At 48.1% G+C, this 144,179-nt stretch overlaps 4 protein-coding genes and 1 non-coding gene across 6 annotated transcripts; 1 reads left to right on the forward strand and 4 right to left on the reverse strand.

The window, feature by feature from the left end:
• Positions 1-1,032: 1,032 nt before the first annotated feature.
• LOC135913046 (longicornsin-like) lies at positions 1,033-66,772 on the reverse strand. Of its 2 annotated transcripts, XM_065445689.1 has the most exons (5): positions 66,514-66,772; positions 66,346-66,448; positions 51,994-52,035; positions 18,096-18,295; positions 1,033-1,304 (listed from the first exon to the last, which is right to left on the reverse strand). In XM_065445689.1, exons 2-5 carry the CDS (start codon positions 66,386-66,388, stop codon positions 1,284-1,286), a joined length of 306 nt encoding a protein of 101 aa, XP_065301761.1. In that variant the 5' UTR covers positions 66,389-66,448; positions 66,514-66,772; the 3' UTR covers positions 1,033-1,283. The 2 variants fall into 2 exon arrangements, with proteins under 2 accessions (XP_065301761.1, XP_065301771.1); XM_065445699.2 differs by lacking the exon at positions 18,096-18,295 and having other exon boundaries at positions 66,514-66,682.
• Positions 14,709-18,088, reverse strand: LOC135913035 (uncharacterized). Its single transcript, XM_065445677.1, has one exon. It carries the CDS (start codon positions 17,967-17,969, stop codon positions 14,949-14,951), a length of 3,021 nt encoding a protein of 1,006 aa, XP_065301749.1. The 5' UTR covers positions 17,970-18,088; the 3' UTR covers positions 14,709-14,948.
• TRNAL-CAA (transfer RNA leucine (anticodon CAA)) lies at positions 20,744-20,816 on the forward strand. The gene has a single exon. It is a non-coding gene; the product is annotated as a tRNA-Leu (tRNA).
• Positions 66,773-70,183: 3,411 nt separating the features above from the next.
• Positions 70,184-70,840, reverse strand: LOC135911966 (uncharacterized). Its single transcript, XM_065444348.1, has one exon. The coding sequence runs from the start codon at positions 70,838-70,840 to the stop codon at positions 70,184-70,186; it is 657 nt and encodes a 218-aa protein (XP_065300420.1).
• An 18,477-nt stretch (positions 70,841-89,317) lies between these two features.
• Positions 89,318-89,926, reverse strand: LOC135911972 (uncharacterized). Its single transcript, XM_065444356.1, has one exon. The coding sequence runs from the start codon at positions 89,924-89,926 to the stop codon at positions 89,318-89,320; it is 609 nt and encodes a 202-aa protein (XP_065300428.1).
• Positions 89,927-144,179: the final 54,253 nt, after the last annotated feature.

Here is a 144,179-nt window from a genome sequence, read left to right on the forward strand (position 1 = left end):
TTAAGGCCTGTTAACGACGGACCAAATAAAATCTCGCCTCGAAAACAGCTCCGCAGGGCTGGAACGGATTTTTCCGCGGATTTCCTCCGGTAGCGCGTTAGCCGTCGTCTGCTACGCTAGGGCCAGCATAGGCGGCGCCACTGTCGAGGCCGCGCCAAGCGCGGGAGTGGAGCGTATGAGGAGAGAAGTGGTTGGCGCCATAGAGTTTCCTACAAAATTTGTTGGCGCTACATTTGGAGATTGAGAGGTTATACGCACAACTAATTTAGCTACGCCTGCTTGCGTAACGCGGGTGACTGAGCGCGCGCCGCAGCCGTTCCCGATAAGAAGTGGTAGACGCTCCGTCCCTGCGTCTGTCAAGTGTCAGGTTATTACGCGTCTGTCTTCCTCCGACTTCCGCTGTGAGGCGCCACCCAGATGGTACTCTCCCCCGTGACCGTAAAGCAGGCGCGAACTGTAGCCGACGGGGGAGACCAGGAAAGGACGACAGGAGAGGGTGGTGAACGGTCGCATCGGCCGCATCTGGCTGGCACTGAAAAAAATATAGGAGGCGCTGCCTAAGCACTTTTTATGAGTTGTGAATGCGAAGACAGTAATGTCCAACTGAACGCCGCTGCGCGATAGTTCCAGTTATGAACTCGCGGCCAAGCGAGCATGTTGAGACGCGTGGCGGGTGTTGATTTGTCCTTGCCGAGGCGCAGTTAAAACGCAGGTGAGAGCTTGCGCTGACGAGGAACACGCGAATAACTCAGGCTTCCGAGAGCGAGAGCAAGGGTGACGTGGCGTTACGGCGATGCCCTCACCCCATCATCACTGCAGCGGCAGCAGGTGTTCTCTTTCGCCCTTTCTACTCCGTCGACGCCCGAGCCAGCGTCACGAGGTGTGCTCGTGGCGTGGCGTCGCAGCCAATGGGAAGTTAGGTACCGTTTCGCTACTACAGCGCCGCCGGCTTTTTTTCGCTCAATGGGCCATTTGACGCTTTCGTGCGAGTAATAAAAACGCAACTCCAGCGATTGTGCCAAGACAAGAACATAACAGAAACGACGCCGAGCGGGCCCATTTTATTGGACAGGGTGCACCACGGCACCGCACCCGTGCTCATGCTGCAGCATAGAACGGCGGCCTCGTTCATCACCCAAAGAGGAATGGCATGCCCATCATTCCCATCATTCCCAGGGGTCCAAAGGGGCCGCCAATGCATCGACACCGGAAGCCCATGCAGAAGCCCGTGCTGCCGGGGTACAGCATGAAGCAGCGTTGCCGGCACAAGAACGGGTTGCCCATCATGCACGCGAAGCCACGACCTGCGAACGCGCCGCGTAGGAACGGGCTGCGTGAGTAAATGACGAGCAGGTGTATTCCATCACATATTTCATCGTCCTTTCGCTACACGGCGAACTGTTTTTATCTCCTCATTGCGTGTAATCTCGAGCATATAATTGTCATAAAATTGGTATTGCATCATTCGGAATGTGTGCTTTCTTTCGGGCACGCCTGTCACCAATACCCGAAAAGTGCAATGACCTTCCTTTCTGCGCTTATGCTAGCGCAGCTGACCATGCTATATATATTAAGACTCCTTTAGATGACGTTTCACCGTGACGGTAATTTTACTCTACTTCTTTGTAATTTGCTTTTGTGATGACGGCAACCGTTCCACTGAGCAATCCCTGTTAGCGTGAAAGGCGTATACTAAAATTAATGGATCGTGTTTGATTGGTGTACTGCAAAGCGACGATATTTGAAAGCCCAGGAGGCGTTGAAATTCGTTGGGGATGTTCATTAGGTTTGTATAACCCACATGCTACAACAACGTTTTAACCATTCGATACGTAAGACGCTTACTGTTTGGAAAAGTGAGAGGCATTCATCCCAGCATAAATTCAATTTTTGGATGGTGGCGAGTCCACAGGCCGATCAGTTCTCTTTACTTAAAATGTATAACGGGAACATTTCACATAGACTGTGCTATTGAATAAGCTAAATATTTACCAACAAGTTCAGATGGCGGGCAGCATACTTTGACCTATTGTGCGATCCCTGATATTTACAAATGGGCCTCCGCTGGAAGCGCTTGCTTGACTCCACCGAGTGTGATAAATGCAAGAATTTGCAGTGACCTCACCACCACCGACTAGTGAGTGACTATACCGGCGAATGGAGCATAGTGCCACACATCGACAAAAAGCACTGCTTTTCACTAACACTCATCGCTGACTGAAGAAGAGTTGCTTCAAAAACGTGTAAGATGTTTAATAGGCGCTTCTTAATTAGCATAGTCCTGGTAGCTCCTGTTCGTTTCTTGGAAAATGCCAAAGGAAGGACCCGCTTACGAACTTGGGTGTTTCGATAGTAATTCAGTATGATTTCGTTTTATAATTGACCATTTTAGGAAATTACTCAATTACATCCACTCCTGAAGCATTTGAACTTACAATCAGCAAGAATCGAAGTAGCCGTTCGGAGAAACTTGTTTATGTAAGCGGATTAATTCACTGCCGCCTGCAATAGATATTTCTTTAACCTGATGAAGCGCATTACCGTTATCACACCGAATAATTTTATAGTCTGAACGGGCTTAAGTGCAGCAAGTATGGAGTGGTTTCTCCCGTGGAATTGTGCCCTGTACACTGGCCGCATATGCTGCACGGGGATACAAGTTGCTTGCCGTTACATCGTGGGGTTACATCCTGTGGGTTGAAACTCATCTCTAACAACAACGAAGTGCATATCAAGCCTCGCGTTTTCTCGTTGGCAACGGTCAAGCGTTGACTGAAATTGCAGTCCCCAATTGCTTACGTTTTACTGCGTCCTTTTTGAGAGCAACCATGCAGAGGAGGTCTCGTAGACGAAAACATAACGGCTAGGTGCTTTCTCCTGCTTGCAGCCACGCTTTCACACGTAAGCGATAAAACGGAGCTTCAGAAATGGGGGAACCGGGTGGAAAATGTAGAGTTCCGGAATAAAATACTGTTACCTTCAGTGAAGTTAAGGCAGTACCATAAACTACTGGTAAATGGTACTAAAATTGTAAATATATTTACTCTGCAGTGATTACACTACCGCCAGTTAAATACTGGTCGCGTTTACATGCATGCTACAGTAGCGTTGGGTACCGTTCGCAGTTGAGTGAAGGAGAGCACACGCCGGCAGCCGTCTCACTTTCCCCTCTCATTCGATGCAATACAACAGCGCTAACATGCACCGCGTGAGTCGACTCAGCCGTCTCGATATACCCTCCTCTGCATGGTGCATTAACACGATTTGCCTTCGTAGCGCATTAGAGCCGTATACATGGATGCTATGCAGGACTTGTCGCGTTCATGTACCCGCGGCTAAGATCAATCGAACTACTTGGTAAAAAAATGAAACAAAACGTTTATTCTATGAAATGTCACAATGAAAACCTGTATAGGACATTGAACAGGCGCACTTACTGAGGTCGCTTCAGTGCAGTCGCTTCAATGTTTTTACTTTTTCTTGAACTTACGGTGTAAAAAGAGGATGGACGCAGAAACGCAATGAAAACAGCACTTGCAACTTCGTTGCTAGGGTATTGTAAAATATGAATTAAAAGTTCGTTGAATTATTTGTAGCGCATTTTCAGCATGTCAGGCTACGTGACAGTTCCACCACAAATCGCTCACAAATTGTGATTGCTGTGTCTAGAACACTGCGCTAGCTCTCCAATCTCGGTTACCATCACATGCCCAAATGAGCGAGGCTGTATGGCAGTCGGTCATCTTTTTGTAAGACCCAGAAAATTGTTTTGGCTTTTTTATTCATTACGACATTACCACAGCTCAAATCAAAACACTTGATTGGTGATATCCATAAATCCGACAACCCTGTGCTGCAATTGGACAACGCTCAGTTGAGGTGTAGCCAACTCTGGATTTAGACTTGGGCAGGCTCTATGCTCCCTCTCGGCAACATTGTGCGAGGCTGCGAAGCTTAGGGCTTCTGTTGCCAATCAAAAAAGATATGCGTGTTCTAAGAAAGAAAAGGCTTCACCCACGCGCGCTACTGATCCTTCCATGAAACTTTCATGGTGTTTTTCACTGGTCCATCTGGAGCGGCTGCCGAAATACTGGAGTAAGTGCTCGGATTTCACCAATCCGAAACTGCCAGCGGACAACAAAAATGCTCCGCGGTGGATCATGCTGAAAGTCTGCGCGCACACGTCACACAAACCGACTTCCGCTCTGTACATTTCCATGGCAACCAAAGTCGCTGTCCCACTGCAAGCGGAAGTGACGTATGCTTCTATTCCTATTTCCCCCCGAACCCGTGCCCCGCCCGCGGAGCGAGAGACCCGGTAGTATTTATACAATTGCTAGTAAGTACAGCGGAACGTGGCACTTTCGGAGGCACCCGACGTTGCTCCTTGAATATCTCACTTTGCCTAGGCATTACGGAGGAGAAGATTTAACGCAATAGGGTTAAGGAGCCCGTGTCGCAGAAAATCCGGCGTTGGACGTCATTTCGGCAAGAGTTTCGAACCACCTATACCCAGGCCATCCATGTGATGTAAGAAATTTACCGAACTAATTGAATTTCTCAAGCTAAAATACGTCGAAAATCGTAAACTACGACTTACAGACAACCTACAGAAATGACAGCTTTCGGATTGTAATTTGACTATACCAGAAAATAGAACTATGTTACAGGAAAACTCAAAGAAATCCATTTTCCAGCGTTTCTACAATTCACAGAGCGGCCGCGACGTCCGCCATTGGCGCGCGCCGGCGCGCGGGTGTCTCAGGGGCCACGGAGTGGCACGCCCGGTTCCTTGCAATACCTCCAGCTGGCGCTCGCCTCCGCCGCATCGCGGCCCACGCAAGAGGCCGCGTGTCTACCAGAAAGCCCGCCTTCGTGCATAGCGTTCGCGGTCAGGGTTTCCCGGTAAACAGTGCGGTTACATACGCTCCAGTTGCCGGGAAGCGTGAGGAGCAGTCAGGGATATTTGAATGCTATCGCGTTCCACTCTTGAAGGTGAAGCTTAAGCGTCCTCCCAATTTTCTTTGCTCGTGTTGTATGCGTTTGTCCCGTACGCTACAGTGTACCTATAGGCGGGCCGACATTGCGGAGTGGGGTCGAGTTTGTTTACGCTCTGACGCTGGCTACCTGCGTGGTCAGGCAGTGGGTACGAACGCCCTATTAGGCAATCGCTGTGTCTGAAGGTACGTCGGACAGGCTTTCTCGCGCCTGCGGCGCTGGTGCTGAGTCAGTCCTGTCGAATTAAACCTTTCTTGCCCCTTATGGCACTCTACATTAAAAAAAAAAAGAACATCACTGATTTTTCCGAAGGAACAAAGGGGCCGTAGTAGAGGCCGGGTCGGCTCTCCTGGTGCAGCATCTTCGCTCTTGGGAGGCTTTTCGTATGCTGCTGTTCGTCACTTTTCAGAAACATTTATGAGTAGTCCCCTTTGAGCGAGATAAACGCACAGCGCCTTAGCAACCGCGGTTGAACACCACTGCCTGATGTTACACCTTGAGGATTATGGGCTTTGCGTCTCGCCCATGTTGGGTTAGGTTACCTTACGTTTACGTTAGGCTTAGGTTAGGTTAGCGCAAAAGGCGTTAGCGTGGCGCGGCCGCATATTCTCAAAGTGGTTACGCCGTCAGGATTATTGTCTTTGCGTCTCGGCCACCTTTGGTTCCGTTAACGTTCGGTTAGGCTATGTTAGGTTACGTTATCGTAAAATGCGTTAGGGTAGTGCGACGTATTCTCACAGCGGTTGCAGGGGCGTCTAGCATCACCGGAGGCCTTTGAGCCACTTGCGTTCAACCGCGGTTGCTAAGGTGCTCTGCCTTCTAGATTTTCAATATATGCGGCCCGGCCTCTACTACGGTCCCTACTCCTCTCACGGTAACGCCTGCATGTTATTTTCAAGGTACATCACCGTAAGGAGTGAGAAAGCTATGATCCACCACGACTGACTTAGCACGAGCGCCGCATGTGCGAGGCAGTCTGTCCGACACAACGGTCGCCAAGTGGGGCGTCAGTGCCCGCTGCTTCAACTGTTTCACCGCGCCGGCAGCCAGCGTAAACGAACTTGACGCCACTCCGCAATACCGGCACCAGTAGGGATAAACGCATACAACACACACTAAAAAACTTCTCCGTAGTGCCTAGGCAGAGTCATACATTGAATGAGCAAATTTTCTCCCTCGCGTCCGCTCTCACTCGCGCATGCGCACAAGCATCCGGCGCCTCCGGAAGTGCCAAGCCCCGCTGTACTGGCAACTGTTAAGTCGGGACCCCGCGCGGAGCGCGTTGACCCGAAATTCCCAATGGAAAGCGCGAACCCGCTCCATATCTACCAGTGAAATCGAGATTCGCCAGAGCTAAAAAGTCCTGCCTCAGATCGACCAGTGAAAACCACCATCAACGCGTCAGCGTGGCAGGGAGGGCCACCACAGATGGACAGTGAAGGAGCACTTCCTGTTCTCGTTCGGGTTGTCTTACGTGATGCCTAGCTTTCACTGTACTTCACGTAGTTGTTTAGATGCAGTATGGTAAACGGCTGCCAGAGCTCCACGCGCTTGCGCATTTTGTCCTCTCTGGCGCGTTCCGTCGCTGAAATTCGAGATGCCCATTTACTGCTGCGTGCCGCTATACGGGGTGTTTTTTTCGCAGATGCACTAAATGTTTAAATATTGCCTGTGGCAGATACTGCAGTTCTAATTCTTCATCTAAATTACTCGATGAGGTGGCCATTACTTCGAAGAGAAATCAAAATGCGTAATTGAATTTACAGCGGAATTATGGTAATTATGTTTTTATTTAGTTTACGGCCTTGCATACTCACTAGCTAGAATTTACACGTTGAAATATGTGCCGTAAAGCATGTAATTAAAATGATTATCGTAATTCATTTAATCAATAATTTTGAATTCTCGTAGAAGTAACAGCCGCATCACCGAGTAATCTTGACAAGGGTTAAAATTTAGCGACCTGCCACACCCAAATTTTAAAGATTTGGTGTAGCTAAAAAACACCCTATATCAGTAGTGTTGCTACGCGGATAGTTCCAAAAATGAGGTACAGCAGTAGTCAGCGACGTGATCTTGACGCAGCCGTGGAAAAAACGCCTAGATCTTTCACATATTTTGTTGCGGTTAATCAAGTTTTCCTATCGAGGGCCATGGTATGTGCGGTCACGTTATGTGAGAACACAGCTGCAAACCTCTAAGTGCGCGCCGCCAACGATCAGCTGCCACGCATTTGCTGCTCTCTTCACAATGGTGGCGGAACCACAGCGTTGCCTTGCGTACGCACAGGGTTGTTGGGATTTTGGAAAATGTCTATGTTCCCATGACAATGGTGTTATGATAGAGTAACCGTAGGTTAGTGCAATAGATCCAGCAAAACCACACAGCTGACTGATGCCTTCTTTAATCAGTGTTCGTAATATGTTGATGTCACAAAAGTATAATTAGGAATTTTTTTTCTTATGGCAAAAAATGTCAGTTGCATTAACTTAAACAGTTTTTTTTATCTCGCTAACACTTTTTCGACGGCGAAAAAGTGTCACTGCAACAGAGTTCCAGTTCGATACAATATGAATAAGGTCTCGCTTATGAGTTTGTATGATGAGTATATGAAAGGCTTTGGTTCGGCTAGTTTTTACTGTATTGTATTTAGAATATCTTTGAGAGCTATTTTTGTGGTTGATTGGAGTAGAACTTCTTGTTTACCTGGGAATGGACGGGGTGCCATGTACTGGTGGGAACTTCTGAACAAGTGGTGCAGAAGCGCTTGTGTGTCCGTCCGTGGTCTGGTGTGAGTGCGGGTCTTTCTTTCGTGACCGTCACATCTTCGCGTGCAGGTGAACTGGAATCACACGTCTGTGCGGTGCTATGGTGTGAAGTTTCATGAAAGAAAGAAGCTCATCCGGCAACGATGTGTGCGATACACGCGCACGATGCGAAAGTTTCCTGCATGGTGAACAAAATCCTGCGACATGGGGACCTGATGAATCTGGAGGGTGCGTGAGCGGCCGCCAAGTGTAGCTCGCGGATGTCCTGCTCAAAGAGTGTATGCTGAATGCCAGATACATTTGCGTAAAGTATAAGGCATCACAGCCTTTGTTACGCACCAGTAGCTGACTAAAGCCAATATTTGAGCACGCATTAAAAAGCAGGATGAAAAGAAGAAGGGGGGGGGGGGTGTTGATAGCCGACTTCTGGAATAGAATTTAGGGCTATGAAGAAAAAATATCGGTAAAGGCCAAGTTATAGTCGCTTTACGTTTTACATGTTTCGTCAACAAAGGGCCCTATAACGTAAAACTATTCCAATATGTTTTTATTCCAATCTCGTGACGTCAAATTTGCGTAACCGCCGACGCAAGCATCGGGCGGTCACCCACAGTGTTGTCTGAACAGACCAATCAAACGCCCTCCTCGTTCATAGGAGGTCATTTTTGTTTGCTTGAAAAACGAATTACATTGCCTTCAGTGAGCGGCTTGTCTTATCTAATTGGCTCACAAGAGGCGAGGAGCACGCTCAACTGGAGAGGGATTCGATAGGGCCGAGCCACTGCACTGAAAAACGATAACTGAATAAGAGGGTGGTGCCGGCGACTGCGATTGGTCCGCTTTCGCTTACTTAGCTTGCGTTGGCTCGTCGACAATCGCGGCGGCATGCAACGGAATGTTGAGGATGACGCTAAAACGGATCCTCAGCAGAGAAGAGCTGGCAGTACGAGGTCGTAAACGTGCCGAAAGTTCTTTAAAACGTTACACGGCCACGCAAAAAGTTTTATTACGCGCAAATAAACTCATGCTCTCCGGCAGAGTCGAGTAGCCAGTGGCTGAGCGATCGGCGGCAGCCATCTTTTATTCCTTTCGGACCGGGGCAGCTTGCGGCTATTCAGAAGAAAATTCACTTTTGTCCGGTATATTAATGCATCTTTATCGCGTACACGTCACTTTGACGCGGTGAGTCTTTACGGTTTTGTGACGTCGCGTGAGAGGCAGGTGAAGTGGGCGCAGTCCGAAAACTTTTGACCAATAGCCGAGGGCTAATGGCGAAGAGGCGTCGAATCAGAAATAACAATTTTTCTTTTGTTAGGTCAAATCATGCATAATCCGTGTGTACACGTTATATCAGATGGGGAGCAATCGCAGTTTTAGCGACGTCGCGTGACAGACAGGTGAAATGGGGATGGTCCAAAAAAGCTCGACCAGTCGCGGAGGGTTGATTGCAGAATTGGAACAGAAATGTTTGGAATAATTTTACGTTATAGCGCCCAAAATTGCTTTTGGGGAAAACAGTCGATGCTTTCCGAGGAGCCTATATATCAAATGTGAGCGCAATTGCAAGGTTTCGAAGCCTTCAAAATTTATCTTCGGTGTGCATATCAATGGACATTCCTCTAGGCAGTGGATATATTAAAAATAATTGTTTAAAAAGGTGTGTCCGGCATCGGCCAAATAATTGTTCATTATTTGTTAGGAATATGAGAGATCGTGAAGAAAATATTCATTTGCGTAACTGTGCATGTTTATATATGTTTGGGCATGTTTGTGTGCATTGTACTACATTGTGTGGATTCCTGGACTAGGGTGCAGAACTTTGTATGCATGCAGGCTCTTTGACTGTGCTTACTGTTTTCCTGTGTTTTCTTGTGATTTCATTTTGTTCGTCATGCCACAAGAAATATACCTGACGCCAACTTAAAAGCGCCAACGTCTCCTATTAAACCATGTCACAAAAACAAAGGAGAGATTGGCTGGAGCGTAGCGTTCTCGGACAGCTGCTTCAAAGGACGTGGCTCTGTTGACTTAGTGACCTAAGCTGATCATTTTTAATACGTATTTTTGCCATCGCAGTTATCTATCTTGCGGAAGGTAAGTGCGCATAGTGAATGTTTCCGGGTCGACAGTGGATCGTTCACTGCGTGATGGCGGTGTGAACTGAGAAAGTGACAGACTTGCGCTTACGCGTTCAACACACTGATTGCGACAGAAGTCTGTGGACCATTTAAGTGGCCGTGACATTAATCTATATGCTGATAAGTAAGCTATATATGACGGTTACATGTGCGGATGTAGCTGCAGCCGGGGCGCGCGTAACATTTGACGTTAAGGATGAAGTACTGTGCAAGATGTGCCGTGTTACGCAACTGAAACACAGATACTAAATGCGTCGAGTGCTGGAAAGACGTAGAGAAGGAGTTCAGGTGCTGTCGCCTCGCTGCTTCATTTGAAGGTGTGCTAGAAGGGAGAGGGCCGTGTGCTTGAGATAGGGGAGGAGAAGCGATAGCTGCCACGCCAGGAGATAGAAGTTTTCGATGTTTAATTAACCAAACCAGCATCCTTTTTGAAAAATGCTGCAATAAAATGGGGAGTAAGAAACTTGTTTGCTTTCAGCGCCTTCTTCGCTTGCGCTAGCTGCCTTGTGCAACCGCGATTTCGTCTCAAGAAACCATGCAGTAACGCATGGTAGAGAAACATAGTATCATTGAGGCCCGCCACTACAGAAGGTGGCTTTTATTAAATAAATACAAGCTCTCATTGGCGAACATGTTGCAAAAAGAATGCTTACACAGAGAACGCATGGTAAATTGAGCAAGGGAAATAATGACTGTAACACTGAAGAAACTTATTAGTGATCAGTACCAGCGAAAAATATGACGCCATGTTTTCTTTTACGGCCTCTGCTTATGTTGTTTTTACTTTAAATTGTGGCGCTGGCTAAAGCTGTCGTCGGTTTCTGGCGACTTAGACGTCTGTGGATACTAGAAATGTCTCAGTTTGTTCAACTTCTACATTGCTTAGCTACGCCAAAGCATTTGGAAGGGACTGTTGAGCTGCCTTTGACAACATCGCTCCTGTATTTTCGTTAGGAATGGCTTTGTGCAGTATACACTGTTCCCATAATACTTGGTCACTCGTACATAACTGTAATGAATCATCAATACGTCCTTTTTACGGATTTTTTGTGTTGTTTTATTGAGGGCAATTCGCGCAAACCTACCGATGTTTGCTGTTATAGAAAAAGCACGCTTGGGCGCACATTAGGAGGCAGGAAAAGGCGAGTAGTGGTCGTGCAAAGCCCCATACGAAGGGAAAAAACATGCTTCTGAAGCTGCCAGGGGTGTTAATAAGTCATAAGCTCACATATAGGCAACAGTCTGAAGGCATTATACTGTCGAATATCGATGGCGCAATCGTAGGACAGGTATTGTGCGGATATTTTGGATCTCCTTGCTTAGTATACGTCTCCTGGTGGCTAGCGAGCAGCGGCTGAACTAACCGACAAAGTCAAGGATAATGCCCTAATAGAATGTTTTATAAATGAGGTAGGAGGACTAGCAAGTAGTGCATTGGCTTATTTCACAAATTGTGAACTGCTTGTTATGTGACCGCAGAAACCGTCCGCGAGACGGGGGCCGGCATTGCTATCCATTTACTCGAGTTGAAATGGAAGCTGAGTGGCAGAACTTGCTGAAATAGGGAGGTAGCCTTGCGGCTAGAGCGCGATTAGGGCCCAACGGAACTACCACAACAGTCTTAACTTTTATTTAATCAAGCGTAATAGGTGTCTTTTGTTCGTTCTTGTTCACATTTCATTTTCGTCTAATAGGAGGGTGAATCAGAAAATGTTTGCCTCCTTTCTTTATAGACGAATTACGGCTGTAAATGCGAAGTCACCATATCCATTCCCAGTGGTGGACCTTTCTTGGACCGGCGCGGCCTTATCTGCCGGTAGCTCCACGACACGGCGCTGCTGTCAGTTGTTGAAGACGGCGGTTGTGCTTCACACATCCACGGCGTACGAGTAACGAAGCGTGATTCGTTTTCTTTGGAGCAAGGGACGAACGCCCATAGAAATATACAGGGAAATGCAGCCCACATATGGGGAAAGGTGTCTCGCATTGAGAACTGTGAGGTGGCGGTGTTGTGAGCTCGCAAAAGGCCTTGAGTACTTGCATGACAACCGGACATGCATTCCAGTCAGCCGGGCGAATGCTACCACATGGGCATCTCAAATTTAGTGCTGCGATGGGACAATTGTCTGAACCTGTGTGGGAACTAGTGGGAAAATAGTGTAAGGTACGTAGAATAGTGCGTATGTTGCAGTTACCCGTATGTACCCTATTTTTGCTAATAAAAAAGGGGCAAAAACTTCCTGATTTGCCCTCGTAGTACATGGTGGAATGGTGACACGTTATGAGTACCAGGCTAATGGAGCCAGGGGCGGCCACTGCGGAAGGAGGGCATTTGAAGTCAAAACACGTGAAACTTCTCGCGATTGCGGCATGTTGCATTTCGTAGAAGCCGTTCGTATCGAAGACATGTGGCCGAAGAAACTCGGTTTGCTAGTATGAGAGGATAGCTAGGTCTCTTTAGGCAGTGCTGGGAATTAATGAAAAACGGCACACTAGCCAGTTGCCGATTTAAAGTAACATAAAGAGCTACGCCATAGTGCAGCGCTTTTTAGTATTGAAGACGACGTGAGCTCCCAGATAGGCAGCAGTATTACTAGTACAAGGAATTTGAATCCTTGAAGTTTTCTTTCTATTTTGCTTACGGTGTGCTTTTGAAATAATGAAGTACTATAGGATTAGCCTTTTCGCGAATCGGCGTTAAGCGTTTGACTGCCGACATTTTATTGTTATCCTTTGGTGCGGCAGCCTGGGTCATGGCCGTAAGTAAGTCTGTGAGTTTCTGCACGACTATATAGTGGTCACGTGGAGGCTAATGCAACAAATGATCATTTCTTCAATATAATGAAGTACTTTTAGGTTTATTTATTGCGTCACAGTAGCTTCATGCTCCAATCCTTAGGCCACGATCGAGTGGTGTAGGAAAAGTTGATCGGCCTATGGGAGGGCAACTTAACTTAACATGCGCCTTAAAGAAGTATGAGGATCCACTTAAGCGAGAACAAAGGGCGATGAAGACGCACCTCACTCATTCAACCCTTAACGCAGACGCGTTCCGACATGATCCCCACAGTTGTCCAGAGCCGTCTCTTTGTCTGAGTAAAAATTTTATTCGTATTTTTTTTTCATTTGCACCTGCTTAAGAAATCGGCCTTGCCATTTTCAGTTGCTTTCTATTATACATGTTTGCATAATTACTTCCAAAATAGGTGGAAGATGGGGTTCTTCAATTTTTACGTTGAAGTTTGGCCAGTTCCTCCACGTGGGCACGTGCCATTTCTATAAGAACAATAAAATTGCCTTGCTTCACGACAAACGCACAAGCTTGGACACCGCGTTTGTGCGTAGTGGCTGGCTCTAGCCGTCATCCTTTTGCATATAATAATATCTTTCATATTTAGATATACCGGTGTCTCTTTCACTATCCTGTAACTCCACTCTCGGACGCTATTTTCGAGCATGCCCAGCACCGACAAGCATAAATTCGCGTCGCAACCCATCCACTGCGCTGGCGCTCTTTGCTTGAAGCATACTGTAATCTTCACGCACATGAACAGCAACGACGTCGAAGATTATTTATGTTCTAGGAGCAGGCGAGCGCACACAATAATATGAATACTTGATCAGGTATACTATGTCGTGAATGTGGCCAATCTTTGATGCATAATTATGAGGGGAACTCGTGAACATGATCAAATTTTAAAGGCTCACTCATGAAAGCCTTTAATCACAACTGCTTGTAATTTCAGAACGGAGCAGCGTTTGTGCACACGCGCCATGAATGAGGCTGAAACGGTCACTTTTTAAGTTTAAGACCTTGTCCGTCTATGCGAATACGTTAACGCTGCCATGCCATATTGGGAAAGAGATCCTGCACATCATAGCAAATTCATTATATTATCTTGCAAGTAACACTGCCGAAGAAACCGCGCAGCGTTGCGAATGTTGTTGCCTTGTGTTAAGACTATTACGTGTAAAAAAGCAGTGGGCCTTAAACCGGTGACTTTTCATACACAATGCTTCACTTCCACCTGCTACACTAGTTGAGCGGTTATGGCGCTGCGCTGCTGAATTCAAGGTTACGAGTGAGCACGCTGATTAGAGCAGCTTTTACGAGTAGCTAATGAGTGAGAATGAAACCAGGATGTATACTACCGCGGCTTTCACAGGAAGTGTGGACGTTGTCTGGACGCAAAAATTACCCTCTACCTCTGAAATTGAAAGCATATGTGAAGAAAACGTCGTGACATGTTTTGAAGGGGTATAACTGATTACAGCCGTTAACGTCGATTGCAGTTGTTTAGGTCATATTGCTGTTTTAATTATTGGAAATTCTTAAGCAAAACGACTGATATAAATTTACAAAATGTTAGCTCCCGCGTGATTGTGCCTCACCTACAGGTCTTACGTTCCATAAAAACCTGTACAGGAACACTGCTCGAAGTCACGAGCGACACAGCTCATTATACAGTTGCCGAAGCGATTTCTATTATTACATATGAAGAAGAACCTTCTGACATGGAAATATTGCAGCGATATTGCAGTATGAGCTCCAAGTAGCCACCTATATGGAAAGTAATGGCTGCACTGCACTATCATTCTTAGGCATTCAGTTAGAAAATGAAGAATTGTTGCCGATCATAAAGTTTGTATTTCAGTATGACAGCTGCAACTTATTGAACACCCCTACTGAAGTACGCAACTTGCAATACACTGCTCAGTCTGTATAAATAGGGTGGGCGGTGCAGGAGGGTCTTCGTTTGCGGCTTTGTACGACCCATTAATAAAGACACTGGGACAGTCTGTATAAATTAAGAGTACTATGCCTTTATCCAGACCAAGGGACAACGAGCGAGTCGAGGATGCGTCCTCCGGGTATCACCAGTCCACCTACAATTGGTCCTATCGGTGCGCTTAGTACAGGTGCAACCGATGGGCCGCCTATAGAACTTAATCGTAGTCCTATGTCTACCGGTCGGCTATGAGTATGACCTACCCGGGGGCAGTCTACAGCGCCCACTGGTGGGTTTAGAGCAGGCCCTAGACGTCAACCGCCAAGATGGCCAATCCGTGGGCCAACCATATAGTTAACACGTGGGCCAACAATCGGACCTAAACGTGGCACATTGAAAGCCCCTGCCGGTGGACCGACAATAGGACGTAGCCGTGGGCCAGTTACAGCCCTTACTGGTGGGCCAACTATAGGACCTATCCGTGTACCAAGTGCAGCCCCTACCGGTGGGCCGACTACGGCCCTTATAGGTGGGCCAACAATAGGACCTATCCGTGGGCCTACAACAGGACGTACACTTGGGCCAACTAAAGCTCCAACCGGTGGTCCGACAATACGACTTACTCCTGGGCCAACAACAGGGTGTAAGCGTGGGCCGACAGCAACTCCCACTGGTGAGCGTACAAGTCCGATTGCCGGACCTGCCATAGCCCCCACAGGTGAGCTTGAGCCGATTGAAGGCACTATTGGTGCGCGAATAGGCCCCGCTGGTTTTACAAATGGACGCAACCGCGGGCCAATAATAGCGCCTACAGATGGGCGTACAACAGGCCCTACATGGGGTCCTATAATAGGGCGTAATCTAGGGCCGGCAACAGCCGCCACCTGTGGGTAGACAACCGGCTCTGCAGGTGGTCCTATAAGAGAGCGTGACCGTGGTCTGATAATAGGCCCCATCGGTGGGTGGAAAACAGGTCCCAGAGGAGGCCCAATGCGAAGGCGTAATGGCGGGCTGACAAGAGGCCCCACTGGTGATCGCAGAAGAGGCCGTATTTGTGGGCCATGAATAGTACCTACCGGTGGGTGAACAACAGCCCCAACAAGGGGTCCTACATGAGGGCGTAACCGTGGACCTACCACAGGCCTTAGGGGCCCCACAACAGGCTCAATCCGTGGGCTGGTAATGGCTCCCATTGGTGGGCTCACAAGTGGTCGTACAAAAGGGCGTAATGGGGGACCTACCATAGACCTTACTGGGGGCCCTATGGTTGGCCCAAAACGTGGGCTGATAATCGCTCGCATTGGTAGGCCCCTGACGGGCCCCACAAGTGGTCCTACAAGAGGGTGTAACCGTGGACGTACCATAGGCCTTAGAGGAGGCCGTACAGAAGGCACAAACTGGGACCTGATTATAGCTCCCATTGGTGGGCCCCCAATGGGCCTTAAAACAGTGCGTAACTGTGGAACTACTATAGGTCTTAAAGAAGGCCCGACGGCAGGCCCGAACCGTGGGCTCATAATGGCTCCTATTGGTGGGCGCCCAGGTAGTCTAACAATAGGACGTAACGGTCGACCTATCATAGGCCTTAGAGGAAGCCTTATGCCAAGCCCGAACCGTGGGCTGATCATAGGTCCCATTGGTGGGCCCCTGGTGGTTCCTACAAGAGGGCGTAACCATGGACCTACTATAGACCTGGTAGGAGGCCCAAAACGTGGGTTCATAATGGCTCCCATTGGTGGGCCCCTGACGGCTCCCACAAGTGGTCCTACAAGAGGGCGTAACCTCGGCCCTATAATTGGCCTTAGAGGAGGCCCTATGGTAGGCCCGTGACGGGGGCGGATAATGGCTCCCATTTGTGGGCCACTGATGGGTCCCACAAGTGGTCCTACAAGAGGGCGTAACCTCGCCCCTATAATAGGCCTTAGAGGAGGCCCTAGGGTAGGCCCGTGACGGGGGCGGATAATGGCTCCCATTTGTGGGCCCCTGATGGGTCCCACAAGTGGTCTTACAAGAGGGCGTAACCTCGGCCCTATAATAGGCGTTAGAGGAGGCCCTATGGCAGGCCCGTGACGGGGGCGGATAATGGCTCCCATTTGTGGGCCCCTCATGGGCCCCGCAAGTGATCCTATAGGAGGCCTTAACTGCGGACCTACCACAGGCCTTGGAGGACGCCCTATGACAGTCCCGAACTGTGGGCTGATTATGGCTCCCATTGATGGGCCTCCAATGGGTCCTACAAGAGGCTGTAACCGTGGACCTACAATAGGCCTTAGAGGAAGCCCTATTCTAGGCCCGAACTGTGGGCTGATCATAGCTCCCTGTGGTAGTCCCCCAATGGGACCTACAAGAGGGCGTAACTGTGGGCCTATCATGGGCCTTAGAGGAGGTCCTAGGGTAGGTCTAAACCGTGGGCTGATCATGGCTGTCATTGCTGGGCCCACAACAGGTCTTATTCGAGGACCGATGATGGCGCCCACTGGTGTACTAAGAGGTCCCATAGCCGGTACAAGAGGTCGTAACTGGGGCCGAATGATAGGCCTTATGACAGGCTTTAGTGGAGGCCCAATAGCTGGTCCAAAACGAGGGTTAATGATGGCTCCATTTGGTAGGCCCACAACGGGACCCACCGGTGGTCCAGCAAAAGTGTGTAAACGTGGCCCAACCATAGGACCCACAGGTGACCTTACAACAGGCCCTAACCGTGGGCTGATCAGGGCTCCCATTGGTAGGCCCACAACAGGTCCTATTCGAGGACCAGTGATTGCTCTCAGTGGTGGGATAAGAGGCCCCACCGGTGCTCGCACATAAGGTCGTAACCGTGGTCTAACTATAGTTCTCAGCGATGGTCGAATGCTAGGTGCAAACCGTGGCCTGATAATGGCTCCCATTGGTTGGCCCACAACTGGCCCTATAGGTGGTCCTACAAGAGGACGTAACCGTGGTCCAACCATAGGACTGGCAAGTGGTCCTACAAGAGGGCCTAACCGTGGGTAGATCACAGGTGCCAATAATGGGCCCGCAGCAGGTCCTATTCGCGGACCGGTAATAGCCCCCATCGGTGGTCCGCCAACACGCCCCACAGGTGGTCGTAGAATAGGCTGTAAGCGTGGTCGCACCACAGCCCGCAGAGGTTGTCCTACAGCCGGTCCAAACCGCGGGCTGATAATGGCTCCCATCGCTGGGCCCACAACAGGTTGTAGTCGGGGGACAGATATAGCCCCAAAAGGTGGGAGCACAACAGGCCTCAAAGGTAGTCCTACTAGAGGCCGTAAACGTGGGCTGAATGCAGCTCCCACCAGTGGGCGCACAACTGGTCCTACCTGCGAGCCGACCATAGCCCCCACAGGTGGTCCTACAACAGGCCCTAACCGCGGACCGATGAGAGCCCTTGTCAGGGGCGTGAAAACAGGTCCAATGCGTCGACTGATTAGGGCCCTTAGAGGTGGACCAACGGCGCCTACCGGAAGACCGAACGCTGGTCCAATAGGCCCGGCTTGTGGCACTAATCTGGGCCGCATAATACCCGCTGGGCCTGGCACAGGAATGCCCGTCTCGCACATGCAGCGGCCGCCCTGGCAGTAGCCCAGGGTCCCCGGGTTTATCCGAGAGCAACGCAACCGGCATCGCATCAGGTTCCCCATGAGGCAGCCGAAGTCGCGTCCTGCGCACGTGGTCGCCGAAGCATCCACCATTGTCAGAGCGGTTGCGTCGGTATGTTGTTTCTTGAAGCGCCAACACCAAGCACATCTGGCGCAGCCAAGCACTCAGCAAACCTCTACCGCTTGCAGACTAAGCAGAGTGCTTGCACAGTTAACTCGGCGAGTCAGCGGGCTCACATTTAGGTAAATATTTTTCAAAAAAGGGCTTCTACATTTACTGGGATGTAGTGTTCAATAATGAAACTGTGCTCGATACTTCTGTATAGCTGGCCATTAGAATTGCAACTGAAGCTATGCAGCGTTTAGGCAAGGTTTCAGCCAAGCTTTTTAAAAGTCATTGTTAGATGGTGATCGTTTTTCGTGGCTAGGTGCGCACCACTGGAAGAGCATGCTGTCAGTGGGCCTAGCGAGGAGTCCAGCTTTGAAATTGTGGGTCTTGAGAGTAGGTCACTGCAATTAGTCATTAGGAGAGATGGAGCTTAGAGATTATATCACGTAGATAACTAATGCAGAGATTAGAACCCTTTACAAAATTATAACGTATTACAGAAGTGTTCTAACGAATTATTTCTATAATACCTGGTGTTGGCTGTGTTGTGCTGTAGTGTAACAAGCACACATTACATTTACAGCGTATGAATACAAGTTTATGCTTAGGCGCCATCCTGCCAGTATGCGTCGTCGTAACATTAGCTTTGTACGCCTTGTTGTGGCGCCCCATTTCTTGTAAATGGGGCGCCACATTTCCGGGACGAGTTCCTTGTCCCGGAAATATACAAGTTTACACGCGTGTGCAATAATTTCTCGTGCCACATGATAATGACGTTTCACGGCATTCTTCCGCGACAGCTGCTACAGCACGTGAACACCAGCTTGTCGATAACTAACAAGCACCGAGCTTCGGACAACGCGCACCATGTGTAGAATAAAAAAAGATTGATAAGTCATGTTATGCTCGACTGCGCAGGCATTTCGAACACGCGCCATCCCGTTGTCGCTGCCGGGATAAGATTACTTTGAGCAGGCCAGGTCGTTTTTAGTTATGAATGTTTGCCGTCTTAAAAAGAAACAAGAAACGTGCCCGTGGGACATACATAAGGGGTGCCTGCAATACTTTATTTATCAATATCGTTCACATGAAAGGACACAGTTCTAGAAATATTTCGGAGCAAAAAAGTACTTCAATTCGTTTAGAGAAGCGGAGTTAGCGTCATTCAAAGATCGCGTTCAAAGATCCTTCTTCAACGGCTTGCACCGCTAAGCCTGTGGCGGCCGCAACGCTCGGCCCCCTTAACGGCGCGCAGTTTCAAATTCGTTTTAGATGTGCACGTACACGCTGCTACTTTGTGTTTGATACCTACGACACGTTAAACTAAGCTCAGCGGCTGATACCTAAGAACCATCGCCGAATTTGGTCGTCTTGCGGTAACCGGTTCAGTGCATTTTTACCGCGCTCGCCGCCTTTGCAGCCAGTTGTACACCGACGTTGATGTTTTTCGTTCATTTTCACCAAAGGCCTAGTGAAGAGCGTCTCCTACTATTTCTACGGCTGCGAAAACACCAACTCCAGGTTCGCGCTGCCCTTCTAGTCGCGTGCAGTGAATCTGCGCGCGCACAAATTTTACACACGAAGCGAAAGACACTCGAATGATAGACGCGCACTGTGATAGCGGTCAGCGAAAGTTCAGCGACGTCCCGATCTTATGCTGCGGAGGACGCGGTCCAACTCGAGAAGACAAGGGCCGCCGAATACCGAAAAAAAAAAACTGAATTAGCGTGCAGGCGCTCTGAACGCAGTGGTATTTCGTATTTTTTTCCCGACAGCAGTTATATGTACACTCCAAGGGAATTTTTGCCGTGGTCGTCCGAGTCTACACGAGGTTCCATGTACATATATATATATATATATATATATATATATATAAACGAGAAGAAAGGGGGTTAACCGAGGGACCCGATATTTATTAGTCCTATAATGAGAAGCCAACAAACACTGACACCAAGGACAACATGGGATAATTAAGTAAGTAATGATACATTAATGGAAATTAAAGTGGATGAAAAAACAACTTGCCGATAATTTCCATTAATTTATCATTACTTTATTTCATTTATTAAGCACATGCAATTTCCCTATGTTGCCCTTGGTGTCAGTGTTTGTTGGCTTCTCATTATATGACTAATATATAGCGGGTCCCTCGGTTAACCCCCTTTCTTCTCGTTTATTACTTAACGAGGGTCTCGAATCCGGCAACATTGATGCCTTCAGGTAGCATATGTGGGTTTATTGACCAGCTGCCTTCACCCGAAAAGATCACGTTCTCGTGACGCCTGCGGCAAAAAAGACGTTCCACGTCCGCCGCCAAGGTCTGTGAGTGGGGGCGCTGGCTAACACTCCCAGGGTTCTACTCGTACACATAAATGCCCAAGAAAGTGGATGGGGAAACGCCGCCGCGGTAGCTCAATTGGTAGAGCATCGCACGCAACATACGAAGGTTGTGGGTTCGGTTCCCACCTGCGGCAAGTTGTTTTTTCATCCGCTTTAATTTCCATTAATTTATCATTACTTTATTTCATTTATTAAGCACATGCAATTTCCCTATGTTGTCCTTGGTGTCAGTGTTTGTTGGCTTCTCATTATATGACTAATAAATATCGGGTCCCTCGGTTAACCCCCTTTCTTCTCGTTTATTACTTAACGAGGGTCTCGAATCCGGCAACATTGATGCCTTCAGGTAGCATATGTGGGTTTATTGACCAGCTGCCTTCACCCGAAAAGATCACGTTCTCGTGACGCCTGCGGCAAAAAAGACGTTCCACGTCCGCCGCCAAGGTCTGTGAGTGGGGGCGCTGGCTAACACTCCCAGGGTTCTACTAGTACACATAAATGCCCAAGAAAGTGGATGGGGAAACGCCGCCGCGGTAGCTCAATTGGTAGAGCATCGCACGCGACATGCGAAGGTTGTGGGTTCGGTTCCCACCTGCGGCAAGTTGTTTTTTTCATCCACTTTAATTTCCATTAATTTATCATTACTTTATTTCATTTATTAAGCACACGCAATGTCCCTATGTTGTCCTTGGTGTCAGTGTTTCTTGGCTTCTCATTATATGACTATATATATATATATATATATAAATATATATATATATATATATATATATATATATATATATATATATATATATATATATATATATATATATATATATATATATATATATATATATATATATATATATATATATGTATGTAGACTGGCGAAAACGCGAGCGGGCAGGCTTATACTCAAAGCGATAGGGACATACCCAAATAGGTCGATGAACCCGAAGGAATCCGAGGTAGAATTGAGCGCGAACCTTACGGACGGGATCAGAACCACCCCCCTTTCGAGATATCTGTACCCGGGACACAATGTTAGCAGAAGAAAAGCGAGAGCGAAAGCTTTGTTGAAAGAAATGGAACAGCTAGGACAACAGGCGGCCCTTGTAGACGCTGCCTGGGTCAAAGGCAAAGAGGCCTACACCGCCGTGGTGGTCGACAGCCGGGGGGAGGTACGGGACGCCGTCACCATCTTCAATAAGGATTCCACGGTGGCGGAGCAAGCCGCGATTGCTCTAGCCATCAGGAACCGTAAATGGTCTTTCATCTATAGCGATTCCAAAGCAGCAATAAAGAGCTTTGACACAGGCTATGTAGCTGGGACTGCGGCTAAAATTATCCACAAGGTCGAAACTATCAAAACTGAAATCCGATGGTTTCCTGCACATATGGGACAAGTGGACGAGACTCGGCCCAACCTCAACGAGGTGACGAACGACCTGGCACGAGGACTTGCTTGCCGTGCCGGTCAGAACCGAACCGACGCCCACTACCTATCCGGGGAGCATTAAGATCACTTACTAACTTACAACGACATCACTAGATATTACTACTTGGGGCGTAGGCAATTCCCTCTGCCACACGTAAAATTGAACAGGGCTCAGGCAGTCACGCTACGTTTACTACAAACCGGGACGTACCCAACTCCGTATTTCATAAATAAAATTCATCCCGAAAGAGAAATTAGGAAAGAATGTAACGTGTCCGATGGCATCATTGACATCAGACACATCCTGGCGGGCTGCCCCGCGATTCTCGCCGATCCCGAAGAAAAATGGTTTTACTGGCACAAGTTGATAACAAGCTCTTCATATAAAGATCAGCTACGGGCTGTCCAGAGGGTCCACGATGACGCCATAAGGCTCGGCCTGGCGGTGCCGACGTGGACGCAGCCCGCCTCGGTCTGAAAAGACCGGGCTTCAGGACACTAATAAAGTTTTGCGGATGAATGAATGAATGCGATACATTTCTTTTCTTGGCATTATTGCAACCTTGGTTCTTGCGTGACTATTATGACCTCAATACTGACCCTGTAACTGGTTTCTGCAACTGCAATTATTGTTGTCATATCCTCTTCGTTCTAGTTATTCTCTTGTATAATCACGTAATCAAATTGTTATATGCCCAATTTTTTATTGTATAAGATTTAGTATGTAACACCTTATACCATGTTCCTATGTATCACATGCAGCCCTTCCCGTTACAATCCCTGATGGGATTCACAGTATCAATAAATTATATATATATATATATATATATATATATATATATATATATATATATATATATATATATATATATATATATATATATATATATATATATATATATATATATTGTCTCGCATCAATGCGATGAGGTTTATTGTCGTTCACAACGGTGTGGAACGCTAGATAAAGCACTGCAAGGGCTGTCCGTAGCACGGGGCTCGCTCGCGATCACGGCACGGCCCTTCGTCTTCCTCTTCGCACGGCGCATAAGCAGGGGCGCGTCTGCTTCATTACAATATATATACGTATATATATATATATATATATATATATATATATATATATATATATATATATATATATATATATATGGTTGAGGAAGTCACGCTGGACGACCAGGGGTAGTAAAATGAAGAAAAAGAGTAGGACGTACGTTGAATACGCACAGTATATTTGACTTATGTTTCGGCTGGTCGACCAGCCGAAAAAACATCAGTCAAACATACTGTACTTATTCAACGTACATCGTACCCTTGTTCTTCATTATATATATATATATATATATATATATATATGGTTGAGGAAGTCACGCTGGACGACCAGGGGTAGTAAAATGAAGAAAAAGAGTAGGACGTACGTTGAATACGCACAGTATATTTGACTTATGTTTCGGCTGGTCGACCAGCCGAAAAAACATCAGTCAAACATACTGTACTTATTCAACGTACATCGTACCCTTGTTCTTCATTATATATATATATATATATATATATATATATATATATATATATATATATATATATATATATATATATATATATATATATTGTTACGGTGTTACAAACAGTCAGACGTATATTTACAGGATATTTACAATAATAGTAGCGGCTGACAAGATGGCAGACAGCGCGCGAAGTCCAGAGCGTCGTCTTCCTCCGACCAAGTTGACATCTTCTTCGTCAGCGTGTAATATGACCCCCGGCGGCGGAAGCACCGGATCGGTGCTGGTTAGGAGGCGGGCGAGTGATACAACTTAAGACGCGCGACATGGACCACGTCGGAGCGATGCTGAACCACGGGTGGCTCAAGAGGGGTGATTTCATACGTGACGTCAGTTACTTTACGCAAGACACGGTAAATGCCAGAGTAGCGTGAAAGTAACTTCTCCGAGAAGCCAACGCGCCGCGACGGCAACCAAAGGAGAACCAGGGTGCCCGGTGTGTAATGGACGTCACGATGGCGGGAGTCATATAAGCGCCGCTGATTATCCTGCGACTCCACAAGGTGACGTCGGGCAATATGGCGTGCTTCTCGAGGCTTGAGTACGGCTTCATGGGCGTACTCGGACGTAAAATTCAGGCTAGCAGGCAGAATGGTGTCAAAAGGTAGCTTAGGGTCGCGGCCAAACAAGAGGAAGAGTGCAGAGAAGCCGGTGGTATCATGGCGAGACGAATAATAGGCGAAAGTAACGAACGGCAGTGCAACGTCCCAGTCGCGATGATCAGCGGAGACATATATGGACAGCATGTCAGTAAGGGTGCAGTTAAGGCGCCCGGTTAGACCGTTCGTTTGTAGATGGTAAGCAGTAGCAAGTTTGCATTTAGTCGCGCACGAGTGCAGAACGTCGTTGACAACTTTAGAAAGAAAGTAGCGGCCGCGGTCGGTGAGGAGCTGTCGAGGGGCGCCGTGGTGAAGGGTGACGTTCTAGGAGGAAGTCGGCGACATCGGTTGCACAGCTTCTCGGAAGAGCCCGTGTGATTGCATATCGGGTGGCGTAGTCTGTTGCTACAGTAATCGACTTGTTTCCCGAATCAGACGTATAGGAAAAGGGCCTACAAGATCAACACCTACACGGAAGAGTGGTTCTGATGGTACGTCAAGTGGTTGAAGGTGACCAGCAGAGAGTGTGGTCGGCTTTTTGCGTCGTTGACAAAGGCCACACGCAGCGACATAACGGCAGACGTCGCGGCATAGACCAGACCAATAGAAGCGCCGACGAACCTGGTCATAGGTCCGTGGCACGCCAAGGTGACCGACAGTCGGGACATCATGAAGGTGATCGAGAACAGTCTGACGCAGATGCTCAGGCACAACGAAGAGTCGGGCAGGGCCGTCCGGGCGCATCTTAGGGCGATACAATATACCATCTTAGAGTTCAAACATGTGAAGGGAAGGATCAGGTGTCGTTGAAGTGAGCCGTTGAATGAGGTCTTGTAAGGAGGCGTCCCGACGTTGTTCGGCTCCAATATCGCGAAAAGCAGCCAGAGAGAGAACGGTGACAGGTACGCCGGCCGCAGAAACGTCAGGAGGGTCGACAGGATGGCGCGACAAGCAGTCCGCATCTTGACGTAACCTGCCGGTCTTGTATACAAATGAATAGTTGTATTCTTGAAGGCGCAGAGCACAGCGGCCAAGGCTCCCTGAAGGATCTTTGAGGGACGAAAGCCAACACAGAGCGTGGTGATCAGTGATGACTGTGAATTGGCGGCCGTACAAATAAGGGCGAAATTTATCCACTGCGCAAACGAGAGCCACACACTCGCGTTCAGTGATGGAATAATTGCGGTCAGCAGAGTAAAGAAGGCGGCTGGCGTAGGCAATAACACGCCCTTGTTGTTTCTGTGCCATCATATCGCCAATACCATGGCCACTTCTGTTGGAGCTGACGCATCAAAGTGAGCGAGGATGGGCGGGGACGTAAGCAGCCCAATAAGCTCGGTGAAAGCACCCGCTTGCTCATTGCCCCAAATGAATGCGGCGTCTTTCTTGAGGAGCTGAGTGAGAGGGCGCGCAAGGTTCGCAAAATTTCGGACAAACCGACGAAAGTAGGAGCAAAGGCCCAGGAAGCTGCGAACATCCTTGGCACATGTTGGCACGGGAAAGTCTTTCACTGCCCGTATTTTATCGGGATCAGGGCGTACACCAGTAGAATCGACGAAATGCCCGAGCACAGAGATTTCCCGACGACCAAAGTGGCACTTGGATGAATTTAATTGTAGCCCCGCCTGACGGAAAACACATAGGATCGTCGATAGGCGTTCGAGGTGTGTCGTAAAAGTCGGAGAAAAAACGATCACGTCGTCCAGGTAACAGAGGCAGATGGACCACTTGAAACCATGTAGAAGGGCGTCCATCATTCGTTCAAATGTGGCCAGGGCATTAGATAAACCGAAAGGCATCACTCTGAACTGATACAGGCCATCGGGAGTAATAAATGCTGTCTTCTCGCGGTCCATGTCGTCGACGGCAATTTGCCAGTAGCCGGAGCGAAGGTCGATGGACGAAAATATTGTGCTCCATGCAGGCAATCCAGGGCATCGTGAATGCGTGATAGTGGATCGACGTCCCTTTTGGCTACCTTGTTGAGGTGTCGATAATTCACGCAAAATCGCCAAGTGTTGTCCTTCTTTTTAACTAGTACAACAGGGGATGCCCATGGGCTGCAAGAAGGTTCGATGATGTCTCGAGAAAGCATCTTGTCAACTTCATGTTGGATGATTTGTAGCCCAGTAGGTGAGACGCGGTAGGGTCGCCGATGGATCGCGCTCGCATCACCGGTGTTTATTCGATGTTTTATGGCAGATGTTTGTCCTAGAGGGCGCTCTCCAAGGTTGAATACGTCCCAGTATGAGGCAAGGAGGCAACGTAGTTCATTAGCACGCAGGGGCGGTAGGTCGGGAGCAATCATTTTTTGTTAGGGCATTCAAGTCTGAAGGGACAAGGGGCGAAGCAAGAGTTGAACACGAGGAGCTGTTACAAGTTAAAGCCGAAATGTTGTAGTATCTGGCCGGCGTTATTTGCGCCAGGGATATTCCGCGTGGGAGTACTTGTGTACAAAGCCCAAAGTTCACCAGTGGAAGGCAGGACGCGTTGTCCGAAATGGTAATGATGGTGTGAGGGAAAGCGACGTTATGCAAGAGCAGGACATCCGGGTTAGGGGATACGATGTAGTTACCGTCTGGTACAGGTGGAACGGGGGAGACACCTATGTAGGTAACGGCACAGTGTGGGAAGCGAATAGGCTCTGTGGAACATAGCCGCATCGGATCACTATCGGGAGGGTCAATAGCAGCAGGTAGAGCGAGTTGCCCAACACCAGCAGAACAGTCTATCAAAGCGGAATGTGTTGACAGAAAGTCAAGGCCCATAATGAGTTCCTGAGGGCAGTGCTCTAGAACATAAAATAAAACAGAAGTATGATGTCCGGCGACACTCACGCGAGCCGGACACAAGCCAATAACGGTTGGTGTTCCACCGTCGGCGACTTGGACCACAGGCGACGGGGCAGGAGTAAGGACTTTCTTGAGACGATTCCGAAGCTGAGCATTCATCACAGATATGTGCGCGCCAGTGTCAATCACAGTCGTAACAGGTACACCGTCCACATTCACTTTAATGAGGTTCCGATTTGTGGGCAAGGCCAGAAAAGGATTTTTGCGTCGGGTCGGTTTGACAGCATCACCTCCAGGTGCTGCACCCGTTCGTTTTCCGGAAGGGTGCGCCGGAAGGAGCTAGAGGGCGGTGATCGGCGAGATCGGGCGATCGGGAGAAGCGGCGACGTGGCATAGGAGAGCGGCTAGAGCGGGTAGGCGGAGAAGTGTCGGCAGAATCGACTGGCTGCGTTTGCGGGGGGAACCGAGGAGCAGCGTGAGGGCCGTGGTATGGGAGGTAGGGCCAGAGGATCGAAATCCACGAAGACCGGCTGTGACGTGAACTATGGCCGATAGGGCCACAAGTGAAGCATATAGGCTTGTCATCTGGAGTACGCCATCCGGCCGGATTGCGATACCGCGTTGGCACATTCAGGCTGCGGGTGCGTATGACAGTGCTCGACGGAGTGTAGTCAGGTTGATTAAGTGAGCAGACGTTGGTCAAGCCAATGTTGGCCGATTCCTGGCGCACGACGGTCTGTGTCATTGAGATGGTCGCCTGGCTATTGTCGGGGCCATGGGTTGGGGTTGTCACAGGAGATGCGGCTTCTGTTTCACGTCGGATGACATGTAGGACGTCATCAGAGCGATCGGGCGTGGGCGAACTGTGGAGGTCTTCGCAGGTTGACGTAGCAGCCGTGTTGGGAAGGCGAGGAAATGGCTGGGCAGTGCAGCGACTCTTGGCTTCTTCAAACCGCCGGCATTCAGTAATGATGACTTGCACAGTGGAAGAATTCTTGAAAACAAGGAGGTGGAAGGCATCATCTGCTATGCCCTTAATGACATGTGCAACATTATCAGGTACGGACATCTTCGGATCCACTTTGCGGCACAGAGCGAGCACGTCTTGGATGTACCTGAGATAGGATTCAGTGCACGTCTGGACGCACGAAGCGAGGTCTTTTTGGGCGGCGCGCTGACGTCCAACATGCTTGCCAAACAAATCTTTCAGCTTCTGTTAACAAATGTCCCAGCTAGTAAGTTCCTCCTCCTGGGTCTGAAACCAGACGCGTGCCGTGCCTGCGACGTAAAATATCAAATCAGCGAGCATGATGGTCTGATCACAGTGGGTACTGGAGCTCACCCGCACATATAGTTGAAGCCAGTATTCAACATCAGTGTCGTCGGTGCCAGCAAAGGTTCCTGGGTCGCGGGGTTGTGCTAGAATGACGGTGGGCGTGGATGCCGGCGGGCCCGAAGCATCCTCGCCTTGTGTCAATTGGCATTGTAGATGCAGCCAAGGAGCTCCCGCTGCGTAAATCCGTCTTGATAATGATCCCGCACCTCCACCACGGCTGACAAGGTGGTAGACAGCGCGCGATGTTATATATATATATATATATATATATATATATATATATATATATATATATGAGAGAGAGAGAGAGTTTATTAGAAAGGCAGGGAGGTCAGCCTGAGTTAGCATGCTCTGGCCTGCTACTCGGCACGGGGGAAAAAGGAAAGGGGACAAAAAAGAGTGGTCAAATATGATGATGACAGGAAGAAGGGAGGTATATACACACTAACACAGTGGGTTCTCTAGAGTTTTGCGTGTAGTCTGGTGACATTCGAGTAATCCAGAACAGCCCTGGTAGGTATTTATGCTACTGTACGATCACACATTGCGGACGAAATAGTCCTTTCGGACAATGCTTGCCTCAGTGCCTGCTAGCGACAAAGCCAGCGTCTTCCACTGTGCTGCGCAGAGATGGCAATCGCAAAACAAATGTTGAAAAGTCAAATTATTTAGCTATATGTATGTTATATACCATGTCGTGCTATATGACATGCGTTATATGAGGGGCATTCGGGACACCTTTAAATCTCAAAAATTGCTCCTATCAGGTCTCACAATTTTGAGAAAATTATTCCTCAGAATTTTGAGAATGGCAGCCCACAAACAAATGTCACGAAAGAAAACACCGACAGCGTATGCCTTTTAACTTGAATCTTCTAATACTTCTTATCCTGAGAGGCTAAATGCCTCTCAGGATAACTTGCGTGCTTAAACCAAAATTTAAAACAGGAACGAATATGCGGTTATCGGCAAAGGTCACAATGGTGTGAGGCACGGCAAGTGTACGTAGCAGGAGAACATTAACATAAGGAGTCAGTACATAATCACCGTCAGGAACGGATGGGAAGCACGTCAAAGGTATATACATGGTGTCTTGAGGCGGCAACCGTACGAAGTTCATAGGACATAAAGGAAGCTTAGCTGATTTTGGAACACAGCAGCACGAGTTGGAGGAGGCCAGCAGCGCAGTATGTGCTGAATGGTCCGATAAAAGGTCGAGGCCGATGATTAAGTCACGGGAACACAGTTCCAGAACAACAAATTAAACGGAAGTGTTAAAACCAGCAACAGTTATTCGGACACTGCACATGCCTAGGATAATGTGCGTTGCTCCATCAGCGACCCAGATAGCACGAGATGCGGCATGTGTAAGGACGTTCTTCAAGCGGCAACGAAGACGACTGCTCATCACCGAGACATGGGTTCCGGTATCAACAAGCGCTGGGACAAATACACCGTCAACTTCTACATCGACTATGTTGCGTCTGGTCGGCAGGGTGAGAGGCTTTGGTGTAGATGTCGACAATGCAGCGTCACCTCCAGGAGCTGCATCTTTTAGTTTTCCGAAGGTATGCGTCCAGGTCGGAATGACGACGACAGGTGACTGGATTGGGGTGACCTGCACGACGGGTGAGGACATTGCGGCGAACGGGACTGGTGACTGCTCGGCGACAGTGATCGACGGTGCCATGGGGTCGTACCGTCAGTGGCGTGCAGTTCGGCTCGGCTTGCGGTTGGATGTGGCGAAAACCACCGTCTGGACGAGAGCTGTTTGAGAACGGCATCGAGAACCAGCGGTTGCGACATAATCGGGTGACGTGACCAACGCTGCGACAACAGAAGCAAATAAGTCGGTCATCCGGTGTTCGCCACTCCCCCATGTTGCGAGAACCTCGAGGGTATTTGATCTGGGCATGCACGAGCGAAGGACGTTCGGTTGGCCGAGAACTGGACACGGTGCAAACTGACCGCAAGCCGACATTGGCGAGTTCTTGGCGCACAATAGCCTGAACAAGGGGAACCATAGGAGCGTATGTACAGTTGACAGGTAGGTATAAGGCCGTGGGACACATGGCTTCCAGCTCATGGCGCACGATCTTCGCCGGCTGCTCTGAAGGCTGCTGCTGTAGCGAAAGAGAGTCCTGTCGGTCTTGACAAGACGATTTTGCAGCCGTATTGGGAAGTCGTGCAAATGACTGATAAGTACGACGGTGTTTCACCTGCTCGAAACGATTGCACTCCGTGATAATGTCAATTAGCGAAATGCAGTTCTTACAAATGAGTAAATTGAAGGTGTCATAGGCGATACCTTTTAAGACATGACCGACTTTTTGAGGCTCCGGCCTTTCAGCGTCAGCCTTGCGGTAGAGGGCTAGCATGTCTTGTATATGGCGACGTAGCCTTCGGCGGATGTCTGCACTCGGGATGCCAACTCTTTCTTGGCGGCGACCTTCCGACTCAGTGGTTCTCCGAAGAGATTTCGCAGCTTCAGCTTGCAGGTATCCCAGTCACGAAGTTAGTGATTTTGAAACCACACTAATGCAGTTCCCGCCAAGTAAAACATTATGTTCGTCAGCACCACTGTGGCATTCCATTTGTTATGGCTTCTAACCCGCTCATACATCTCCATCCAGTCGTAGACGTCGGCGCCATCGGTGCCGCAGAAGGTTCTTGAATCACACGGATGCGTGAGTACGACAGTCGACGCAGTCGACGCAGGCGTTGCCGAAGTAGGCACCATCTCCTGCGACATCAGTGAAGAACCAAAGCGGCGGCCACTGCGAAGCTCCGATCTGAGTCGTTATCCCGCACTTCCACCAAATGTTACTAAGTAGAAGCCTGATGTACAAATGTATTTACAAGAATTTACACGGGCAAAACTTAATGGTAATCGCGCAGGCTGGTACAAATGATGATGATGATAATGAAGCCTCAACTAATGGCACAAAGGCTGGTACAAAGGTCACAGCTTCAGGAGAGTGTACCACTTCCTCTTTGTCTCTCTTTTGCGCACACGGTCCTATCCAAATGCACCGTAACAATATTATATGCACATGCAGAAAGTGAAGGTAATTGTTTCTTGGCATTGCTATAAGTTTTAGCCTTTCAGATCTCGTTAATGTAAAGCCAGCATTCCCCTCTACAACCAATGGGAAAAAAGTGTGGAAAAGTGTTGACAATTGTCACAAACATACAAAAAACAGCCCTTTCGTCTGGAATATTAACTGAATATCACCAATGCTGCTAAACGTGGATAGGTAAGACATGCACTCTTGTTCATTACAACAGCATGTGCCGCGCCGCATACATGGTTATTTAAACGAAAACATGTAGGCCCACCTCATGTAACAATTAAAGCAGCGGCATGAAGTTAAACAGTTGCTCGTACGATTTTAAACCTTTCCATTGAATAGACTTAAGAGGACACGTGTCACTAGGGACACCGTTGGAGTTTTCTTGATGGCATGATGGCAGAGCTCCCTCTGTCCTATCGCAGGCCTTGGGGCTATACCCTCAATAAAGGTGTTTCTACTACGGATGTGCTACTATGGCCGATGAGAAGATGGAGGATTCCTCGTCCCATATCTCTGTATGCTACATGATTGAAAATATCTACCTTAGCTGCTTCGAGTTCACACTTCTGACCACCGTCGAAATTTTTAAGGGAGAGCATTGTTGAGTTACTTTGGAGAGCTCTTCGAACGGCTCACTTTAGAGTTACGAGCATCCATGGTTTTCCCCACGTTACTCATGAATCGGTGGTTGGATGAATGAAACGAAGGCGGCTTAAACTACCTATCCTCTTATCCTTACCCAATAGGCCCACAGGTAAGTAGCCTTTCGCCTCTCACGTGCCAACAGACAAAAATGCATATGTTTATTGGCAGCAAAGGAGCAAGCATGATGGCCAATCAGCATACCTGCAACAGCATTCTTAGGGCATGTCATGATGGTGCTCTTTATCTTCTTTATACATCCAAAAATCCTTTCGCATTTTCTACAATAAAACAAGATCGTAGACGATGACTTTGATTGACTTCGTAATTTATTCGCCATTATGTCTTCCCTTAACGTCCTTTTATTTTTCAAATTTATTTTGTGGCTTCTCTTCACCGCGCAACAATGTATCGACAGTATTGAGTCTGCGCAGGCGCTCTATTATTCACTATTTATGTAAAATTGACGGTCGCGTACCTGTGTCATGAAAAAGGATGATAACTCACAAAGCAAGCAAAGCACAAAGCATGCCCAAACATATTTCTTGCAGGGAAGGTCATAAACGCACTTTGCGCTTATCACCTATAGTCAGCATACTCTCAGCATCCTTCAAACATATTCCTCAGCATTGCAAGAGGATAGGAAAACTCCACGACTACACGCCTCTGTAGAGCACTTGATGGCCTTCGCACTAGAAATTTGTCTTGGAAAAATGCACTTTACACATAAGTATGTGACTGCCATGTTAAAAATTTTAGTGAGTCGCCCATAGGAAAGGATATTCGCATTTCGCATTTTACCTGCACCCGAGAATATTGGTACGTTCGATAAGTCACATGTAACGATTAATTTACAATATTTACAAGAGAGTCAACGATGCACAAACAAGGTGGCTGTCGAGACAGATTTCACCTACACACGTCAAAGCGCCTTCTTCTGACAAATGCCAGTATAGGGGTGCTATAACGCAAAACTATTCCATGCTTTTCTATTCCAATTCTGCAATCAAGCCTCCGCGTTTGGTGAAAAACGTTTTTGGCCACCCCCATTTCACCTTTCTGTCACGCGACGTCACGAAAACCGGGATATCTACCCATCTGATATGACGTGTACACACTGATTACGCATGATTTGGCCGAAAAAAAGAAAAAAATAGTTATTTCTGATTCGACCTCTTTTTGACATTAGCCCTCGGCTATTGGTCAAAAGTTTTCGGGCTGCACCCACTTCACCTGCCTGTCACGCGACGCCACAAAACCGCAAGAAATCACCGCGTCAAAGTGACGTGCACGCGTTAAAGATGCATTAATATGCCGAAAAAAAAACTGAATTTTCTTTTGAATAGCCGCTGGCTGCCCCCTTCTGAAAGCAATAAAAGATGGCTGCTGCCGATCACTCAGGCACTAGCGACTGGCATCTGCCGGAGAGCATGGGTTTATTTGTGTGCAATAAAGCTTTTTGCGTGGCCGTGTAACCTTTTCAAGCACTTTTGGCACGTTTACGACCTCGTTCTGCCAATTCTCATTTGCTGAGGATCCGTTTTAGCGTCATTATTAAGCTTCCGTTGCACGCTGCCGCGATTTTCGACCAGCCACCGCAAGCTAAGTAAGGCAAACCGGAACAATCGCAGGCGCCGGCACCACCCTCTTCATCCGGTTATCGATTTTCAGTGCAGTGGCTCGGCCCCATTCAATCCCTCTGCACTTGAGCATGCTCCTCGCCTCCTGCGAGCGAATTAGATAAGACAAGCTGCTCAGTGTAGGCAATGCTATTCGATTTTAAAGCAAACAAAAGTTACCTCCTATGAAAGAGGAGAGCGTTTGATTGGTCTCATCATAGAACTCTGCGGGTCACCGTCCGATGCTTGCATGGGCGGTTACGGAAATTTGGCTTCAGGAGATCGGAATAAAAACATATTTGAATAGTCTTACGTTATAGGGCCCCTGGTTGCGCCGTAACATAACCCCCGCCTTTAATGGTGTGCTCTCGGCGCTAACTACAAGGGAGGTGAACTCACGGCAAAGTAAGGCTTCAGCCGGGACACATGCACAACGTCCGTGAGGACACACGAGTGCAACGGAGTGGTCTCGTAGTTCACATCGCCAAGCTGATGCATTATCGTGTAGGGCCCTGTGTAGCGTGGCACCAGCTTTTCAGACAAGCCGACGCGGTGACATGGTATCCTAGGATGACAACGGAGCCAGGAGAAAATCGAACGTCCCGATGTCGGTAATCATACCGGATCTTCTGTGTGGCCTGAGACTCAGTGTGCCGGGATCCGGCAATCTGACGGGCCGTGTGAGACTGGGCGAATACGTCTTGAGCATATTCAACGGGAGAATTCGTCGAGGAAAGAAGCAGTGTGTGTCAAAGGGCAAAGAAGGCTGTCGGCCGAACATAAGGTAAAAGGGTGAAAAGCCAGCGATCTCGTGACGGGATGAATAGTAGGCGAAGGCGACAAAACGTAACGCGCTCTCCCAATCACTATGATCGTCAGAACGGTACATAGGCAGCATTTCTGTCAACGTGCGATTAAGCCGCTCCGTCAGTGTGTTTGCCTGCGTGGTAGGCGGTGGAAAGCTTCTGCTCGGCAGAACAGAAGTGAAGTAGCTCTTCAACTGCTCTGGACAACAAGGTGCGACTGCGATCAGTGAGGAGCTGCCGGGGTGTGCCTGGATGGAGGATCACGTCATGCAAAAGGAAATCTGCCGCCTCAATTGCACAGCTTGAGCGCAAAGCTCGCGTGATTGCGTACCGTTTTTGCCGCGTGATCACTTACGCCAGCGACCCACTTATTGCCAGATTTGTGGGAAAGGGGCCGAGAAGATCGAGACTAACGCGACACAATGGATCTTAGGGCACATCAATGGGCTGAAGGTGTTGTAGGGGTTGGAGGACGGGACTTCGCGGATGAAAACCCTCAAACTTGGGAGGGATTTATTCTACATTCTATACAGGGAGAGGAGCGTCAGGTAACATTAGTACAGTCATTACGGGCCGGCAGCAACTCGGACGCTGCGGCCCGCGGCAAGAAGTTCGAGAGAGGTGAATCAGGGAATCAGGGCATGACCCAGAATGCTCAGGTCTCTCTGGAAGGCTTCTTATAAACCCTTCGAGCACTGTAAGTCACGTCATGTTTCACCAATGGGAGAGTCCACTCCGATGACGCCACTTTCAGCCAATGGAAGGCGCCCGTGTCGTGGTGTCACACCTGGCGGCTTGCTGCGGTCTTGCATCGCAGACTGGCAATGCACTTCGAACAAGGAGAAGGGGAGGGCTGCACCTGCTTCATTGTCGGATGCCCACCTGCTAATCCCGGCGGGGCACGAACTTGTTGGCATGTAAACTTGTTGCCTTAAACTTGTCTGCTCGGCCGCTTCTCTGGAATGCGCTTTCCTGCTTCTGCATTCCTCAATTAGCTGTGCTGCAATCCGATGTGGTCTGGGGAACTCGAAGTAATCGCAGGAACCAGCTCCATATCTAACAGTGTCCAGTGGGCAGCACAGCAGGTTTTTTGCGGCGCTGACAGAGCGCACAGGCTGCAACTTAGCGGGGCACAGAACGGTACAGGTTTGGCCAGTAGAAGCGGTGCCGCACATGGTCGTAAGTACGCGAAATGCCGAAGTGGCCTGCAGTAAGAGGCGTCATGCAACTGCTCAAGAACTTATGCCCGGAGATTCCATCGCACAATTAGTAAATATTCTGTTCCTTCAGGGCGTAAGCTGCGACGGTAGAGAACATCGTCGCGAAGCACGAACATGCGCAGCTTAGGCTCCGGATGTTCAGAATTGAGGCGATGGATGAGAACACGTAAGCAGTCATCACGTCGTTGTTCATTGCCGATGTCGTGCAGATAAGAAATCCCAGGACGCAAGAGGCGGTGTCATACGCATCATATTCAGGGTGGTCGGCAGGATGATGGGAGAGGCAGTCGGCTTGCTTGTGCAAACGGCCTGACATGTATAAAGCAGCAAATGAATATTCTTGGAGCCGTAGCGCCCATCTAACCAGTCGTCCAGTGGGGTCTTTAAGTGAGGAGAGCCAGCACAAGGCGTGGTGTTCAGTAATCACGGAAAATGGGCAGCCGTACAAGTAGGGGCGGAATTTGGCGACTGCCCAAACTAAGGCCAGGCACTCCCGTTCGATAATTGAAAAATTCCTCTCGGCGGGTGACAGGAGGCGGCTGGCGTATTCAATTACGCGCTCTGCTTTACGCTGCTATTGAGGAGGAGCAGCCGTAATTCCATGGCCACTGGTATCTCTGTGAAGGTCACTGGCGGCAGATTGATCATAATGAGCCAGCAATGGGAGGAGCCGTGAGCAAGCGTACAAAAGCGGACAAGACTTCAATTTGAGCAAGGACCTATGCGAAAGCAACGTCTTTCTTAAGTATGTCGGTGAGCGGGCGAACGGTTTAGGCGAAATTCTTGATAAAATGACTGAAATACGAGCATAGAGACAAAACTTCCTGCGTCTGCGGCGGAAGACGGAACAGGAAAGTTCTGGACAGCGCGAATCTTGTCAGGGTTGAGTTGAACACAGCCGGCACTGATGAGATGGCGAAGAACGGTAACTTGACGTCGTCCAAAGTGGAACTGCAGGCCGGTGCGTCGGAAAACAGCAAGAATAGCCGATATACGCGTTAGATGATTTAGTAAAGCAATGAACGGGGCTAGTTGGTGGACGTTCATGATTATATTGCGCTTAGTGTTATACTGACGAACATAAGAGACAAGACGTGGACGTACGTAGCGCAAACTACCAACTGTTTAATATTTTTAAAGAACACGCTTATATACAAGGCCCAAAGTATCATCACATGTCACATTGTCATGTCTTTTTATGTTTCCCCCCACATCTTCTTGTATATAAGAGTGTTCTTTAAAAACTTTAAACAGTTGGTAGTTAGCGCTACGTACGTCCGCGTCTTGTCCCTTATGTTCGTCAGTGTAACAATAAGCGCAATATAATCATGAGCGTTAGATCACTCGTGAAAGTTGCTTAGAAGACTATGACATCGCATAGATAGCAAAGACATATGGGCTATTTATAGGTGCGAAGTAAGGAGTCTACCATTTTGCGAAGGTTGCCGGTGCATTACAAAGGCCGAACGGCATAACCTTGAATTGGTAGATGCGGTCAGGTGTTATAAAGGTAGTTTTGTCACGGTCCATGTCATCTATCTAGATTTGCCAATAGCCTGATCAGAGGTCTATCGATGAAAATTACTTGGCTCCGTACAAACAGCCCAAGGCGTCGTCAATACGCGGCAAGGGGTAGGCATCCTTGCGTGTGATTTTCTTGAGGTGTCGGTAATCCACACGAAAGCGCCAAATGCTTTATTTTTTTTACGAGGGCAGCAGGGGACAACCACGGACTCCAAGATGGCTCGATAACGCCTTTAGTCAACATATAATTGACTTCTCGTTGTATCAATTGTTATTCAGCATATGAAACACAGTACGGCCGGCGGCGTATCGGATTGGCGTCTACGGTGTAAATGTGATGGGTGACCGCCGACGTCTGGTCTAAAGGGCGGCCGTCAAGACCAAAAACGTCGCGGTAAGTTTCCAAGAGACGGAGCAGGTCCGCAGCTTGTGCCGGAAGAATATCAGGTGCAATCATCTTGCTAAGTTCGTCGGTGAGAGTCGGTTTATTGGAGGTTCTTTAGACGGCGATGGAACTGCGGCATCAAGAGCCGATATCTCGCAATCGTTCACAGGGGAGATGTCGCGCAAAGACATACCTCCGGGAAGAACTTAAGCCGAGCAGTTTACATTAAGGACAGAGAGCGAAGTCTGATTGCCTGTAACAGTGAGCACGGTATGGGGAACGGCCAAATTTCTTTCAAGCAGTGTGTCAGCGGTGGGACATAGTACATAGACGTCGTTTGGGACAGATGCGAACGACAGTAGAGTGACGTACGTATTGGCTTGAGGTGACAGGCGGATGTCATGGAAGAGCATAGCCGTGGTTGTGTGAATGGTGGAGTATCGCAACCGTTCAAGCTGAATGACACTGGACGCGCGTTCAAAGAGGGCTGAATGGGACCATAAAAAGTCTAAACCGAGAATAATGTCTTAAGGGCATTGTTCTAAAACGGCAAACAAAACGGTCGTTAGGTGCCCCGCGATGCCAATGCGAGCGGTGCACATACCAAGCATGGTAGGCGTTCCTCCATCGGCGAAGCAGAGGGTGCGTGATTTAGCGGGTGTGTGAACTTTGTTCAGGCGTTGGCACAATTTTGCACTCATCACGGATACGTGCGCGTGTCAATGAGTGCTGCGACACTGACGCTATCGACTAAAACGTCCATCAAGTTTTGCTTGGTCGGCAAAGTGATGAGAGGGTTTTGCGGTCGAGTTGTCAATGCAGCATCACCTCCAGGAGCTGCATCGCTTAGTTTTCTCGGGATGGGCGTCGGGGCTGCATCGGGGATGGTGGCCTACGAGCCTGCGGCGATAGGGACGATGGTCGAACTAGTGGCGAACTGGACTGGTGACGTCGGAAGGACGATGAGGGACTGTTCCAGGGAGCATGGGCGTCAATGTTTGGCAGTTGTTGTGCCAATGGAGGCTAGTAACGACGTTTGCTCTGTTCGGGGCTGTAATAACGGGTGAATGGCGGTCGCAGAGGGGAGAAGATATATCTACGGTTGCTACATTGGCAAGCAACGCGACCGATACGCCGGCAGGCAAAACAGATTGGCCGATCGTCTGCGGTTCGCCACTCGGCTGTATTACCGGGTCCCAGTCCATGGACTTGGAGCATGATATAGCTGTGAAGTTGCAACTGCACATAGGGAATGAACTCCAAGATTATCGAGTTGTCCACGCACTATTGCCTGCACAAATGGTGCTTTAGGCAAGTTGTTGAGCTCACTGGGGCAGGGAAAAAAGGCTGCAGGAGCAATGACTTCAAGTTCTCGCCTCACTATCCCCGTCATGTCAGCTGATGGTGATGATGATGATGATGATGATGATGATGATGATCGCTGCACTCATAGCCTGCTGTCACAAGAGGATGTCGCAGCTCTGTTCGGCAGACGTCCGAACGGCTTTGCAATGCAGCGGCTCTTGACATGCCAAAGCGTTGACACTCTTTTATAATGCCCTGTACTGTTTCACAATTTTTCTTCATGAGCAGGTTGAAAGCATCGTGAGCAATCCTCTTCAGCCCATGGCCAACCTTGCTGACTCAGCCATATCGCTGTCGGCCTTACGGCACAGAGCCATCATGCCTTGGATGTAAGAGACGTATAATTCTGTGGACGTCTGGGTGCAGGCCGCTAGTCCACTCTTAGAGGTGCTGTTCCGGCTGGCCAGCCGGCCAAACAAGTCCCTCAGCTTCTGTTTACACGTGTCCCAGTCGTTAAGCTCTTCCTCGTGATTGTCATACCACACCTTCGCCGTGCCTTGCAGGTAGAAGACCAAGTTATTCAACATCCCCTTTGTTCTGGGCACTTACAGGCTTATACGTGGCGATCCGGTCTTCCGCATCGAGGCGGTCGGTGCCCAGAACGTTCCTGGATCCCGCGGCGGAGTCAGCACAAATGCCTGGGTTGTAGGCGCTGATGTGGGCCGCGCGATGTCGGGTCCTGCTTCGTCCGTCGATCATGTTGTTCAGTCCGAGGTGACGACCACCGCGGAGTTCCGTTGTTTCTTATGGGTACCCTTGACCTTTGACTGATTTGTTACATTGAAGGTGTCACGTATAACGATGTATTTACAATATTTACAAGAAAATCAATGATGCACAAACAAGATGGCTGTGGAGACCGATTCCGTCTATACACGTCAAATTGTCTTCTTCTGACTGGCGCCACTGTTGGTCGCGCTGTAGCAGTATTACGCCATCTCATGGCACCATCGCATCACGGTAGCAATGATCAAATATTATCGTTGCCGCCAGTTTTCTTGAATAGTTGGGTTACAGGATGTCTCTCTCGAGTTTGGTCATCGCCGCGCGAAAGTGCGCTGTCGGAAGTGGTGCTTTGCTCCTGCCGAAAAGCTGGGTCAAGTTTTATTTTGAAGATTTTACTGGCTGATGATGGATATAATGTTTATGTTTTTTGCGACTTACCCGGATGGAAATGCTTCTTAAATTATACAAATTTAAGGCTTACTACATAACGAGAATGACGGTGTTATTACAGTACATTCCGCAACAGAACGTCTTTTAGTATTCGTTCAATCCGTCCATCGTATGTATTTTTCCTGCTTCCTATGCCAGTGAAAAAAAAAACTATCATGTGGATTGTTCGCGGTGGTTTGGAGATAACCGATACTGACTTCAGTCAAGCAAGAGAGAGAGAGAAAGAGAGAGATGAAGACGAAAGGCAGGGAGGGTAACCAGATAATAAACTTCCGCAGCGCCTACATTATTGAGAATTTGGCCTTGCTGAGGAGACTCAGTACTTACGAAGGAAGCATTAAATGGTGTTTTAGCACTTCAATATCTCATTCGTCGCATTTTCTGACGTAAAGTTTTAGGAAGGCATGTAGGCTTTTGTCGTGTCCTGAAAGACAGCGTCAAAATGCATCCATCACGGGGCGTGCCTTTCAATTAAGTTTCTGAATTTCCCCATTTGTGGTTTCTCAAACTTTATCCCTGGAAAATTGGACGTGAATCATCCCTAAAATTGAACCTATAGAATTCGTATCTCTTGGAAACTAATATAAAATAAAAAAATTTAGGGAGCCACGACACTTACACCAGCAATGCAGTCAGAAATTCCAATTAGGACTATATAGGCTCCACGAAAATACACATAGAAACCTATCGCTTTGCTAGAAGGGCCAGAAAAAAAAATTGCAGTTGCCTCCTTCTAGCCATAGGCGCTTCATATCTGATAAGCATTTGCGTTATGAACTGGCGAAGGAACACTAAATAATGCTCTACTGATGCAAATGCATTCCTGGCAGAAATCAATTTTCTTTACATGGAGGGTTGGTTTCATTATTGAGCAGGGTAAGACATCGACGTAAAGAATGTTTAAATAACAAGGGTAACACCTTTTCAATGTGCCAGCCTCCTCAACCCATTAGAGGAGTCTTCTGTTGAATGTATGATCAGCCGCCGTTTTCCAAAATCACGCATAATATAGGTGTATAGAAATTTGAACGTTTCACTTCTTTTTGAAGTGGCTTGGCACAAGCAAATCATTACAAATAATTCCGTGAAATAGAAGGAACGATTCATCATTGTCTTATGAAGCCAAAGCGAAACACATAGCAGCTGCAGAAATAGTTGCAAGACCTATGGTTATAATTTCCTAGCAGAACCTTTCGACAGCTCTACTAAATTATTACTCCGCTTATGTATGGGACTGCAACGGCAACGTGAAAAGAATTGATCTTTTAGCACATAGTGCAGCTCAGCGCAAGAACTCGCGCAAAGCGAGAACAATGAGCTATTTCGTGTCAATGCCCTGTCGTCGCTCAGAAAAAAATAAATGTGGTAACCAGCTGAGGACATCGCCTATGGTCACTTTGGAGGGCTTGTATGAGAGAGAGAGAGAGGAAGCACTTTATTTGTGGGAAAGTTGGGTGCACAGGGTACTAGGGGTCTCAGCGCAGGACCTCGCAACTTTCTACAGCACGTTGCTGATGAAGATCGCAGATACCCGGTCATATAGTTACGTGGTAGTGATGATCAAGAACGCGGTAGCAAAAGTGTGAAAGGCCAACCTAACTCTTTATTGGGCGAACCTGTGGCCTGAGAAAAAAGTTACACTCAAAGAGCAACGATAGCGGCTAACACAGTCGGTGATCGTAAAAATGTGATCTGCAGGGCAAGCGCGTCGGCTTTCATACATGAGTCATCGAAGGTTCCAGAATTATCGCTGGTGCCCGCGTCTCATCCAGAAAGCTCTACACAACTCGCCTCACGCATACATGCAATCAGATTGCATAACATTCGGTGAGCAGATGCCGGATAGAACCATCGACAATATTCGAGAAACTTCCGATACATACTGAGTGACATTTGTTATACGGTGAAACGAGGTCATCCCAGACAGTTAAAGGTGTACACGTGCCAATGCCCCCTCTTAAAAGCATCGCGCAGATGCGAGACAGGAGGGCGAAAGAAAAACACTCTTAGCAAAGCAAAAGTAACAAAGAAACAGAGACTGTAAAGTTTGTCAGTGCTGGTAGAAGGGCTTAAGCCGCACAACATGGACTATTTCAGGTCGCGAGCGGCGCCGCTGTGATAGCCAAATGCCGTCTGGCACGACCTCATAGTCGAAAGCGCCAATTCGTCAGATGATCTTGTATGGTCCGAAGTAGCGTCCCTGAAGTTCTTCACTGAGACCTCGTCGGCGTATTGGGGTCCAAACCCAAGCAAGGTCACCGGGCTGGCACTCCACGTACCGTCGTCGGTGCCAGCTGTCGATCCTCTGCTGATTCTTGATGCGCAGGCGGGCGAGCTGTCGTGCATCTTCAGCGCGCTTAAGATAGGTGGTGACGTCGAGATTCTCTTCATCGGTGGCTTGCGGCAGCATGGCGTCGAAGGTTGTCGTCGGGTTCCTTCCGTAAACCAGCTTGAATGGCGTGATGTGCGTTGTTTCTTGCATGGCCGTGTTATACGCGAATGTTACATACGGAAGGACGGCATCCTACGTCGCTTGTTCGAAGTCGACGTACATTGCCAACATGTTGGTGAGCGTCTTGTTTAGCCTCTCCTAAGACCATTCCTCTGCGGGTGGTAGGCAGTTGTTCTCCTGGGGCTTGTCTGGCTGTATTGCAGAACGGCTTTGGTGAGCTCTGCTGTAAACGCCGTTCCTCTGTCGGTGACGAGGACTTCTGGGGCACCATGTCGCAGCAGTATATTCTCGATGAAGAATTTCGCCATTTCGGCCGCACTACCTTTAGGCAGGGCTTTCGTTTCGGCGTAACGGGTAAGGTAATCGTTAGCCACTGTGATTCAATTATTTTCGCATATTAATATCGCAAACGGCCGCAATAAATCCATCCCGATTTGTTGGAATGGTCGGCAAGGAGGCTCAATCGGCTGTAGTGATCCCGCTGGCCGTATCCGCGGCGTCTTGCGTCGCTGACAGTCTCGGCATATCTTGATGTAACGGGTGACGTCGGTGGTCAGGCGCGGCCAGTAATACCTTTTCTGTATTCTCAATAGTGTCCGGGAGCATCCGAGGTGCCCAAAGGCTGAATCGTTGTGTATAGGCGTGCAGTACTTGTGGAAGCAGTGCCGAGGGGAAGCACAAGAAGGTAGTGGGCGCGGTCTGGTGAGGAGTTCTTTATGAGGATGTCATTTTGCAGGGAAAACGAAGACAATCGTTGCATAAATGCCATAGGGACAAGGTCGGTGTTGCCTTCGAAATTCTCGACGAGGCTTTTTTTAGCTCCGGGTCTGCTCGTTGCTGTTCAGCGAAGCCTTCCGTGATTATTGTTCCTAGGAAGGCGTCGTCATCCTCGTCGTCTTGCGGCGGCGGCTCAATGGGGGCGCGTGACAGGCAGTCGGCATCAGAGTGCTTCCGTCCGAATTTATAGACGACGGTTAAGTAAAATTCCTGGAGTCTCAGTCCTTTAAATTTGCCAGCCAACACAGGGCGTGCTGGTCGCTTACGACTTTATAGGACCTACCATAAAGGTAAGGGCGGAATTTCGTGGTAGCCCAAATGATGGCAAAGCATTCCTTTACTGTCGTAGAAAGATTGGCTTCTGATTTAGACAGTGTCCGAGTATCGTGAACAATGACCCATTCAAATCAGTCTTTCTTTTGGACTATGACGGCTCCGATGCCTAGGCTACTTGGTGTGGATTTCGCTGTTCGCGCCTTCGTTGAAGTGGGCGAGCACTGGTGGTCACTGCAGAAGCTGTTTAAGCTTTTGGAAGGCTTCAGCTTGCGGAGCTTCCCTACTTCAAATGGATGCCTGATTTCGGGACAGAAGTTAATGGCTCGGCGATGTGGGAAAAGTTATTGACGAAGCATCTGTGATAGGCATAGAAGACAAAGAATCTGCCCACTCCTTTACTTTCGGTGGGCTGTAGGAAGTTAGCGATGGCAGATGTCTTCTGCAGATCAGGGCGGACTCCAGATTTGCTTATGGCGTGTCCCATATACAGAAGCTCGTCGTAAACGAAGCGGCACTTTTCCGGCTTCAGAGGAATGTCTGATGACTTGATGGCCTCTAGTACTGTCCCAAGCCGCCTGAGGCGATCGTCGAAATTCTCGGCGAAGACGACGTTGTCTAAGTAGACGAGATAGGTTTGCCACTTGAACTCTGCTAACACCATGTCCATCACACGCTGGAACGTTGCAGGCACCGAGTGCATTACGAATGGTATGACCTTGAATTCACAGAAGCCGTGCGGCGTAATAAAGGCAGTTTTCTTGCTATTCCTCTCGTCGACTTTAATTTGCCAGTAGCCGTTCTTTTGATTCATCGACGAGAAGTACTCTACTTTGCAGAGTCGATCCAACGCATCTCCTATGCGTGGGAGGGGTTGTACATCCTCGTGATAACCGACGATAATCGACGCAGAAACGCAGGGTTCTCTACCATTCTCTTCCCTACGACTACAGGAGATGCCCATGGTCTTTTCGACGGATGGATTGTGTCGCGCAAAATTTGATCCACTTGTTGTCCTATGGCTTCACGTTATCGCGTCGAAACACACATGCACTTGACACGTGGGACAGTTTCGCAGCTCCGCCCGTTTTCGCGTGGTAGTTACAGTGAAATACACAGTAGCAAAACTGTGAATGGCGAAACTATTGGGTGACCCTGTGCCCAGAAAAACAAGCTACGCTCAAAGCGCAAGGATAGCGGCTAACACAGTCGGCGATCTTCGAAATGTGATCTGCGGGGCAAGTGCGTTGGCTTTTATACTGAGTCATCGAAGTTTCTAGAATAATCGCTGGTGCCCTCGTGTCGTCTAGGAAGTTCTACACAATTCGCGTCGCGCAAACATGCAATCAGATTACTTAAGGTTCGGTGACAACAGACAGCGGACAGAACCATCGATAATGTTCGAGAAATTTCCGATACATGCAGGCGCAATCTGCGTTGAGTGATAACATTCGTTATACTATGAAACGAGGTCGTACAACAAAGATAAACGAGTGCACGTGTCAGAATTATGACGTGGCTGTAGTCATTACAGGTTACGAAAATTATAGGGGTGTTGGTTACAGTGAGAGGCATCTACCGTATGGAAGGCTGCGCTTTAAAATATCCCCCGCAAGCTGCTCGAAAAAAAGAACTTCACAAATCCAGGTATTAGAAAGCCAGAAAAATATATTGTGTAGAACAATCTGAGAGGTTTAAAACCAGATCCCTCGGTGCTGAGATGTACAAGGGTCAATGCATTTGGACTTGCGACGAGAACTACAATAGTGCAAACTGTTTATTAGACTAATTTATGCTCGCATATGAAGAAAAAGAGAGTTTATTGAAGGAAACGCAGAGTTTGGCCTGAGATCAGCCTCCTAAACCAGCTATTCTGCTCAGAGGGAAAGGGAAGGCACGAAAAAGGGTGTTATGAAGTTTTACGATGTTTTATATTCATGTGCAGGTGCCGACAAAAGTGGTATACTCCACGCAGCGGGAGCCGGAGCAATGGATGGATGGATGGCTGTTATGAGCGTCCCCTTTGGAACGGGGCGGTGGGTTGCGCCACCAAGGTCTTGCTACTATACTGCCTAATATCCTACCTGGGTTAAACAATGAAAAAAAAAACACTATGAACTACCACGCCCAAATTTTCTGATCCGCTATTGCGAACTGTGCTGTTGTACGTCTCCGTCTTTTGTCGTTTCTCTACTTTTCTTCCACCAATCCTCCAATCGCCTCTTACTAATGCTTATTGCGGACATGTTTGCTTTACCACTGTTCCCGCTGAACCCAAGGGCTTCAAGGAGGCCAGCGGTGCCTAAATCGACCGCTGGGTAGACGTCTTCACATTCTAATAAAACATGCTCCATAGTCTCCCTAGCTTTACCCCAGCAAGGACATGCTTCTTCTTCCTTCTTATATCTCGCTTTATAGGTGCGTGTTCTAAGGCATCCCGATCTCGCTTCGAAAAGTAATGAGCTTCCCATTGAGTTATCATAAATGGATTCTTTCCTGATTTCGTTTTTTCCTTTTAAGTAGTTACTAATGGCAGGTTTCTTTTCCGGCAACGGCAAACTGCATCGCAACGCCATCTACGGCAACATCTGGGATCGAGACAGCCAATGGGTGCCCTTTATTATCTGCAGGCATGTCGCTTGACTCGTGTCAATGTAGATGGCGTCGTGATGCAGTGTGCCGCTGCTCCGGCGCCCGCTGCGTGGAGTATACCACTTTTGTCGGCGCCTATACATATACGTATTCGTGTGCAGCCTATATTCTAGAGACCTTAAATGACACACTTCGTTGACAGAACGTTCTGCCCAGGTCCCAGTAACGCTTTTTGACTAGATAGTTTACTATTAATTTGCAAAGTGCAACTAAGAACTAGTTACTGCGATAAGGATACTGGGGCCTGTAGTCCCATAGAAAGGCACTGCTGGCAGCTAAACTGTCATCAACAGGTTATTGTTTTAGGTTTCCCAGAGATCACGGATGATTGTAACTATTATGAAGAATGCTAAGTGCATTAGATGTATTTCTACACTTGCAACAACGACCTTTGCGCTGCAATGCCAGTGTAATATGTATGATACCTCATAGGCGTCTTGCAGAACACTATACCAAGATACCAGAGACAACATGGTAATATGCATAGTGTAAAGCAAAGGACAAAAAACATTGCAGCAGCGGCCGTATCGCGATGACTGTCGACGGTAACGCGATTATCATTCAAGCAATGCAGCGGCATTCCACATTGCTCAAGTCATGTGTATTTACAGTGCGTAGTGGTCATTCTGAAACTTCCGTGTCTTCCGTTACATACATTGTCTCCGGTATCAGCGCACTTTGCTATGGCACTCATTTGCCAAGATGCCTTATGAGCTTGACGGCGTGGCGACGACTGTATGAGGACGGCTCAGCGACGACAACGGAATGACGAGAAAAGAATGACGTCAGTGATGCGACAAAGGCGGTATGACGATGACGGCTTGACGATAATGAGATGTGAATTATGAATTGATGACCATGGTATAACGACAACACCGTGACAATGATGGCAGGCAGACAATTGGATGAAGACGAGTCTATGACGACGATGGCATCATAGACTCGAAAAACTGGAACGACGATGGTGCAAAGCATCATCACCACGAGGACAGACATAGTGGTCCAAGCTGTTGACTTCGCCCACTGAGTCGGTGGCAAGGCGTTCCGACAACGTCGTGACGACGGCGCCATGACGAGAGCGAGATGACGAAGCTGTAATGACGATGATGGAACAGCCATCATGGCATTACGAGGATGTTGTGACAACGAATTTATGATGACGCTGGTCGGTGACGACGTCGACGGTGTGACGTTGACGTCAGTACGCGAGTCGGATGACGAAGCTGCAATGGCGACGATGGAACGACTTTGACGACGCCACGAGGACGTTATGACAGCAAACGCATGACGACTTTATGGCAACCATGGTGAGACGACGACAGCACGACGAGAGTTAGAAGACAAAGCTGGAATGACGACTATGCAATGACTACGAAGGCATCACTTCCACGAGCACTTACGTTTTCTATTTTATCTCAAGGACCCCTTGAGGGACATAACATGAGGGGTGGGTACAGTGAATACAAAACATCAGTACAGTGAATAAAACTTGGTGCGTGCAGGTAAAAATGAATAAGGCAGTGGATATAAAACACAATGTATAAAATAACATAATGATTCGCAGCAATAGATACGATGATCGTATGGGTTAACGTCGATGCACGTGATTTTCTTCGTTGGCGGATTTGAATTCTGCAGGGCCGGTGATTGTAGCGATATGACTGCAAAGGACAATTCCAGTCGCACGCGGTACGAATAACATATGACTGATGAAATGTGGTACAGCCACGTGGAGGGACGGTACCGTTTGGATGGGGTTTGGTAACGGCAACGTCGAGCTCGTCTCAAGCGGTAAAGAGTGAAAAAAGCTTGTAATAAAGATTTAGTCGAGATATTTTTCCGCGATGAGCCAGAGGGGGTAGACCAATTGGTGATTTCAATGTTGTGACGCACAAGAGCGAAAGCTATCAAAAGAGCAAAAATTGCCCAAGCTATCAGAGAACTGGGCAATTCGGTCAGTGTTAAAGGTGTGTCGATGACGGCGTGAGGTGAGTAAGATGATGAAACTGTAATGACAACGATGTAACAACCACGAATGCATCACAATCATGAGAACTTGCCCAGTGGCCCAAGCTGGTAGGCGGCTTGGTGCCACTGCACCGGCGTAAGAACCTGGACAGATAGATGGGTATATAGATAAGCTCAAACGCCCAAAGAAGGCAAATAATGTTAATCGCATGAAAATTAAGCTAAGTGTAGGTATCAGATTGGCGATGCATGTGCGCGCGTTCAAAAAAATTACGGCAGAACTCATATCATCACGACTCAACGGTAATGCAAACAGCAGTAGAGAAAGCGACAGGCCACATTCCTGAAGTCACGTTTATTTGACAGGTGTTGTGGTAATTCTGAGACTTTCGTTGGTTCGGCTATTTGCTACATACTGCGATATAGTTGCAATTTGCTATGGCATTCGCTTGCCAAAGTCGTTCATGAGCATATAGGCATGACGACGTGTGTATGACGCTGACGCAGTGACGATTGAATTACGGAGAAGGACTGATATCAATGGAACAACAGTGGTGTATAACGACGACGGCATGAATACTATGAGATGTAGATTCTTGAAATATAAATATGGTATAACGACGACAACGTGATGAAAATCAGGACATGAGGACCATTAGATGGCGACAACTGCGTGACTAAGATAGTGTGACGGCGAGGTTACGGCCGCAGCCGGATGAAGAAACGGGAATGACGAGGGTGGCACGACCTAGACGGCATGACGACAAGGGTATGACGACGGATGCCTGATAGCGTCTGTGTGACGACGATGCAATGGTGATGACTGAAAGACAATAGTGGCATAATCACGATGTACTCGGGACAGCGTCATTACAATAGTATGAAGAGTAACGCCCATAGGTCGACGTAGGTGGCATGACAACGACAGCATGGCGGCAACTGGATGACGATATTGAAGTGTCGAAGATGGTGAAAGGACAACGTGACGATGAAGGCATGAGGACAACGGTATGATGAAGGCGATATGACGAGAGTCGGATGATCCGAGTGAGATGGTCCAAGAACGTCCGATTCCTTGATAATTCAGACATAATCAGGCATAATAATCGGACTGATAATCAGACATAACCGATAAACATAAAGGAACGCGTTGCATCTCAGCAGTGCCGGACATTTGCAGTAACGTCATGTTAGTGCTCTCGGGTTAGTGCACGACACAGACCTTGGCGTCAGCTGTGGTCACCACTGGCCCTTAAGACATTACTGCATTTTTGAGACCACAAAAATGCGGCGCGAGGAAGTTGGCCAACGTCGATGGAGACGACGTAGATTGGCGCACGCAGCTTAGTAGTTAATCCAGGGAAGGAATCGGCCAGCGTGTGTACATCCCAGCACATGCGCAGAGCAGCAATATACACGTGTAGATGGCAACATACAATGAAGAACAATCTTTTCGAAAAGAACATTTATTTTCGTGAATAAGATTATCAGACTTTATATTCGTTGAGTTTTTCGCATAAGCGTTGTCTCGGCTAGCTGATGCCTCGGTAATTTTTTCTTATTTTCCTGTAATCGAGGACTTCGCTTAGCACAGGTTGGCCAGTGCGATTTTTAAAGCCGTGCGCACGTGCTGCCGCAATCTAACCTTACCACTGCTCAGCGCAAGTTCAATAATGACACCGCCAAAGCACCATTAATTACATTCTGCTTCTTTTTTTGTACTGCAGGGTCTGTATTTCTAGCTTCATAAAATGGGTGCGAGCTATCAATAACTTGCACAGAGCTGAAAAAAAACAACAACAAGAAAATGATCGGATGCTTCAGAGAATGGGAGGAGGAGATGATTTCAACGAAGATAAAGGAGGTGAGGTTGGCCTGGAGAGCGTGTTTCTAGCCTGCTACTCCTCAGTGGGGTAAGGGAAAGTCGGAGAGTACGGGAGAGAGACAGTGGTGGTTCACAGGTGACTGTGCTTACATTATACTCAATGAATTGGTTACACTTTCTGAATATACGGCATGGCTACCGGAAGTACTTTTCGGTAGGTACATAGACCCTTGTTGTTCAACATCTTGCGTTCACACTTCTACGCATTTCGGGTACAGAAAAAAATGTAAACATGCGTACCTCTAGGCAAAAAAACTTCCATCCCTGCATTGCTGGGCCGCAATTTGTTAAGCACGTCTGGGGGCATTACGAAAAAGAGAGAAAATTGTATAGCTATTTTTTTGTATATACAACAAGCGAAGGCAATGTAGAGTTAATCACCTATGAATGTGAAGGTTCAAGTGGAGGTCGTCACTGCCATTTCTTGCTGGGCAGACCACCTCAGGCAACGTAACAAGACCACGGATTAGGTTTTCAGCTAAACCCCCTGAAGAGGCCCTTTCATCCCGAATTGGCGCACCGTGTTTCGGCGGATATATTGATCAGCTCACACGTATACTTATAAATTATCTTAGCAGGACTTGACGTAAACGCCTTTGCTTTCTTCAAATGCTTTCAAATGTTTTCATTCGTTTCTCAAAATGCTTGGAGGACGCGTGCTGTGCGGCGCTTTCCCGATGTAACTGTTCTCCAAGCTAGCCCGAATGCTTATTTCTTTTTTCGCCGGAATTAATACTTATTTGCTTGCTTGTTAAGTCAACGATCGCCTGCAGTTGTACTGTGACAGTCTCAAGCAAAGGGTTGCTAACGGAGGAAAAGAAGTTGCTTCTACCTGCAGGCAGATTTCAAATGCAAAGTGATGAGCCTCACGGTGTGTTAAAAGCTGTGGGGTTTGGGGTGCTCGCGATAGCTGTGCGACGCCGTTCCGTTGCGTTGTGGTTCCGGGACCTCCATATCCTTCGCATTCCTGCCTAGACGGGATGGCAGCGAGTGATAGAGCACTGTCACTCGGCTGTCATCCCTCCCACGGGAAAGTAAACGGGCTTTCCCCATTGCCCGACTTTCTGTCGGGATTCTGGCCTTGCTTGCGTGCGCTCTTGGTGTGCGCGTGTTAGGACGAGGCCTGGGGAGGCCGCATCCAGACGTCGGAAAGTGCGTACGTGTTCTTCTCTGCCGGCGGCGGCCCTTTTCTCCGCCGCCGGCCGATGGTTAGTTACATCGGCTCGTTGGGGTCCCGGCCTCGCCGGACGTGCCCACTTCTCCGACATGCAGCGATAAAGGGCTCCGTGCCTCGCGTTGATTTTATGCCTGACTTGTGTGCCTGTTTAGTCCCGTGCATTACAGCTGGAAACAGATAAGCGTTTTCTTATTGCCTTTCTTTGACAAAGCAGGTTTCAGAACTTGGATGCTCCTGAAGATATTGCTGCATGCGTTATGGTGGCACCCTACGCAAGACGTGCCAGCATTCTTATGTTTTCGGGGCATGTGACTCCCTTAACTTTTTTTGTGTGGCAGTAACACTCGTGGGCCGTTTGAGAGAAGTGTGCTTGTAGCGCCGTGCACTGCCGCTGCTGATGCGGGGAAGCAATGCTCAGTCTCTGCTGTGGAGAGGGAGGTTAATGGTTTCGGAACAACCGCCTGAGAAAATTATTCCAAGCAGGCGCGGCGGCACTCCATGTTTCTACTGTACATTTAGTAAGGAACGCATAAGCTACATAGAGCCATTGCTCGCTCCACGAAAAAGAAATAAAAAAACAAACAATAATTGCGCATCTCAGGCTTACGTGATCTGGAATGCGCCTTCTCCGCTTCAGCAGCTAGGGAACCTGCAATGCAAAAAAAAAAAACCATATTCAGTTTAGCAAGGCGGCCAGCTTTGAGAATAAACCACCCTAGTGGCCCAGTGGCTATGGCGTCGCTCTGGTGAGCACGAGGTCTTGGGCTCGACTTCCGGCAGTGGCTGCCGCATTCCGATGGTGGAGCAATGCAACGAAACTCGTGTACCGTGTTTTGATGAACGTTAAGGAATCATCTGGACGGACAAAATTAATCCGGGGTCCGACACTACGGCATCTCTCATTACCAACTGTGCAGTTTCGGGAGGTTAAATTCCATAATTTAGTTTATATCTCGGGAATACACAGGCATACAGTCAAAACAGTGTTCTCCACCGCATTCATTCTACTGCGCTCCCGTTTATCTATACTGAAGCAAAGCATCTGAGGTTCACCCCTCTAGCCTATCCTTGTAGACAATTATGCTGCTTCAGCGAGAACCGTGGCAACATTAAAATTCTCACACTAGGTCATGTTCAATATTGCTGACATTCAAGAATGTTTTTGTTGGATCATTCGGCACTGCCATGCACTGTCTTCATGCTGCTGTGCTGTTGGAAATTTGATTTAAAGAGAGAGAGAGAATAAACTTTTATTCTGAGCAAGTACAGTGTGTGCCCTAGGTGGGCGGCCTCCTTATTCCAGGTAACCGTGGACAATGGCCATCTTCAGCGCCCGTTTGATCAGGCTGTGCTGTTTCTTCAGGTCCGGGTTGGTTAGCTTGGCCTGCCACTGCTCCTCAGAATATGGATGTCTATTCTGCCATGTCTTCGTACACATCACCGTACCATATGTTGTAGTGTGTCAGGGACATCACAATACTTGCACATGTATGAGTGCTCAGATGGTGAAATTCCGTGCAATAAGATACCGTGGCCTATCTATAGGTATTGCTTTGCGATTTCCTAAGTGTTACTGCTTCTTCCCAAGTTAGGCTGGAGTGAGATGGCAGGTAAGTTTTCCTGTCTAGCCTGTACTGTTGCAATATATCGGTGTATTTTTCCGAACTTCATCCTTCCTCCTTATCTCGTCCTGTGAGAAAGGTCGGTGAACGTGATGTCGGGCAGAGGTGTCGACTGTATCATTCCCCAGCAAGACGATCTTCTTGAATTTCCATCTCCAGCCTTCCCCGTGCTTTCCTTGCATTTCCCAGCAGATACTCGTGGCCCGGAGTCCAAACGATGTATAGATCTGGTAGGTGCTTCTTTGCCGTGGTTGTGAGGATTTGTAGGGTTTGCCTGGAGATTCTCCTTTTCTGAAAATTTCGGCAAGCCGCTTGTGAATCAGTGAGTTTTATTCTTCCATCCCGGAAGGTTGAGATGACCAGGGCTATTGCTGTTTCTTCTGTCGTATCTATTTCTCTTGTTAAGATGCTAGCTGCCTTCTCTCTTTGTCCTTGCTGTCAACAAAGGGATAGCATGCGCTGGAGTTTCCAAATATTTCGCTGCATTGGTATAACGTGTGTCCAGATTTTGGCCGCAGGTTTTTCGGAGAGTCTCTATTCTGGCTTTTCTTCTCCCTTCATGGTGGGTTGGAATCTTTCTTGCAATGAGGGCTACAGAGATGTACTCTCGAATTGTCTCTGAGATAATCCTTTTGTCGTCGCGCGATTGCATACCTTCAGTATATCCTAACACTCTGTGAGTTCCTGCCTGTTTCAGCGAGCACGAGACGTTCAAGTTGGTTGACTTTGTGTGCCTCGACTAACTCCTCCCAGCTGCTGTGGATACCTAAGCAGAGTATTCGTTCTGTGGAAGCGCGTTCGGAGGCTCCTATGGCAATCTTGATAGCCTTCCTAACGAGGGTGTTAACTTTGGGATTTCCGCATTCTTGAGGTCTAAGTAAGGGGTGTCGTAGGTGATTCTGCCGATGATGAGGGCGGGCGGCGGGAGAGGCTGGGGTTACGCACAGTGCATCAAGTAGTCAAGAGGCGATGGACGCCGAAATGAGCCTCGCGAGCGGAGAGGAAGCGGCGACCGCAGAGACCGCGACCACGGAAACGACACAGATCCCGCGAGAAGGAGAGCTGACGGCCATTTTGGCCGCAATTTCCCAAATTAATGAAAGGCTAGGCAAAACGGACGCCCGACTCGAGGCTGTCGACAGTCAGTCTCACGCGCGATCGGTGAAGCACAAGCGCCTAGTGCCAAAAGTAGCCTCAACTTCGGTGAGGAACCGCTTCGCGTCGCTGAAAAAGGAGCGGTCCGAAAAAATCAAAGGCGCGATAGCGAAAAGGCGGAATCGACTCGAGACGTCCGGAAAGGATGATGCAGAAGCCAAGTAAGAAGCACAAGAAGAAAACCGGGGGGTATACCACACTGATTTACCAATGGTACTGCCGAGGGATTCGCAACAAAGAAGCGGAACTATTATTACACATGGACGGGCAAGAAAGCAAGCCCGATGTAATTGCTCTACAAGAAACAAACGGGAAACCAAGACTCCCGGGGTACGTCACTTACACGGACCCCACGGAGTACGGAACGGCGGTGCTCGTCCGCAGCAACGTGGCGGCAACTAAACATGTCACGGCGCAGGGTGGGTGCGAGCACACGCTGGTCGAAATTCATGCTAGAGAAATTGGCAGCTCGGGCAATTTATTTGTAATGAGCGCGTGCTGCCGGCCGTCACAACGGCAGTACGAATTAGACCGCATCGTGAGCCAGGCGAAAGGGTTAGCGGGGACCAGGCCGCTCCTGATCCTCGGCGACTTTAACGCCCCTCACACAACGTGGGGCTATAAGTTTCAGTCCAAGAGAGGAAAAGCATTGGCGAAAGCAATGGAGGATCACGAGATGGCCCTCCTGAACGAGCCGGACGTATCCACCAGAAGAGGCAACATTGCCGCTAGGGACACCACACCAGACCTGTCGTGGCTATCGGGCACGCTAGACGTCTCCTGGAGAAGCGAAGAAGTGGACCTGGGGTCGGACCACAGCGTGATCGGTATCATGATTCGAGGCTCCCGATATCGCGCTGTACTGGGGATGGCGCGGATTACGGATTGGGACAAGATGAGAAAGTTTACCCAAGAAGAAGAAGAGGCATCCGAGGAAGAAACGGGACAGGCTGAAAGACAATGAACCTACACCGATTGGGCGAGGGACCAGAAGAAGGCTCTAGATAAATTTACCCAAGAAATCGCAACGACGTCGCAGACACCGTACGTGGACGCCAGACTGACCCACATGTGGGCGGCCCGACACTCGTTGACGCGGCGGTGGAAACGTCAGAGACACAACAGAAAGCTGGCCAAGCGCATAGCAGTCTTGAACAAACAGATCGCCGAGTACGCGGCAAAACTATGTAAGGAAAATTGGCTGAAGACCTGCGACGGCCTACAGGGCAAGCTCTCGACGTGGAAGACGTGGTGTCTCTTGAGGCATCTGATCGACCCGCTGAGTAACAAAATTGCGACCAATCGCAACCTCACCGAAGTATTGAACACGTACAAGGCAGACGGCCGCAGGCTCCTGGAAGACCTGAAGGCCAAGTACTTAAAGACAGAGAAGGGCCAGTACCCGGTGCCCGAGAGGTACGAAGGACCCGACAACGAAGAACTGGACCAGCCGTTTACCATGACGGAGCTGTGGACAGCGATAGATGATAGTAACAAGAGAAGTGCACCCGGCAGGGACGCCATAACTTACAAATTACTCGGTAACATGAGTGGTACAGCGGCCCGCGGCCTCCTAGAGCACATTAACGAAGCCTGGGAGAGCTCGCAGTTGCCGAAGGAATGGAAGGACGCCGAGGTCCGCTTCATTCCAAAGCCCGGCAAAGCCCTCACGATACACAACATGCGGCCCATCTCCCTCACATCCTGCGTGGGGAAGGTGATGGAGCGCATGGTCCTTCGCCGGCTGCAGAAGCACCTCGAAGAAACGGATCAGATGCCAGAAACGATGTATGGCTTCAGGCGACATCTCAGCACCCAAGACGTGATGATCCAACTCCACGAACTGGTCGTCAAGCCGGCAACGAGGCACGCGCCGCGCGGGATACTCGCCCTCGACCTGAAGGGAGCGTTTGACAACGTGTCCCACGCGAGTGTGTTGCAGAATCTAAACAAAACCAGGTGTGGCAGAAAGACATTCGGCTACATAAAATATTTTCTGTCAAACCGAACGGCGACCATCAGGATAGGGGAGGAGAAGTCGGACCCTGTCGAGCTCAGCGATAGGGGCACCCCTCAGGGATCGCTCTTGTCGCCCCTGCTCTTCAATCTGGCCCTGCTGCCCCTGCCCGATCTACTCAAGCAAATCGAAGGCGTGGACCACGCGTTCTACGCCGACGATATTACGGTGTGGACGGCCCGAGCCGGATCCGATGCCTGGATGGAGGAAGTCTTGCAGCGGGCGGCAACGACCGTGCACGAGTACGCAAAATCGTGCGGACTGAGCTGCGCTCCCCAGAAATCAGAGCCGCTCACGATCCAACCGGGAAGAACCAAGAAGGAGCTGCCGCCGAACGTGATTATCACGATCGCCGGAACGACCATCAAGCCAACACAGCAGATTGGGATTCTCGGCCTACTACTTCAGAGCGACGGAAAGGCACAGGCCGCCATCACAAAGATCAAGACTACAACCGAACAGATACTTTGTATGATTCGGAGGGTATCAAACAGAAACCGAGGCCTTAAAGAGGACGATGCCATGCGCCTGGTACGCGCGTTCGTCGTGTCGCGGGTTACCTACTCCGCCCCGTATCTCCAGCTGACGAAGGCGAATAGGGACACCCTAAACACGATGCTTCGTAAGGCAACGAAACAAGCACTGTGCATGCCCATGCACAGTGCATGTCCATGCAAAAACTGCTAGGTATGGGCGCCCACAACACAGTGGAGGAGCTCATCGAAGCCCACCTCTCTAATCAGAGAATCCGGCTCAGTCACACGGAACACGGACGAGCCGTCCTACACAAGATAGGATGGCAGATAGAGCCAGTACCCATCAAGACGGCCCTTCCGGAAGACTGGAAAACGATAATTCAGACAAAACCCCTTCCCCGGAACATGACGCCGGGCAAGGATGACGACAGGCGCACCGCGCGAGCCAAAGCCCTAGCCCGTAAGCTGGAAGAGAACCCCAGGGTCCTCTACGCAGACGCCTCGCTCCGAAAACACAGTGAACGTGCAGCCATGGTGGTTACTTCAAAAGAGAGGCTGATCGTCAGCGCGTCGCTGAAGACAACAGACCCCACAGTTGCCGAAGAAGCGGCCGTGGCCCTCGCACTCGCACAGCCGAGCGTGGACACCGTAGTCACCGACTCAAAGACAGCCTACAGAAGCTTCCGCAGGGGGGTAATCTCCTCCGCGACCCGAGCCATTCTAGCCAAGCACAAGCCTCCGGGAAGAGCCATAGAGCTCATGTGGGTCCCGCCTCACTCGCAGGTAGCAGGCAACACCATCGCCGAGTACCATGCCCGAGAAATGTCAATCCGGGCCGAGCACGAGCCGGAAGAGCTACCGCACCCGGTTACCAGCTTTCGGGACATTACCCGGATGTACCGAGAGGAAAGGTGCAAACTGCCAGAACCGCACCCCAAACTCACCAGGCAACAACAGACGATCCTGCGTCGAGCGCAGGCGGGATCGCTTGCGCATCCCGTACTGATGAACCGCATGTACCCTGCGGAATACGATATGCTCTGTCCTTTTTGCAGAAGAGAAAAGGGCACCCTGCCGCACGTCTTGGCAGAGTGCACAGCACTCAAGACCCCCCTCCTCCCCTTCCCACCAACACCCCCAATCCCCAACCCCTTGAGCGATGGGAGACCTTGTTATCCAGCCCTGCCCTACCGATTCAGCTCGCACTGACGGACAGGGGCCAGGAGCTGCTGGAAACATATGGGTCCCGTAACTAGGGAACCACCCCGTCTGGTGCCTGCGTGCACCACCGATTTATTTCGGGCCCAGTGAATGTTGCTTCATCATCATCAAACCATGTCTTATGTTTGCTACCCGTCGTACCAGGTGCGCTACTTGCGTGAAGGTTTCTTGCAGTTTGGGTAGGGTGGCGGCGCCCGATCTGTCCTTGTGTATATGAAGACTGAGGATTCTGAGCGACCCTGCTTTAGGGATTTGCATTCCATTCACGCACAGTTCTGGTTCTGGGATTTCACTTTTTGGTGATCTTTCTCTGGTTCTCGCTTTTTGTATGAAGAGCTCCGATTTTTCTGACGTGCAGGCCAGCCCGCAAACCTTGAAGTAGGTTTCTGTACGATCCACCACTTTTTGAAGTGTATCCTGTTGACTTCCTGGGGATCCGCCTGTCGTCCAGATGCTAATATCGTCTGCATAGAGGGCATGTCTTATACCCTGTATTCCTTTCAATATATTCGGTAGTTTGAGCATGGCTATATTAAAAAGGAAAGGAGAGATGACAGAGCCTTGCGGTGTTCTTTTTTTCGCCATTTCAAAGTTGGCCGATTTCAGGCAGCCCAGGGCAACTGTCACTGTTCTGCTGGTGATGAAGTTTTGTGTGTAGCGGTATATTCTTTCGCCGCAGTGAATGTCCTGGAGATTCTTGAGCACTGCTCTTGAGAGTCATTGTCAAAGGCTCCTTTCGCGTCCATGGGCACAATTGCGCTCTTGCTGACCTTAGCTAGATGATCAGTGACGTCCTTCTTTAGTTGCACTAAGATGAGTTGATAAGTGGGGGAGAAACTTATACATGGTGTCGGGCATGTACCGGTTTCCTTGGATATATGGAGTTAGGCTATTAAGGACCATATGCTTGTACAGCTTGCTTGCGCATGATGTTAGGGGTATGGGTCGCATGTTTCCTGTGCCTAGTGGCTTGTTTGGCTTCGGGACCATGAAAACTTCCGCGTGCTTCCAGATTGCTGGAATTGTTCCATTTGCCCAGCTTTCGTTGATTGCCTTTAGGAGGCGTTCTGCAGCGTTCTTGCTTAGGTTGCGAAGTATTTTGTTGTTTATATAGTGTCTACTTGGTTATGTGTTTCAGATGAGCTTTCCCAGTGCCGCTTTCATTTCTGCCTGTGTCAACGGGCGATCGAGTTCTTCATTTACGTCGCCTGTACAATTTAGGTGCATTCCAGAAGCTGATGTGCCTTGTGTGCCTCCTGTCAGCTTCTTCCTTACTTCTTCCAAGATTTCGTCTTATGAGCCTCCGTAATTATGGAGGAGCTTCGTCAGGCTCTTTCCTCACTTGATTTTTGATTCCGTAGTGCTTAAGAGCGACTTGAGGATGTTCCATGTCTTGCGGTTGCTTAGACTTCATTGAAGTCTGTCACATATCTGGTTACAGTTCTAACGCGATAGCGTTAAGGAGCTCGTGTCGCAGAAAAGCCGGTGTCGTCGGCGTCGGTGTCCGCTGCGTTGACCGTGAGCGACAAATCACGGCAGGCACTTCATAAATAAAAAGCAACTTCCAAGGTGGGCTGGGCGGGAATCGAACCAGGGTCTCCGGAGTGTGAGACAGAGACGCTACCACTCAGCCACGAGTTCGATGCTTCCAAGCGGTACAAACGCGCCTCTAGTGAATGCGGTGTTGCCTTCGAAACGAGCCGTGGAAAGTTATACTGCGGTGTATATCGGTAATTATGAACATGTAACGTACAGAAGTCGCAATTACACGAGTTGCGAAGTGCGTTTCCGCTGCATTGCTTCTGCGCTTTCCGCACACGCAGAGCCATCTTGCGGCAAACACAGAAGACCCCCTCCTCTCAATGTACGGCGCTGCCCCTACAGGAGGCGCGCCGCGCGCGCATTGGGACCACTGCCAGGCGCGCTGCGGTCCCGACTCCCTCGCCCCTGACGACGATTCGCCGTGCTCCCGGTTGCAGAATCAAGCGCCGTTCCTTTCTTTGGATTACTATCTATCTATCTCTCTGCCCGTGCCGATCACGACGTTTGGCTGGCGTAGATCGTTTCCCCTTCGAGACACCGAGTTCCTTGGTTCGTTCCGTTCGCTCAGGCGCACGTTTCGTTGCCGCGCCGAACGCTGCGTTGCTCGACGCTCACAGCGCGATAGGTGGGCGCTAAGTCCGATGCGGGGCGCCTCGTAAGTGATCGCTGTGCCGTAGCGCATTGTCTTATACCCCTTGGCGGGTCGACGGGAACGCTGTCGCGTTCCACTCTTGAAGGCGAAGCTTAAGCGTCCTCCAATTTTTGCCTTTCTATTTGGTAGGTGTATTATTCGGCATGCTTGGTCGGCTGCGCAACGCGTTTTTTTTTTTCAAGACGCTGTTCCGTTTCTCTTTTTTTCATCTATGGGTAAGGCTTCTACTAGCTTCCCATAGGTGGAGTAGGTCGGGGTCCACTGCAGGAATTTTCGTGGTTAATTGAATTTCCTTAGTGCACTTCTCTACCTTTTCTATGATGAATTCGGTTCATTCTTAGAGGCCTTCGGCAGTTGTTGCTGCGCCTTCTTTTCGGAAAGCGGTCCAGTCCCTGATTTTTGCCTTGCCAATTTTTAGGCGTGCCATTCTGTAAACGACTTCCGTCAGTACCATGGGGTGGTCGCTTCCCAGTGTTTCTTCGAGTCTCGTTCGCTGCACCTTGGGTATCCCCGCTTTGAAGGTTAGATCCGGGTAGGTGCCTCTTGATACACTGTTTTCAATTCTTGTACGGGTTTGCGGGCCATTCCATAATGTTAGCTGATGATGCTGTGCAGTGTCGTGGACATTCGTTCCCTTCTTGTCCGTCTTGTGATAGCCCCAAGCCGTGTCATCATCATCTTCATCAGCCTGGTTACGCCCACTGCAGGGCAAAAGCCTCTCCCATATTTCTCCAACAACCCCGGTCATGTACTAATTGTGGCCATGCCGTCCCTGCGAATTTCTTAATCTCATCCGCCCACCTAACTTTCTGCCGTCCCCTGCTACGCTTCCCTTCCCTTGGAATCCAGTCCGTAACCCTTAATGACCATCGGTTATCTTCCCTCCTCATTACATGTCCTGCCGATTTCTTTTTCTTGATTTCAACTAAGATGTCATTAACTCGCGTTTGTTCCCTCGCCCAATCTGCTCTTTTCTTATCCCTTAACGTTACACCTATCATTCTTCTTTCCATAGCTCGTTGCGTCGTCCTCAATTTGAGTAGAACCCTTTTCGTAAGCCCCCAGGTTTCTGCCCCGTAGGTGAGTACTAGTAAGACACAGCTATTATACACTTTTCTCTTGAGGGATAATGGCAACCTGCTGTTCATGATCTGAGAATGCCTGCCAAACGCACCTCAGCCCATTCTTATTCTTCTGATTATTTCTGTCTCATGATCCGGATCCGCAGTCACTACCTGCCCTAAGTAGATGTATTCCCTTACGACTTCCAGTGCCTCGCTGCCTATTGTAAACTGCTGTTCTCTTCCGAGACTGTTAAACAATACTTTAGTTTTCTGCAGATTAATTTTTAGACCCACTCTTCTGCTTTGCCTCTCCAGGTCAGTGGGCATGCATTGCAGTTGGTCCCCTGAGGTCCCCAAGCCATGTGGTACGCTTTAAAGTTGCCCAAAACCATGAGCTTGTGCCCTCTCGCATACTTCACTTTTCTCGGGAAGGCAGCAAAGCTGGCGAGAAATTCCCTTTGGGGGCTGCATACGTTGAATATGAAAAGACTATGAAACCATGGAAGACGAAGATGGATAGCACACCCAAGGATAACATAGAACAAAAGCAAACAAGTATCAAGATATAGCGACGAAATTGTAGATCCATCCGAACCAAACGACAGAACCTGTTACGACTGGCTACACAAGAGAATCCGGACGTCATAGTCTCGCAAGAAACCCACACACACAAAATTAAAATCAGGGGACACGAAACTAACATAGCGGAAGGCAGGATCCGCACGGCAATCCTAACACAAAGACTACTAGTCGCACAACAGCATCAAATTAACAATCATATAGAACACACCTTTGTTGAGATACTTCCCGCCAAGAAAACGAAGCAGAGCCTGTTCGATTTAAAGAAAGAAAAAGACCGCCCTTCCTCTACTGTGAAGAAGGGTGCAATTAAATATCGGGATCCGCGGCTCTTCGTTTTTCGTAACGTCTCGGCTCCACGCTCTCTCACGGCGAGGTTGGCACGTCGACGACGAGCCCTTTTTCGAGCAAGTTCCCGGTGGCGTTCATAAAACGCCGCCTGTTCTTCGGCCGAACGCGCGAAGCGCGTGCCGCTCCCGCTACCATTGCTTTAACGCAGCCTGCTCTTCGGCAGAACGAACCACATGCAGCCTCCCCATCTGACTGGCGGGCTTGAACTGATGAGAAACGGTGGGCGCGAGGTGAGTGAATACGTGATCACAACCTTTCCCTCCTCCTGTGGAGGGAGAGGACGCCTGTGACTGGCTAGCCTTGCGCGGCGTCTACTTCTTCATGCATATAAAACCCCGCTTTAAACGGCGCGAATGATCGACGAACAGTGGCTGAGTCGGTTAGCGTCGTGGTCTTGCAACCAGGCGGTCGGTGGTTCGAATCCGCAGCCCGAGAACGCCGACACCAGTGAGGCTATAGAAGCTTCGCTTGAATATGAGCGCGTAGTCGTCTCCTCGAAACAGCTGAACTAAATATAAGCACCTGTCGTACTCTACTGCCAGAAGAATGGCGCACGTGAACGCTACGAACCAACATAGAACGTAGGTGATGCGCCTCACCTCGCGTTTATTGACAAAGAATCTTATTCTAACAACATCATAAGAATATTTCCTCCATGAACTCGTTCGGCTATGCTTGCGCTATCCCATAGCACGTTTGTTCCATTCCGCATTTGCAAACTACTTGCGCCGGTAATTCGATGTCTCTAATGCAATAGCATCATATGGCTCCTCTAATACTTTTCATGCACCTGCGTGCTCGCCTGACTATATGGAAACTGATATATAAATGCTCGGAACTTTATTTTAGCGTTAAACTTAAGTTTCCTTAAAAGTTTGCGTTATAACCCTTTGTTATGGGTGTATTCAGCTATGCGTGCAACATGGTTTAGGTATTTTCTATTTTTGATAATATTCATTCTTAAGACTTTACCTACTGAAATGCGCAACCACTGCCTGGTGGAGGGCAAGGAATAGTGAGGCATCTTTGAGCGCACCACTGAAGAATACGTGGTACTTTTGAACAATTTCGCATTGGGCAAGTTTATTTACAGCAAATATAAGATCATAACGGACAGCCATATAATTTCCCGCATATTGTCTGGGTAAATTATCAGAAAGGTCAAAATGAGCTAGTGACCTCTCGTGTTCTGGATACGTCTTTCTCTCTTGGCTTTACAACAATTGTGACTGCACCCACATGAACCCACGCATTGGGAGGATCACTACTAAATTTGGTCTTTTTGAGCAGGTTCGTCGCACCATCTGAATATTGGTGTGATGTCTTAGAAGCGATTTCAGACCAGAAAATGGTGATCTTGCGTGTGCCGACCACATATAATCGAGCAAAAAAGATTAAAATTCTGTTAGTCCTTGGCTTAGTTAAAGCAGAGAATATTGCAGCGTTGAATCATTTACATCAAAGTTATGATGATTTCACAAATTATATTTCTTGAAGTATTACACCAGATTTGTTTAAAAGTATGGTACAGAAATTCATTGAACTATTTGTTTCAAAGCACCCCAAGAAGGTAACAGTAAAAACGCATAGATTACACCAAAAATAATTCACAAAAGAGCATCTTGTGAAACCGAAAAGGGCTAAAAAGACAAACAGCAAGCCATTGTGTTAAGTTTTACTGGAGCTCAAAATCCAAATTATTCACGCGAAACACTGCTATGTAAATCAAACACTAACCAATTTCATTGAAACGTCTTTGGAAAATTTTATAGGTACATTTGAGGGTTCAAACCTGGAATTCTTTTCCGGAATTTCGAGATCATTGCATTTTAATGCAATGATCGCGAATAGCTCAGAAACAGCTTGCCTTTTCAATAATTATTTGATCAGTTTTCACTTGGGACAATGGCTCTACACCATCAACACGGCTTTCTGGCTAGCAATGCCTATCTGAGATAACTATAAGACAAGACGGCATTCTTAGTCTGTAAACTAGATGAGACAAAATATCCAGGCCCCAGCTGATAAAATTTCTAATGCTTTTTTTAAAGTGATACGCTGAGCGGTGCAAATTTTTCCTTGTGGATATCTTTACCAAATCTCTTAAATCCGATGACGTTCCGAAAGACTGGAGGCGGGCTAAGATAATACCAATTCACCAACAAGGTTCAGAAAATTACGTCGCTGGCCAATATCGTTGACAAGTGCACGCTGCGAAACGCTGGAGCACATTTTAACTACCCACCTAATGAAATTTGAAAGAAAACGGCATTTTGGGTAAAAATCAGCACGGATTTCGACGAGTTTACTCGACACTAGCGATTCTTACTGGGGATGCACAGGAAATCAGTGAATGTATTGATGGAAAGGGTCAGATATATATTTTTATTGATTTCCGGAAAGCATTCTTTAGAATATCCCACAGAAAGTTTCTTATAAAGTTATCTCGTTTTCTACGTAATATTCAGCTATGAAACTGGATAGAGGCACATTTATCAGGAAGGGAACAATTCTATTCCATAAATTCTCTTTGCAGTGAAAAGAAATCACTTCGATCGGTTGTACCGTGAGATCCTTTTTAAGCTTTTCATTTTTTTCATTTATATTAGCTATATGGGAGCAGGTTCTTCACCACAAGTATCAATGCAACATTGCGCAGTTGGCACCACTATGTATGCTCAAATATGCTTCCCTAATAGACAGTTTTAGTTTAGCGTACGCAACTATAGCGTACGCTATACGCTATAATATAGCGTACGCTAAGCAGCGCACGTTTTCTACAAGTTTAGTTGGCCGACGATATCTTCGGATCTCTGAGGCCATATTCCGTCGTTGCGGCTATTTCGCGCCTGTAGCGATAGGTGGCGCTGACATCTCGAACGTTTCTTTCGTTAGGCTTTATCTCGTTCGAAACGATAAGCGATCTCGAAAATACCACGAAGTTATCCATAATACTCTGTCATCGAAGCGGCCTGAGACTAAGCGAAAGCCGTTTACACAGTCATTTGCTACGAACGAAGTGCATTTTACAAAAGCAACGCCAAATTCAATTCGAAGCGGGCAGCCGGGATCGCCGCCATGTTTCCCGCAAACTCCGCAAACCCCGCAAAAACGCTAACGCTAACTCGTTTGCGTTGCGTACGCCCGCTATACCCGCTATTTCGTTTAGCGTTCAGCGCATGCGCAGTGACGACCCGCTATTTTTTAGCGTAGGCAATGGAATAGCGTACGCTATACTAAAACTGTCTAATGACTAACAGGAGCTTCGCCACGATTTAAATAAAGTTGGTCTCGGCTGTGACGAGTGGTCAATGGAAATGAACGCATCAAAAACAATTTTATGCGTATGACGCGTAAAAAGCGATAATTATTGTTTCCCTGCAGCATCAGCGGCGCAGAATCCACTGAAGTTAAAGAACTTATATAACTAGGAACTAGGACTTCATCTTACAGATAACTTAAACAGGTCAGTACACGTCGACATTTGCAATAAGACCAAGCGTAAACTTTGGTCATTGTTAGAAAAACTTCTTCGATGTGACGACTTGCAACCACAACCACCTTAGCAGGGTTTCAAGACGCTTTCGGAGCAATATCGAGGCCGTAATTTATTACAGTGGTGGTTCTATGAAATGAATCTGAGTAACCAGAATTTGACGAACACTGTGCAAAATTGCTTCTAAATATCTCTTTTCTTTTTTTTACCGAAGGATGTAGCAGTTTTACTTTCACAAAAAATGTCTGTCTCACCTAATTGCGGTGCCGGTACAGTACCTCATTAGAAACTTATTGTACGGTAGGGCAAAACATGGTACAAAGGCCAATAATAGACAAATAAAAGCAGTTGGTATGACTGAAGTAGTCATCAGGCGTTTCAAATGGCATCCATCGATCCAGGGATAATTTCCCAAGTTAAGTAATTGGTGGTCATCTCAGCGTTGCTGACACCAGTTGCAATTGCTACGTTCGTTTCGTCTGTGGTAGGGACCAATTTGTTTTTGTGCGCTTAGCACTGTAGAGTTATTTACAATTGCTTGTATGTTTGCTTTTTGTAGTTAGCATTTTGTGTAAATTAAGACTCACCAAGTTCGCACGAGCAGCTTTTCTCCATAATGCTCTATACATGACCTATGTATGTAGCCGTTTAATGCGAATAAACTCACACTTACGCCATCTGATTCTCCTTAGACCCACAAGATATCATAGTACAAGTGGTGGGCACAAAATTTGCTGCGTCAGCCATTTATTGTTAACTTTACGTTTACTGCGATTCAACCCACCTGCTATAAACAGGACCAAGCAGAGAAGCACTCGGGGATCCATGTTGAGTAACGTGGCACGTTCAGAGGCGGCAGGCAGCTTGGTCAGGAAGCCTATATAACCCTGGACACAGTGAGGCCCATCAGTCGTTCTCCTCTCCCTCGCTCCTCCTCTCCGCCCTCCCTTACCTCTGGCAAGTGGCGATCGGTCGGCGCGCGCGCCCAGGGTCGAGTGGCACGCGCCTCAAGTCCGCCCCGCGGCTCAAGGGAGGATCTTCTTCGCGGAATTTCGGGGCTCAAATTTTAAGCGGCGCGCTGAGGTGCCGCCGCCCGGTGTTACGAGGCGCCCACGCTTCGTGTTTGCTCATTAAGCTAGAACGTGGCAGGCGCACGCTCGAGCACCGACGGCCCTGAGCCACCGTTTACGCCCCCTCTAAGTTGCGCGGCTTCCCCGTTTCTCTATTTTCTCGTTACCACTTGCAGCTAAGTGGAGTGTCAACAGTTCCAGGAGAACGGCGTTTTCTGGTTTCTCCTCGGCGCCGCTACTTTCCTGCGCTATTGCGCACCCTCGGAAAATAAAAAGGCCGCTGATGGGCGCTCTCACTTGATGGGAACCGCGGGCGAATTGGCCGTAGGTGTCACGGAGAAGTGGCGCGCTTAGAGCGGAGATGACGACAGAATGAGAGACCCCGGACTGAGACTTTTGAATTTGAACCATATTTTGAACCCATATTCAAAGGAAACTCGCTTGCACGAGGGATGCTCGTCGTGGCGCGAGCGCTTTTTCCGGTCAATTCGCGCCTATAGGGACTCTGCGGGTGGGTGTTTCTTATCGTTAGTTCTAGACGAAGGGAGATTAGGATCACTGACTAATAAATCTGGATAACGAATAAAAAAATAACTGAGAAAGAATTCGAAACGCGTGGTATTTCGCACACAAACATGCGCAGTGATGGCTAGCCCGGACAGCCTGGGCAAATCAAGACAATGCCTCACGTGAGGAAATAAGCTTAGCCATAATGACTCTGCTGTTTCCAATTAAGTACGTTTTGCGACGCTAAGGGATAATGTGCGCTGGCGGCCCTTCCCCACTTATAGATGGTTAGCAGTTACACTGCATGTGTCCTAAATCATGGTCACTAAATGACATTTACCACAAACGTACCTTAAGCTTGAACTTCCTTGAACATTATGAGTACGGAGTGATAAATATTCGTGTCGTACATGGCGTACCTTATGTTATACACTGCTCTCCAAAAGCTGTGGTTCCTGAATAGTCATAATATACCGGTGCGAGAATTTAACAACGCATAGCGCCGATTTATTGGCTGCTTTTGCAGGCAGTCTAGTTGGATCAGACACAGAGACTGCGATTACGTGCTTATGGGACCACTGCTTCCGCATTCTTGTAAATGCATCACGAGATTTCTTCTCAAGGAGTGCTTGCAACTACGTTCTCTCTTTTTTTCCCCTTTTATAACTACATCAACTTTCGCAAGGACTACGTGTACATGCTTAAAATTTCGAATAGCATAAACTATAAGGGGTAAATTGATTGAGGTACGCGCGAGAGCACAAGCAATTTATTTATTGTGTCGATAAACCGCCTGTAACCTAAATATAATGGCATAACCAGGAAAGTTGGATAACACATATAAAAGAGAGTAAGAGAATGTCGTCCGATACAGTTACAGGGCAAAAGAAAGCCTGATATATCTTCCAAATTATATTAACCAGAAAGCAAGATATTGCTGAAATACAGTTACAAACGACCCAAATCTGTCCATTTCGTTCCATGTAATATTGCTAAGAGATCTCGAATTGTTCGCTATATATATGCATTGCTCTATGCGAATTACGAGGTCAGTCTTGCACAACCTGCTTACATTGGTACCAGTGACTTTCGTGAACTACAAAAAAGATCAATTGAACAATTTGAATGCACTAATAATGCCAATGAAAGTATTATGGGAAACCAAGTGATCGCTTTTTATTCTTCTTGATTTCAAACCCAGAATTCTGAGCCAGTGTAACGATGGGAAGTGCGATATAAGGTTTTCTGCCGAAATACCGATCCTGGTGCATTCGAACAAAACGTCGTTGAAGAATGTCTTCTTTTCTCGGTTGTTTGCTCCGATTTAAACAACCGAGAAATGCAATATATTATTATTATTTCATATTATTATTATTATTATTATTATTATTATTATTATTATTATTATTATTATTATTATTATTATTATTATTATTATTGTTGTTGTTGTTGTTGTTGTTGTTGTTGCTGTTCAACATAAGAGCATGCACTCCCATTGGTTTCATGCTTCGACACAGTAGAGTCTCATTAGGCAATAATATTAATGAAGCCCGCGTGATTCGTGTCGTAAAACCGTAGGCATACAGTACATACATCATACTGCAGATTTTACAATCGTATTAAGGGTAGAGGGGGGCTAAAATCGCGATTTTCGCCAGAAAAGGGCATTTTCTAATTTTGTTTATTTTAGAATCCTACACGTATAAGGAACCTCCTTACAAAGTTTGGTTACAATCTGCGCTGTAGGAAAAGAAGAAAATCAGCTCTCGTGACGATGGCGTGTGCTGGCTGTAGAGAGCGCGCATAAACGTTGTGTTCGAGACACGAACGGAGAGCGGGCAAGGCACGAAGCACGGTGTGAATGCCCGCTTTAAAAAGTTTGTTGTTGGCGCGCTTAAGTCATGGGAGACCTTCCTTCAAAAGCACAGCTGGCCCAAGTGTAACGAGAGAGAGAGAAAGAAACGTTTATTATACGAAACAGTGCCCCGAGTGAGGCCGGGTATCACCGTAAGGTGGGAAGGCTCCTTAGTCCAGGAACCCTCTGGCTTCGACTGCCTTCTTGGCACTGGCAACGAGTTGTTATTTTGTCTTCCAGGTCCTCGAGGCCTGGCCTCCCACATTTCGAATAGGTGGTTTGCTTCTTGTGCTCCTTTTGCGTCCGTTTCTGGTTGCATTTCGCCGCCTTCCTGCCACGGGCATTCCAGGAGCAAGTCTGCCGGAGTGTCGGGTACGTTGCAGAGTGGGCAGAGGTAGCCGTGGAGCGTCGGATAAACGCGATGCATCATCCTTCGGTGAGTGTACGTATTACTCTGCAGGCGTCTAAGGATCAGGCTTTCTTCTCTGCCGAGTTTAGGGTGCGGTGAAGGGTACACTCGACGCTCGAGTCTATAATTTTGCAATATGGCCGAATTGTTGGTGGGTACGGACTCCGCCTCTTCTGTCGCGGGTCAGAGAGCGCGTGGGGAGAGGGGAGCCTGGCTGACGTTCTCGCGGGCAGCGGCGTGGGCCGCTTCGTTACCCTCTAATCCCTCGTGTCCGGGTACCCACGTTACGCAGGTGTACGGGAGTGGAGTGCTTCATCATTTTTGTATCTTGAATGCATCGGCCGAGATGAGGTCCCTCAAGAAGGTTCTACAGGCGGCCTGAGAGTCGGTGAATATAACCGCTGCGTCTGTGCATGTGGTGGTGGCGAGAGCGATTGGCGCTTCTTCAGCCGTTTCCGAGTTGCGTGCCTTGATGGTTGCGGATGCTAGCTCGCAGCCTCGGGAGTCTGCGACGCAGAGCGTACGTGTTTCGATGCGGATACTTGGCCGCGTCGGAGTAGCGGGCATTGGGGTCATGCTTGAAATGTCGTTTGATGGCGTTGGCGCTAGCCTGTCTTCTACTCTTGTGGTACATGGGATGCATGTTGCGCGGGACACGTGCAATGCAAATGCACTCTCGAACGTCCGGTGGGATTCGCTCTTTCTTGTCCGTGTCTACGACATACATCTCGCTGTAGTTCAGGTGTCGGAGTACTGATCTCCCTGTGGGCGTGAGATCGAGTCATTCCAGCTGGCTGTTCTTGTGCACTTCGGCGAACTCTTGCCACGTGTTGTGGACGCCCATCTTAAGGAGACGTGAAGTAGAGGCCATGGCGGGGAGTCCCAGGGTGACTTTGATTGCCTTTCTTATCATGATGGTGAGCTTTTCTATTTCAGCGTTGTTCAAAGCCAGGTACTGCGTACCGTATGTGATGCGGCTGGTGAGCAGTGCTTGTATTATTCTTAGCGTGTCTTGCTCCTTGAGCCCGCTTCTTTGGCTTGAGATTCTTTTGACTAGTTGTGTGAGTTGCGAAAGGGCGCGTTCTAGTCTTGGTAGGCTGGCAGCTCCCGATTCGTCTTTGTGGATGTGGAGTCCAAGTATTCGCATGACGTCGACTTTCGGAATTGTTGTCCCATTGAGGGTGACGCTGTGGTCGGGCTCTTCGTAGTTGGGTGGCCGGCCTCTCGTTCTTGCTTTTAGGACGAGGTGCTTAGACTTTTCTGGGGCGTAGCGGAGGCCGCAGTTTCGGAGATAGCTTTCGATGGTGTCTACGGGTTCTTGTAAGCTACTTTCTTGCCTTCCAACGTTCGTAGCTCTGGTCCAGAGCGTGATGTCATCAGCATACATCGCGTGACGCAGATCGGGTACGGTCTCGAGGAGTTGGGGTAGCTTGATCATAGCTACGTTAAGGAGTAGCGGTGAAACGACCGATGCTTGCGGGGTGCCTCTGTTTGTAAGTAGGAAGCTTTCACTGCGGATGTTGCAGTTTCCGACGGTTGCCGTACGGTCCATCAGAAAGTTTCTGACGTATGCGTAGGTCCTAGTGCCGCAGCCGATGCATTTGATATTGTTGAGGATCGCGTCGTGGCTAACGTTATCAAAGGCTCTCTTGACGTCTACCGCCACTATGGAGTAATTGCTTCGATTGTTTAGGTGATCTAGAACACCTTCTTTTAGTTGTAAGAGTACGTCCTGCGTTGAGAGGTGCTGTCTGAAGCCGAAAATGGCGTCTGGTAGGTGGCCGTTGCCTTCCAGGTACTGGGTAACGCGGTCAGGCACCATATGTTCGAAAAGCTTTCCCTCGCCCGAGGTGAGGGAGATCGGGCGTAGGTTCTCTAAGCTGAGGGGTTTGTTGGGCTTGGGGTTCATGGTGATCTCCGAGTGATTGCATACAGCAGGCAGTTCTCCTTTTTCCCAGCACTTGTAGTAACGGAGGAGAATCTCGGTGGCTTGTTGCGGTAGGTTGCGTAGGTGATTGTTAATGATCCAGTCTTTACGAGGGCTGGTATTCCTAGTCAGCTTGGATAGGGCTACGTGGATTTCGGCCTGCGTGTAGGGTCGGTCGAGTTCTGGATTTGGTTTTCCAGAGTATTCTTTGCTGCGAGATGACGCGGTAGAGGGCGCGTCTCCGCATAGTTTATTTTGTAGTTCTCGCAAAAGTGTTCTTCTGATCCGGCGTGGTTGTGGATAAGACTGTGGAGATGTTGCTTCTGTTTCGTTTTGGTAGGTTAAATGGCCTGGAGTGTGCCTAGGAGGTGCCAGGTCCTCTTCGTGCTCAGAGTCCCCTGTAGCTTGTCACAGGAAGCGTGCCAGTTCTGCCTGGCGAGGTGGTCCGCATAGTCTTGAGCCTGCTTGGTAAGGAAAGCGATGCGTGTCTTTAACTTTCTGTTAAGCTTTTGTCGCTTCCATCTCTTCAGGAGGCCACTTTTAACCTCCCAGAGATGGAGGTGCGCGTCGACCGCTGGTTTATCTTGGTGTGACGTTTTGTTGTGTCTAATACATTTTTGAGCCGCTCGTCAATGCTTGCTCCGCAATCTAGCTTTTCCCTAAATGATTTCCATTCGTTTAGCTGTGCAATACCGGTCTTGGTCTGTTTACAGGTGTGTGCTACATCCAATTGGAGGATATGGTGATCGCTCTTTCGTGCCGTTCACGCAAAGAATATGATGGAGCCAAGTGTGAGTCAACACAGAACGCTGTTGCTTTATTTGCTCAACTATTTATACGTTGTGGGTAGGAGAGGGAGCACGTTTAAGATAGCTTTCGAGGGCATGTTCGTTGATTCGATCGTTTAGTGGGCATGCGCAGAAATGCCGAGTCGAACATGATGCGCATGTCTTTATAAAACACGATACAAGCGCTACCTAAGCTTTCCTGGAGTCGGCTCCACTCTGCCCAGGGGACGTCCACAGTAAAGGTAAGATTGGGGTTTGTGTCCCTGGAGACGCTGTTTCCAATTCTCGTGGTCTGGAGAGGATCATTCCAGAGGGTGAGTCTGTGTTGCTCGGCGGCATCGTGCACTCTAGCACCCTTCTTTGTGGTGGTATGATAGCCCCATCCCGTGTGCGAAGTGTTTAAGTCTCCCACTACGACGAGTTGGTGTCCGTTCGGGGATTTCCTGATTTCTCGTACGAAGTGATCAAGTTCGGTAACTGGTCGCGAGGCGGGCTGTACACGCTGGCTACGAATAGGCTTTTCTGCGTCTTTCGTTCCGGTAAAACCTCGATTAAGGTGTGTTCTGTCTGGTCGTTCTCTTCGTCGTGTTTTTGTGCTGTGAGACTTTTCTTCACCAGTATGGCAGTTCGTCGGGATTGTGCATATGTGGAGTATCCTTGCAGTCGGACGTTCTGCGTCTTGGTTTCCTGTAGTGCTATGACGTCGGGTTGATTCAACTTGACGAATTCTTGTAGGCTGGCGTGTCGAGGGTGGTATGATCGACAGTTCCGTTGCCATATCCGTGTAGTTGAATGCTGGTTCTTTGCCTTGTGGTTAGGGATCACCATCATCGATGGATTCGAATTCGCGTCGGCGATCACGAGTGGGCGAGACCGAGCGAGAGTCGCTGTGGCTGTTCACCCGTGCCTTCTTCCGAGTCGTGGGGCGCGAATTGTCGAGCTGTGCCTTGGTGATGTATTTATTCTTTACGTGCGTGATAAAACTGTTGAGCTGTGGCGCGATCCTCTCTATTTTGGCGTTTAACGTGGCGATCTTGTTTTCGAAGGTAGCGGCTGTTTTTTGACTGCTGATTGGACAATTTTTTTCCATTGTGGCGTGAATGTTCTTCATAAAAGCTTCTTGAAATATCAGGAACCTTGCATCTACTATGGCTTCAACGTCGGCCTTGGTCAACGTCGTTCCCGACTCTCTATTTATGTTTTCGAGCTCCTGGCATTTTTGATGCAGCTTGTCTGTGAGTTCTTGTTCTTTGCATTTTTGAAGCAGTTCGTCGGTGAGCGGAGTAGCTTGTCTATGAGATTTTGCTGGCTTTGCAATTGGCTGTGCTGATTCTGCAGTTTGCTCTGCTGGTTCTGCTGTTTGTTTTCTAGAACCCATTTGACTGCGGCTTCGGCCGATGCATCCAAGCTGCTGGTACCACCCGAGTCGCTCGAGCCGCTTACCGCGTCGGCGTAGCTCGCGCGCTTGACTGAGCGGGAACGTGAGTGCGAGGCAGTTCTTATTATTGGCTCGGAGCTGCTGCGCCTGGGGGAGCTGCTCGCACTGACACTGCTCGAGCTGGTGGACTAGGTGCCCAGTTCCGGGAACTCTTCACTGCTGGAGCTCTAGTGGTTGTCTCTTTCTCGTAGTCCGTATGTTGTAAGGTGGAGGGCTTGGCTTCAGTCTCTTTTTGCACTCTATACTTGCAGTTTCATGCGCTTCTTAGCAGAGCTTGCAGGTCGGTTTGCAGTTATGGTCTTGTGGTTGTCCAGTCTTGCCGCATTTGTAGCAAAAATCCGGGATCGGTTTCGGACAGACGTCTTGGCGGTGTCCCGGGTTGCCGCAGGTGCGGCAGTACTGCACTGATTTGCGATATGGTCTGCAGCGGAAGTCTACGCTCTGGGCGATGATGTAGTAGGGAACGTGCGGTCCTTCGAAGAATACGACTGTCGCGGTTGACTGACCCATGATTCGGGCGTGAAGAACGGTGTATCGTGCCGATGCTCGGATTCCTGCCATAAGTTCTGCGGTGCTTGTTCCTGGCATGAGGCCATTGATGACGCCTGGCGAGACGTCATCAGGGGTTCGTATGTTGCCTTTGACGTTGTGGTAAGTGCCTCCGAGCTGTATTCTGTTGATGCTGACCAACATCTTGGCGTCTTCCTTGTCGGCCGCGCTTGCGATGAGAAAATTTTCGATTCTCTGTACTTGTACGCGTACTTTGTCATTGAAGTCCTGCTGCAGTAGTCGACTCGGTCTACCGATGGCGTGCATGATTGCGACGGTGTTCCATTTTGCGAGGTCAAGACCTGCTTGCTGGCGGTAGACAATCTTAACGTCGTCAAGTCACAGGGGTGGCATCATGGGTCTGCGTTGTTGCTGTGAAGGTGCTGGATTGGGCGTTAGCTCATCGGTTGGTTTTTTTGCCGGCGTCTTTGAATTCGAGACGTCCTTCTTGGCTTTCTTGCTTCTTGTGATCCAGGCGCTTTCCGCTTTGATTGCTCGGCCGCTTTCTGCGTCATAATTCCAGTTATCTTCCCTAGTGTTTTCTTTCGTCCTGTCTGTTTGCACTGCATTTGCTTCATCTTCTTTCTGGTTCTTTGGCATTTCGCTTGCAGCAGCTGCCTCTCGGCTCATCTTCGCTACGGCGTGGGCGAGAGCTCGTGTGATCGTGGTCACGCGGTGCGCGGCGCGAGGGTGTTTCTGCAGACGAGATTGCGAGAGCTGGTTCTGGCGTTAGGCTTAACTGGGCGGGAGGTCGTCGGGAATAACGCTTGATATCTTGAGATAAGGTGCACTCACCCGAAAGTGGCTTGTGTCCGCCGGTTTCTCTCGTCTTGGGTTTGTCACTGGCCTTGTTCCGGGGTGAGAAGCACGAGATGCGGTAGCCCATGTGAGACACGTCTGTACTAAAAACGAAAGGCATTATTCTGGCTACGGCGCTCTTGCCTACGAGCGCAGACAAGGACGTTGGACTGCTGTGAAGCTGGAAAAAAAAGCGAAGATGACTTGAAGCGATTGCCGCAGAGCAGGTTAGAATTGAAAAAGTGGGTTAAACCTAGGACACCTTAATTAGTTATTTTTGGACATAAAATAAAATATCGTGTTATGAAATCCTTGAGCTTTCTTTCTCAGTTTGCACTTTTTGGTCGAAGCAAACCTTTAGGAAAACTATCATTTCCAAACTGCTTCGCCAAAACCTGCTTTCAATGCAGTGTCTGGGCTGAAGTTTTGTCAGGAACAAGATGAGGTAGTGTTTATATCTCTAACTTTTTATTAACAAAAATTATTACGTCTGACATTTAATGACAACGAAAAAAATCAACTTAGCACAAAGTGATAGCATTGCTACAAAATCTGATGAAAAACGCCCGACTGGCCTTTTCCAGCCCTATAACCTCCCTAGAAGGTATCTAACAAAAAAGAATCAGTGTGTCTTCATTATTTCGGCAATCATAGCTTCCCTATGGTGACATGCCTAATTGGTCCGTATTACAGCCATAACTTATTCTCCATTTGATCTGTATTAATGACATTTAGAATATGTATTTAAAAGTAAAAGAGACGCAAACCTACAATGCTTTATAATATCAGTGCTAAAAAGTTAATCTCTAGCCCCATTCACTCCTTAACATCTTCGTGAAGCGTAAGTTCATAATCCATACACTTCGAGTTCTTGTTCGTTTCAGAGTAACCACAGTACATTGGGATTGCTTTTTTGTGAATGAGAAAACAACATTTGGAAATGGCTAAAATAAGATGACTGAAAGAACATCGCTTGTTAACCGCATTTGTGCCTTCTTGAAGACGTGCCGAGTAAATGAGGTTGATATTCCTGAGCATGCACTTCATGTGCACTTCTTCAATAAGTACGGAAGTTCATGCACGGGCGGAGCACTGCATGGAGGTGTGCTGCTCCTGTTCTTGAACTAGCGTGCGAAAAGCTATTGTGGTATGGGCGCACCTTGACTTTTTTACAGCGAGCTATTTGGCACACGCTGCTGCCACAGGGTACACGCACATTGAAGTTTAAATCAATCAATCAATCAATCAATCAATCAATCAATCAATCAATCAATCAATCAATCAATCAATCAATCAATCAATCAATTTTATTTCCAGTTTGTACAAAAACTGAGGACGGCAAGGAAAAGACAGATGTTTCCTTAACGGATGTGTTTGGCGGTATATCGTTTACCTGAATGCAAAGTTGTATAATAAAACTGACGTACAGCCTACGCAAAATGTTCCTGCATTTTTTAAATGCGTAAACATTCTTTCGCGAGCTCCCCAGTCCTGTCACACGAAAAGTTTAATGCCTTGTGTATGCACAAAATGGGTAATTTGCAAAGACACTTAATCAACATTATAGTGTAAATGAAGGTGATTGGTAGCATTTAAGCGATAAGGAAGAATTTCAAGAAAAAACTACAATAGAAAAATAATACACATAGAGATACATAGGGCTCCCTAGAAAATGCATGGGGAAGCGCATAGTAGGGGTGGGCCAACTGAAATTTTGGGGTGGGTCAACTTGAAATTCGGAGGTGGGCCAACTGAAATTTGGTTGTAGGCCAACTTGACATTGAGGGGTTGGCCAACCTAAATTTAGGCGTGGGCCAGCCTGTCACTTGCAAGTGTGCGACTTCGAAATTCGTGGGTGGGCCAGCTTGAATTGTGTAATGGGCCAACTTGAAACTTGAACGTGGGCCTAGTTGAACTCTAAGGATGGGCGAACTGAAATTTTGGGGTGAACCAACTTAAATTTGGGGGTGCACCAACTTGCGATTTGAGGGTGGCCCAACTTAAATTTGGCAGTAGGCCTATCATAAAGGGGACATGACACGGTCATCCAACAACTTGTAGTTTCCAGCGAGAAGTTGTAGCAGAGGGTTTAGTATGGCTATACACGCATAAAAACTTGGCAGTAAAAGCACTGTGCAAAATATGAGCTATGAACTCGATGGCTCTAAGTCCCGCTCTCCGGCGCCCATCGCCATATTGCCAAGCCATGTGTGACCTCATGCGCTGCATGGAACCGAGCCATCGTCTGCTACAAAATCGGCCACCGCGCCATGTGAGGACGGGGCACAGCTGCCGTTTGTTGCCGCATTTGCTCCAGATGTCGCGTGCCACGTCTTCGACACTGCAAACTTCGCGTGATGAATTAAGCGAGCAATCTTTGAGCAACACGTGCAGCGATGGCGTACTATACGCTGCGCATTTTGACTGCCTCATCGCCACCAGCTCAAGTGACGAAACACAGCCTCCGAGATTCGCGCGCACCGGCTGGCTTGCGCATATTTCAGAGTCGATGGACGAAGACCGCGTAGTAAAGGTGGTGAACACAGATGGCGACATTGGTGGGGCCCTAAATGCTGCAGATGCTTTTCCGCACTCTTGATATTTCATGCGTTCAGCCCACTGCTTAGCCATCCATTCACAGGAGGCGAAGTTTGGTGCTACTTCACACACTGCAAATTGTTACGCACGTAGATTGTTTGCTGGCATGCATTTCTCTAGGATCCGTACTCAACAAAACTACGGTGTGGTTAAGCAGCCGCGCGTTCCCATCAGTTCATTTTTTTCCCCACGGTAGTTGCGTACAGCATATGTAAACAAATGCCCGCGCACATGTGTCCGCGGCGCAAGGGTTTGGCGCGATGTACGCTTTGGTTGAACCTTCACTTGAACTTGCTTTATTGCACCCGATATCCAAAAAACACATAGCAAGGCTAACGTTTGGCCGTGGCGCTACCTGTCGGATTGGTCGGTGCGTGAACGTGGTCGGCATCGCGTCTGGCCGCAGCCTCAGCTTTTTCACGGGTATTCCAAACTCGGCGAGCAGGCGCAAATCGTCGTTCTAGCTGCCTGGCGTGAAGTGTTCCGAGCACGAAACAAAAGCGTCAGATAATCGCCAGTCCTATGCCAACATTAATCTTCCAAGCCTTTAGTTTGACCGGTTCCTTGGGGAACCTGAAGTACGACACGGAGCGCTCCTTGCTCCGTTCGCTCTAGCACCCAACAGCGCTAGATAGGCGCCGCGGTGGCACTGTTTCAGGCGCTACAAGCTGAACAGTTCCAATGGCAAACTGAACAAAGCAGAAGTTTCTCGCATGCGCGCACAGCTGACACACCGATTCTTCGCCGGAATATACAATATACATGCTCGCTCGGCAGGCATGCAGCCTGTGACGTCACGGCTCGAGAGCGTGCCAGTGTTGCCCCACTGTTATGCCCGTTCAAGTGTAATATAAAAAATCAATTAAAAATTACCTGCTGGCTCAAATGCGCTAAAATATGGCCAGCGTGTTCTTGAACACGCAAAAATTACCTCACACAATACAGATAACGATCGAAAACTCGGTGTCATGCCCCCTTTAAGTGTAGGGGTGTGCCAACTGAAATTTGAGGTTGGGTGAACTTGAAATTCGGGGGTGGGCAAACTTAAACAAGGGGGTGGGCCAACTTGAAATGTGGTGGCGAAACAACCTAAATTTAGGGTTGGGCCAACTTGAGATTTTGGAGTGGCCCAACGTTCAACTGAACGCTGCTGAGCATCCTTCGAGTTATGAACACCTCGCGGGCAAGCGACAGCGTTGAGATGCTTGGCACGTTCTCATAGGGCTTTCCCAAGGCGCAGTCAGAACGCAGGCGAGATCTCGCGTGAACAAGGACCGCGCGGCCATAACACAGGCTTGCGAGAGCGACAGCGAGGGTGACGTGACATTGCGGCCATGCGCTCTGCTAGAGAGCCTCGATGTGCTCCTCGTCCACCGCTCCGTACAGGATGGAGACAGCCTATAGGCGTCTACTACAGCGTTGGACAGGCGAATGGCGCATACACACGAGCGCCAGCAAGGCGTCCCTTCGGCGTCCGCCAGAGACGTCTACTACGGCGTCCGCCATTCGCCTGGCCAACGCCGTAGTAGACGCTGTGGTTGTCCCACCCTGTACGGAGTGGCGGGCGAGGAGGGCATCAAAGCACTCCACGCTCTCCCCTTTCGCAATGCCTCACGTGCTACTGCGGCAGCTGGTGTTTCCTGTCGACCTGTCTGCTGCGTCGAGGTGCGCTCGTGCCCAGCGTTCCGGTTCAGTTGGTACGATTGCACTGAAGGGGCCGGATGTGGCGAGAAAATCGGGCGATCTACTAAAGCCTGAGCATTCTTTGCCACCGGAAAGGCCATGGGTAGACGAGCATAAGCTAAGGAAAGCAAGTAAGCAACAGGAAGGAAAAATGGAATCACAGCCGAGCCAAACAATGATTACGCATTAGGAGACAATTCTCAGAATTTCGGTAGCGGCTTGATCTACTACTCATTATTTTTCTGCTTCGACAAAAACATTATTTTTCTGCTATTATTTTAAATTATGTCTACTGTAGTAGCAGGCACGACTGTTTTGTGCTGTTCTCTAAGGGCAACTCCGGTGATTTTTCGATGTCATCACCATTCTGGCCGACTCTTGTACGATAAAGCCGCACATCTACCAGGAGCCTGGACTGCAGCTGATTTCACGCCAGAGCTGGTAATTATCGAATATACACGTATCTTAGAAAGTATCATAAGATACTAGGGTATCTTGTATTTGTACTATGATACATTCAGCAAAACGCGCAACCAGTATTTGTACTGCCGATACATAAAGTGTAGTATTGTGTGTTTGAAGACCTCCACAGACCTCCAGAGGCGGAGTCAATGAAGACAGTAAACGTTTAAGACCCACACTTTTATGCTAACTCATACTTTAGTAACCAAACACGATTGAAAAGAGAAAGTCGCAATTTCGCCCGAAAGGCGAAGCACCTATTGCGACAAAAAAATTACCTGATAGCCATACGAAGTAAGGATAATACTTCTATCGGCCGTCTGAACTTGTGAACAATCGCTTGCTAACTAAATAAACAAGCATGGTCATATGAGACTCGATGACTGCGGATATGCGCTCTCAAAACGCTGGCGTGAAGAAGCGTGGAAGCCGCAGCGAGCGAAGTGACCTTCGTGCTTTCTATCGCTTCAACGCAAACTGAGCACCGAGAACACTGCGCACGCACATAGCTCCGCAGATCGCTCTCAAGGTACGGCCGCGCGACCTAAAGCGCGACCGCGCGCAGCAGGTGCATACGCAGTTGCAGCAGGAGTAGAACGCTTCCCCCCTCTCCCCACTCCCCCCTGTGCCTCGCAACGTTAGGTGCTTCGCTCGCGACTGAAGCCAGCGCGCTTTCTCCCGGCTTTCCTTCCTCTTGCGCGGGCGAGAATGAGAGCCGCGATCAGCGGCTCCTCTCGCAAGCTTTCACTTGCGCGTACAGAATAGGACGCGCGGCGACGTTGACGGCAGAAATGTACCTGGAGGGCCATTTAATTGCCGTCGCAATAAATATAACTGCTGTGTTGCAATATTATTAACGATTAATAAACGGTTACTACGTAGCTTTCGAATTATGGTCACTATATTCGCGGATAACTTTCTGTGGCTATGAAGGGAAAGCTACGGAAAGCTGCATCGCGCCAAGTAGTCCGCCAGCATTTGATAGTGTTTTTGGTTGCTTAGAACAGACGCTGAATCAACGCAGCTTCCACGTACGATGGTCTCGCGCTTGTCCAGAAGCGGAAGGGAAAAGCCGCAAAATAAGTGAACCTTTACACCCAGTGGTGTGTTTTGTCTTATTTAACTGTCGCTGGTAAGGTTTCTTCCCCAGCCTGAGCTAACGTGAATTAAAACGCGGGACTCTATTTAGAAGCGCTTTCACTCGTGCGCGCTTTGCCTCGGTAGCTTTCTGTTCATAGCCACGGGTACGGGTGGAATGTTGCAACTGTAGAATGGAAGTCAAGCATATTTTCATGCGTAGCATACTAGTTTGTTAGAAACGCTGTGCTTGCAATATTTTTTGAGAAATACATTCTGAACACCTGTCGTGAAATGCATTCCTGTTCCAGCTAGTACGTCTACACACATTTTGCACAGTACAGAACAGCAGTGCAGATAACTTTCGATTTTTAGCATTTTTATTGCACCTTATGAGTACTGACGCAGTCAGTGCTATGTGCCCTCCAAGGCATTCCCCAACAAGATTCAAGGCAGAGTCGGCGAATATGGGAGAGCGCAACTTATTACTGTGCTTATCCCACTAATTGCAGTCGCACATTTACCTTAGCAGCTGCACGCTGTTGCGAGCAGATTTGCACAAGTTACAGAAAAATAGTAACCCATTACTCAATAGTACACTTTGCTGGGCTGGTTGGCCTATGGTGTTTCAAAAGAATCGGTACCAGCAAAAGATCGAGGCGCAAGAACCAGTGCGCCTGTGCACGTGGGTTCTGCCAGACATGGTCTTTTGCGAAGTCAGGATTCTGAGAAGAATTAACAAATTAAAATTACACTTACTTCACTGAAAACAGGTTTGATTAAGCTGGTCAATTAAGCCCTATGAAAGTAATTGAGCAACTGCTAAAATGTAACCGGTTGCTTTTACGTCCTCGCAACCTTTGTTGCACAGATAAAGTAAACATGACGAGCTGGCCTGGTTCTTTCAGTGCATTCTCTGTGGCCACTCACACGCTCCTTCTCTTCACGAAGAATTGCTTTTAAAAATTGTTGTCGGTAATGTTTCTTCGTTGTCACGTAGAGACGTTGCCAGCGACACCGAAGCATCACTCGATGTTTCCGCCGGAGGGAAATTTGGCATTGTACCGTACGACCGCTTTGCGCGGAGAATCGTGTGTTTATTCTATGGCGCGATGCTCGCGTCTGTTTTCTCTATGGAGCGCAGCGCTTCGTTGTTGCTGAGGCGCACCCTGTATAGGCCAAATAAGAAGCTGAAAAAACAGCTGCCATTGCCATCGGGCCATAGCGGCGTAAGTTCATCAGTCAATATCCGGTGGAGCGTTAAAGTGAAGCAATAAATACTGAGCGCCCGCATTTGGCTGTCTGAACATGCGCATCCGCGAGGCCGCTGCGGGGCACGGCCGTGTTCGCTTAATCGGCGACAATTAAAGAAAGCTCGATAGATTTCATTCATTACAATTAATTAATTACATGTATTTTCTTGCATACGTCTGGTTTTAAGTCAATTTACCTAAAAGACAGTATTTGCGGTATTATTCTATAGCAGCTGCGTGAAATATGGTCAGCAACTGACCATTAGAAATAACTTTGATAACGTCAGGCTGGACAACATGGCTGCCTGCGCAATTAGCGACAACGTGAGGAGTAAGAAGAAAACACGAAGCCTACTTTTACTTTGCTCTATTACTACATCTATTCGCACAATGTAGCGCACGGATACAATCACAGAGAAAACACACAGATGCGCGTCACAAGCACTTGTGAGGCGTATACGTGTGTCTGCTTTGTAGTCGTACCCTACTTGTACCCTTGCGCTACATAAGCCATTAAGTAAGCATGGACTTGCCCAGCACAATGTCCTGCTGCATTATATTACTGCAGCCCGGTTTTACTATGTAAAACGCCGGTTTATTTACATTTCTCTAACTATTTAAATCTGACTCCTTTCCACAGGATAAATAGCTCCTTATTTTCCTTTGTATGGGCACTTTCCTAGGATAGCATAACATGTTGAGTCGTTTCTGCGCTGTTTCCTAACGCTACAAGCAAATAGTCACCGGCAAATATTTACCTTATAACACCGCGTTCAGACAATCGGATACGCATATATGGGTTCGAGCAGTAGGGCTCTAGCGCTCTTAAATATAACGACTTCCTTGTTTTATGATATTGTGCTTTGCTGTTAAATGTAATTGCACAGCTAGTTTCCTGTTCTTCACCTCCATTCATTACGTTGCTCCTCCATCTTGGTTAAACGTCGTTTTCTCTTCCGCTGTGTACACGCCCATAAAGTGGTTATATATGTGACACATTTGCTCAATTTCTAAAGTGTGAATGAACGTTTTTCAAAAGTTCCCAACATTCTTCCTTTCATTTCCAGCGCCCGTGCACGGGAACGCAATAGACGAGTTGGTTGCCGAATGCGTACAACCACCGCGATCTGCCGCACTGTTTGCGGATGTATTAAAGCGAAGCTTTCTGTGCGTCTCCCAACTTTCCGGGCGCTGCTGCTGCTGTGATCTTGCTCGCGCGAGCCGCTGGGGTTCTTGCGACACCACCAGATGGCGCTTGCCTCCACGCATCCCGGTCGGCGCCGACGCGGCAGCTTTGCACAGTATCTGCGGATGGCACCTGCTATGCTTTCTTGCCTATGCGCCAAAAGTGTAGGTGCTGGGCTGTGATAGTGTAGAGATTACAATCGTCCACAGCCTGAAAAGAGCGCTTGGAGGTGGCGTCTCAGCAGCATCCCGACCACGTATGCAGAAGGAGTTCCTAAACACGCGGCAGAAGTACGGCTCCAAAGCGTGCACTCAGCGGCGCGGACACCCAGGCCCGAAAGAAGCGTCGCGCGGAACAGGAGCGTCTTCGCTACGCAGCGAAACGTGGTGCAGGCCGCGAATGTATGCTGGCTCAAAGACGGGAGGCAAGGCGACGACGCGTGGCGGCCATGAGAGACGACGAGCGTCGGGAGCACTGCCACCAGAAGCGACAAACGACGACGCCTGGCGTTGAAAGCATCGCTTTACGTCGGTTCTCCCCTATGCGTGGAATCGGCCATCTTTTTTTTCTGGGAGTTTCTACCAAAGAACTGAAAAGTCAACGAAGGTGCGCGTTGTGCAAGACCACCATCAGCAGTGCACACTGCTACACTTCGAACTCGAACAATAACATAAAATGACGCGCACTTTGAACGGTATCGCAAAACCATTATACGATTGTCATATTAATGGTAAGTTATCAGCATCCCATTTGATGCAGGGTGGTGGTATATAGAGCACCAAGTTCTTTATTTCAACTTCCTAGTGTTTTATGTTTTTAAGTATCGTGATACTCTATGTCAAATTTGATGTCATTTGGTAAAGCATAGGAACAAAAAATACCTAGAGCATTAGTTTGCTTAAGGCATAAAGATGAATACGTCCTTTGAACGCATGCACCTAAACAGTGCGTCATGTGCAGATTGCGCGCTGAAGCTTAGAGTCGGACAGTTACGAAAATGTACAAATAAATAGCACGTTGACCTGCGAAGTACAAAAGCGGCATGGAAGGATCACTGATTCCACATGGTAGGGTCGTTGGCCTGATGCAAGGCCGGCCGGTCTCATAGACTGTTACGGTATAGCCATTTAATACTTGTTAAGAATGACGAACAAAATTCTTACGTTTTAGCCGAGGAAATTTCGAAGCAACGAGGTCTGTGACATCGTGTTAAGAAATTTGGAAGTAAACACCTGCACACTTGCAGCCGCCCCTGCACAGGGTCTTTTTTTTTTTAGCTGCACCAAATTTTTTAAATTAGAAAAAAATATAAATCACGTTAACGTCATGGCTTAGCATTCCAGTGTACGGATTGGAAGCCTCTAGATTTAAAGCAATTTCCGCACTGACGTGCGTGATTAGCGTAATGCGTAACATCGACGACTGAGGCGCTCTTTGCCCGGCCAGTTTCTGTTTCAAGGAGCCTGCCAAGGGAAACTATTTGTCCGCGTAGCTCCCACATGAACTCTGCTACTCAATATTAGATCGTTGGGATAGGTAATGTCTGCGACGGGCCCCAAAGTACTCACTTGCTGTAGGCACCTATTATTGATAATTAGACACTTAATTACCGTAACTTTGGTCATTACGCGTGTAATTGCGGAAATTGCTCTATATCCAGAGCCCGCCAATCCGTACACTCGGATGGTAAACATAACGTTACCATAATTTATATTTTTCTAACTTGAAAAATTTGGTGCAGCTAAAAAAACACCCTGTATAGTGGAGCTATAACGAGGAATCAACTAATGTATCTAAGTATCTTAGGATAGAAATGACAAGTTACGTATCGGATGCAAGTATTTTACTAGTATCTTATATCTGTACCTGAAATACTTATAAGCTCAGTATCTTGTATCTGCATTATGATACACCTGTAAAGTATCCTTGCCCAGTCCTGTCGTAGGTGCTTCGAAAGATGGCAGTGGTGTTCCTGCCGCGCCGTGCACCACTCCAGCTCAATCCACTTGAAGGAACACGTCTTCTGCTGTGTTAAACTGCAGCCTCGCGTAAAACTCCTGAACACGGGCCGCTGAGGTATTGGAAATAAAATAGATAAATAAACAAACAAACAAACAAACGAATAGATAAATTGCGTTGTCGAGCACACGCTTCAGAATTTGCGAGGCGTCATATCTTATACCGTCATAACTACCTCCCGGGCGACCACAAGTGCTTACTCGTGGGCCCTTGTTATTTACGCTGGGGCATGTGCGTGCCGCTTCACGATGAACTGCGATGTGCGCACGCGAATGGGCTAAAGAGCGTACGCCGTCACTACTGGCGCGAAATGCAGCGATTCGCTCCTACCTCGCTTTTTTTGTAAATGCGAGGGTGAATGTCTCGGGGCATACAGGGGTATGGGATGGGGGTGGATAAGGATGATTAAATCAATGAAAAAAGATTTGATGATCTAATGAAGTCCAAGGGGGATCGATAATGTGGTCCCTGCCTCCACGCGTGTAATCGCTCGGATTATGCGGGAAAGTCCCGCTGCTGCGAGGTGCCGGAGCCTCGTCGGTTTCAGTGCAGGGCAAACCCACAGCAGGTGGTGGATGCCGGCTTCAGTATTTTGCGACTTGCAGAGTGGAAACCCAGGGCGATGATATAACTGGCGAAAGTGCTGCCACTTCCGAGTAACAGCAGGAGTGAGGGCAACCCCGACCCGGATGCTCCGAAGCGCACGGGTAAGACCGCGGGGGAGGTTTACCGCACACGGCGGTATGAGAGCAGGTGTGCGGCGCCGGAGGTGCTCCTTTCTTGTTAAAAGGAGGGTGGCATCATCTACGTGAAAGAGCTGAGGCAGTGACGATGGAGAGGCCGCTAGACGGGTCGCGGAATCCGCACGGCTTTGGATGCTTAGAAGGTCGCGTGGGATCCACTCGATAGATATTGGCGGCGGGATGCGTGCCGCCAGAAGATGGATCTGTTGACATATTTCAGGGCTGTGACTGACGCGTCGCAAAAGCCGCGTCGCCTGGAGGGCATCAGTGTGGATGACGATGCGGGCCGTGGGTTCCACGGGAAAGGCGGCCACACAGCGCAACGCTTCTCGAACAACAAGGAGCTCTTTTTTAGGCTTGTAGCGCAGCTCAGAAAGAGAAAAAAAGGAAGGAGGTAGGGGTAATGAAAGGGAACGGAAAACAGAGTGATCTCTATTGGTATGTCATGACTTTTTAGGCTTGTAGCGCAGCTCAGAAAGAGAAAAAAAGGAAGGAGTTGGGGTAATTAAAGGGAACGGAAAACAGAGTGAGCGCTAACTCTGTTTACCGTTCCCTTTCATTACCCCTTCCTCCTTCCTTTTTACTCTTTCTGAGCTGCGCTACAAGCCTAAAAAAGTCATGACATACCAACTCGTCCAAACTGCCACGCTTTTGAGCAAGGAGCTCAACACAAAAGGAGGAAGGAGGCTCTTGGATTTGAAACCGGGTCTTCTTATTAAGGGCAGGTGCGCAAGGGCAATACATTGCAGTAGTCGGTTCACACTCCTGAATGCTGGCATCAACGTAAAGCACGGATCCAAGTGGCAGGCATTATGGGCTATAATTCGGTCAGGAAGCGACGCCCGCGCGTGAGTTGATGTCGGGCGACGTATATCAGTTGGCTTGTTATCGCTCAGCTTATCGCTCAGGAGGAAGAACTGGCGATGGTGGTTGTGGAAGGGAGCACGAGAAAGCGTAAGCCCTGAGAGCACATGTTGCGTGTGAAAGGCTGGCCTTAAGCCTGCGAGCATCACGTCGCTGCTGCACCAGCTCATCTAGTGCGTTCAGCTGTGCATTTTCTTGGAGAGACACGATCGGGGTGATGCGGGGAAGGCAAGTGATGACCCTCATTGCCTCGCGATTAACAGCCTCAAGGCGATTCCATTGTGCCCTCGTCAAATGCTGGAATTGGGCTTGATAAACAAGGCGTGGTTGCACTACCGCCTTCACCAACTGTCGCGCAACATATGAGCGGGCGCCGCCCGTTTTAGGAGCGATGCGCCTAATCAGACCCAACGTCTGAATCGCCTCCTTTTTAGCGCTGGAGAGCCAAGCAGTCCCGGTTCCGGACTCGTGGACCGTCAGACCCATAATTTTTAAAGTTGAAGATTGTTGAAATGCGGTTCCGGATAGATGACGACGAATGGATGTTGCATAGAGTTTACGCCGGCCCCAGCGATTGGCGACTGAAATGTAAGCAGGTTTGCTGACGGAAAGCCTAAGGCCGACCGAAGAAGCGTAAGTCGACGTCATGTCTAAAGCTGATTGAAGGGCAGCGGCTTGAGTCTGCAGATCAGGATGAGTGCTCCAAACCATGATGTCATCAGCGTAGAACTAGAACTTTATGTCGGGTACATCGTGTAAGCGACATGCGAGAGGGATGAAAGCAATATTGAATGAAGTGGGTGAAAATACCGTTCCCTGAGGTGCGCCACGAAGAGGGACAAATGAGCCGACGGCGTCACCACTGAGGCGAAGTGCAAAGTGTCGGTCTTCAAGGAAAGATTTGACAAAATTCCTTACTCTAGGGAGAATATGCAGCACGCCAATTGAAGCCAAGATGGCAGCATGACTGATGTTATCATACGCGTATTCTACGTCCATAGCGAGGACAGTACGGAGAGTGTGGCTACGAGTTGACGATAAAACTGAGGATACCAAGACAGCCAACCCATCTTCAGTACCTATGGATGGACGGAAGTCAATTTGAGCAGGGCGGTACAAACCGTGGTGCTCTAGCCACCACAACAATCGCGCATTTTCTCAGCAAGCTTGCACAACGTTGACGTTAGGGAAATGGGTTGGAAGTTGCCAAGGTCGGTCGGCGGCTTGCCTGGTTTCGGAATCGGGATCACAATAGCCGGTTTCCAGCCCGGAGGGACAACGCCATCTAGCTACACCTTGTTATTAATGGCGTCGAGGAGTTGAGGCAGCACATCGCAACTCAGGTGCTTGTAAGCCTCATAAGGAATAGAATCTGGACCGGGTGCTGTGTTGCGACTGATACCATCTATCGCTGCAAGCAACTCAGGCATGTTGACAGAGCTTGCAACCACCTCGGAGTCTGCTGTAGATGGTAACTTGTCGATTTGTGCCGGAATGCCTGCCAAGGAAGCAGCATTGGCTGTTTGGGGCAACACGTCGTACTGAGGGAAAAACGTCCGGGCTGCATCTCTGGCGAAATCATACGGCGACAAGCCAGCAGCGAAGCAGGCTGGCCGCCGCGTATGGACGGCGGCAACCGCGTTCCATGGAACTGAACGTTCGCCAGAGAGAAGCATTTGATGTCTTGGATGAAAACCGCTCACACCACGCATGCCAGTGCCACCGCGAGAGGTCGCGTCCATATCTTCGGGCCTTAGCAGTAAGGAAATTAAGTCTTGTACGTGCTTGTGCAAAAGTGAAGTCTCGGGATGCTGCCAGCTCAGCTAGTCTGCGAGCAGCCCACAAGTTGAGCAGGCCAATATCCGGTGCCGGTCCATCGATGCCTACCCAGCTGATGGCTGTAGCTTCATTGAGCGCGCTATGTATGCGGTCAACAAGTAGTGGTGACGAGTCCACAGAGGTATCTCGGAGAACGAAGCGAAACGTGTCCTAGTTGACCAGAGTACACTTGCGGCGCAATCGGTGGGCCGGCGACGGATGAAGGCCGATGATGACAGGGTGGTGGTCCCTACCCCAGAAGCCGGGCTCCAGGCGCCAAGTGGGAGCGCCGGGACCCGACCACCACGTAAGATCCGATGCGTATGTTGTACGTCTAGCTTCAGGCACAGCCGGCGTTTCTGAATTGGGATGGTTCAGTAGTACAAACAACGTATCCACGAAGGCGTCTCGCACACGCCTACCTCGGGGGCTAGGAGTAGGGTACCCCCTTCGCGTGGTTAGTGCCGCGCGGGGCACGAGCACGCAGGGACGGACCGACACGTACCGCCACTTGCTTAGACGAAAAGGGAATGATCCTTCTTTATTGAGCCCGAACATATATAGAGACAGACACACACAGGTCACAGGGGGCGCCACACTGTGGTGGCAGCCTAACAAAAAGGGCTGAACTGTGGCGACCTCTACATCTCCCCCCTTGAAGCATTGGAGGGTTAGACGGGAGAGATTCAGGAAGCCAAACACGTCAAAAGTTTCACAAGTTCAAACGGCGCGCCGGAACAGGCCGGCCGTAACGTGTTCGTGTCACACCGTCGCTGCGGTCCCTGACTGCAGAGGACTGTTGCACGGACTGTCCGAGGGGGACCGTGGATTCCACAATGTTGGCAGGCTGAAGTTCCTGACAGTGAACTTGCTGCAGTGGTGGTGGTTCCTCTCCGGAGACACTAGGCCCGAAAGACACTAGGTGACGCCGGTTGCGCTGTAGGGTGCCACCTCGCTCCGTTTCGACCACGTAGCTTCTTGGTCTTTGCCCTGGACTGAGGACCGTAGCCTGCACTTGATCAGGTCGCACCCAGACACGCCGACGTGTTTGGAGTGGTGGTAAGTCTCGAGCTCCATGATGCCTGTTGTACTTGTCGGCCTGCTTCTGCTTGTAAGCCATATCCTTGGCGACGATATCTTTCGTTGGCGGCCAGTTGGGACGTAGCTGGGAGTTTTGCTTTGGGACTCTGGTTCTGAGTTGACGTCCCCTCAACAGCTGGGCTGGACTAAAGCCGTCGACTCCTGGAGTATCCCGATAGCTGAGCAGAGTCAGATAAGGATCCTTTGCTTTGCGAAACAGGTCCTTCATTGTACGCACCATCCTGTCTGCCTCTCCGTTCGATTGAGCGTAGTGTGGACTGCTGGTCCCGTGGTTAAAGCCGTATGACGTTGCAAACGCCGCGAACTCCTACGACGAGAACAGTGGGCCGTTGTCTGACCTGACTTCTTGCGAGATTTCATGGCGGGCAAAGATGGATTTGAGAGCGTCGATGACTGCCTGAGCTGTCGTGCTCCTCAGGGTCACCACCTCAGGAAAGCTTGAGTAATAGTCCACCACCAGGATGAACGTCTGGCCGTTGAGGTGGAACAAGTTTATTCCAAGGAATTCCCAGAGAAGTCCATGTAGGGCCGTGGAGAGCAGGGGCTCGGCATAGTTCACGCGGGTGGAAGCGCACTGTTCACAGTTGGCGACGAGAGTGGCGATGTCTGCCGAGATACCAGGCCACCAAACTGACTCCCGAGCTAGGGATTTGGTCCTGTTGATGCCCTGATGACCTTCGGGCAACAGCATCAAGACCGCTGGCCAAAGGGACGATGCGATGACTAACTGGGCGCCTTTCAGCAGAACACCGTCGCAGACAGAGAGCTCGTCTGCCACAGAGGCGTACTTTGAGAGGTGCAGTTTTATCTTGGTCTTTTGTGGCCAACCATGCTGGCAAACGGAGGCGAGGACCTTGCACTCACCATCGGACTCTTGTGCCTGTCGCACGTCTTTAAGGCTGAGTGGCAAGACTTCCGACGTGCAGCCGACTACCTGTGCTGCAAAAAGTTCGATAGTGTCTAGAGGAGTGGGTGGCTTGTCGGTGTTGCGTGACAACGTATCGACTGTGGCTAGCAGCTTTCCTGGCACGTGCAGCATACGGAACTGGTATCGCATGGTCTTCAGCCGTAGTCTCTGAGTACGAGGCGGCAACATGTTCAGTTCCATCTAGCCGAGAAGTCAAACGAGTGGCAGGTGGTCGCTCTCGACGTCGAAGGGGATGCCGCGGACGAACTCGTCGTACCTTTGGATAGCCCACATCGTTGCCAATGCTTCTTTTTCAGTCAAGCTGTAACGCTGATTGGTGTCGGTCATTGACCTCGAAGCGAATGCGACTGGGCGGCGCTCTCCTGAGTGTTGCGTCTGTAGCAAAACTGCGCCGAGTCCGAATGAGGTTGCGTCCGCAGATACCGCAGTGGCGTACGACGGGTGGTACTTGGCCATGCACCTGTCTGACGTCAAGAGTTCCTTGATTTTCTCCAATGCTGCCTTTTGCTCGTGCTGCCACATCCAACTTGAACCTATCATACTTCTTCAGAAAAGGGCCTTGCGATTTATGACTTTTTCGGACTACAATGCTAAATCATTGCCGCTCTTTCAAAGTTTAAATATACTGCCTTTTAATTTATTACTGAATCTTAAATCTACCTTGCATACTCATAACAGTATAACCACTAACTGTCCTTTGAGTGTATCACATTTTTTACATTCTAGAAGCAATACACGCAGCGCTCTTAAGGGAAATTTTCTCTTGCCAAAAATGCATAATGTATATGGAAGGCGAAGGTTAAGCAACACTGGAGCACTCCTATGGAACAGCTTACCAACAGAAGTAAAACAAGCAAAATGTTTTTCATTATCAGTGAAATTCCATTATCACTCATTACTATTATCTGCATAGCTTTCATCTGGATTGTATACACATGTTCACCCTTTTCACTTGCACTGTATAATTTACTAAAATACACATTCCTTTCTGTCGGTTTCTCGTAGCTAATAGACGTACCCTGCCTTGTGTTCTAATTCAATGTTTATGTATATATGACTTACTTATACTTCTTCGTATTGATGTTAAGAATGTGAATTAATAACTAGCATGGATCCCAACTAGCCTTGAGCTAGGGATCCAGATGTCCTGTACAACATTTCTTGTGTACTTTCTTATTTTGAATGAACTTCAATTTCAATTTCAACTCGCAGACTTGTTCAGTAGGGCTCTGATGAGAGCTGTGACGTCCGAGATGTGTGGCAAGAATCTGGCAAGATGATTCACCATTCCGAGCAGTCTTCTAACGCCGGTGACGTCCGTTGGAGCTTCCATGGCTTTGACTGCTTCGACCTTGCCCGGATCTGGCCTGATGCCCTCTGCCGAGACGACAACTCTGAGGAAGGAGACCTCCGGTACTCCAAAACGACACTTGTCCTTGTTCAATGTGATACCTGCTTTTGCAAGGCGAGATAGCACCTGGGTCAGTCTGGCGTCATGTTCCTGGCGGGTGCGTCCAAAAACCAAAATATTGACACGTGTACTTATCTTTATCGGGCAACCACGTTTCGCAGCCTAACAAATGTAATCGCAGAGCCTGGGACGCGCCTGAATGTATCCGAAGTTTCTGGAAAGTTATCGATGCTTCTATCCGCTGTCTGTTGTCGCCGAACGTTATGTTATCTGATTTCATCACCTGACGCGAATGGTGTAGAACTTTGTGGAAGGCACGCGGATCCGAACGATTAGTCTGGAACATTCGACGACTGCTCTATAAAAGCCGACGCGCTTGACCCGCTGATCAGATTTTCGACGATCGCCGACCGTGTTCGCCGCTATCGTTGTGCTATAATTGTAGCCTGTTTTTGTGGGCACAGGGTCGCCCAATAAAAGTTAGTTTTGTCTGTCACAGTACTGCGTATTTCTACCGTGTTCTTCAACGTCACCACCATGTGACAATATCATCTATCATATTGGCGACTTCTTCTTGGCCCTGCAGGATTCTTGCCATCTGCTTTTGGAAGTACTCTGGTGCGGAGGTGATGCCAAAGGGGAGCCGACAGAAGCAGTATCGGCTATATGGGGTGATGAATGTCGTAAGCTCTTGGGAGTCTTTAGAGAGCTTCACCTGGTGGAAGCTTGCGGTCGCGTCCAGCTTCGAAAAAAGTGTTGCATCGCCGAGGAGGCCAAGGACTTGCTCGACAGTTGGTAGAACGTGTCGTTCCCGGAGGACGACCTTGCTTAGTTGTGTCAAGTCGACGCAGAGGCGGTAGGAACCATCGCTTTTCTGGACTACGACGTGATCCGAGCATCATGGTGTTGGCTTGTCGACCCTACGATCACGCCTGCGCTTTCCAATTTGTCCAGCTCGCGACGGACGATCTCGAGCAGCGGGATGGGGATCCTGCGAGGTACGCTTAGCAAGAAAGGTACGGCATCGGGCTTCAACCGGATGTTGTATTCGTCCTTGAGGGTGCCCAATCCATTGAAGAGCTCGGCGTGCAGCGTCGCTTTTGAAGTCTTGAGTTGATCACGAAATCGAACTACTTGGAGGGCTTGGAGCGCTGGCAGTCGCAGAAGAGGCACAGTGAGAGACTGGATCACGTAGAGGCGCTGACAGCTTGTTTTCCCTTGCCACCGAAGTCGTGCCAGATACGTGCCCAGCACGCGCAGTGGCTGTCCTCCAGGGCCAGTGAGCAGAGTGTCGACTTGGTCGAGTTTGGCGGGCAAGGTAGAAAAGTCGCTGGGAACGGCAGATACGTCGGCTCCGGAGTCAACCTTGAACTGCGCTGTGTAGTCGTCAATGGTGACGTCGACGAACTTTGCCACGGCGGGTGTCGCGACGGCGTGCAGGTGAACGGAGCTGAGCTTGTACTGCTTGAACTTCTGCAAGCGGCATACTTCGGCAAAGTGGCCTTTCTTTTTGCAGAAGTTGCAGGTGGAACGTCGGGCCGGGTAGTCTGAACGTCGATGAGGCGCGCGGCCGCAGAAGTCACATGTGGACAGCTCGCTTGAGCGCTCTGCTTGCGGCTGCGGCGAACGAGGCTTAGCGCCGGAGCGACGGCGAGAGGGGAACTTTTTAGCTTTTGTGGCGTCGAGGTTGAGCTCGCGGGAGTGCTCGGAGCGGTTCTTGGGCAACGCCTTTTCCCTGTCGACGTCTTCGGATGTACGGGCTTGTGTCCAAGCGTCCTGGAGTGTCAACTTCGCGTTCCGGCACAGCTGCTCCGAGAGACGGGAGTCGCAAAGGCCGACGACGAACCGGTCGCGTACGAGCTTTTCCTCGACAGCAGCAGACGGATAGTTACAGCGCTTAACCATCCTGCGCAGTTCTGCGTAGTACGTGTCGACGCTTTCGTCGAGTAGCTGAACACGTCTGTGGAACCGTGACGACTCGTCAAGCTCGTTTGCCGGGTGCATGAAGTGCTCAGTGAAGTGGATGGCAACGGCTTGGTATGAAGCGAGTGACTGGGCGTCGAGCGAGAAAGTCTCGGGAAGCGGGCGGGCCTCCGGGCCCATGCAGTACAGTAGTGAGCGTACCTGCATGTCTCCCGACGCTTGCGTCAGTCCTGAAACCGCTGCGTAGTCTTCGTAGCGGCTGAGCCATGTCGCCCACGTCGGCGGGTTCGCGAAGTCGAACGGTGCCGGCGGCTGAAAGTTGACCCCATACAGTTTCGGCGGCTCGCCGGTCTCGAGGGACATCTTGGTGCCTTGCTATGAGGTGAGGCCTAAGGCAGGGGGGCGTTATCCGGCCACTTCTGACACCATGTCGCGTGGTTAGTGCCGCGCGGGGCACGAGAACGCAGGGATGGACCGACACGTACCGCCACTTGCTTAGACGAAAAGGGAAATACCCTTCTTTATTGGGCCCGAACATATATAGAGACAGGCACACACAGGTCACAGGGGGCGCCACACTGTGGTGGCAGCCTAACAAACAGGGCTGAACTGTGGCGACCTCTACACCCCCAATCTAGGCGAGGGGCGTTAAAATCACCAGCAACTAAAATAGGACACGCTGGGTATCGTCGACGGACATTCAATACCACCAACCAAGATTAATCCTTGAAGAAGAGCCACCGGCTGGTCTTACGTAGTATGACACTACCACAACAGTTGCCCTGGGTGACTTCACAGCTACTGCCACTACCTCCTTATATGAGTTACACCAGTTTTCAAGAGAAAGGCAGACCTAAGGACAGCGCGTATCAACATGCACTGCCGCCTATCCTGGAAGGGCAACTGTGTGCACGCGACGGTCACTCATCGAAGGAGACACGTAAGCCCGGAATGGAAAGCAGGCGTTGGTCTCCAGTAGTAACAGGGCCCACACCTGCAGCTTGTTCATATGAAGACAGGATTTAAGCTCCCACACTTTCGTGGAGAGACCTCTACAGTTCCACTGCAGCACACTACAAGCACATGTACCCGCCATTTCGATAATGAGTCCAGGCGTTGTAAAATCACAGATGTCAGGTTGGATAACTGGCTGACCATGAACCGCAACTGGGATGTTGTAGAATTATCCGGCAACGGAGAAGAAGACCTCGTAGAATCTGCGAACGATACAGCAGGGCGTGACAGAGACGATGGTGCAGCGGAATCGATAGTTGTAGTGGTGTTAGATTCCATTGAACGTCGGCGACGCGCAAGTAGTTCATGGTGCTGTCGGAGCTTGGAAAACGCTAAAAGGCGGACAATTTGATTGTCACCTGCTGCCATATCATAACGCGGATGTTCCGGCACGCTCTACTTCTGTGTCACCAGCGGGCGATGGCGGTCTTTGCGAACTTTGTCACTGTAGGTATGTTGGGAAGGCGGGTCGGGCTCGGAAAGCTCTGGCCAGTCGTCGTCATCCCACTGGAGTGCCACAAACCTGTTAGATGTCGGTACTGCTTAGATGTCGGCAGCATGCTGAGGCCAGTGCTTATGAATCCCGCGACGAACCTTCTGATGGCCTTTTACTTTCTGAGACAAGTTGCAGAAGTGATCTCGTGGTCCTCGGTCTTGCAGAGTCCACATTAGTAAGACACTGCCAGCTAGTACAGTTTCATCTGGCGCTGTAAACGGACAGGATTGGTGCATGTGGCCAGGTCGGAAACAGTTGTAACAATAGGCGACACTGGGTTTATACGGCCGAGGTCGTAGAATGCAGCCATAGTAGTACAAGCGGGCTGGGGTAGTTGGTGGGCCCTGCAAGGTGACGATGCAAGAACGCCCCTTTCCCATGTAACGCGCTTGAATGACACAGTGAGTAGGACAGTAGAGCTCACGCTGGAGAGCAGTCTGGTCCTCGCGAACGTCAATGTTGTAAACGACACAGCGCTGTAAGTCCGAGCCCTCTACCAGGTACTCCTGGACCGGCACGGTGACTTCGCTTGTAATCGAGAGACGCTGAAGCGTTTGCAAACGCTCGACAACAGCCAATGTCGGGAGCCACACAGAGATGGTATTCGACTTCTTCCTGGCCGTGAAGCCGCGGAAGCCTATGGTGCCAAGACAAGCGTCTAGGTTCTCCTGAATAATCCTGTTCGGAATCTCCGTGAGGCTTGTGGGGGCCTGAGCTTTCATGGTTACTTTATGGCAGACCGAGCCCGATGTGGACACAACTGGGTGGCCAATCGTTAGACAGGAACGCTTGCCTTGGGAGCCACTGTTGGCTGAAGACGAATTTGGTGCAGATTGTTCCGAAGGACGCTTTTGAGTACCACGGGGACAGTGCCGAAAGAACCCTTTCCGTTCTTCAGGCGCTCCACTGCAGACTTTGTCATGCCGAAGATGTGCTATCGGCCCTTCGTGTTGTACTGTTGACGATGTATGCTTACAATACCACCACGCAGAGCACAACTGATATTTATTTGCCATTTTTACAGCATAAGCTGTTAGGGCTCATTCCAACAGCTGTTCCGGGCGGCCACGGTGTCCGTCGCCGGTGTCCGGTGTTCGTAGGAGCTATCGTCGGAAATGAGGGAAAAAAAAGACCCAGTTTCCAACAACATCGAACCCGGGGCCACTGCGGAGAGTCAGCTACTCTACCACTGAGCCACGCCAGCCCTTTCTAGCATAAAGCGGAAATATTCCCTATAAACACGTCCTAGCGCGCGAAGACACGATGTGACCTGCGCGCTGGGCAGCGTGCATACGTGCACGTTTTGCAATGCAGTTGCATACTATGCACCAAGTGGCACGCCGTGTAGCAGATACACATGTAGCGGTGCAACGCAGTTAAACAAGGTTTGAGGAGTAAAAGAAAGTTTAAGGAGATGTATACAAGAATGCTAGAAAAAATATACATTGTGTACCTGATTAAATCAAGCTAGCGAGGTGACTATGTCACCACCGCGTTTCAAAGGGGATGCCAACAAGTCATGATCATCGTTAGCATCGTATCGGGCCACTTGCCATGCAATATGAGATTCGCGCCGCGTAGCGTCCAACTTGCACCCTATGTTTGCATTGCAGTTGCGTGTTATTACACCAAGTGTTACACCAGATAGCGCCTGCATTGCTAGCGGTGCAAGGCAGATAGAGAACTCTTGAGGATGGAAATGAAAATTAGGGAGATGTATAAATATTCATGCCATGAAAAACATGTATGACATAACTGATTAATTCAAGCAGGCTAGGTGACTGTTTTTCACCGTCCAGTTTCTAAGGGAATGAATTTCAATCAGCAGCGTCGTCATAACTATCGTATTGTACCATTCGACAAGCGCGCCGCGTAGCATCGATACGTACAAACTTTCCATTTCAGTTGCGTTATATTCTGCAAGGTATACCGACGCGTAGCAGTTGCATATAGCAGTTACATGCTGCGTGTAGCTGACGCTGGATGTAGCAGGCTAGGTGACTAGTTGTCACCGCGCCGTTTCGAAAGGGGTACCAATAAAGCACCATTATCTTCAGCATCGTCAGCATCAACGCACCGTGCAACGGGTATAGGGATGTGACATGTAAGCCACGTACTGTGGGTACGGGTTCTTACTCTTACGTACACCTTATGACGCATCCTCGCAAGGGACGAACCTGAAGGAACGATTTGCAGAAGCTACGCGCGCGGCTGCAACGAGGCAACATGGGGCTCAGCAGACCGCTGTGCAGAGAGCAGGACAAGCCGCAGCTCGACTTCGACGCCGGGCGGACATTGTTAACGACGCGAAGACCCTGTAGTGCGTGGGGCCGAAAATGGAGCGCCTATGGAGCCGCTACTCCAGCTTACGCTGTGACCGTGCTGCGTTTGCCGCGTAGGCCTGTGACTGCGAGCTGAGAAGCAACGTCTTCCCCACGCCGTGCAAGGGCACACCCCAAGGATCCGTCATATCGCCCGTCCTCTTCAACGTGGCAATGATTGGCCTGGCAAGAAAACTTAAGGAGATCCGAGGCATCCAGCACGCGATATACGCCGACGACGTCACAATCTGGGTCACCCAAGGATCCCTCGGAGAGAAGCAAGAAAAACTGCAGGAAGCGGCGACCTGCGTGGAAAACTACACCAGAGAAAGGGGACTGCGATGCTCCACGGAGAAGTCGGAGCTCCTCAGGGTCGGCAAGCACCCAACGCAAGCGACACTGGAGGTGACTCTCGAGGGACACAGCATCCCGGAGAAGAACATGATTAGGATCCTGGGCATGTGGCTACAAGGCAGCCGGAAGTGCAGCCACACCATTAGCCTGCTGAGCAAGGCGGCGGAACAGGTGGGCCGCATGATCACTAGGGTGTCCCAAAAGAGATACGGAATGAAAGAAGACACTCTGAAGCTAGTCAACAGCCTAATTGTCAGCCGAGTCACGTACTCTCTGCCGTACCACGTGACGACCAAGGCAGAAAGAGAGCATGCAGACACCATCCTCAGGAAGGCGTACAAGACGGCTCTGTGTCTACCGAGAAACACGTCGAACGAGAAGTTGCTCCAGCTGGGCATCAGCAACACCTTCAGCGAGCTCGCCGAGGCTCTGCTGGGTACGCAAACCGCGAGACTCAGAGGCAACCCTACGGGACGACCGCTCCGAGGAGGTTGGGTCGGGATACGAGCGGACTGACAGACAGATACGCGGACGTACCGGACCACCTCAGAAAAACCATTAATGGGGGACCACTGCCAAAAAATATGGATCCCAACTTACACGAAAACAGGCGAAAAGCTAGGGCCGAATATGTTGATAGAACGCTAGCCCAGCTAGACAATACAGTATACACGGACGCCGCCGTATATCCACACGGAAGAGAACGCGTGGCCGCGACGGTAGTGGTTAATAGGGAAGGAAACCCGATCACGTATGCCACAGCAAAGGTCGCTGGCACAGCGGAGGCCGAGGAGATTGCCGTAGCGCTGGCGGCAGCGGAAGGTTATAGAACAGGCCGATCTCTCAACATACTGACGGACTCAAAAGAGGTCTGCAGAAACTACACGAGAGGTAGAATCAGCAAAACTGCCCTCAGAATACTCAGAGGAGCCAGCTCCGCCGAGAAGGAAAAGCCCCGACACAAAGTTATCTGGATCCCGGGTCACGTAGGCATAGTGGGGAACGAAAGGGCAGACAGCCTAGCTCGAGGTGAAGCGTTCCGAGCTGGGTGGTCGAATGCCCCGGAGACCCACCTACAGGCTTGCGAGGGGGGATACGCAGAGACCCTGAACTTACATAGAGGAACTAGAATTAGATATCCGCCACCACACAAAGACCTCTCAAAGGAGGAAGCGACCAGCTGGCGCAGACTAGACAAACCCCTTCCCCAACTTACACGTGCTCAATAAGATGTTTCCGACATAATACAGGGCCACCTGCCCTTGGTGCGGTGCCAAACCTACACTCTACCACATCACCTGGGAGTGCGAACGCAACAAAGCATTCCACAAACACGAACACCCGAGTGCGGAGCAATGGGAGAGTCGGCTCACCAGCAGCGAGCTCACGGCCCAAATGGCCCTAGTGCAGCACGCGAGCGATGCAGCGCGACTCAGTGGAGCCTTGGAATAGGGGCCCACCCTTGCTGAAAAGAAGTCTCCAGTCGCCAGCGCCAAGAAGATGAAGACGACGGAGACCTCGTAACCGCGAAACTCTCGAAAGACTCAAAAGTTTTCCCTCCCTCCTCCCTCCCTGCACAATGGATACTCTTCTTCCATGTCCCGCTAGCACCTTCGAGTCCACTACGCTTTCTCATGTTGCTGCATACACGGAAGAGTGTCATAAACTTGCCTGTTCTTTTAATTCTAAACAACAACAGAGTTAGCAGAACCATCAAGATACCGCTGCCTCTCCTGCGCCCTATGCTTCTGACTTACTCGTCTGGTCCCCACCGGCCCTGGCACCCCCCCCCCCCTTTCGCTGAATCAAATTGCGAAGTACCATAATTCCAGCCATGCTGTTGTTGTTGTTGTTGTCCTTAGTGGCCGTGGCACATGCCCACAGTGGGGGATTGGCCAAGAATCGGGCGGTTTAATTAGGTGCCTAAAAATAACAATGATGATGCTATTCAGCAAACCTCTCTGTCAACAACATGGTGGAGCCCCTTGACCCATCTTTGGATAAATGCCGCCATCACTGCGAAATTGCGCGTGTGCAGTGGCTGAAGCTCTATTACGAATCTCCTATCCTGTTCTGCCTGCAGGCCGCACCGAGACGGAGTTAGTTGACGATGAGTGCCTGTATCGCCTGAGCTATAGAGGGGGAGAGAAAGAAAGAGAAGAAAAACGAAGAGGTTAGCCAGATTACCGCCCGGTTGTTTACTCTCTGCACCGGTAGATGGGGTAAGGTCAGGAAAGAGGATGAGGAAAGAAGAAAACATATGAACGAAATGTGCCTGCACAAACACAGTATCTGAGAGTGACTGTAGTTTTTCTGTTAGTCCCGATGCTTAAAAAGAGCACACACACTAGCGCTTTTAGCGCAATCGGGGCTGACTTCGGCTGGCACCAAAATCTAACAAGTCTGTTTTTCATAAGGGGGTGGTTGGCAAGCTTGTCGATTGTGGTGCGGAGGACTTTTCTTTGTCCAGCTAAACGAGGAGAATCGCATGAAAGGTGTGCAATTATTTCCTTAAACTTCACATGATCTACTTATGGATATTTCGAAGAGAATAAAGTAAGTATTAGTCACTGCTACTGCAAGCCAAAGAGGATAAATGAGAGCTACCGTCCGTCGCGGTAAGCCTTGCGGAAGGCAGTGCCATGGATGGAAATCCAGGGGACGAATGCGTTGGTTTGTAAAGCCTGCCGGATTCTACAGGGACAATGTGAGCTCACGTACAAGCGCGCAGCATCTTCTCGCTGCATCCGCCCTTGAAATCCGCATTCGCCTAAGCTATTGCGACCTTTCGTCACGATGCTCTTTATTGTTAACTCCTTTATGCAAACGTTTTACCTGTGGCTTATCTATACAAATGTAATAAATGAAAGATGGGCACCAAATGAACAAGGCAACTATATATGGGCTTTTTAAATTAGTCATGAGAGATGCCTGCGTCAGCCGTCCGTTTTATGGCTAAAGTAATCCACCTGTCTCCGTGGCACATTTAGCAAACTTGACTGATATAAGCGGCCAGTATGGCATACGTTCGGCATGTTTTCGACCACGTTCTTTATTCTATATTATTTTTGTCTGTTATTGATTAATTGTACATTGGTGGCATTGGTTAGAAAATACGAGGGCACTGAGTAGTGCCGGCAAGCGACGCCTGAATACCTTATGGAAGAATGCCAGAAGAATGCATAAATCAGTATTTTGTGTCATGCGAATCATACATGCAAAAACGTATTTACCGTCTAGATGCTTTTCGGTTTTTGCCCGTTTTATGTATGATGTTTGGACACACGTGGAATAATAGATATTCAGTTCCACTGATCTCTCCTAATAAGACCAACTTCTCATAAGACGTATAAATTTTCACCGTCCATTCGAGTTAATTTACCGGAAGTCTACTGATTTTCACTCTACGCGGTTTCAATGAAATACCAACACCGTGGAAAATTACCTCAGTTCTAGGAAACGCAAGCGAGAATTTATCACGTGGTGTAGTTTTATCGCAAAGAGTCAGCAAATAAAGAACTACACGTGAGGACCCGTTTCCTCCCTTTACCACCACGGATTTGATAGCGTAGAAAAAAAAACGTTGATTGCGCACGCACCGGGGCCACACTGCAGCTGTGAAGCTGTGCTCTGCTACAAGGTGAATATTTCTCAATATAGCGGCTTATGCGAGCCTCCCATTAAGGGGCGAATGCGATGAGCAGGTGGGAAACTCCCTCGTGTGGCTCCGAGCACCCGTAAATCACAGCAGAGCGCACCTGTCAGCTCAGCGCTTGGTCACCGCTACTACTTAGCGTGCACGTATAGTAATGAAAAGGCGGCGGCGCTCTTGGCAGCGCTCGAGCTTCCCCAGGCGACTGCGTGTTTCGCCACGCTGGAGTCGCTAAGCTCGGCGAGCCGTACTCGCTCAGTCACGTTCTTGCAGCACGAAAATAACGCACGAACAGGCGCGAGCTGTGCTCGTGCAGTGCTCTTTTCTCGCCAGCCTTTAACCAGCTTTCCAGGAGGAGGAGCAGGAGGAGATATAAACGGAAAGACAGCGAGATTAGCCAGTTCTCAGACCGGCTGCCTATATACCTTGTGCTGGGGAAAGGAGGTAAGGAGAATAAAATATGACAGAAAGGAGGTGGTAAAAAAAAAGAAAGAAAAGAAGGAAGAACAAAAATAGAAGAGAAGAAGGAAAGGAGAAAACGGCATTGCTTAAAGCCTGTCTCTAAGACCGATCCTCCGCATGAAACGCCACTCAGCTTCTTATGATATGATTGAAAAAATCGGGCCCCTCTTTTCCTTTTGCTCTCGTTAAATACAACACGAAGGTCTCGAATCCGGCAAGATTGATGCCTTCAGGTAACATGTATGCGTTTATTAGCCAGTTTCTCTCACCCAAATTGATCACGTACTCGTGACGCCTACGGCAGAAAAGATGCTTAAAATCCATCGCCAAGGTTCGTGAGTAGTGGTGCTGGTTAACATTCCCAGGGTTAGATATAGTAGCGCAAAAAAAACGACTGCAGCCTTTTTCCCATTACTGGGAAGAGGGGAGAAAGCGAAGCTCGGGATGCGCGGCTCTTCGCTGTCGTAACGCCTCCGCTTCGCGCTGCCTCACGGCGAGGTGGGCACGTCGACGACGAGCCTTTTCTCGGGCGAGTTCCCGACGGCGTTCATCAAACGCCGCATGTTCTTCGGCCGTACGCCCGACGCACGTCCCGCTCCCGCTGCCGTTCCTTCAGTGCAGCGTGCTTTTCGGCAGAGCAAACCGAACGCGGCCTCCCCATCTGACTGCAGGGCCTTAACTGGCGGTAAACGGCAGGCGCGAGGCTAGCGAACACGCGATAACACTCTCTCCCTCCTCAGGAAGGAGGGGACGCCTGTTATTGGATCCCGCCTTTATTTTTTTATTTTATTTTATTTTTATTTATGAATACTGCGATCCTGTACACAAGGTCATAGCAGGTAGGAAACATTGTGTTAAGATACAGAATTACAGACACAAAGAAAACAAAATTGTACATAGAAATTCAACAAGAGAATACAACGACAAGGTCAATTAGCAACAATCAATTAAAATGCTCTTGAAATGAATGTAATGATGTCTGTCTGACAACATCATCCGTGAGGTTATTCCAATCAGTGATGGTCCTTGGAAAAAAAGGAATATTTAAAACAACTAACTCGCGGATTTAACGGTGTTATAGAAAGAGAATGGCGATATCTAGTTTTGTACCCCGGGGAATAGATAAGGATATTGGAGGTGTCAACTTTGAAATTATTATTAATTAATTGATAGAAAAACTTTAAGCGACATATGCGATTTCTGTTAGAAATAGAGGGTAAACCACTTTTTTGAGGAGGTCATTGACGGATGCTCGCTCGTAAGTGTTATATGCAAACCTTACTGCTTTCTTTTGGATTCTTCCAAATTTATTTATGTTTACCTTTGTAAAAGGGTCCCAGATAATTACTGCATATTCTAAGATTGGTCTAATAATAGTGTTGTAGGCAAGGAGGCGTGTACCAGGGGTTGCTAGCTTAAGCGAGCGTCGTAAAAAGAAAGCTTTCGGAGAGCGTTTGCTGAAACATAGTCGACATGCCTGGTCCATGAAAGATTATCAGAGATCCATAGACCTAGATACTTATATTCTGTGTCTTCATGAAGAAAATTATTATTAGCAGTGTAGTAATATAGAAGAGGGATCTTTTTAAGTGTTATTCTCATAAATACGGTTTTTCAAAGTTAATTGATCTTTGCCACTTCTCACACCAAAAAAACTATTCTTGCAAAATGATTACTCAGCCTAATTTGATCATCAGTCGAACCTATTTTCTCATACAGTACGCAGTCGTCCGCATATAACTTAACACGTACTGACAGGTTGTTAACAATATCATTAATAAACATTAAAAACAGTAGGGGGCCGAGGACGGGGATCCCTGGGGAACATCAGAATCGTCAGGAACGTAATTGGAGCAAGTTTTATGCAGTTCGACAAACTGACGGCGATCAGATAGGTACGATTGTATCCATGTTAATATCTGTTTATTATTTATAATAAAACTGAGTTTATGAAGTAGTTTCTTGTGCGAAACTTTATCGAAAGCTTTTCGAAAGTCGATAAAGATAACATCAGTTTGTTTTCCTTCGTTGATTGCTGTCGCAAAATCATGGATTGTTTCGACCAGCTGAGTGCATGTGGAATACCCTCGTCTGAAACCGTGTTGAACAGCTGCCAGTACATTATGCTCGTCGAGGAAATTAGTTAGATGCTTATGAATGATGTGTTCCAATAATTTGCACGTTGTTAAAGTTAATGAAACAGGGCGATAATTTTCAATACACATCTTCTCTCCACTTTTGTGCAAAGGCTTAATTCTAGCAGTTTTCCAATCACACGGTAGAACACCTTCTTACATCTCGTGGGGGTGCGAGGGCAAACCTCAACACTTAAAGACTCCTAGCACGTCATTTTAGCGGTGGGAGGTACAGCTGACCGGCGATACCCTGGCGGGACAAGAAGCTCTCGTCCAGCAAGTACGTCGAGCAGCCAAGGCCAGTGGAGTCCTGGAATGAGGACACCACCCACTCGACCTCAAGAGCAACCACCTCGATGGTTCGAATAAATGTTTTTTTTCTCTCTCTCTCTCTCTCAATGATCGAGTGAATAGGACGGGCAAATACTGTGAACACCACTCTGCATACTGTTTAAGGAAGGCATTTGGAATATCATCTGGTCCAGGTGATTTCTTAATATCCAGTTTTAACAATAGATTAAAAACACCCTCTTCAGAAATTATAACATCAGACGTGGAAGGAAGGGACATGCTAAAGGGCGGGAGACGCCCGTTATCTTTCGTGAAAACTTTCTCAAAGGTGTTATTAAATGCTGCTGAAACCGGGACATTGTCACTTACATGTTGTCCATTTATAATAAGTGCATCGGTAGAACGTGAAACTGGTGCAAGTGACCGCCAACACTTTTCAGGTGCAGTTTTTATAAAAGCCGGAAGTTGCTTATTTTAGTATTTTTCTTTATCTTTCAGAATGCACTGTTTTGATTTCTCTGAAACTTCATGAATTTTTGCCTCTAAAAAGGCTGAGCTTGATTTTTTAATTCTTTTCTTTAATCGCTTTAGCTTGCGCTGCAATTGCAAAGTTTCTCGCGTAATCCAGGGACTGTTATTGTCTGACTTCTTGCATATCACTGGTACAAAACGCTGAATGCAGTCACGAACAATGTTTTTGAAAACAAGCCACAGGTCATCCACGCTACAAGTGCTGTGCAGAAAACTATAATAATGAAGATCTAAAATATCAATAATCGATTTATTGTCAGCACGGGCGAAATTCGGAAAGTGTCGAGTATCACCTTTTCGATTCAATAATATGTCTTCTATTACCAAGATACGGCTTGATGGTCAGAAATACCGGCTACTACATTACATGAAAGTTTTTCTTTGATATTGCCTCGTACCAAGAATAAATCCAGTATTGATGAAGAATCTTGTTGGATTCTAGTAGGGTTCTTTACAATTTGTGAGAGATCGAAATGAAACATGATATCAAGCAGAGCATCTCCTACAGCGTGCGGATATTCAACAGAAAAAGTAGCCCAGTTTATGTTTGGTAAATTAAAATCTCCAGCTAAAATTAACTTATCGTCTGGTTTCGTGTAGCAATAAAGATATTTCTTAACTTCATCTAGTACAGCAACAGAGGAACCGGGAGGCCTATAGATAGCACCAAGGATATATAGGAAATTGTTAGCATATACTTTACAAAAGACAGCTTCAACTGTAGCAACATCAGGCAGTTTTAAAATCTGAAATGTGCTTTTGAACAGTATAGCCACTCCGCAACCTCTTCTGTCGCGGTCTTTCCGAAAGACTTTATAGTTTCTTGGCACAAATTCGGAATCAAATATTTCTTCATCTAACCATGTCTCTGTTAGCACAGCTATGTCCGGATTATGCATTAACAGCATACCTTCCAGATGGGAGATTTTGTTTACAACGCTACGACAATTAATACTAATTATTTTAAATGTCCTCCTATCTTCCTTTTGTGGTCATTTCTTTCTTTCAGAAATTTTGTAGCGAGCATTGTTCGCTGAGTCCCAAGCAAACATCATACCATCTACACACAGCTTGTTAAAAAAAGCTTGACCCTAGCTCCGTGCGATCTCTCTTCCGCATAGCTTTCCCATAACTTCTTTCTAATATTTCGAATGGCGAAAGAAAAATCTTCCGTGATCGAAAATTTCGATCCCTTGAGCTTATAGCAAGCTTTTAGGATGGAATGTTTTTCGCGGTAGTCTAAAGACTTAATGATTACTGGGCGACCATTGTTGCTCTTTCTTCCAAGCCTGTGGCATCTCTCTATGCCTTTAACAGTAACATCTAGTTTTTCCTTGGAACACCGTCTCGTTCACCTTCGCGATAAGAGATTCAGCAGTTTCATCGCTCTCTTCTTTTATTCCGAAAATAATCAAGTTATTCCTCCGGCTCCTGTTTTCTAGTTCATCAACCTTGTCTTGCAGGTATGTCACTTTATCTTCCAGCTCAGTCGTTGTTGATTTTAACTCACAAATTCGCTCTTTTAGTTCATCTAAGGACGCCAACTGAACCTCTAAAAACTTCATCTTCTCGTTCAGTCCTGCGATATCTGCTTCAATCTTTCCTTGATTGAATGATAGTAGAAAGGTAAGCGCCTCAATTTTTTCAATTCTTTTGCAGCAGCTCACGGGTAATCACAGCTGTCAAGGGGCTAATGTTGCGACGCCCAGAAAGCTCCAGAGGGCATTGTGCCCATTCGACGCGGTGCAAAGGTCCAAACGAGCTTCTCGCGATCGCCTTTACTTTCTACTGTGCTCCTGTTATGTTTACGCGTGCTCTGAACCACCCCCCGATTAAGTGTGCCAGGCAGCAGCAGCAGCAGTAGCAGTGCGAAAGTCGAAGGAAGAGGCAAAGAAACCTTCGCTTTGAAACATAACAAATTCGAAAGGAAACACGTTGGCGGTAGTGGGTTGTGAACTTACGACCCATGCTCAGAAGTCCAGCGTCTTACCCACTGGGCTAACGTATCTAGGAGGCGTAGGCCAAGCGTCCCAACTCGCTCGCTTGCCTTGATGAGTTCTTAGCACCTTTCAGCGGCGTTCAAATGGACATCAATGATTTCACATTCACAACTCACAAGAAATGGTTAGGTGCGGGATATTTACATTTCAGTGGTACTGACATATGGGGTAGAAATATGCAGCTTAACAAAGAAGTTTCACAAGACATTTAGGAGCACGCGAAGATCGAGGGAGCGAGAAATGTTAGGCGCTGCAGCATTAAGGAACCGAAAGACAGTGGTGTGAAATAAAGCTCAAACTGGGGTAGCCAATATACTAGTTTACGTTAGGAGTAAAAAAAAGGAACTTGGCAGGGGATGTAATGTTTTGGGTAGATAACTGCTTGTTTATTATAGTTTGAGAATGAGTGATAAAGGAAAGTAATGCTGTTGAGAATGGCAGATTATTAGGTGATGTGACGAAAATTGGAAATCTGAAGGCATAGGAGGGCGTCAGCTGACGCAAGAGAGTGGTAGTCGGGTAGTTGGAGACCGCTTGAATAGGCCGTCGTCCAGCGGTGGACCAGTGAGGAAGACGATGATTATGATAAAACAGCAATGCTTGTCCTTCTCTGCACATGATACCTTTGGTTTATTCATCAGTCCTATTCCGAGTGAGTACAGGTAAAGAAAAGGTAATATGTTGTGCTTTATAGCCCTTTTCTGTGCATGCGAATCGATGTTTCTTCAGTAGTGGTATTGCTTATGACTTTAAGTGATACAAATATTACAAAAATTATTAAAAGCAAACTAGACAAGTTGGCATGGATTCCTCTTTGAAAATATGCTTAGATCGGAGGACAACATGGCGCATGTGTCCTTTCTTCATTCTACGCCTTATTTTCGTTCGAAGCGCCTTTCCTAAGCAGACGGTTATAACAGGTTCGGAGAAATATATTTTTTCTGCACTTGCTTTTATTTCATTTGTACGTTAGCGGTTTATTTATAAGTGGTTATGCTAATGAGTTGAGGTCTTGGAAAGATGTCAATGTGTTCTGCGTAAATGCCCTTTCACGCATCTGCGAACTGTGGACCATTCATTAATAGTGTTACTAATGAGTTCGCGGTATGAAAAGGTTGCAGTGCGTTCCACTGAAATGTCCGTTTCTGCGCACGCGCCCTGGGGTTAATTCATTAGTGACATCACTAATGAGCTCAGGCTTTCAAAGGTGGTAATGAGGTTTATGCAAATAGGCTTTTAAAACATAGTGCCTGAGGATTGTTCATTAGTGTTGTTGCTAATGGGCATAGCAGTTAAAAATTAATTAGGCTACACTTAAATAATTCTTTTCTGCACCCATGAACCGAGGTAAATCCTTCACTACTATTTTAATGGGTTTAGTTAATCAGGTCATGAAGATGGGTGGAAAATGCGCAAATGAGTAAACGGAACAAGTTTACTGGAAAGTGATGCTGCCATTCGTTTGAAAGTATAGCATTCAATAAGGCCCGTTCTGATTGATGCAAACATTAGGTGTCCTCTGGCGCCTTACGTGAATCTGTGGCAAGTACCTACTTTCACTTTGATGAAAAGTTGCTCTGTTACAGCCAATGCCACGATAAACTAATGTGGTGCCTGCGCTAACAATGTCTCGAAGTGAAATTGGAGTTTTCATCATTGGCGGTCACATAAAATGCATGTTGTAGGTGTGCTCTGACAAAGGCACGAAAGGTGGAGGCGAACACCTGTCGCTGAAGATTCCGCAAGAATTTATCAAAATGTTGCAAGGTTTGCTTTCTCCACTATTTCGCAAGTTGCAATAGCGAGACTACCTTTAACATTGGCTACAAAGAAGTTTTCTTCGCGAAACCTTTATATGTTCAAACCAATAAATTAGAGAAGTAAAAAAAATGTATGACCACTGGCAAGTCACTTATTAACACAACGCTCAGCAGATGCGTAACGTTCATGCTTCTAAGAGTGGTGTCGCAGAATGGGCAGGAAGAGCCATATGGGTCGCGGCATTTTTTCAGCCAAATATCATTTATAAATGACGGCCTATGTTGACAGCTATTTGATTTAACCAAATGTTGAAAGTACGGCAAAAAATTTTGTCTTGCAACCTTGTAATTTCTGAATGCTGGACAACTTGGCGAAAATCTTTTAAAATTTTGCTCCCATTAAAAATAAAACCTTTTTTTCATTTAAGAAGACCAGATACATTTTTTTATTGTTCGCGTGTAGTGCATGGCTTTCTTATAACTCAACGGAAATAATTTCAACAATTGTGACTTTCTATTATGAAGTTCGAGAAATCGGTTCAAGTAGTATGTGTAGGAGGTATGAATGCGCGCGCACATGGAGGATTTTAACGGATATATTGACCATTTTAACGGCCAGTGCTTGATGTGTGCGATGAACAGAACCTTAGAGTAGTTAACAGGGAGAAAGGTCGACACTCATTTTAGCAAATGCTAAAGAGGATGAAGGCGAGAGCCTGCCCGCTCATGGGACATTCATTAGTTTAAATGACGTTTTCATTCTAACGCGTTGTTGTATCCTGTTATTTTCTCTCACCATAGGTCGTGGGTTAGAGCGCGTCATTTAACTCAGCCTCAATTAATAGTGCCTTAATTAACTTCGCCCTAATTACAACAGCGGTAGCGGTTTATACGCTCGTCCTTCATGATGTCAATTGGAATTCAACTTGGAGATAAGGCTGGTTCGCCCATACCTCCAAGTGGGCTCGACTCCCACCAAAGGCCGCGGGTTCGACTCTCGCCAAATGTTGTGGATACGAGTGTCTTAATTAACTATATACTAATTAAATGTACCTTAATTAACTTCGTGTTAATTAACCACGGAGGTCGCGGGTTGAACTCACACCAGAGTTCGTGGATTCGACTCTCGTCCTTCACGATGTCCATTGGAATCGAACTTGGAAATAAGGCCGGTTCGCCCACATCTCCAAGTGGGTTCGACTCCCACCAAATGTCGGGGCTAGGACTCTTACCAAATGTCGTGGGTACGAGTGCCTTAATCAACTATATCTTAATTAACTGTGCCCTAAAAAACTTCGCTTTAATTCACCCCAGAGTTCATGCGTTCGACTACAAACAAAGGTCGGGAATTCTACTTCCATCAAAGAACGTGAGTTCGACTCTCAACGTGCACGATGTCAATTGGAATTCAACTTGGAGATATGGCCGGTTCACCCATATTTCCCATAATAGCCCCATAATTTCTAAAAGATGGTGAAAAACAAATAACAAAGATCGCAAAAACATAGAGAAGAAAATAGAGGTGTATCCTACTACAGCCTCGAAATATAAGGAACCGGTAGATGTTATGTAGCAGGAGATAAGACAGACACAACAAGGAAATTGTTGGATCGGAAAGAGGAAACCACGCAAGTGGTGTAAGGATACTGCAACATGAACGCATCTGGTATGGTATGAAGAACTTTACTAGGTGCTGAAGGTCAGCCCTAGGTTGACGCGTGCCGCTTCCACGTTGGGACTGTCAGGCCGAGCCCTTCAGCCACATCGCGGGCCTTCTGGACTGAGCGTAATTGGTCCGATGCTTTATTTAATTTTGTAAGCGAAACAAAGATACTAACATGTTAATTTCATCACTGTTATTTCTTCACCATGAAAACAAACCTTATAAGAGCACCTATTTTATGAAACTGGTACATGCCTAAAATTGACATTAACAATTAGTATATATTTAAGATATCGGTATTAATTTGCAAATTCCTCTATAAGATCTCTTCCCTTTTTCATGACCGATCCTCCGTAGTGGGTTACACCATCCGACAGAAACCAAACCAAGCTGAACCAAACAAATAAACGTGCTGTTCGCTCCCAGTGGACTTCACTGGTTATTCTTAATCTAAACACAGCCATAGTACAGTTACCTGAAACTCAAGTAGTGTGGTAAGTTTTGATATATAATCGTGTCGTGTTTTCAGTATTGAGGGTGCTGAAAGTAGCATTCATATTACTGAGATAGATTTTATTGATGGGAAAGACAGAGGCTGACCTGAGCTACTGCGCTGTAGTCTGCTACTCTGCACTGGTGAAGAGAAAAGGGAAATGAAAGCCTTGGGATAGATGATGATGATAACCGAAGTGGTGAGAGCTTATGTACATTAGAGGATCACCCTACTAGAGCCGCTCGTCTAGTTTTCTGTCATGTAGAAACTTCAACAGGGCTTGACTTGTCCGCATTGAAATTGTACTATCAGGCCATGAACTGAAAATAGTTTGTTCCTACAGTGGTTGGCTGCCAACGCTGAACCTGCGCCTTTCTGATAAGGAAAAGGTTAACAGTGTCATTCGCACAGCTCATAAAGCAGCGCTAGGTCTCCCGAGGTATGCAAGCACTGAAAGATTACTTGAGTTAGGTATACACAATACCCTACACGAACTCATGGAACCCCATACAACAGCCCAACATGAATGACTCTCCAGCAACCCAACTGCCAGGTTCATTCTGAGTAAACTCGGGCTGAATCCCATTATGAATTCAGCAGGTCGAACGGCAATAATCGGTGTGGTCAAACACCGTTTGGTTATAAAACCGCTAACCAAGAACATGCTTCCTGAGAGACACGACAAGAAGCGGTCTGCCAGAGCCAAGGTCATTCAAGAAAGGTACCAAAGCAACCAGCACACCACGTACGTCAATGAAGCACAGCAAAATCACCAAAGTTATGGAGTGAGCATCGTGACCAGAGAGGGAAGTATCCCCAACGCTGCGACCATAAAAACACTGCCCACCGTGGAAGAGGAAGAGACTGCCATTGCTTTGGCCATCACGAGTCCCTCTGCGCAAACCGTCATACGCGACTGCTAAAGGGCAATCGTCAACTTTTCGCGAGGCAGCATAGGCGTCTGCGCAGCACCAACCCTACGGGACTTCACAAGCGAAGGTACTATTCAACTCGTATGGGTTCCTTCCCGTTCCGGCGTAATAAGAGAATGAGGAGGCACACTGGGTACCCCGGGGTCTAATCAACCGGGAGACATGCCCTTCAGACTCTGATCCCATATATGAGGTACCGACGACATAGCACGAAATAACAAACTGCTACAGGCACAAAAGGCGAATCTACCCGCCTCCAAACGCAAGGCTCAGGCGAACACAAACCCTAATCTGGCGTCTAATCGAGACTAATTTGTTCCCCAGCCCACATTGGCTGGCCATATTTACCAATGGGCAATGGAACCCAATATGTCAAAACTGCACAAATCAAACGTTAGCTACCCAAAATTGCATTCTTAGGGGGCGCAAGGGCTTACCTTCTTCGAGGTCGCTCCTGCCAGCTCCCTCACAACAGATGGGGGGGGGGGGGAGCTGCTGAGAACGCCAGATCAAAGACTACAAAAAGCCCTCATTGCCTGAGCCGAAAGGGTCGATACTTGTGAGGGGTCATTCTTGGACTCATGTTATGTGGGAAGAATTTTAATAAAGTTGTTACCACCATCTCCCAACGCTGGCTAGGGAAATATCCAACGTCCTTCGCGCCAGCATATATGCTGGGCTATTGCACAGTGTGTCTTTAAGTGTTTCAGGCGTCTGACAGTGTTCGCAGTCAGGGCTGTTCGACTGGCCGGTGAAGTGTGTGTAGCGGCGCGTGAAAGCAAAGCCCAGCCGCATTCTGTGTAGCAGTCACGTTTTGCTCTGCGTAACCTTCGGGGCAAACAGAGTTTGCCGTCTGAGTCAATCATATGTGGGCGTCTGTGGATGTTGTTAGGATGAGTTCTGTATGCCTTAGTGAGGTCCTGCAAGAGCGCCTCGATCATTCAGTTGGTGTGGGTTCGCGAGTAGGCAATCAGTACCTAATCAGAGAAAAAAATACCAATCTTGCCTCACTGTCAGCGAGTTGATTGCCAATAACACCACAACGACTAGGCATCGTATTTAAATATGAGCAAGTGGTCATCTCGCTGGGCACTGTGATGAAGTGCGGCGATTTCCAGGAAGGGCAGGCAATATAGCCTTGTCCTTAAAAAAATTTGGCGCCTGCAACGCTGACTTGGCGTTGCAGAACATCTTCCATTTATGAGGTTTCTGCGTTCCCGTAATACGGACAGCCCCCCATATTGCTGCCAGTTCCGCAGTGCTAACGTCGATCTGTGGGCCACTTGAAATCGCCGAGTAATGCCAAGTTGCAAGATAACAAATGCAGCCGTTGTGGAAGTTGTGACCAAACCATCGGTATATACTTATACAGTTCCAATATATAATGTAAATATAAGAGACAGGGTGAGCTGCTTCAAACCAATGGAATAAATGTGGGACTTATTCGTACTTCCAGGCATTTGAAGCCTTACCACTCGTATTGTGAAGCCTTACTACGGTATTGTCCACGGCGGTGTTTCTAGGATGTTGGTGGCCTCGAACCTTGCAGGTATACTGCACGCGTGACATGCAATGTATTTAGAAAAATCATAGTAAAGGTTTGTTGTTGGAAGCGATGACAGAGGATTCTGTGAGTGTCTGATCAGCAGGCGAAGATAGGTTTGCAGAGGTTCACAGGACCTGTACACGTCGATTCGGCAAACCTGTGCTTCCGTTATTGTGCCCTTAGTTGAAGTGCAGCGTGGAAAGCCACGGCATATCCACTGTGCTTGTGCCTGAAGGCTCTCCAGCCTGCGAATACAAAATGACCCCACCTTAGATGGCACAAGCATGGTGTAGCGTATGTAGTCCACGAAAAGTGACTGGTATACTCGGAGCAAACTGCGTTCTGAAGGGCCCAACCCATTCCAGATATGAAACGAAGAACGTGTATAAAGATTGCAAGTTTAGCCCTAGGCGCAGTCACATGTTTTGTCCAAGAAAGATTGCGCTCAATCATGACATCAAGAAATATGTTGTGGATGACTAAAGAGAGTGCCGTTCCGCCGACGGTGTCGGAATATTGTGACATTCATTTGCGCGCGAGTGCCAACACTGAACACTTAGTTGCTGGGAGTCGCTGGCCTTTTGGCGCAAGTACTTTGCTGTGATGGCAGCCGCACGTTGAAGCCTTGCACGCAGTTGGAGCCGTGTGATCCCAGATAACCAGATACATATCTCATCCGAGTACATGCTGATATGTGTTTTTTGAGGTAACTTGTCTGCAAGGCCCATCAGTATAGCAATGAACAATAAGGAGCCACACCCTTGCGAACGTCATGTCTGTCAGTCTCGCTATCCACAGTAGACATGAAAATGGCACTGTACATAACTGTACAGCCATGATGCATCCAGCCACCAATGCCGAAATCTTCAAGCGCCTGGAGAATCAAATGGTGCAAGGCGTTGTCGCAAGCGCCGTTAATATCCATAAATATTGTACATTCCAGACGGCGGCGTTTTTATTCCTGTGCGACATAGGATACCAGGTCGACCACACCGTCAATTGAGATCAGCGTCACCGGAATATGCTGATTAAATGAGAAAATCCACTAATTTTCTCTAGTAGCCATTCCAGCCTGCTCAGTACCATTCGCCCCATCACATTTCCGGCACAGCATGCCCGGGCTACCGGCTGATAATGTGAAAGATCATGCGGACATTTTCTGGGTTTCAACGGAGTCACAGGACGACTGCAATTCCAGTCGTCATACACAGTCGCTGAGTACCACGTAGATTTGTTGAGCGACAGTGGAATTTCTTGAGCTTCCACACCAATGTGACAAATTGCAGACTATGTGAGTCCATCTGATCCCGGACAAGATGACCGGTGGGAAGCAGATATCGCAGTGTCAAGCTCGTGTATAGTGAAAGGTGTATCCAGACGGCGATCATTAGATGGAAAAACGAATAGTGCTTGCGTGCGTAAGCTGCTAGAGGCACTCACAAGCAACCTTCGGTGACCTCAACTTTACGCCGGCTTTGACGGAAAGTATGGTCGCAGGTATGAACGCATGCAGCTGTTGTAGAGGCAATTGAAGGCTTCGCACAATTTGCGAAACATCAGATAGGTTTTCTTGGGCCCAGAGAGCCACAGAATGTTCTCCAGCGTTGTTTGTCGAGATTGTCAAGGTACCGTAGGACATGATGTTGAGCCCGGCGAGATGCCGAGACGTCTAATGGTGACTCGTTCCTTCTGTATTTCCATTCTGCTCGACGCCTCATCGCACGAAGTAGTTCGTACTGGTCATCAATACGGGATTTAGGTGCTGGTACGCAGAGGTGTTTTGTTCTGTTATAAAGGTCACACAATGAAAATTTCAATATTGCATGGTGATTGCATGGTTTGACAGCTGATGTTGACAGATTCTTGAACTGTTGGCCAATCTACAGAACGCATAATGGGCCAAGCTTGGGTATATAACAATTTTAACTGGATGTATCGTGGCAGATGGTCACTTCCATGGGTGTCGAGATCAGCGCGCCATCGTGTAACAGACGGCAGGCTGTTTGAAACGAACGCAGTGTCAAGACAACTGCTATACTAAGAGCCTAGAAAGATTTTGGCCAGCCACCACTGATTACCATCAATCCATGAATGCGCATGAAGTCAGCCAAGTGTCTGCCGTGGGCGTTCGTCGAAGCAGAGCCCCCCCTCCCCCTGCCCTTAGGATGGTGGGCATTAAAGTCACCGATAGCTATGTGTGTGGGGACCTGGCGAAGTTAGCAGTATGCACAGCAAATAAGAGTAATCTAAGCTCGATATCGAAGGTATATATCCTCGAATTGCTGAGAACGTGCGCCGCTTGTACTTAAGCGTTACGGAAACATGCTCATTGGAAGCATATGGCGCAACCTCTTTACGATGGTACGTTATATTCCGACGAAGAAAAATGAGTTGTTTGCTTAAATTGTGTTTATTGCTTGACCACAGTGGCACATATGCAGATATGCGCAATAAGGAGGCAAATTTGGGTTCACATATAACAGCCATGGGAAACTGGTACTTGAACATCCAGTGCCAACAGCCTGCAAGTCGGCCTCGTATTCCAATGTTGGTCACATTCCAATGCATTATTGCGGATTTTCGTAATTGGTTTTCAAACTATAACGCCATGATGCCTTATCGTAGAGCCACGAGGAGCGGTTACAAAGCATCTAGAACATTTAGCGCGGTCATAGGAACCGGTGTCTGTAGCCCGCAGAGAAGTGAGCGTATCGTAGTTTGAGGCATTTCAGCATACCTCGCCCGTTTTCATTTTCTTGCTCATCATGCTCGCATGCTTTCGCAGACACTTCGCCCGACGCATTTATGCCTGACTGTTTTGACGGGAGCGATGGCTATTCAGTGTCAGAGTCGGTGGGCAGGAGCGTCGTTTCACGTTGCGTCTTTCTTCCACGCCCCAGGAGGTATATCGGGCTCGCATCTTGATCGCAGAAGCGAACTTCGTAAGCGAAGAACTCGTCATGCAGTCGATGGTCCATCTGTGGGGGAACAATTTTTGTGTTGCGGTCCTCTGTGCCGCGATGGACGCCTTCGGTATCGTATCAATGTAGCAGCGCACCTGTGAGCGGAGTTGTTCCGCACCATCTTTCGAAGCCCAGACCTTGCAGTCTTGCACACAGACCTTCCATAGACCTAGCAGTTTCTTGCAGTCTTTTGATGTCGCAGTATTCAGAGCCTCCTTAATATGCTTGCACGATGTATTATTCCTTTCATTCGTATTGGTGTGCAGGACTGGCCGAATGGGCTAAGCTGTGGGGCTAAGTATGTTCTAAATGTTCTGCATAGGCTAAGCATGGGATCATTTTTCTCACAAATGCCGCTATTATTTTAGCCCACCGTAACTTTCGCCTATCATACTCAGTCAGACCTCCGCCATCAGCGGGATCAGCCACTCCACGCTACGAATCAAAGAATATGAACGTACATAGATAATAGGGACTCTTACAAAATGCAATCTCGGGTTATCGTTCCCCTGTGTATGTCATTTGCTCTGTGACGCTTTCTCTTCTCTGAAAAATACACTCGAATAGCCGTAGTGCTATAACGACAAGAAGGCTGTAGGCCCCAGCACGATAGGTTCATAATATTCCGACTTACATGCGCCGTGAATACCATTTTAGGCTATTCCTTCGTCGAACTCGAGTCGACGGAGCCGAGTGCTTTGAAACCTACGATAGCACATGTTGAAATAGCCACATGAAATCATGTGACTCAAAGGACAGCCGACCTCGCTGCGTCACTATCTCGAATTGCTGCTTAAATGTCGGCAGTTAAATCTTCGCTCAATGAAGTGCGTAGCGTGCATTCTTCAAGCTTATTCTCGTCTTGGCGGCTGAGGCCTCCACATTCACATGGTAATACAAGTAGTTTTTTTTCTTTTTCAGGAGGACAACCGCTCCTACATATAAGAGATTCTTGTGGGTGAAGAAAAAGAAACACAACATTTGAAAGAAGCACCGAAGAAGATGGCTTCAAGAATAGGTTCTCTGGGCAGGCTGTTCAGCCAACCATAATAGATAGTAACGCGCGCATCTTGGTGTAGACACAACTCAGACGTTAGTTTGTTTATCTGCGTGTGCCCTTTTATCCTGTGCCGTGTCTACGTGGTGACGCACAGGACCACCGATCTGCAGACTGATTCGGATGTAGATGTTTCTGTAGCTCACATTCGAAGTAGCCAGCGCTTGCCAGTTATGATAAATGAAGTCTAACATCCTCGCTATCCTCTTCCCTCTAGTTTCGTTTTTGATCTGAGCTAGCTTTCTGTACCTATGTGGTTTCTATAGGCGGGATGGGACGCGTAAGCACGACCACTGTTTGTACAGGACACATGATGAGATCACCGTGTCACGAACCAGTTGGGCTGAGGGGCTTCACTTAAAGTGAACGGCAGATACAACGGCTCTCTGCACGAATGAAAACTTGCGTTCATGATTGACAACGGAGCATCCAAACAGCTTTTGAGGCCGGTAGACAGGTGCGGCAAATGTCAACATCAGTGGCTCCACGTAGTAAGCAGAGATATCGAGAAAATAAAGGCACAGACCCGAATACAGCGGCGAAAGTGAGAATGCGGAATACTGGTCTGGCGTTTATAGAACCTGTTCCTGGGCCGGTTGGTTCATACTTGCAGGTTATTCACGTGGTCACCTGAAGCAGGACGCTAAAAATGTAGACACAAGAAAAGCGCGTGTATTCTCTCTGCCTTCATGCGTTCCGTCTAAGGTAGATTGTCGTCAATCCTGCTGGTCAGAAGTTTTGGCAAAACGCAGAAGCTGCTTCTCAAGGAACGAAATGTCAGGCTCGTTAATTTTAGAGGAAACTAAACATTGTTTCGGTGGACATAGATATGTACACGCTAGGAGAGCACGGCCAAAGACAAGTTAGGCATTCCAGTGAGTCTAGCGTGTGGCCTGTAGTACCTTATTCTATGCTAAACAATAATTCTGCGGCGCATCTTCTGCCGGAAGAATGTTTGGTGTCGGCTGCCCGAGCCTGCCTATTCAAGACCTCATTTCACTTGCGCATCTGCTTGGTTAGCTAATCGTCTGAACATAAAGCCTGCTTAACAGGACATTTCCCGCAACTATCTAGCCACCCTTCCTCACCATTAAACAGCTAATTCTTTATTGTTCTAAATTTGCATACATAGATTGCGAATTCCGCATTGCAATCAGCAGCTCTGATGGGATATATTTCTTCGTGGCTCCTGCTTCCTTCCCCGTGTGTTTAGGTGCCAGAGGCTTTAGGCTTTTTTGGCTGTTAGGAACTTTTTCAGGCTAATAGCAGCCCTTGTGCAGAAGGTTCATTATTTCTTCGACGAATAGGGTACGAAATTTTGAGATCATAACGAAAGTTATCGAGAAAATGTATGCGCACTGGGATTTCCGTCATTAAATAACTTGAGAAAAGCCCGTATTCGAATAAAATTGAGCACATGAGAAACAGCGATATGTTTGAGAAATATGTAATCTTAGAGGGGTTTCGCATGTAAGCGGTGCATATTGGGCAATGAGTTGACATTTATTTATGGAGTAAAGCCGGATAACTGTATCTGAGCTCACAAATAGATGTATAAGGTGTTGTCCATTGAAATTAAAATGAAGGGCCAATATTGGGTTTGTTTAAATGAGGGCACACTTCTTCACTGGAAATAATTGTTTGACCACGTGCTGTGAAATTGGACCGTGTGCAAAGGAACGCACTCAACGATGTAGTCACTACATGACTACATGAAACAATTTTTTCAGACCTTGAGATGACTAGAATGAAAGCTGTCAATCACCAATGCTGTCATCGCTCGCAGGAAAAAGAAAACGCCAAATTTATTCATTTGGCTAAATAATAAAACAGTACGCAAGTTTTCCAAATACTAAGACGCGAAAACACTGCAACATGCTTCTCGCACTGTTTCGTTACTTTTCTCAGTGACTTTTCGCGCAGGTTTTGCGTCACAAGTAGGGGTTTACGTGCCACATCACAGTGGCGCACTTCCTGTGAACCCCTTCATGTGGGCGGAGCGGAATATACCAGAAGTACCTGCTATTGAAGAAGCACTGAATGGTAGACGTGTCGATAAACGACTCCGCTCTTGCAAGGAACAAATGAAGGTGCATGTCGTATTTAAAATATATTATTATATTGTGTTTATTAGTCTGTGTTATGCCACTGCAATTTATCTTCAGTATGCTGATGGAAAAAAGTAAAAAGAAAAGTAAATAAATGAGCAACAAGTTGAAGGGTACGATTGCCAAACAACGCACGTGTCTTATTTTTTTTTCTTTTGCAATATCGGAGTGGTAAGTCATTGCAGGCGATATACCTTACCACGGGCCTAGCAGAATACAATCATTATGGTTGCGGCTAGTGCAATTATCTGAGGACTAAGTGCCTTTCTAACCGGTGTATTCTCTTTATCGACGCAGTTCTCGCTCTCTCTGCATTAGCCTTTTGCCCACGCTGGTAGTCTCTTACTATGAGCTGCTGACTAGCCCACATGAAAAATACGTTATCTTGTGGTCGGGCCGAAAGGATTGCGCCAAAACAAAACTCCTAAAGGCATTATGTATTAAAAGTTTCAGTGAAAAATGCATTACTATATCCTTTGCGCTGGTGTCATTAGAAGAATTCGGTGCCTCAAAAGTTAATGGAAAAGTTAGGCTATGGAAGAATGAGTGTTGTTTTATTGCGATTTCAGTAGTACAGGGAATGTATTGGCCATAGTTAATGTTCATACTATGACTTACGTTTCCTTACCTGTCCCGTATTATTTACAGGTGTTTCGCGCGTCAATGTTCTTGTATACTTGTGATGTGCATAAGGTACTGCCTTATTATTAGGTTGATGGCAAAGAAAAATTACTGTGTGCTCTTCATCCTCATGTTTCCCCTGTACTGTACTGCCTGTTCAAATGATGAAACCCTTCTTTTTGCCAAAAGCGACCCCTGACCTGCACGCCATGAGTGTTAAAGTGGCTGTGACCTGCAGATGGATACAAGTGACATTGAATGCACAGCTCTGCAATCACGCCACCTATTTAACTCACTCCCCGCCTTAAATCCAATATACATGCCTTCTGCCATCGGGTACGTGGTAGCGTTTATACTGTCATCACAAAGAAAAAAAAAAGAATCGAGGTTTCTTCCGCGTCTACTTCTGTCACGATGTGGCATTCTTCGATTCAGCGAAGCACCGATCAACTGGCGCCAAAAGGTCGTAGAAATAGAGACCGGCGAGCAAGACGGGTATTGCCAGTCACTCGGGCAAGCGGCTGAAAGAAGTCGAAGGCAGGTTTAGAGATTATTGGCTTTTTGTCGTCGGCTCGACCGTGACGGCCCGACAACTTTTCGTAGAAACCTCTGTGTATTCTCTGCTCCACACGTGCATTGACAAGATTACAAAGAAGGTGGGGGGGGGGTGCGAATACTCCGAAGTATGTGGTGTCTGTGCAATCCCGTGTCCACGAATTGCTGACAGTGCATGTGTGCCGACAGCGCCGTATGGCCGGCTGCCGTCGTTTCTCCTGTGTTTGTGACCGAACAATAGAGGCCCGCCACGGACTCAAGGTGTGCGTGCGTGGTGCAATGGGAGTGCGCTACCTCTAAATGCAGAAAGGAATCACCCATTCCCTCGCCCCTAATTAAAATGAGCGCGGCCAAGACCTTGGGAGGAGCCGGGGTCGATTGGGTGAACCTGATTGGAATGTCACCAATATCTGCCGTTCCCCAACACAGGGAACTAGGGAAAGGCGAACTTATTTAAACGCAGGTTTTAGACCGAGCTGAGCTGTCTAGAAGCTGAGCCTACAATCTGCTGTGAAGCGTCAAGGAGCTAGTGCCGTCCAGTATCGCCTGGGCTGCCTAGCCGCGTCTGAACTGCGAGGGACTAGTTGGCGCAAGAGATGACAAACCAATGTCTGCTACGAAGCTCACGGTAGTTCCCCTCAAGTTATCTCAGCCTGCTCGAGGGAACTCCCTGAAAACCCAGCACAGAAATCGCATTCACCGCAACGAGATCGGCTTGCCAGTGTTCTTCGGGAAAGCTCTGCCGACGACTCCACGCTTTATGGACTTGCTGCTGCTGCCCGGCCACGCGTATGCCATCATTTGTTTTCTTTTGAACTCTGTTTAGTTGACCAACGTTAAGTGTGTTTTTAGTAGTGTTAATTTCTATATTTACTGTTGACAGTTCGTTATATTTCTTTTGTATTCATCATTCGTCTAGATTAAGTGAATCTGTCTAGTGTTCTTGCGTTTTTTTGTGTATCTTTTAATCTTTGTGTCATTGTCAGTCGATAAGTATTTTTTTCTGTCTTCCTCCCGACTCTGACTCCTTCACTGCGTTCGCTTGAGTACAGAACGACTAACCGGCTTGTATACCCCGCCGACGACTTCGCGCCCACGGCGAATGTGTGACAAGCCGTGACAATTTCTATACCGTAAAAACAAATTAATCAAGGTGGCTAGTGGCGCCTTAATCCAGTTATAGTTATTGCTCGCTTCAGCTTCCTTAGCCGTAACTAACATATGTAAGTCTTTTATTTAAACTTTCGTACATGATGCCATTGCGACAAATGTACCCCGTCAAAGTCTCAGTACATGCTCCCTCCTCGTATCTTCGCCTCATAAGCTACGTTGCTATCCACCAAGGTCGTCGCGAAATCGAAGTAGTAGAAGACTTCTGCGTGAGCGTGCTGGTAAGGGGTCCGCGTTCACCGCAAGTAATCTTGGAAACGCACTGATGTCACGAGATTCCCAGAAGGACAAGTCCTTCTCTGCAGAGGAGCTTCAAGCAGCTTTGGTAGCATGCAGGCGTTTCACATCACCTGGAGGTGATGGTGTCACCTACATGGCCCTGTGTAACTAAGGTCAAGCAACTAGGCGTGTTCTTCTCACCGTATACAATGACTCTTGGTGCAACGGATTGGTTCCTCCTTTGTGGAAGTTCAGCTACCTGGTTCTTCTTCTCAAATCTGGCAAAACTCCTCTGGACCTGGATTCCTATCGCCCCATCGAACTAGCCAGCTGCTTTGGAAAGATGTTGGCGAGGATGCTACTGACTCGCCTAGAGTGGTACCCGGAGCATAACAAGATATACCTTGATGCTATGACCGGCTTTCTGCGTGGTCGGTCCTCTATAGGTAATGTGATGGACATTGTCTGGTGTGCACAGCAAAAAAAAAGGCCTAGAGATTATCTGCGGTGATGTTCTTGCACTTGATAGGCACATACGACAATGTATCGCATGAAGCTATTCTGGATGCCTTGGGGAATATTGGATTCGGGAGCCGCGTCTACCCCTGAATTTACAGATATTTCAAGGGCAGGACCTTCTTCGTACAAACAGAAGATGATATAACAACGCACCACCGTACCTGTCACGGTGGGCCTCAAGGTGGAGTCCTGAGCACGACTCTCTTGAACTTTGCGCTCATCGGCCTTGTTGATGCACTTCCACGGTCCGTGCGTCTGTCAATTATCGCAGACGACATCTGCCTCTAGGCATCAGGGGTGACGCGTCTACACGTACGTTCCAGGCTTCAGAGCGACTACACTGACGTCAAACTACCTTCAAGAGCGGGGTCTAGAGATCTCATCTGAGAAGTGCTCCCTGGTTGCCTTCACGTGCAAGGCGATGGGCCGATACGTCATTAAAATTAATGGACATGCTGTTAGTTATGAAAAGAACTACCGCTATCTGGGAGTAATAAGAGATCGCGACCTGTCTTGAAGCCCTCATCTTGCCTACATGAACAGGAAACTCACCATGATCAGAAATGCAGCTTCTATCTATACCAAAGATCCGGGGGTTGCCGAGCAGGTGGCTATTGCTCTAGCACTAATTGATTCAGGAAGAGTTTTGGTGTTTAGTGACTCGCGATCTGCGATTAAAGCCTCCTCAAGAGGACTTGTCGCGGAACCTGCTAACAGACTGCTACAGGGTAGGGATATCACTTCCCATACAGTTACTTGGTTGCCGGCGCACATGGGGGACAGTGGAGGGAGCCCCGCGTAACCTCAATGAGGTGGCGCACAGGGAGGCACGAGGATATTAGTGTGCCGTGTACTACGTGAAGGGGATGGATCTCCCGCTCCTTAGTTCAGGGACAAACTGTTAACATACAACAAGATCACCAAACACTATTACTTAGGGCACAGGGCATTCGCCCTGCCACATTCTAAATTAAATATGCCACATGTGGTTACATTAAGGCTTCTACAGACACGAACGTACCCCAACCCGGTTGTCATGAGTGAGGGAGTTAAACAGCTTTATTTGGTCCACAATAGACGCGAGTAAACTCAACGTCGCCTGGCTAGGCCCACTCGGGGACCATCAGGTGAAACCTGACTGCCCTCTCGCGAGCGCTCTGGACTGCCATGATTTGAGAGGTCTGGTCCTGGGCGCTAATGAGCTTCATCATTTCCTCTTGGGTGAAAGGGGTGACCGGCAGAAGCGCAGCCTCACAAGACATGCTCGAAGTCCGCATAACCACCACACACAGGGAAGTCCGGGCTTGGGAGCCGTTCAGGGTACATTGTGTGCAGCGCCGCGGGGCTCGGGTAAGTGCTTGTTTGCAGAAGTCTGAGAGTGACTGCCTGGGCCCTGCACAGCGACGAGTACGGCAAAGGCAGGAAGTTCTTCTTGGTAGATAATTATGTTTGCAGATCTCATTGTACGAGCAGAGAGAGGTTGTCATGAATAAAATTGATCCGGACTGCGGGGTTTCAGTTTACTGCAGTAAGTGTGGGGGTTTGCTCCATTTTGAACACATGCTCTTGCGCTGCTTGGCGTTGGAAGGTGATAATTCTCAAGGTGAACAATGGTGGGAGCGGGTGCTGCACAGTGAAGTGCTGGTGGACCAACTCAGGGCTGTCCAGAGGGCCGGTGTGACGACAGTGGGGCTCGGCCTCTCTGTGCCGACGTGGAAGTGGCCCGCATCAGTCCCAGACTGATCCCTCAGGACCCGAATAAAGTTCTTCATACCATACCTATGTGCTGAGATTTCTTGCGGGATAATTGTGGGATGCATCTGTACGAGTAATGCCTTCAACTTTCCACTGTACTTTTCCTCGCGTTCGTGCGCTACAGCTTACCTGTGCTGGGCAGTACCCGAAGAACAAACGTACACATCCTCTAGTCGGTTCAAGCTCAAGCACTGCCTCGGCCTTCCGAGATGTGCAAGTTCAGCAGCCGTTGCAGTCAACACGCGTGATCACCCAATCACAACATGTATTCGCGTCGATTCCTTAAGAAAGCACATCAGGCATTTCGCCTGGATTCCATCACAGCACCTCGCCTTACTTTCTGCTTTAATTCACACTCTGGATTCAGCCATATTATTGCTTCGCATCGTACAGTGCTTCCCCTCGAACTTCGCGCCTACAGCAGGACCACCATTACCGTTGTGGTGCCTACATCCCCTCGAAGCCCTCTTAACCATTCCTGGAATCCAAATGAAAACTCGGTTTTCATTTTTAGCCCAAAAACAAGCCACACTGCTGCTGCTGCATGAGAAACACAACGGCCGCCTTCACAATTACACGGACAGTTCAATTTCTTCTGCAGGCTCTGCAGGAGTAGTGATTATTCCTGCGAAGTCCGTCACCATGGAAACTCAAGACATCGCATTTTACATCATCGACAGATGCAGAGCACGTCGCCCTCCGTGCTGCTCTAGAGTTCGTAATTCAAGAACCGTCACAGGCATGTTCAATCTTCTCCGACTGGAAGGCCACTCTCCAGTGCATTTTTTCGCCATTTCGTCATTTGGCCGAACGAGTCACTGACATACCACTTCTTCACCAGCACGCAATAGCGAAAAAACCACAACATAGCATGCCAGTGGATACCGGACTATGCAGTATCTATGGAACCGACCGTGCAGATGAGGTTGCCCGATCTGCTCATGATGGTCCCCATTGTGTATTTGTGTAGATATACGGTTATTGAGAACAGACGCAGCTACAGGGTTTCGCTCGCTCGCACGTAAAATTGCACTCGCGCAGTGGAACTTGATGGAATTTACCAACTTCACAACTTAGATCCGAAACTATGGCTCCGCTTTCTGTCAGGACTACCTAGAGCTGAGGAGACGCTTCTGTGCCGCTTTAGGCGCGGCGTGGCCTTCACGAATGCGTCTCATTTCGGATAGGAATGGCCAACAGCCCTACATGGGATAACTGTAGCTGCGAAGAAACAATCACTCACCTTCTCTGCAAATGTCTCGGCTCGAGTGCGCCCAGGAAAGAACTTTCAAGAGTGCTTGGTTGTTTTGACAAGCGCCCTTTGTCAGCGGAAAAGGTCCCGGGGCACTTGCCGAGACCGTCTTCAGCACAGAAGGCTTTGAAAGCGTTGCTTCTTGCGGAAGACTGCTCTTAGAGACAAGCATTAAGCAGTGCTCTATTCTTCTTTCCTCTTTCTCTTTTATTTTCGCTCTTCCCTTTTTGTAACACCTATAGAGGCGTATCAGATACTCCAGCGACATCCCATACACCAGAGAGAGGCCGACGTTGATAACCGAAGTTATTTGCTATGGATCCCGGCACACACTGGAATGAGCACCCCCAACGAAGCGGCTCACGGCGTTGCTCGAGGCCTGACTCACCGAGCAGCATCGGAGGAAGAGCCCCCGCGGGGTACTGCACACGTCTGGGCATGGGAGGATCGTATGACCAGTTTTCACGACATCACGGCACACTACCAATTACAAAGACGCATATACCCATTCCCTCACGCTAGCTTAGACAGGACTCAAGCAGTACACTTCAGACAGTTACAAACAGACTCTTACAGAAACCCCAGACTCATGCACGCCATGTATCCAGACATGTACACTACAAACAGATGCACATCGTGTGGCGAGGTTGCCACACTAAATCACATGTTATGGGAGTGTCGGGACCTAACAAACAAGTGGGGCAGTGCCGACCCCTCCGTCTCTTCCACCGCCAGCCTCCAGTCACGCTGGATGACCGCACTGCTCAGCTCTGACCTGACAGCACAACTCTGGGCCGCCCAGCGAGCCGAGGAAGCTGCTTCGAGACAAGGTCTCGGAACCGCGTCCGCGGCGGGTGCCCAGACCCACTAAAAGACGCCGGGCTCAAATCTTGCTGATTTGAAATAAAAGTTTACGCTCTCTCTCTCTCTTCACCTTGTGGAATTTCGCAAGCCTTGTTTTGGTAATCCCTTGATATCCTTCGGAGTGGATCAGTGGTTATAGCGCGCTGCTGAGCACTGTTAAGAATGGCAAGCTGCAATGCAAGATTGCCACCCAGTTACGACCGGGGAACAAGACACGTATCCCCCACTCTCCGTCGCTTCAGCTAGGATGCGTTCGATGAAGCGGGCTTTGAGCTGACACTGCCGGTTGACCCTCCAGCCCCATCGCCGTTGTGACGAAACGAGTTCGGCGGGCGAACTACTGTGCCCGAGCTCTCGAGCGCGGACCTGATCTGCTACGCGTGAACGGGCTGCCGCGGGAAAGCCGTTTTTGTTGCTTCCCACACCCCGATCGGGACGCAAGACAACGAGCTACCCACCATTGGCTCCGAGTTTCCCGGAATGGCGCCCCTCTGACGTCGGCGCCGGACATCGGAATGTGTGTGCCTATGTGTGCGTAAACTGTTCTGTGGAACGGCGCCCCTCTGACATCGGCGCCGGACATCGGAATGTGTGTGCCTATGTGTGCGTAAACTGTTCTGCGGGGCGGCGGCAAGTTGACAATGAATAAACGAACGTTCGCGTCACCTTGTATCCCGGGAGGACCGAGTGTATAAGAACTGCTGTGGTGCGAATGCTGGATACACTTCTCTTGAGCAGTCATGTTAGACTAATACACTTCTCTTGAGCAGTCATGTTTTTTTATTTATTTATTTGTGATACCCTCAAGGTACATCATTGTACATTGCAGAGGGGAGGGGCGAGAATACATTCGAAGAGTAAAAACTGCAGGATTAGTTCAAGGAATTTCCAACGAACAAAAGCAATATGAAAAAAGTAGCAACACATTCATAACAAATCTCAGAGGCTTACATAACATGAAAATACACAAAGAATACACTTAACAAGCAGACAATTTTGACGGATAAGTACATAATGATGCCGTTTGCTACCATACATTATTTTGTGTTGGTTAGTGCATTCTTAAAACGAGTGGGGTCACTGATGCTTACTAATGATGTTGGTAGGTTATTCCAGTCGACTGAAGTCCTAGGAAGGAATGATTGTGAGCACGCAACGGTGTTATGACGGGGTACGTTAACTTTATGTAAGTGGTCACGACGAGCCGAATAATAAGGTGCAGGTTGGATCCAAAGAGGGCGAAGAGATGCGTTGTGGTAGTAGATTTTATGAAAAAGGGAAATGCGTGATTCTTTTCTTCGAAGAGATAATAATGGAATTTGAAGGGTTCTCTTCATTAATGTAACACTAGCAGTGCGATGGTAGTTAGCTAAGATGAAACGAACCGAGCGATTTTGCACCGATTCAATTTCGTTAATTAATGTGATCTGATGAGGATCCCAAACGGATGAGGCATATTCTAATTGGGGGCGGACGTACGTCGTGTACAACAGCCGTTTTAATGAAACTGGCGCAAGCGAAAAATTTCTCTTCAAATATCCTAAGGAGCGGTTAGCTTTAGATATTACATACTGTACATGCTGCTTCCAAGAAAGATCGTTAGTTATATGAATGCCAAGATAACGGTAGCATGTAACGGATTGAATGGGGCAGTCAATAAGGGCGTAGGTAGGGCAAGTTGTGTTAGAACGAGAAACCCGCATAGATTTGCATTTATTAATGTTGAGTTCCATGCACCAAGTGAGGCACCAGTTAGATATGTTATTTAAATCGGATTGAAGGGTAGCTATATCAGATGCATTAGTAACTTTTCGATATATAACGCAGTCGTCAGCAAATAAACAAATTTGTGAGGAAATGTTATCAGGTAAATCGTTAATATATATTAAAAATAAAAGAGGACCAAGAACACCGGATTCAACTGGAGCCGCGTGAGATGTGGAGTCATTAGTTACAACAAATTGGGAACGAGAAGAAAGGAATGATTGGATCCAGCTGAGTACTCCAGGGTCAATGTTGAGTGCGCTAAGTTTGTGTAGTAGCAGTACATGTTTCACTTTGTCAAAAGCTTTAGAAAAATCCAAAAATATGCAATCAGTCAAAAAACCGCTATCAAGATATACATGTAAGTCATTAGTGAAAGTTACCAGCTGGGTCTCACAAGAAAAAAATTTGCGAAAGCCATGTTGACCGTTAGAGAAAAAATTATTTTCCTCAAGAAAGTTGACGAGGTTAGAAAATATGATATGCTCCATAATTTTGCATGGTACTGAGGTAATCGATATGGGCCTGTAGTTAAAAGGATCTTGAGTTTCGCCAGATTTGTGGATAGGAGTAATCTTTGCTGTTTTCCAGTCATTAGGCAAGGATGAGGACAGGTACGATTGTGAAAAAATGCTCTCTAAGATGATAGAGGAATACTCACTAGTATTTTTTAGAAATTTCGTCGTGATTTCATCTATTCTACAAGAAGACGTAAGTTTAAGAGTGTCCATTATCTTTTTATGCCAGTAGAGTTAAAAATTACGGGATCCATAGGAAAAAAATTGCAGCATGGTAGCCTAGGAACGTCGTTATCATGTCCTCATGTGCTCGTTATCATGTTGGACTGACACTCTCTCTGAAGCAGTCATGTTAGACTGATATAAGTATTCTAAATAAACCCATATTCCTCGTTCTCGATGAGAAGCAGTTCTGCCCTTCATCAACGTCCTCAGCGTGGATAAGTTGGACGACGGCATGGGCCAGCTACCTTCGAATTCATGCCGGACTCCAATCTTGACAAAGGATCACGAGCGATGGGATTGAGCCCCCAATCCTGACAGCACAAGCTCAGTGGTTTGATCCCCAGCTCCAACAGCCACACTGCGATGGAGGTGAAACGTAAAAACGCTCGCATTTGAGCTTTAGGTGCAGTTGAAGGAACCCCCGGTGGTCAACATCAACTAGTGCCTATGATGCAAATTACAGTGCAGTTCCATGACAAAACCTCACATTAAAAATAATTTCTTGTACTCTATAACAAAATTCTGATAAGTCTTATGCCTTACTCTGAACCTCTCGTCTAATAAAAGCTTTTTAGGCATTATGTAAGAATAGGGTTTGGATGACTACTGAGCATTTTTCTAAAATCTTTTTCAACACTAAAGGGAAGACGTTGTCGATCACTGGACTTTTCTCAAAGAGGGTGTTGTCTGGTGATTGAATTTCTCTTCGCACAAGGACAGACTGCGAATGAGATCTTTGAGACTATCAGTAGCAGTAGGGAACGAAGCAAGAAGAATAACGGAAATCGAAGGACCCAATTTTCTAGTATTTACGGTCTTATCATGGAATCAGACAGGGAAGCTGCATAATACATGGTGGAAATCATAATGTAGAAATACTAAGCAAATGGGAAATGAAAGTGGATAGAAAGACAACTTGCCGAAGGTGGGAGCCGAACCCACATACTGTGCATTAAGCGTGCAGTGCGTTGCCAATTAAGCTACTGATGTGGTCGTCCTCCCATCTCCTTGGCTATCTCTGTGTGTGTGCAGGGGTAGTTCTGGGAGAGTTAGCCAGCACTGCTTCTCTTGGCCAGGTAAGCGGATGTGGAACATCTCTGTTACTGATGATGTGGCATTGTATGCGACTTCAGGATCATGCAGCTGGACAACAAACCCTTAAATGCTGCCTCATGACATCAAGGCTGCGAAAGACAATGCCTTTGACGAGTTGCTTGCTTCAAAGCTGATTTACTATGTGATGCCTGTGGTGAAAAAGGGATCTTCCACATATCCTGTTCTTGGCTGCCAGTGGCCCTGGCTAGCACTAGTGCTTTTTTGTATGAGTACACTAATACCCAAGAAAGTTAACAAGGGATGGCCCTCATGACAGCTCAATGGTATAGCACAGTACGCATGATATGGTTTGTTGCATCTGGGTCGCAAGCCCCAAGGGTAGCGTTGGCCTGGCGGCCTGGGGCACAACTGGAAGCATCCGAAGGTCCTGGCAAAGCATGAGTCGACTGCTAACAGAACAACTTGTTTATTCCAGCATCGCAAAAGAGCGGCCGGTCGGGTCGACTGAAGTGGAGAGACGGGAGAGCACGTTACTCGACAGAGGAAATCGTAGCCTCTCTTGGCGTCCGGGGGCAAGTCTTTTATACTCTCGGAGTTGAGGGCAAGAAGGAACGCCTCGTCAGAGGCGCACGTGATGCGAGGCACGGACACGCTGAGAGACACGTTGAGACGAGTAGGTGACGCATCTGCCGCGCCAGCGCCGGTCAGACCTCCTCGCTACACAGTTGGGGGAGCTCCTCTCCCCGGCTGCCGTGCTTTGACAAGCGTGGGCACCAACATGCACACACACAAAGACACGTGGCTTTGAAACATACCTGGACGCGCATGGCAGGAGGCGTTACGGCAGCACTGAACGGGCCAAAATGTCCGCCGCTTTGAATGAAGCGCCGGCGTCCGTTGCATCCGCGCCGGCTGTACCGCGCGTCGTAGGCGAAACGTAACAGGTTCAGCTCCCACCTGTGGCAAGTTGTATTTTCATCCACTTTCATTCTCTTTATTTCTGCATTTCAATGAAACACAATTACCCCCGTGCTTTCGCTAGCTTTGTAGCCTGTTTTCTTTATGTAATAAAAAGAAGGATACCTCAAATTCATACAGGCCATTTCAGTGTTTTTGTGCAATTCCGTAAGAAAAGGGAAGACATTTGTTCCCCTCAGCTAAAGAAATTCACAATCCAGGTTTCTGCAATTAATCTGACATGTCCACAGTTTGGGATGGAGTGGTCTTCATGAACTCTCTGGAAACAGTAGAACAGCCAGAGGGTAGCACACTGGGCATGCCCCGCCCCTTCCCCCGACACACAAAAAATTTCTGCCTGTATGGGATCTGCCCAGCCCCCTTCCCCATTACTCTTTCCGTCCTCAGTCAAGTTCGGGCACCCCCCGCCCCTCTCTCTGTGAAAAAAATTTTCTTGCTATGCCAGTGTCTTGAAATAGATGTCACAGTAACCGTAGTCATCAATTTTTGAAGAAATTAAGGAAGGAGCTAAACAAGTGAAATGTCGAGGAACGTTCTCATGTGTTGTTGATGCACGACAACGTGCCAGACAGCATAGCGAAATTTGTTCTGCTATGCAGTCTGGCATGTTGAGACATGCTTGCCTAACTTGATCACTATTGCTGTGCACAACTAATGTCATGCTTCTGACATCACTTAAACAGTGTTCTGGTTTAGAGAAAACCACGCTTCTGCATACTTTTTCGCATTCACTTGCTGGTTCTGCTGGTTGTTAGCGAGCTGGATGTTGGTGTAGCTGGTGGATCGGCATTCCTGACCCCTTAAATTTAGCGCGATACTCCGGTGTCTCCTTTTCTTTTGCAGAACCTATACTTTGCAGCAGCTGTTGCAGCAGATAGTATATATCTGTGCAACTTGAACTCGACATTCGAGTGTTGTACTTTACATTTTGTTTGGTTTGCTGTTGATTAACCCTAATTAGTCCTACCACACATCTGCTGTTATTCTGCACCATGTTCTTCATGATAGGTATATAAATAAAGAACTTCCTCGTGACTTGATTTGTTTTTACACTTATGAATTGGATCAGAACTGTCCTGCTTTGTTTATCTATGGTCAGTCACATTCGTGTTTTGCTGGTTAGCAACTCCGCAGTGAAGCATGTCCAACAGTGTAGACAAAAGCACAGGTGCATACCTCGCATTTAGCCATATATTTTACCAGCTTATTTTCAAACTATTTATTTCATTTATTGTTTTTATCTATCATCTTAGTGCGGATGCTGCTGAACTGCGTTATACTGCGGCTGGCTATATTATATTTAATATATGCCACTTTTGTATCTTGGTAACTCCTAAAGCTTAGATAAAGATAATGCACTAATACAAGTAATAGTTCTCACAAAATGTAGCTCTGGAAACGAACTGTTCGTTTGGAAGATCTACTTGGCATAATCATAACAAAAATGGGGAGACAAACGGTATGCTCTTCCTGAATATATAAGGCGCAAACTAGACCGGTCTGACCGTGATTTTTTCTACGCCACCGCAGCTGTGGAGCACGCTGGTAGTTGTAGTACTTCAGCTAAGTTGGTGCATAGAGAGCATATGAAATGCCTAATGCACCGAGTATTTTTGATCATAGACGACATTTTTTTTCCTTTGTGCACTGTGACAGTATAGTAAAGGAATAAACTGTTGCCTCTCTGTATGCTGCAATACAATGCTAAAAGAAGCCTTCAATCTTTATTTCTTTCATAAAGACAACAGCTGGCCACAGGAATACGTGGCTAAGGACTATAGCAAGTTAGCCTGACACAAAAGCAGGTAAAAATTATTGCGTTGGTTTGATTTCGTGAAATACTGCTGTGGCTGCTAGTGCAGCTTGCAAAGCAGAGGTACTCGGGCATTAGCACCACAATGGACACAATACTGGGAAGGGCACGAAAAGATACGACCAAATGAAAGGATCAGTCATGTGCAGTGAAGTCTTAGAAGTAAGAAAAGCTTTCATGACTTGCGGCAAAATGTATGGGCACTTTGCAGAGCTAAACTGTGGTAGGCGAAAGCATTTCTTTGACTGCCTCTGTTGCTGTTGCATGACCTGCTTTGTTTGATCGAAATGCACTGTAATGTTGATTAAATCATGTATTGGCTCCCCGCAGGGGCGTCTGCGTGAGCAGGTGTTTGGTGTGTTGCGACACCACGTACCCGTGCACACGAGGGTTGGACCCTCGCGCGTGTAGCCGTGCGCGGTTTAGCCGTGGGGAAACGGAAATCCTGGGTGTTGAACAGATGCTCGGCGTTTGGACCTTTAAGGCCCGCCGGTGGAGGCAACATATCTCTTTGGCCTCTGCTTCACATAGACGGCACCTCTAGACTGACCCACCTGCGGGAAATCGGCAGTTGCCTTTTCCTGTCTCTCTCTCCTCGAATCTTCGTTGGCTATGGTGTTGGCTGCTGAGCACGAGGTCGCGGGATAGAATCCCGGCCACGGCGGCTGCATTTCGATTATTATTATTATTTGTTTTGAACACATATACACATATACACAGTTAACAGAAAAGGGAAAGCGACGGGCAGGCTGGCAACTGCCACAGGAAGGGACACAACGCCTGCCTGCTCTTCTGAACGGAGGGGACAGCAACACAGAAATGGAAGATAGGAAGGAGGGTAGGAGAGAGGAAAGGAAGAGCAAGAGGACAAATCTAAAGACTAAAGTGGATTCTTCGTCTTTCTCTCCCACTTCTGACCTTTCCTTTCTTTATTTCTCTTTCATTTACTTGCTTTCTCCATGGCGCCAAGGGTTAAGTTTGTGTGGCTATGCTACCTTGGATACACCATACTTAGTTATAGGGACGGCGTACGACTGGCGTCGTGCAGACTTGTACACAAGCTCTGTCGCGTCCCCGCGTTGGGCTCTGTTAGCTGGCGCTGTTGCCGACCATACACATTTTTCTCATGGCAGCACAAGCTTCTGTTGTCTATGATCGGCGTCTGAAAAGATGCCGCACCAAAGCACCGTTCCAGTTCTGTTTTCGGAGCAACGCTCAATCATTTCCCAAGTACTATGTACTGCACAGCGAAAACAACATACCAGTAAGAAATGTCTCTTCATTCCTAGTGGCCAAGTGTCTAAAAGACAAAATTGGACCTACGTAGAAAGCCTCAAAAATGTCTAGCGGGGACCTCCTCCAAGAACTTAATGACAAAGATCAAGCGCAAAAGCTCCCGGAACTTACCAGTATTGGTGACGCCACATTGACAATATCATCATACAGAGTACTAAATACAAGCAGGGGTGTGATATCAGAGGAAGACTTTATTGGCTTGAGCGATGAGGAACTAGTGGAAGGTTTGCAGGAACAAAATGTTGCCAAAGTGCGTAGAATTGTCGTCCGCAGAAACGACCAAGAAATCCCGACAAAACATGTTATACTCACCTTTGGAACAAGCGTAATGCATCTCTCGCTGGATGCAGGTCATGTAATAGTAAATGTCAGACCCTATATCCCGAACCCCAGACGATGTTTCAAATGCCAAAGGTTTGGACATGCTTCGCATGCATGCCGAGGACGAACAAATTGTGCTAATTGCAGCTTCAACGATCACCCATTTGACAATTGTTCCTCTTCCCCACATTGTGTTAAGTGCAAAGGAGATCATCCAGCATACTCGCGGTCTTGCCCGTGCTGGAAAAAGGAAAAAGAAGTAATCACACTAACTGTCAAAGAAAAAATTTCGTTCTTTGAAGCGAGAAAGCGATTGTCGTAGCTTTTGCGACGAAAGTATGCCGATGTGACGCTGACAGATGCAATGTTACAGACGCCTCAGGAGTCCTCCGGCCCACGCATAGTGGTCCCGCAGTGGCCTCTCCCATCCCCGTGGTGGAATCAGCCAGGGCTGCTCCATCCTCTTCAATGTCTCTGCGGACACCAGTCCCGCAGTGCCCTAAAATCAAACGAACTCCAAGGCCCCACACACGTGTCTTGGCGCCCATTTTCGGTCATCCAGCGCTTCAGAGAGAGCGATAGAGGTCGACCCGAAAACCCCGGTGTCGTAGACGCCGAAGGACAAGCGCTCTCTTGAACGCGAAAAGAGAGACAAAGTCCCAATAACCACTTTAAATGAGAAAGCGACATCCTAAATGTTCTCGCTCCTTTGTATGAGCGTTCTTTAGATCGGTGTCACCTAACATCTTTCTTATCCTCGTTCACTTTTTATTGCCATTTTTTATCTTTCAGTGGCAAAATGGCTGTTATTATCCATTGGAATTGTAGAGGGCTCTTACACAACTTAGGTGACATCAAAGACATGTTAGGTAACTTCTCTCCTGTGGCCTTGTGCTTACAGGAAACAAACTTAGGCGAAAAGCACAAAAACATGTTAAACGGCTTCACTGTTGTACGGCGCGACCGTACTCAGGTCAACCGGCTTTCGAATGGTGTAGCCATTGTTCTGCAGAGCGGCATTGTAGCTAGAGAAAGTGCCATTAATAGTCACATAGAATCCGTTGCTGTCACTATTTTAGCGCACAAAACCATCAGCATTTGTTCAATATACATTCCACCACATTCACATTTTACTGTAAGAGATCTGGAGGTAATTTTAAACCAGCTACCAGAACCTTGTTTAATAACGGGTTATTTTAACGCACATAGCACATTATGGGGTAGCAAAAGAACTGACACCAGGGGACAAACACTTGAAGATTTTATCCTGACAAACGACATATGCCTTTTAAACACTGGTGTGGCAACCAACTGCTCCCCAAGCACAGGAGCTCTGAGCTGTCTAGATCTGGCGCAGTGCACTCCATCTCTCTTTGCCGATTTTAAATGGAGTGTCATTGACAAGCCTTATGGTAGTGACCATATGCCTGGCATTATGCCTGGCAGCCAGGCACACGCACAGGCAAGCTGAAAGATACTCTTGGAAAACGTACGTATTCTCCATAAACAGCTCCATAACATCCAAAAGAATGTGGGTCAGCTTCGTAAGTTTAGAGGTGACTACGCTCCTTACACGATCCCCATACTCTCACCCCCAGGTAAGCAAAGGAATTCAAAAGCACAAGCAGACAATATTAGGGCAGCATTTCCATAACATATCAAGCTCAGTAAACTATTCCACTCTATTTTAAAATATAAACAATCAGCAGAAAAACGAAAGCTTCCGACAACAGGAAGTTCCGAGAGATCATATAATGCCCCCTTAACACTCCCGGAAATCAGCAGAGTACTCATTATTGGCAAAAAACAGCGCCCGGTCCGGATAGAGTACATTACACAATGGTCGCACACCTATCTCCTACAGCAGTTTAGAACTTGCTCCGCTTTTTTGACATAATCTGGGAAACAGGAAAAATTCCAAATGAACGGAAAAAAGCCATTATAATCCTTTTCTTAAAAGCTGGAAAACATCTTACAACGACAATCAGCTATCGACCTATAGCACTCACAAGCTGTCTTGCCAAGACTTAAGAATCCATTATAAACATCATATTGATATACGTCCTCGAAATTGAGAACCTGCTCGATAATCATCAGTGTGGGTACAAGAAAGACTACTCTACAACGGATCATCTAGTCCGGCGAGAACACGAGATACGTGCGGCCTTTCTATACAAGCAATACTGTGTCACGGTTTTCTTCGATCTAGAAAAGGTGTACAACGCAACATGGATGTTCGGTATGTTAAGGGACTTAGCAGATTTAGGCATCCGTGGTAGAATGCTCAAATGTCTAGCCGATTTCATTTCGGACCGAACATTCCAAGTGCGTTTAGGAACGGTGCTGTCACGTGTATTCATTCAGGAAAATGGTGTGCCCCAAGGATGCGTATTAAGCACAAAATTGTCTGTGGTGAAAATGAACTCGGTCAGTGATGTAATTCCATCCTCTGTAATGCATTCATTATATGTGGATGATCCACAAATTGCGTGTCGTGCATCGAACATGGTAACTTGCGAACGGCAAATTCAAATTACGTTAAACAAACTAAAGCAGTGGGCATCTGAAAACGGTTTTCGCTTCTCAAGTGAAAAAGCTATTAGTGTTGTCTTTACACGAAAAAGAGGCCTACAACCAGATCTCATCCTTAAGACACATAAAACCACACTGTCGGTAAAACAAGAACAGGAGTATTTGAGTGTCCTGTTTGATAAAAAATTGAACTTTCTCGGGCACATAAATAGCCTTAAAATTAAAGCGAACAATGTACTTAACATAATCAAAGTCCTGTCTCGCAAACGCTGGGGCTCTGACTGCTAATGCTTGCTACACATCTACCGCACCTTAGTACGTAGCATAATAGGCTATGGTGGCATCATATATGGTTCAGCCAGACAGTCTTACATCAGACTTGACTCAGTTCACAACCTCGGCCTACGACTGGCAAGTGCCGCTTACAGAACATCACCTGTTCAGAATTTATACGTAGACTGCAATCAGCCTCCTTTAGAGCAGCACAGGGTGCTACTAACTTATTCCTACATACTCAGAATCCAGTCCTCACCACAACACTGCTGTAACATCGTCACACAGTGCAGCTCACGCCTACACTATACAAATGAACCAAGCATGATTAGGACGCTTATCCTGCGACACGAGGAATATTGTCGGGAATATGACATCCCTTGAGAAGTCCTCCACGTTGCCAGAAAGGCAGAACGTTTGGCCCCGTGGTGTGATTTCACCCCTCTATTCGAGTGGGAACTAACACATTTAAAGAAAAGAGACATTACACACGAACACAGCTACAATAATTCCGCACTCTTCATGGCAACTACAAAAATTACATGAAATTTTATACGTATGGCTTTAAAACGGAAAAACGCGTGGGTGTGGGGGCCGTAACAAAAAAATGGGAAACAAGTATTTGATTAGCATAGCATGCCTCTGTTTACACAGTCGAAGTATACGCAATATGGACAGTAGTTTATTATATCATCGCTGACAAACTTGAAAACACTGTCATATATACAGATTCATTAAGCATACTGAAGGCTCTACACATGAATCCCAATGTGAACCCCTTTCGGAGGATATTTTAAACGCATTAACGTCAAACCAATTCGGCAGATAAATTAGGTTTTCCTGGGTACCAAGCCATGAAGGGATACGGGGTAATGAAGCAGCGGATAGATGTGCGTCAATGACAGTGTGGAAAACATTACAAATACAACACTTTCATATAAAGACAGTATCAACACGACAATGGGACCATTGTTTAAACAACAAGCTACATTTTATTAAACCTGTAATTGGTGAGTGGAAGTCACATAATCACCAGCAACGGTTCTACGAGGTGATCTTGTGTCGACTTCGGATTGGACACACACATCTGACGCATAATTTCCTCCTCCGAAAAGAATACCCGCAAATTTGCGAAAAATGCCATGAACCTCTTAGAGTCATACACATCCTAACAACATGTCTGCACAAAGACACATAGAGACGGGCGTTTTTACACAACCTGTATAATTTACATATGTAAAAATACACAGTAGGGCTAGGCTATGGTGTCAGCCATCTTCTTTATTTCCCCCCTTCCGTCCTTTCGTCGTTTTCGTTAAGACATCCCGCAACTTCTTCACAACGTGCACGTATACCATTACACCCTCTTCTATTACTGGCAGATGAACCCTTAGTGACATTTACTAACCTGTTCGACTTTTTAGATAAAACTGGTTATTTGCACCACCTATAATGTAATCCAGGTTTACCTGCTTTAATGGTGCGTTTCCTTTTGTCTTGTGACTGCCGCAGCATGGAGTGGTCTTTGTTCCAATAAACCGAAACCGACCGACCCACCAACCGGCCGACCGACCAACCGACCGGCCGCTATTTATTGGCTGATTCGACTGTTACTTTTTCTTCTGTGAGTCCCGTCTCTGCTTAAAAGTTGTCGCCGGGAAAGATGTCTTCTTGATGCTCGTGACCAGTGAAGCTTATGCTTTTCTGGATCGGCGTCAATGATGGCTGCCTTATTATCTATGCAGTGACACGAAATGTACTCTAAATCTCTTGTGGCGTATGTTTCGAAGACCCAACAACCCAACAGCTGCCGTGTTGGGTTGTAGCCTTGTCTCTTGGCGTGTCTAAATTTAGCGCTGGGGAGTATCGCATTGCTTGAATGAAGTCGTGCTTACTCCTGGCGTCTTGGTTGAAGTCACCTAGTACAATCATTGGACGGTGTTTGACACTGACTGGGAGTATCCGACTCATAAAGTCGAGAGCTGTTTGCTGGAAAATGCTTGGAACTAGATAGACACACATGATCTAGAGTCCACTTGGGAGTTTGGCGCGACAGACTTCACCAATGTCGAAATGGATGTCATCAAAGTCGACTGGTGTTACTTCAACGTCTGGGTGAGCGTAGATGGCGACTCCGGCTGCTTCATTTCCGCTTCTTTGAGATCCGTTGATGTAATGGTAGCCTCGAACTAGAATGGGGGCTGTTTGTGGAGCCGCCGAAGTTTCTGTTAAGCAGATGAGCTTGCTCTTCGTGAAGACATGGTCGTGGGCGACATCTTCACTGTGTAGTTGTAGTGAACGAACGTTAAGACACCCAAGTGGAAATGTTGCTGCCGCAATCAGTGAGTTGCATCTGGTGGTGATGGTTTGGAGGTGATGTTCGTTCAATCTTTTGAATTCTTCCATTAGGGCCCTGTTTCTGTTCTACGAAAGGCGATGGTAAAATTTGGTCATGTGGGAGTCTTTAGTGGTTCCACTGTTGTTGTTGACACCTTTCTGCATCTGTTGTGGTTGGTCCACACAAATGTTGTCGCTGAGCCTGCCACGACTTGCACTTTCGTTCGGCAGCGCGAGCGCGCTTGGTTGCTGGGGAAACGGGACCGCGCTTCGGATGCATCTGACTGACTCGGCTAGTGAGGAGCGTCTGCCGACGCCGTTTTGGAGCGCGAAGGTGGCGCCATCTACTGGGTGCATGCGCAGCACGCGCGCCACTCCGATGACGTCACGAGTACCCCTAGTGAGTGGGACATGTTCTGCGAACGGACGCCGCCGTGGCCGTGAGCACCAAATAGGTCGCGAAGCTTCGGGCGAAAAGCGGTTCAATACAAGTTCCCAACGACATCAGCAAGGGTGGTTATGGCGCGACTATGTTTGGAGGCAACAAACATTGGGAAAGAAAGAGCCTTTTGTAATTCAAGCGAGACACAGATTCAATCATAGAAAGTAAAATTCCTGGTCAAGTTTATGTATTCGTGATGAGTTAAGAAAATACAAGTTCATTTAATTTTATTAGTATTAACAAAGGATTTCTCACCTTTTGAAATGTGTAGAAAGGCGTGCTCGTAAAGTTCACCTGTTGAAATAGGCCCCTTCCACACGTCGTGTTTTTTTTACTCGTCGAAGGTTTTCTGAATTTGGTCACGCGGGTAGCTTCATCGCTTCTTAACGGTTTTGTCAAAAGTAGTGAGTTACGACCATCAGATAACTGTTTATTTGCTTTCGTGCGACGGCGCTGTGTGAGGGGCTTGGCATCCGATGATAGGATCAGCACTACACCTAAAGCTTTCATCGGCCTCCAAAGAAAGTTTGTTCGGTGCAAGGGTGCGATTTCGACAACTGTATGGCTGGCGTTTTCCTGCATCGCTTTCCGCGCTGAAAGCTCGAAACGCACATCAAGTCGAATGGCGGGGTGTTTGAATATATAGCTCTACAGGCAGGACAACAAATTTCGGGCCTTCGAAAACAAAATGAGATCACTTCTGTGTTTAAGGGATATGGAGTCACACTATTTTTTCTTGCGCCGGAAGTGTTACTTCCACATACAGATGGCGCTAAGCCCCATGAACCGCCGATGAACCGTCATGTTTTTAACGTATGGGCTCCTATCAAAGCTTCGCTACCAGGTACACGAGTATTTACCTTGCATGAGTCATTAGAGGCTTTCGCCCTAATACTAGGTATATATACCGGACACATGAACATTCAATACGAACATTCAATATGTTTACACGGCCGGTCTTGGCCGCTGTAAACACGAACGAACATGTGTTGCTCGGTCTGTATACCTGCACTCATCTGCTGTACAATACTCCTCGTCCCATCTCTGACCATCAAAAATACCCATTCGTATTAATGGCTAAATAAGATAGCTTTCTTGAACTCTTGACATTGTTGAGAGGCAGCGCTTTAACTGCTGGACCATGGTGGCGTATTAGCGAGTGCGTCTTGTGACATAAGCAAATTAAAATTTTTACGAGTCGCTAGCACGTCCGTACCCCATGCCGCCGTCGCCGACTCCGCAGCTTAATGTGCCTGGGGAAACGCCGTCCTACTGCTCTACGCCGACTACCCCTACTTGGTCGCAAAGGTCGCTCATCAATCGGCCACTTGTTCGCAAGACGTACTTTTGGCGCTCCATCGACTGACGTCCACTTTGCTTCCATTGCGGGGAAGCCGGCCATATTTACCGCTGTTTTTGCCCGTATTGTGACCCGGGATAATGGAACTTTCCAACTAAATTCCCCCGCGCCCGTTGGGACAACCGACGCAACACCAGCGTATCCACGCCAGCACAGCCATTCGCTCCACCGTATCGTCGACCGGACTCCCCGTCACCTGCACCGAGCACTTCACAGCACCGGCGCACTTACGCCGATGCAATCCGGGGAAGATCCCCTATTCCTCGTCGGGGAAACTAAAAGCATCAAGACGGCAAGTTGGGCCAGCTGGTTGGGATTAATAGTACGGTCCGTTATAGCGCAACACAAGACCAGGACAAAAGAAGGTATAAAACGACGACACGGCACTGACTCTCACGATATCATTTATTGAAGATATGTCTATCATATACATAGGTGTGAGTTGATAACCATGACATGCATGAGACACAGAGATGCATCGAGGCAACTGTGACAAACTGACGCATAATCAAAATTGACGTAGGTAACGCAGTTCCTTGTCATTAAGAGTGATAGACGGTTTGCTCATACATGCCTTGTCCTTAATCTTTATGTTGTAAGCCTCAGCGATTTGCCTTGCCAATTGGCTCTCCAGTTCAAAAATGACACTAGTTATTTTTAAAAATTCCGGGCTACAACCGCACGACTTGCAATGTTCCGGGAGATGAAGTGGCGCACCTCCTTGAAGAGATAGCTCATGCTCCCTAAGTCGAACATTCACACATCGCTTGGTTTGTCCCACGTACTCTCTACCACAAGATAATAGAATGGCATACACAACCTGCTTAGCAGAAATGATGTAACTGTTCACGTGTTTGATAGCGCATTGTCAAACATCGGAACAGGTACATCACTTGTAGTGTTGTATACGTATGTGACGAATGGAAGTACAAGATCCTAGTTGGAGTGGTCAGACGCAACATGCATTAATAGCATGTCACCAAGAGTTCTGTTGAATCGTTCTGTTAAGCCATTGGTCTGTGGATGATAAACAGCAGTAGTGCGGTGAATAACTTGGCATTCAGATAGGAGTGACTACAGCATGTCCGAGAGGAATGCGCTACCCCGATCGCTCATCAGTTCACGAGGTGCGCCATGGCGGAGAATAAAGTTATTTCGAAGGAATGAGACGACGTCTTTTGATGATGCGGCAGGCAAGGCGGCGGTTTCAGAATATCGTGTGAAAAGATCTACGGCGACAACAATCCATCGGTTTCCAGCGCCAGTAGAAGGAAGAGGCCCGCATAATCAATGCCGACACTGTGAAATGGCTGAGCTGGACAGGGAAGTTGCTGGAGAGGTGCGATGGAGAGATGCGGGACACATTTGCGTCGTTGGCAAGCAATGCAGGAGTGTGCGTATTTGTGGACGGAGTTGTACAGCCCTCGACAATAATATCGTAGGCGAAGCCATGTGTAGGTTTTCGACACTCGGCCGTGAGCAAACTGTGGGTCAGAGTGAAAAGTGGAGCATAAATCTTGTCGAAAGTGGCGGGGCACTATTAAGAGCCATGTGCGGCCGTCAGTAGTAGTTGCAGCGGTAGAAAAATCCGTCGCGGATGGTGAAATGCTGCGTATGTCGGCGTAACGCTCGAAGTGCCGAAGCTGCCGGAGGATTTGAGAAAAAATCGAATATCATGCCGGTCCATGGGTCTTTTCGTTGCTCCGCGGCCATGTCCAGGATGTCAAGTGGTGAGATATCATGTCTGTAGGTAGAAGTACTGCTGTCGGAAGTTACTGGGAAGCGCGAGAGGGCATCGGCGTCAGAGTGTCTACGTCCAGAGCGATAGACGACACGCATATCATAGCCCTGAATTCGGAGGGCACACCGAGCGAGGCGGCCCGACGGGTCTTTGAGGTTAGACAACCAGCAAATAGCGTGACGATCCATCACCACGTCAAAGGGTCCACCATAGAGATATCGGCGAAATTTTTGACGAGCCCATACGATAGCCATGCACTCTTTTTCTGTTACTGAGTAATTGGCCTCAGGTTTGTGAGCGTACGACTGCCATAAGCGACAACGTGTTTGGCATAAGGGTTCTGACGCTGTGCGAGCACGGCACCAAGGCCGACACCACTGGCACCAGTGTGAAGTTCTGTAAGTGCACTTGGATCGAAATGGCGCAAGATCGGTTGGCGCACCTCAGTTCTAAGTATCAAATGGCGCACCTCAGCGCTAAGTATGAACCAACTAGCCCTCATCAAGATCTTACTAATACAAGATCGGCGGAGACGTGAGTAGGCGACGAAGAGTCGTAAAGGCATCATCGGAGGTTTCCGACCAAGCAGAAAGTTCATTGTCGCCTTGTAGGAGTTGGTTTAGTGGTGCGATCACAGTTGCTAACGAAACGTCGAAATTACGAGCAGAGGCCAATGAAGCTGCGTAGTGCTTTTAAGTTAGTGAGCTTCGAGAATTTGGATACGGTGTGAAGTTTAGCAGGATCAGGAAAGCTGCCTTCTTTGGAGACGACATGACCTAATATAGTCAGTTTTCGAGCTGCAAATAGGCACTTTTTTAAGGT

The sequence above is a fragment of the Dermacentor albipictus genome, chromosome 1 (assembly GCF_038994185.2).
Source record: "Dermacentor albipictus isolate Rhodes 1998 colony chromosome 1, USDA_Dalb.pri_finalv2, whole genome shotgun sequence".
NCBI classification, from domain to species: domain Eukaryota; kingdom Metazoa; phylum Arthropoda; class Arachnida; order Ixodida; family Ixodidae; genus Dermacentor; species Dermacentor albipictus.

Bases quoted from the DNA above. Each gene is read 5' to 3' on its own strand.
- LOC135911966 (XM_065444348.1), bottom strand. From the start codon at position 70,840: ATGATCAAGCTACCCCAACTCCTCGAGACCGTACCCGATCTGCGTCAC.
- LOC135913035 (XM_065445677.1), bottom strand. From the start codon at position 17,969: ATGGTCGGCTCGCAGGTAGGACCAGTTGTGCGCCCACTGGTGGGAGCT.
- LOC135913046 (XM_065445689.1), bottom strand. From the start codon at position 66,388: ATGGATCCCCGAGTGCTTCTCTGCTTGGTCCTGTTTATAGCAG. The intron at 52,036-66,345 runs GTGGGTTGAATC...TTTGCATTGCAG, and splicing joins CTTGGTCCTGTTTATAGCAG to GTTCCCTAGCTGCTGAAGCG. The intron at 18,296-51,993 runs GTAAGCCTGAGA...CCACGTGCGCAG, and splicing joins GAAGGCGCATTCCAGATCAC to GACGCGACTTCGGCTGCCTC.
- LOC135911972 (XM_065444356.1), bottom strand. From the start codon at position 89,926: ATGGTGCGTACAATGAAGGACCTGTTTCGCAAAGCAAAGGATCCTTAT.